At 47.4% G+C, this 144,138-nt stretch overlaps 3 protein-coding genes across 4 annotated transcripts; all 3 read right to left on the reverse strand.

The window, feature by feature from the left end:
• Window positions 1–55,274: 55,274 nt before the first annotated feature.
• LOC119272172 (blue copper protein-like) lies at window positions 55,275–56,228 on the reverse strand. Its single transcript, XM_037553725.1, has 2 exons — window positions 56,032–56,228; window positions 55,275–55,943 (listed from the first exon to the last, which is right to left on the reverse strand). Exons 1-2 carry the CDS (start codon window positions 56,219–56,221, stop codon window positions 55,405–55,407), a joined length of 729 nt encoding a protein of 242 aa, XP_037409622.1. The 5' UTR covers window positions 56,222–56,228; the 3' UTR covers window positions 55,275–55,404.
• A 28,682-nt stretch (window positions 56,229–84,910) lies between these two features.
• Window positions 84,911–90,126, reverse strand: LOC119269241 (sulfite exporter TauE/SafE family protein 5-like). Its single transcript, XM_037551038.1, has 4 exons — window positions 89,269–90,126; window positions 85,781–85,921; window positions 85,513–85,665; window positions 84,911–85,424 (listed from the first exon to the last, which is right to left on the reverse strand). The coding sequence occupies exons 1-4, from the start codon at window positions 90,043–90,045 to the stop codon at window positions 85,116–85,118; spliced, it is 1,380 nt and encodes a 459-aa protein (XP_037406935.1). The 5' UTR covers window positions 90,046–90,126; the 3' UTR covers window positions 84,911–85,115.
• Window positions 90,127–91,349: 1,223 nt separating this feature from the next.
• LOC119269242 (autophagy-related protein 18f-like) lies at window positions 91,350–97,413 on the reverse strand. 2 transcript variants are annotated; one of them, XM_037551040.1, is made up of 8 exons: window positions 96,571–97,413; window positions 95,157–95,618; window positions 94,669–95,085; window positions 93,673–93,909; window positions 92,743–93,570; window positions 92,478–92,644; window positions 91,953–92,291; window positions 91,350–91,672 (listed from the first exon to the last, which is right to left on the reverse strand). In XM_037551040.1, the coding sequence occupies exons 1-7, from the start codon at window positions 96,754–96,756 to the stop codon at window positions 91,964–91,966; spliced, it is 2,625 nt and encodes an 874-aa protein (XP_037406937.1). In that variant the 5' UTR covers window positions 96,757–97,413; the 3' UTR covers window positions 91,350–91,672; window positions 91,953–91,963. The 2 variants fall into 2 exon arrangements, with proteins under 2 accessions (XP_037406937.1, XP_037406936.1); XM_037551039.1 differs by having other exon boundaries at window positions 91,350–91,652; window positions 96,571–97,411.
• Window positions 97,414–144,138: the final 46,725 nt, after the last annotated feature.

Below are 144,138 nucleotides of genomic sequence, written 5' to 3' on the forward strand. Positions count from 1 at the left end.
GTATTATTTCCAATCAACAATATGTCATCCACATATAATATTAGAAATGCTACGGAGCTCCCACTCACTTTATTGTAAATACAGGCTTCTCCAAAAGTCTGTATAAAACCATATGCTTTGATCACTGAGGGAGTCCTGGATTAGGGGGTCTCCGGACAGCCGGACTATATCCTTTGGCTGGACTCTTGGACTATGAAGATACAAGATTGAAGACTTCGTCCCGTGTCCGGATAGGACTCTACTTGGCGTGGAAGGCAAGCTAGGCAGTACGGGTATGTATATCTCCTCCTTTGTGACCGACATTGTGTAACCCTAACCCCCTCTGGTGTCTATATAAACCAGAGGGTTTCAGTCTGTAGGACAACATACAATCATACCATAGGCTAGCTTCTAGGGTTTAGCCTCTCCGATCTCGTGGTAGATCAACTCTTGTAATACTCGTATCATCAAGAATAAATCAAGCATGACATAGGGTTTTACCTCCATCAAGAGGGCCCGAACCTGGGTAAAACATCGTGTCCCCTGCCTCCTGTTACCATCCGCCTTAGACGCACAGTTCGGGACCCCCTACCCGAGATCCGCCGGTTTTGACACCGACATTGGTGCTTTCATTGGGAGTTCCTCTGTGTCGTCGCCGTTAGGCTTGATGGCTCCTAGGATCATCGATAGCGATGCAATCCAGGGTGAGACTTTTCTCCCCGGACAGATCTTTGTGTTCGGCGGCTTCGCACTGCGGGCCAACTCGCTTGGCCATCTGGAGCAGATCGAAAGTTACACCCCTGGCCACCAGGTCAGGTTTGGAAGCTTAAACTACACAGCCGATATCCGCGGAGACTTGATCTTCGACGGATTCGAGCCCCTGCATTGTGCGCCACGCGGTCAGGATGGGTACGATTTAGCTCTACCATCGGACAGTGTTCAAGAAATCGCACCGGCAGCCACTCCGACCCTCAATTCGGAGCCAGTTGCCATCCATGGACGGGTGGATAGACGCCGCCACGGAGGTCGTATCCTCTGCGGCGATCGAGCCAAATATCGACCTTACCCTTCACGAGAGCCGTGTTGCCAAACTGCCGGATCCTTCTCCGGCCACGGATTCCGAACTGCCTGCGCCCGTTCCTGTCGAATTCGATTGGGCGCCGATCATGGAGTTTACCTCCGCGGATATTTTTTAGCACTCGCCCTTTGGCGACATATTGAACTCACTAAGGTCTCTCTCCTTGTTAGGAGGGTCCTGGCCGAACTATGTTCGGCAGGATTGGGATGCGGATGACAAAGAAATTCGCCGCCCACCCACCACCCACTTAGTAGCCACTGTCGATGACTTAACCGACATGCTCGACTTCGACTCCGAAGACATCGACGGTATGGACGATGATGCGGGAGGCGAAGAAGAACCACTGCCCACAGGGCACTGGACAGCCATCTCATCATATGACATATACATGGTGGACACGCCCAAAGAAGGCAATAGTGACGGGACAGCGGAGGATGACCCCTCCAAGAAGCAACCCAAGCGCTGGTGTCAGCGGCGCCGCTCTAAGTCCCGCCAAGTCAAAAGCGGTGATACCGACACCGGAGATAATAGCACCAGAGACAACAACAATCCCCTCCAGCAAGATTTAGAGCAGGAGGATGGAGAAGCCAACCCTCCTAAGAGAGCGGCAGATGGAGAGACGGAGAATGATAATTACATGCCTCCCTCTGAAGACGAGGCAAGCCTCGACGATGAAGAATTCGTTGTGCCAGAGGATCTCGTCGAACAAGAGCGCTTCAAGTGCCGGCTTATAGCCATGACAAATAGCCTTAAGAAAAAGCAGCAGCAGCTTCAAGCTGATCAAGATTTGCTAGCTGACAGATGGACAGAAGTCCTGGCAGCCGAGGAATATAAACTTGAATGCCCCTCCAAGAGTTACCCAAAGTGCAGGTTGCTACCCCGACTGGAGGAGGAAGCACCGAAACCTACATCTCCGGCATATGATGCGGCTGATCAGCCACCTCGTGGCCGCGACAGGGAGGCATTCCAGCCAAAAGCTCAGCCCGCACCCCGACGCCATTCAAATAAAAAGGCATGGGGAAATACGCCAGAACTGCGAGACGTATTGGAGGACAAAGCAAAACACGCAAGATCAATCTACGGATCACGAGGGCGCGCCACTATGCGAGACGATAATCGTCACGCCGGATACAGTAAAAGTAAGTCCGGTCGGGCCGAACACAGCGGGCAAGACTCATTTGAGCTGCTTCGTGATATAGCCCAGTACAAAGGCGCCGCACACCCCTTATGCTTCATAGACAACGTAATGGATCATCAAATCCCAGAGGGTTTCAAACCCGTAAATATAGAATCATACGACGGCACAACAGATTCTGCGGTATGGATCGAGGATTTCCTCCTGCACATCCACATGGCCCGCGGTGATGACCTACACGCCATCAAGTACCTCCCACTCAAACTCAAAGGACCAGCTCGGCATTGGCTCAACAGCTTGCGAGCAGAGTCCATTGGCTGTTGGGAAGATCTAGAAGCCGCATTCCTCGACAACTTTCAGGGCACTTATGTGCGACCACTAGATGCCGATGACTTGAGCCACATAATTCAGCAGCCAGAGGAATCGGCCAGGCAATTCTGGACACAGTTCCTAACAAAGAAAAATCAAATCATCGACTGTCCGAATGCAGAGGCACTAGCAGCTTTCAAGCACAACATCTGCGACGAATGGCTCGCCCGGCACCTTGGCCATGAAAAGCCGAAATCTATGGCAGCCCTCACGACACTCATGACCCGCTTATGTGCGGGAGAGGATAGCTGGTTGGCTCGCAGCAATAACATATCAAAGAACCATGGTACTTCGGATACCAAGGATGGCAACGACAGGTCATGTCGCAACAAACATAAGCGCCGCATTAACAGCGACAATACCAACGATACAACAGTCAATTCCGGATTCAAAGGCTCTAAACCCGGTCAGCGGAAAAAGCCATTCAAAAGAAGCACTCCGGGCCTGTCCAGTTTGGACCGTATACTCGACCGCTCGTACCAAATACACGGCATCCCCGACAAGCCAGCCAACCACACCAACAGGGATTGTTGGGTGTTCAAGCAGGCCGGCAAGTTAAATGCCGAAAACAAAGATAAGGGGTCACATAGCGATGACGAGGAGGAGCCCCGGCAGCCGAACACCGGAGGACAGAAGAGGTTCCCCCCACAAGTGCGGACGGTGAACATGATATACGCAACCCACATCCCCAAGAGGGAGCGGAAGCGTGCGCTCAGGGACATATATGCGTTGGAGCCAGTCGCCCCAAAGTTCAACCCATGGTCCTCCTGTCCGATCACCTTCGACCGCAGGGACCACCCCACTAGTATCTGTCATGGAGGATTCGCTGCACTGGTCCTAGACCCAATCATTGACGGATTTCACCTCACTCGAGTCCTTATGGATGGCGGCAGCAACCTGAACCTGCTTTATCAGGACACAATGCGCAAAATGGGTATAGACCCCTCAAGGATCAAACCCACAAAAACGACCTTTAAAGGCGTCATACCAGGTGTAGAGGCCCATTGCACAGGCTCAGTCACACTGGAAGTGGTCTTCGGATCCCCGGATAACTTCTGAAGCGAAGAATTAATCTTCGACATAGTCCCATTCCGCAGTGGCTACCATGCACTGCTCGGGCGAACCGCATTTGCAAGATTAATGCGGTACCACATTATGCATATCTCAAGCTCAAGATGCCAGGACCTCGGGGGGTCATCACAGTCAATGGAAACACAAAGCGCTCTCTCCTCACGGAGGAGCACACTAGGGCCCTCGCAGCAGAAGCGCAAAGCAGCCTCTTAAGGCGATCCACTAGTTCGGTGATTAAGGACCCGGACACCTTCAAGCGCGCTCGGAGTAATCGGCAACTAGACTACCTGGCACGTTCTGAGCTCGTATAGCAATGCGGCCCCCACCCCGGTCCCAGCCAAGCGGCGAAGTCCGTGCCACGCGTACATAATTACGCATTAAAAATACCATGGGCACATGTGGGAAGGGGGGCACGACTACGGCACGCTCCAAGATGCGGCTTAAACCGCACAAGGGGCTTCCCGCTTTGTTATTTTTCTCTTTCAGGACATTAATCTCTGGAAACCCTGTCCGACAGCATGATTGTCGAACACATGATGCAGCAACCAAGGAGGCAGAAAGCTACGTCACACCACGGAAGTCCCACGTGGATTACGATAACGAGTGAAATACTTGCTTTAATACCATTCCTCAGCTTGCCCTTGGAAGGGACATGTCAAATAGTCCTACTTTTTGCTTATCACACTACTTGCATCATTCTGCTCTAAGCACCTTTTTGAATAAACAATGCATAACATTAAGACTATTATTGCATTCTTCCTTTATATATATATATATGTTCATTCATGACATCTAGCACCTGTACACTCTGGTACGGCCAATACGCTAGGGGCTTAAGTATACCCCATAATACGGCGTGAGAAGTCCGAACACTTTCGATAGTGCGGCACCCCGAAATTATAGCATTATATGCATCAGCTCCGAATCATGTCTTGGGTCAATAGTTGGGTTTGCCCGCCTCCCATGTTTTGGTACCTTATGTTCCGCTATATCAGCTAAGGTAGCACTGGGAGAACTACGGCGATTGTGCCCCGGTTCTGCTGGGCTAAGCACCTCAGTAGAGAAAGCTAAAACTGACTGTCATGATAAGGTGAGAGACTGGTCGCTATTCGAGAGGTCTCAAGTCCCTAAAGACTTATGCCGCTTAGAGCGAGGAGTCGGCCCTGTCCGGCTTAAGGCGTGTATAGCGCCCCGACTTCGGCCTTCCGAATACTAGGGGCTTCGCCAAAATTTAAAATTATAGAATTCTATGGCTAAGTGAGAGTGATAACGCATTATAGTCCGATTGCCTTGTTTGTTGTGCTGAGCACCTCCCTTGAAGGACCCAAAAATGGGAACAAGAGTGCTCAGGTTTCATCCTGAACACCCTAGCACTCGTGGCGTGGGGGCAGAAGCCGATGACTAGCCATCCCTCAGATTTGATAAACAGCCGAACAGAAGGCAATATTTTAAATTCAAACAAGCGTTGCATAGCGCATATAAACAAGTTTTCATAATACAGGATTATACGAGCAAGTTTATTCAAATATTACATCTTTCGCACACTCATCTGCTACAAGACGGGCACCCTTCAGGACACCCTCATAGTACATCTCGGGGTGGCGATACTCCTTGCCCTGCGGCGGCCCGTCCTTCACCAGCTTCACGACATCCATCTTGGCCGATTGCACCTTCGCACGGGCGAAAGCCCGGCGTGCACCTTCGATGCAGACGGACCGCTTAATGACTTCCAGCCGTGGGCAGGCATCCACAAGCCACCTCACCAGGCCGAAGTAGCTGTTGGGAAGGGCGTAGCCAGGCCACATTCGGACTATAAGGCCCTTCATGGCATGTTCGGCTGCCTTGTGCAGCTCAACCAGTTGCTTCAGATGGTTGCTCAGAGGCATCGTATGTTCGGTCCCAGTATGCTGAGACCAAAACAACTTCTCCGTTGAGCTTCCCTCCTCGGCCTGGTAAAACTGTGCGGCATCCGACACGCTGCGGGGCAAATCTGCGAATGCTCCTGGAGAGCTCCGGACTCGGGTAAGTAACAAGTAATTTACTTTCACATGCTTGCTTTGCATACTGAATGCCTTACCCGCCGCTATCTTCTTCATCGCATCAATCTACTGGAGGGCCTTTTGGGCTTCAGCCTTGGCACTCTTTGCACTCTCAAGGGCCGCGGCAAGCTCGGACTCTCGCGTCTTCAAGTCAAGCTCCAACACCTCGTGCTTCGTCACGAGAGCATGGAGCTCTTGCTGCACCTTGCCCACCCGTGCCTCTTGTTTTTCCCGCTCGGTGCGCTCCTGGGACGCTTTGTTTTCGGCCTCGGATAGCGCTTGCTTCAGGGTTGCCACCTCGCTCGTGGCCCGTGGCAAATTAAAGATGATCCTGTCATGTTGCAATCGCATCCTTTTTGTATATATATACACATCTATAGACTAGGTATTACTTACCTTTGTTCTCCTCGAGCTGCCTCTTGGCAAGGCCGAGCTCTTTGTTGGACCCTTCGAGGTCCTGCTTCAGTACGACGACCTCCGCAGTCAGTGCGGCAGAGGTCAGCAGTGAAGCCTGCATACACATATAGACATACTTATATTAGACTCCTGCAGATATTAGTTGATCCTATATTTGGCTTTTTCTTTTTGAACACCAAACAGAGCATCAGGGGCTACTCTCTATGTGGTAATATTTTTCCTATATTTCAAATACTTACTTCAAAGCCTGTTAGAAGGCTGTCACAGGCTTCAGTCAGTCCGCTCTTGGCAGACTGAACCTTCTGGATCACCGCACTCATAACAGTGTGGTGCTCTTCGTCGATGGAAGCGCTGCGAAGCACTCCCAGCAGATTGTCCGGTGCCTCTGGATGGACAGAGGTCACCGGCACAGGCGTCTTGCCCCTTTTGGAAGGAGGCCGCCTACCTGAGTCCAGGACCGCTGGAGGTTCCGGCGCGGTGTTCGGCTGAGGGCGAACTCGGAGCCCTTGGGAGCCTTACTCCCTCTGCTCCCAGAGTCCGGAAGGTCGCCTTGAGGCGCCTCCGGGATTGTCTCCCCTCGACCCGGTGCCTCTTGAGACAGCACCTCGGCATTGTCCGTAGGGCAAGGGGAGGTGGCGATCGGAAGTGGATCGCTATCCATATCCGACGAGTCCAAGGAGCCGCCCGACGAAGATACGTCGATACGGGCTTGGGGCGGTCTGCATAATCATACTCGGCGTTAGGAGAAGCAGTGCGACAAAGGTATGCTATGAGTTACTCTGGTATCCGAATACTTACGACTTCGCTAGGGGCTTGGCCCTGAGGAGCCACTCATCTTCGTCTTCGGCGGCGGCGGTGGAGCAGTCCGGAAGGAGAGTCCTTCCCTTCTTGGACCCTTGGACCCCCCCCCCCCGGTTGGGGCGGCCTTCCTTTTCTTGTCTCCCCGGCTGGAGGGGGAGCATCTTCATATTCCTCCTCGTCTTTGTGGGAGGAGTGCGTCGCAGAGTCATCGGACGATGAGTCCGATATCGCCTGGCGCCAGGAACTCTTTCGGGTTCCCTTGGCCTTCTTCTTGGTCTTCTCCGGCACCTTGTAAGGAGCCGGAGTCAGCATCTCTGTCAGGAGAGCATCCGCGGTGTCTTTGGGCAGAGGGGCCGGACAGTCGATCTTCTCCAATGCCCCCACCCAGTCCTGTCAAAGGCATGTGAGCTCAGACCCCGCGCGTGGTTAAGCTATGGGAAGTAAAAATCCTACCAGATGTACAAAACTTACCGGATTCGCAGGGCGCGTCGCGCTTAGCCCGCGGTCCTCAGTGAGAGAGGGAGGGACCTCGGCACCCTTGAACAACACCCTCCAGACGTCCTTGTGCGTCGTGTCAAAGAGCTCGCTCAGAGTCTGGTGCTGGGCCGGGTAGAACTCCCACAAGTTGAAATCCCGTTGTTGACACGGGAGGATCCGGCGGAAGAGCATGACCTGGACTATGTTAACAAGCTTGAGCTTCTTGCTTGCCATATTCCGGATACATTTCTGGAGTCCGTCCAGCTCCACCGATGAACCCCAGGATAGGCCCTTCTCTTTCTAGGAGGTGAGCCGCGTGGGGATTCCGGATCAAAACTCGGGGCCGCCACCCAGTTGGTCTCGCGCGGCTCGGTGATGTAGAACCACGCCGATTGCCACCCCTTTATGGTCTCCACGAAGGAGCCTTCAAGCCATATAACATTGGGCATCTTGCCCACCATGGCTCCGCCGCATTCTGCTTGTTGGCCTCCCACCACCTTCGGCTTGATATTGAAGGTCTTCAGCCATAGGCCAAAGTGGGGTCGGATGCGGAGGAAAGCCTCACACACGACGATGATCGCCGAAATGTTGAGGATGAAGTTCGAGGCTAGATCATGAAAGTCCAGCCCGTAGTAGAACATAAGACCACGGACAAATGGATGGAGGGGAAACCCCAGTCCGCCGAGGAAGTGGTGGAGGAAGACTACCCTCTCGTGAGGTTCCGGGGTAGGGACGATCTGCCCCGCAGCGGGCAGCCGATGCGCAATATTTGCGCATAAGTATCCGGCTCCGCGCAGCTTTTTGATGTGTCCCTCCGTGACGGAGGAAGCCATCCACTTGCCTCCCGCTCCGGACATGTTTGGAGAAGGTTGAGGAGAAGGATGTGGACTTGGGCGTTCGAGCTCGAGTGCGCGAGAATGGATGAGCAAGGAGGAAGAAGGCGTGCGTAGAAGAAGGATAAACCTTATCCCTTTATAAGGGCGGCCGAAACTATGTGCCCCCACTAGCCTGGTAGAACTCGCTTGTCCCTCAAGCACCGTAATTGATGGCACGGTTGGGTTACCCACGCCCGTATTGATGAGAATCCCGTAATAAGGGGGACACGATCTCTGCTTTGACAAGACCTGTCAAGAAACTGTCTCGTGTTATGTGCGGGGCTAGTTAAAGAAAAATGGTTTGAATAATCACCGAGCCATGGCATGATGTCATGTTGCCAAAACATGTCAGTAGATTAGATTTGTGGAAATATTATTCTCTCTACAGTGGTATATGGAACTTATTTTGCAGGGTCGGACACTATCCTTTTATTCGAACTCTTCTGTGGTGTATCCGGAGGAGGAACCCGCCTTGCAACGCCGAAGACAACACTGCACCGGACTCATCGTCATTGAAGCCTGGTTCAGGGGCTACTGAGGGAGTCCTGGATTAGGGGGTCTCCGAACAGCCGGAGTATATCCTTTGGCCGGACTGTTGGACTATGAAGATACAAGATTGAAGACTTCGTCCCGTGTCCGGATAGGACTCTACTTGGCGTGGAAGGCAAGCTAGCTAGTACGGATATGTATATCTCCTCCTTTGTAACCGACCTTGTGTAACCCTAACCCCCTTCGGTGTCTATATAAACCGGAGGGTTTCAGTCCGTAGGACAACATACAATCATACCATAGGCTAGCTTCTAGGGTTAGGCTCTCCGATCTCATGGTAGATCAAGTCTTGTAATACTCGTATCATCAAGAATAAATCAAGCAGGACGTAGGGTTTTACCTCCATCAAGAGAGCCCGAACCTGGGTAAAACATTGTGTCCCCTGCCTCCTATTACCATCCGCCTTAGACGCACAGTTCGGGACCCCCTACCCGAGATCCGCCGGTTTTGACACCGACAATCACACTATCAAAACGCATATTCCAACTCCGAGAGGCTTGCACCAGTCCATAATGGATCGCTGGAGCTTGCACACTTTGTTAGCACCTTTAGGATCGACAAAACTTTCTGATTGCATCATATACAACTCTTCTTTAAGATATCCATTAAGGAATGCAGTTTTGACATCCATTTGCCAAATTTCATAATCATAAAATGCGGCAATTGCTAACATGATTCGGACAGACTTAAGCATCGCTATGGGTGAGAAGATCTCATCATAGTCAACTCATTGAACTTGTCGAAAACCTTTCGCAACAAGTCGAGCTTTGTAGACAGTAACATTACCGTCAGCGTCAGTCTTCTTCTTAAAAATCCATTTATTCCCTATGGCTTGCGGATCATCGGGCAAGTCAACCAAAGTCCACACTTTGTTCTCATACATGGATCCCATCTCAGATTTCATGGCCTCAAGCCATTTCGCAAAATCTGGGCTCATCATCGCTTCCTCATAGTTCGTAGGTTCGTCATGGTCTAGTAATGTGACCTCCAGAAGAGGATTGCCGTACCACTCTGGTGCGATCATACTCTAGTAGACCTACGAGGTTCGGTAGTAACTTGATCTGAAGTTTCATGATCATCATCATTAGCTTCCTCACTAATTGGTGTAGGGATCACTGGAAATTATTTCTGTGCTGAACTACTTTCCAATTCGGGAGAGGGTACAATTACCTCATCAAGTTCTACTTTCCTCCCACTCATTTCTTTCAAGATCTTAGCAACGAATATCTTGCCTTCGGATCTGTGATAGAAGGTGTACCCAATAGTCTCCTTTGGGTATCTTATGAAGACACATTTCTCCGATTTGGGTTCGAGCTTATCTGGTTGAAGCTTTTTCACATAAGCATCGCAACCCCAAACTTTAAGAAATGACAGCTTAGGTTTCTTGCCAAACCACACTTCATATGGTGTCATCTCAACGGATTTAGATGGTGCCCTATTTAACATGAATGCAACCATCTCTAAAGAATAACCCCAAAACTATAGCGGTAAATCGGTAAGAGACATCATAGATCGCACCATATCTAATAAAGTACGATTACAACGTTCGGACACACCATTACTTTGTAGTGTTCCAGGTGGCGTGAGTTGTGAAACTATTCCACATTGTTTCAAATGAAGACCAAACTCATAACTCAAATATTTACCTCCACGATCAGATCATAGAAACTTTATTTTCTTGTTATGATGATTTTCCATTTCACTTTGAAATTCTTTGAACTTTTCAAATGTATCAGACTTATGTTTCATTAAGTAGATATACCCATACCTGCTCAAATCATCTGTGAAGGTTAGAAAGTAACGATACCCGCCACGAGCCTCAACACTCATCGGACCACATACATCAGTATGTATTATTTCCAACAAGTCAGTTGCTCGATCCATTGTTCCGGAGAATGACGTCTTAGTCATCTTGCCCATGAGGCATGGTTCGCAAGCATCAAGTGATTCATAACCAAGTGATTCCAAAAGCCCATCAACATGGAGTTTCTTCATGCGCTTTACACGAGTATGACCTAAACGGCAGTGCCACAAATAAGTTGCACTATCATTATTAACTTTGCATCTTTTGGCATCAATATTATGAATATGTGTATTACTACAATCGAGATTCAACAAAAATAGACCACTCATCAAGGGTGCATGACCATACTCATATAAATAGAAAAACCATTATTCTCAGATTTAAATGAATAACCGTCTCGCATCAAACAAGATCCAGATATAATGTCCATGCTCAACGCTGGCACCAAATAGCAATTATTTAGGTCTAAAACTAATCCCGACGGTAGATGTAGAGGTAGCGTGCCGACGGCGATCACATCGACTTTGCAACCATTTTGCACGCACATCGTCACCTCGTCCTTAGCCAATCTTCGTTTAATTCGTAGCTCCTGTTTCGAGTTGCAAATATGAGCAACAGAACCAGTATCAAATACCCAGGCGCTACTACGAACATTAGTAAGGTACACATCAATAACATATATATCAAATATACCTTTCGCTTTGCCATCCTTCTTATCCGCCAAATACTTGGGGAAGTTCCGCTTCCACTGACCAGTCCCTTTGCAGTAGAAGCACTCAGTTTCAGGCTTAGGTCCAGACTTGGGCTTCTTCCCTTGAGCAACAACTAGCTTGATGTTCTTCTTGAATTTCCCCTTCTTCCCTTTGCCCTTTTTCTTGAAACTAGTGGTCTTGTTCACCATGAACAATTGATGCTCCTTCTTCATTCCTACCTCCGCAGCCTTTAGCATCGCGAAGAGCTCGGGAATTGTCTTTTACATCCCTTGCATATTATAGTTCATCACGAAGCCTTTATAGCTTGGTGGCAGTGATTGAAGAACACTGTCAATGACACTATCATCAGGAAGATTAACTCCCAGCTGAGTCAAGTGGTTATGGTACCCAGACATTCTGAGTACGTGTTCACTGATAGAACTATTCTCCTGCATTTTGCAGTTGTAGAACTTGTTGGAGACTTCATATCTCTCAACTCGGGCATTTGCTTGAAATATGAACTTCAACTCTTGGAGCATCTCATATGCTCCATGACGTTCAAAACGTCTTTGAAGTCCCGATTCTAAGCCGTAAAGCATGGCACACTAAACTATCGAGTAGTGATGGGGATATTACTATTGGGTGTAAACCGGCCTATCTGGGCCGGGTTAACTTCATCAGTAGTTAATTATGTTAAAGCCCAAGAAGGCAGATGAGAGCTCAAGGCCCATAGTCGGTTCAAGGCCTGTAGCCGTAAACCGGCGTTGGTATTTAATTTGTATTATAAGTTAGGAATAAATAGAGACCAAACCGGACACATCTATGAGCCGGTATTGGGACTCTGTGAACCGACGGGTGTCACCCGTGTATATAAGGGGACGACCCGGCGGCGGTTCAAGGAGGACAGACAACAACTCGAGACTTAGGCGAAGCTTGTTTGCTCCCTGGTCATCGAAACCCCATCAATTCCATCACAACTAGACGTAGGCTTTTACCTTCATCGAAGGGGCCAAACTAGTATAAACTATCTTGCGTCCCTGTGTCTGCTTTAACCCCTTCAAGCTAACCCGTCGCGATGGCTCCACGACTAAGTCCTTTCTCTAGGACATCTGCCGTGACAAAACCACGACAGTTAGCGCCCACCGTGGGGCTATCGCACGATGGTTTCAAGTTCTTGGAGGGCCGCTTTGAAGGACTCAAGGGCTACGCTGTGGGCCGGATGACTAAGAGTCGTCGCGGCAAGCTCTACATCGATGATGCAGGCTGGGGCCCGAGGCCGGCTCAGTTGAGTACGGGTACCGGGTCCCCTTTGGTGTCATACACGTTTTCATCGGCAAGATCGGTGAACCGGGCCCTGAGCTGGACATCTAAACCGACCTCGTCGAAACGGCTCAGCGTGCGCGGTCCGCCCGGGTTAAACCGGTCGTGAAGCGTGCCTTCATGGGAGTCATCCATGGAGGAAGTTACGAGGATGGATCGGAATCTTGCAGCGAGACCGTCGTTTATTTGGGCGACGAGTCATTGATAACCCACAAGTATAGGGGATCGCAACAGTTTTCGAGGGTAGAGTATTCAACCCAAATTTGTTGATTCGACACAAGGGGAGCGAAAGAATATTCTCAAGTATTAGCAGCTGAGTTGTCAATTAAACAACACCTGGAAACTTAGTATCTGCAGCAAAGTGTTTAGTAGCAAAGTAATATGATAGTGGTGATAACGGTAACAAAGTAAAGACAACAAAAGTAATGTTTTTGGTATTTTTGTAGTGATTGTAACAGTAGCAACGGAAAAGTAAATAAGCGTAAACCAGTATATGGAAAACTCGTAGGCACCGGATCAATGATGGATAATTATGCCGGATGTGGTTCATCATGTAACAGTCATAACATAGGGTGACACAGAACTAGCTCTAGTTCATCAATATAATGTAGGCATGTATTCCGTAAATAGTCATACGTGCTTATGGAAAAGAACTTGCATGACATCTTTTGTCCTACCCTCCCGTGGCAACGGGGTCCTATTGGAAACTAAGGGATATTAAGGCCTCCTTTTAATAGAGAACCGGAACAAAGCATTAACACATAGTGAATACATGAACTCCTCAAACTATGGTCATCATCGGGAGTGGTCCGATTATTGTCACTTCGGGGTTGCTGGATCATAACACATAGTAGGTGACTATAGACTTGCAAGATAGGATCTAGAACTCACATATATTCATGAAAACATAATAGGTTCAGATCTGAAATCATGGCACTCGGGCCCTAGTGACAATCATTAAGCATAGCAAAGTCATAGCAACATCAATCTCAGAACATAGTGGATACTAGGGATCAAACCCTAACAAAACTAACTTGATTACATGATAAATCTCATCCAACCCATCACCGTCCAGCAAGCCTACGATGCAATTACTCACTCACGGCAGTGAGCATCATGAAATTGGTGATGGAGGATGGTTGATGATGACGACGGCAACGAATCCCCCTCTTTGGAGCCCCAAACGGACTCCAGATCAGCCCTCCCGAGAGAGATTTGGGCTTGGTGGTGGCTCCGTATCGTAAAACGTGATGAAACTTTCTCTGATTTTTTTCTCCTCGAAAGCCAATATATGGAGTTGGAGTTGGCATCGGAGGGCCACCAGGGGGCCCATGAGGTATGGGGGCGCGCCCAGGGGGGAGGGGCGCGCCCCCCACCCTCGTGAACAGGGTGTGGGCCCCCTGGTCTTCATCTTTGGCGAGGATTTTTTATTATTTATTCTAAGATATTCCGTGGAGTTTCAGGTCATTCCGAGAACTTTTGTTTTCTACACATAAAACAACACCATGGCAATTCTGCTGAAAACAGCGTCAGTCCTGGTTAGTTCCATTCAAATCATACAAGTTAGAGTCCAAAACAAGGGCAAAAGTGTTTGGAAAAGTAGATACGACGGAGACGTATTAACTCCCCCAAGCTTAAACCCTTGCTTGTCCTCAAGCAATTCAGTTGACAAACTGAAAGAGAAAAAGAAAAACTTTTACAAACTCTGTTTGCTCTTGTTGTTGTAAACATGAAAAGCCAGCATTCAAGTTTCAGCAATTATTATGAACTAACCATACTCACAATAACACATAGGTCTCACAATTACTCATATCAATAGCATAATCAGCTAGCGAGCCATAATAATAAAACTCGGATGACAACACTTTCTCAAAATAATCATAACATGATATAACAAAATGGTATCTCGCTAGCCCTTTCTGAGACCGCAAAACATAAATGCAGAGCACCTTTAAAGATCAAGGACTGACTAAACATTGTAATTCATGGTAAAAGAGATCCAGTCAAGTCATACCCAATATAAACCAATCATAATGAATGCAAACGACAGTGTGCTCTCCAGCGGGTGCTTTTTAATAAGAAGGGTGATGACTCAACATAAAAGTAAATAGATAGGCCCTTCGCAGAGGGAAGCAGGGATTTGTAGAGGTGCCAGAGCTCGATTTTTGAAATAGAGATAAATAATATTTTGAGCGGCATACTTTCACTGTCAATGCAACAACTATGAGATGGCTGTATCTTCCATACTACATGCATTATAGGCAGTTCCCAAACAGAATGGTAGAGGTTTATACTCCCCCTCCTCCACAAGCATCAATCCATTGCTTGCTCGAAACAACGAGTGCCTCCAACATTCAACGGGTCCCAGGGGGAGTTTTGTTTAATTATTTTGATTTGCTTTGATCTTTTCGGATCATGGGACTGGGCATCCCGGTTACCGGCCCTTTCTCGTGAATGAGGAGCGGAGCCCACTCCTCTTGAGAATAACCCACCTAGCATGGAAGATATAGGCAGCCATAGTTGCACATGAGCTGCTCGAGCATACAAAACAGAATTTCATTGGAAGGTTTGGAGTTTGGCACATACAAATTTACTTGGAACGGCAGGTAGATACCGTATATAGGAAGGTATAGTGGACTCATATGGAACAACTTTGGGGTTTAAGGAGTTTGGATGCACAAGTAGTATTCCCACTTAGTAGAGGTGAAGGCTAGCAAAAGACTGGGAAGTGACCAACTGAGAGAGCGACAACAGTCGTAAACATGCATTAAAATTAATTCACACCGAATATAAGCATGAGTAGGATATAATCCACCATGAACATAAATATCATGAATGCTATGTTGATTTGATTCAACTACATGCGTGAACATGTGCCAAGTCGAGTCACTCAATTCATTTAAAGGAGGATACCATCCTATCATACCACATCATAATCATCTCAATAGCATGTTGGCATGCAAGGTTAACCATTATAACTCATAGCTAATCAAGCATGGCACAAGCAACTATAATCTCTAAATGTCATTGCTAATATGTTTACTTCATAATAGCTGAATCAGGAACGATGAATCATCATATTTACAAAAACAAGAGAGGTCGAGTTCATACCAGCTTTTCTCATCCCAATGAGTCCTGTCGTGGTTCTAACTCTGACAGTGATGTAGGGGGGTATGTATGGAGAGGCTCGATCTTAGCTATGAAGGAGTTGTAAGCACACGACGATTACGAGTTCAGGCCCTTCTCGGAGGAAGTAACAGCCCTACGTCTCGATGCCCGGAGGCGGTCGACTGAATTATGTGTGTATGAATAACAGGGGTGCGAACCCTTGATACTGAGGAGGGCGGTGGCTTATATAGAGTTCGCCAGGCCCCTCCAGCCCTCAGTAATGCAGGGTTTAAAGTACATTAAGACTAGGGGTTACTGGTAACGCCCCTAATAAAGTGCCATGATGACCATAAAAGCTACTTAATGATCGACCTTTTGCGTGCAGGGTGACTTTAGATCTCCTGGCAGTTGAGTGGTTGGATCTTGGTCGAGTGATTGCTTCGTGGTCGAGTGTCTTGAATCCGTCGAGTGGGATACCTCCAACTCGATTGAAAGGTGACTTCTTCTAGGGATGTCCTTGGGTAGGGTACTTAGGACAGGTCCATGCCCCTACCCTAGGTACATAGCTTCATCATTAGCCCCCGAATGGATCGAGGTTCGAGTGGGGAAGGAGTTGGGGATCTTTCCGACTGGTTCTTCATGTTATATGAACGTCTTGTTTTGGATCAATTGTCACGGATGACGTCGTCAACTTCTTTCAGTCGCCTTGATCCATTCTTGGCCTCTTGTCGAGTGAATTTCTTTACTTGTGAAGTTCCGAGTGACGGTGTGAAAGGGATCTTCTGTTTGACGAGTTGTTCTGCGGCCCGCGGATTTTGTGGGATTTGAATCTCAGGAAGTGCGCGGGACGGGGGCGGCCGCAGTAATCGGATGGGATAGGACGGAAGCTCCTCGATCCCCACGCCACCTTTTTCGCCACGTATCGCGCGTGCCTGTTGCGGGATTTGATGGGATTGCCTGGGCCTACCAGTCAGCCACTCGGAAGCGACCTCTTATAAGCTGCCGGCTCGGGACCCCCGAATAGTGCGCCTTCACTTTTGCCCTCCCTTCACAAGATCCTCCGCCACCTCCGCTCTCACCTTGGTGCCGTAGGTCTGTTCGAGCTTCGCCGGTGAAGATGGTGAAGGAGAAGACGTCGGCTCTGGAGCGCGCGAAGAAGGCGGCGGTTCACGGGAAGGGGAAGAAGTCTGCTCGGGGTGGATCTTCCTCGAGGACTGCTCTGCCCAAGGATTGGATCCAGGGCGACTAGATGCCGTCGGTGATTTGGCAGGATGATCTCAATGATCTGGTCAAGGGGGGATTCATTCCCCACGAATCTGCGCGCCTCCCGGGGAAAGAAGTCGAACCCCAGCCTCTTGATGGTGAGTGCGTCCTCCTCACCACCCATATCGATCGTGGATTCTCTCTGCCTCCTCATCCTTTTTTCCGGAGCTTCTTGATCTTCTTCGGAGCGCAGCTCCATCACTTTACTCCCAATTCTATTGTGTATCTTGCTGCTTTCGTTTCCTTGTGTGAAAACTTCTTGGGTTGCCGCCCCCACTAGGGACTCTTCAAGCACATCTTCACTTGCCGCTCTCAGTTGGTCAAGAAGGCCAAGTCGAGTGACGAACGGACGCAAGTGATTCAGCTGTGCGGGGGCCTGGCGATCCAGATGAGGGGAAAAAGTTCCTTTCCGTCTATCACTTTTCCCGAGTCAGTCCGCGGCTGGCAGTTGACTTGGTTTTACTGTAAAGACCAGGTGACCCCAGGACAGGCGACTGGGCTTCCCCCTTTTTCTCTGAATCGAGCGCAAAAACCTGCCTCTCTGAAAGTGACGCCGGAGGAAAAGGCACAAGTCAAGGTGCTGGTCGGTCGAGTGGTTCAGCTTGTCCGCGAGGGTGTGACTGGCATGGACTTGTCGGAAGTCTTCCTCCGGAGGCGCATCCAACCGCTTCAGGCTCGTGACCACCCGATGTGGCTGTACTCCGGTCTCGAAGACACCACTCGGATTCACCCAGAGGAGGTCACTGACGAGATGTTGGAAGGGTGGCTGTCGAGTATCACAGGGAACAAGGACAACCCCCGAGGAGCCAGGAGGATTCCTCCACTCGACCAAACATACGAAGTGGACAAGGTCTGACCTTGCGTTTCTGATTGTGATCTTGCTTTCTTTATTTGTTCTCTTTGGATTAGTCGATTGACTTTTGTCTTGTTTGTTGCCCTCTAGGCCACTACTGAGATGTACTCGACACCCAATGGAGCACAGGAGCAGGCCGAGGAAGGAGAGGCGAGCGGAGGCGAAAGTGGAGATGAGAGAGAAGAGTGGGAATCTGACGGCAAAGGAGAGGGGGATGACGACGATGACTCCAGTGAAGAGGAGGAGGAAGAAGTCGAACCTCCCTGCTCGGAACGGCGATCCAAGCTTACACACGACCCTGCGCGGGAACGTGGTAAGGCAACTGTCCCTGTTGGGCAGTCGTCGAAGCGCCCTCGGACCTCATCTCCAGCACCGACAGAAAAAGCTCCCAAGCACCCACGCGCGACGCCGTCCAAGCCGCCCAAGGCTCTGCCCAAGATGAAGATGACTGTCCCCACCATTTCTGGGTAATAGTAGAATTTGTTTTCCTTTGTCGAACGTGACGGACTCTTGGTCGACTCATTGAAAGAGCTAACTAACTTTCGAAATTTGCAGTGCTGCCACCTCGGAGATCTCCGCCAAGGACAATGATCAAGAGATGGAAGACGCTGTTACCTCCAACCCCGGTCGATTGGATTTAGTCGACTGATGCTCTGCTTTTAGTCGACCGACAATTTCTTATAATTCCGGTCGATTGGATTTTTCTTGTAGCTCCTCCTCATGTCATTGACCTCCCTGATGATGACGACGAAGTGCCGCTGAGGGCGCGAAGGAAAAGGAGGGCACCGGCTGGCAAGACCCCACAGACTACTCCGACGCCTGAGGCCGCAGTCTGGGAGGGTGGTGATACCACTCGGGCTTCTATGACCTTCGCTGAACCTCTGACGAGTGTCCGGCCTTCGATGTCGACTGCAAATCCGCCTTCGCTTTTTGCCACACACCACATCCCTGAGGACCAAGTGGGTGCCGCTAAAGAGGCTATACACCAGGCGGGGACCATGATGGAGCAAGTGAAGGTGGTTCGGGAAGCCAGCCAAGCAGCTTATGACGCGAGTTCAGCTCTTCAGAGCAACGTCCAGGTCAGTCGATTCACCGCTTGTTCTGTTAGGATATGCTATCTAAAGAATCTCTTTTCCGAAGATCTTTATATCTGTACACCGACTGGGTGTGTCTATTAATCTTTTTGACGAGTGGGGGCACGCTAAGTGCACCCACTGGGTGTAGTCCCCGAGACTACGGTGGACTGCTGGCAGTCGACTGTAGTCTTTATATTGTGTTACTTTAGCTGAACTTCTTCACTCGGTCTGGTCAGGCCATGTCGAATGGAACTATACACGGTCGACTGCGGGCAGTCGATTTCTTTTTGGTCGAACCAGTGGGGGCACGCTGAGTGCACCCACTGGGTGTAGTCCCCGAGACTACTGTCAAATGTTTTTGATTCAGCTGTAGTCTTAGAAATGCCATCATTGTCTCTTGGTTACTCGGAAGCAACTTATCTTGGATGTTTGTTGACTGATTTTTTTTTTGCAGAAATCCTGCGAACTTGTGGCTCACTACACTGAGTTGGAGAACAAACAGATCCAGCTGAACCTTGACTTGAAGCTTGCTCAGGAGAACTTGCAGAAGGCGAGGGACGAAGCAAAAGGTATGGCTGGCAAGCTTTTGTCAACTGTCCTTTCTTTCTGGCCGTCCTCGATGTTGATCTCACTTGCTGTTTCGCAGATAAAATGGAGGAGGCTCTGAAGAAGAAGGATCAAGACCTTGCCGAAGCGTAGAAGGAGGCCCTGAACAAAACGAAGCTTGCTGAAGAAAAACTGGCTTCAGTCGGTACTCTTGAAAAGGAAAACTCCAGGCTGGAAACTGCTCTCGACGCGGCTAATGAGGAGGTCAGCCGTCTGAAGAATGGCAATATAGCTCTGAATGACAAAGCAAGTGAACTGGCGGGGAAGAGGAACGATTTGGAGGCTTATCTCGGTGGACTTGCCAAGAAGCTGTTCGTCATGCTCGAGGGTAATTACTCCGGCCCGACTGACTTGCAGTTACCAAACCTGCGTAGAGCCACTGACTTATCCTTGAATTGTGTTTACAGAATTCTGCCAGAACTTCGAAGAGGAGACCAGTCGAGTGGAGACAGACTTGGACCCCATCAATTCTCCAGTGAAGGACGAGGCTGCTATGAACGTGCTCCGACTGGAATCTCGTGTTGCTGGCGTTGTTGACTATCTTGCTCAGTTGAAGGTTGCGATGTCGCGGATCGACACGTCGCTCTGGCCTAGGACGATTCTTCAGAATGACCTCGAGTCCCTGATGACTCGACTGAATGAAGTCCCAGGTCGAGTGGCAGAATGGAAGAAATCTTCAGCTAGATGTGGCACTGACGTCGCTCTGTCTCTGGTCCGCGTCCACTGCAATGAGGCGCGAGAAGAAAAATTGGCCGCCATCCAAGTTGCCAATACCAGGAAGCACAACTTCAAGACTTCATGGAGACTTTCATTGCTGCTGCCACTCGCATTGCAGACGGGATCGACTTGGACGAGTTCGTCGCCCCTTCCAGTCCTCCGCCCGAGGAATAAAAACTTTTATGTTTCACTTTAAATTTGCCTCTGAATGCCGAGTGGATTTTGTAACCGTTAAACTCTGTCAAGCTGGAGGCTCGAGTACTTTGATCTGCGGTCTAGGACCTTTGGATCTTATCTGAACTTGATTTATCCTTGAATATCTTCATGAATTAACTTTGTATTTGTATTTGTGGTGCAGCTCCGAAGGAGAAGGTAGCAGTCGATTTGCACCTCGTCGTCCTTGCGGATTGGGATGTGTTCCGTACTTAGGCGAGCACTGGGCTGCAGCTAAGCCTCCGAGTGGAAGGTCTGCTCTCCACTCGGTAGGATTTTAAAAACTTAGGCGAGTACTAGACTGCAGCTAAGCCCCCGAGTGGGAGGTCTGCTCTCCACTCGGTAGGATTTTTTCAAACTTAGGCGAGTACTGGACTGCAGCTAAGCCCCCGAGTGGGAGGTCTGCTCTCCACTCGGTAGGATTTTTTTTCAAACTTAGGCGAGTACTGGACTGCAGCTAAGCCCCCGAGTGGGAGGTCTGCTCTCCACTCGGTAGGATTTTTTTGAAACTTAGGCGAGCACTGGGCTGCAGCTAAGCCCCCGAGTGGGAGGTCTGCTCTCCACTCGGTAGGATTTTTTCAAACTTAGGCGAGTACTGGACTATAGCTAAGCCCCCGAGTGGGAGGTCTGCTCTCCACTCGGTAGGATTTTTTCAAACTTAGGCGAGTACTGGACTGCAGCTAAGCCCCCCGAGTGGGAGGTCTGCTCACCACTCAGTAGGATTTTCAAACACTTAGGCGAGCACTGGGCTGCAGCTAAGCCTCCGAGTGGGAGTCTGGCTCACCACTCGGTAGGATTTTTAATCACTTAGGCGAGCACTGGGCTGCAGCTAAGCCTCCGAGTGGGAGTCTGGCTCGCCACTCGGTAGGATTTTTAAACACTTAGGCGAGCACTGGGCTGCAGCTAAGCCTCCGAGTGGGAGTCTAGCTCACCACTCGGTAGGATTTTTAAACACTTAGGCGAGCACTGGGCTGCAGCTAAGCCTCCGAGTGGGAGTCTGGCTCACCACTCGGTAGGATTTTTTTTACAAACTTAGGCGAAACAGATTCGCAGCTAAGCCACCCACTGGGGGATTTCACACGCAAACAAAAGCGACAACAATTATAGGAAAATTTGTAACACTCTTGTCTTTGATAAATAGACTACAGAAGTTTTTCTTATTACATCTCATCCGAGTGAGAATTCAAGTGTAAAAGGGGCAGAGCAGTTCTGCATTCCAAGCTCGTGGCTCATCGATCTGGCGATCGACATTGTAAAGGTGATACGCTCCATTGTGGAGGACTCTGGTGACGATGAAGGGACCTTCCCAAGTAGGAGCGAGCTTGTGTGGTTTCTGTTGATCCACTCGGAGGACTAAATCTCCTTCTTAGAAGGCTCGACTCTTCACATTTCTGGCATGGAATCGACGCAAGTCTTGCTGATAAATGGTCGATCGGATCATAACCATTTCTCTTTCTTCTTCCAGGAGGTCGACTGCGTCTTGCCGGGCTTGTTCTGCTTCATCTTCGGTATAAATCTCGACTCGGGGTGCATTGTGAAGTAGATCACTCGGTAGGACTGCTTCCGCTCCGTAAACCAGAAAGAACGAAGTTCTTCCAGTCGACCGATTCGGGGTGGTCCTCAATCCCCACAGAACTGACGGAAGGTCGTCGACCCAAGCGCCTGCTGCGTGCTTGAGATCACGCATCAGCCGAGGCTTTAGTCCTTTGAGAATCAGACCATTTGCCCTTTCTGCTTGTCCATTCGACTGGGGGTGGGCGACCGATGCGTAGTCGACTCGTGTGCCTTGAGAGGCGCAAAAAGCTTTGAACTTGTCTGAATCAAAGTTTGACCCATTGTCGGTGATGATGCTATGCGGGACTCCATATCTGAATGTTAACTCTCTGACGAAACTAATGGCAGTGCAAGCATCAAGATTCTTGATAGGCTTAGCTTCAATCCATTTGGTAAACTTGTCGACTGCCACAAGCACATGTGTGAAACCGCTCCTTCCTGTTCTCAATGGGCCAACCATGTCCAGTCCCCAAACAGCGAAGGGCCAGACGAGTGGAATGGTCTTCAGGGCTGATGCAGGCTTGTGCGACATGTTGGAGTAGAACTGGCACCCTTCACACTTGTCGACTATCTCTTTTGCCATTTCATTCGCTCTTGGCCAGTAAAATCCCGCTCGGTATGCTTTAGCCACAATGGTCCGAGAGGACGCATGATGACCACAGGTCCCCGAGTGGATACAATCAAGGATTATCTGACCTTCTTCTGGTGTTATACACTTCTGACCGACTCCAGTCGCGCTTTCTCTATACAACTGTCCCTTTATGACTGTAAAGGCCTTGGATCGACGGACGATCTGTCGAGCCTCTTCTTCGTCCTCCGGGAGTTCCTTTCTCAGGATATACGCGATGTACGGTATCGTCCATTCGGGGGTGATTGCCAAAACTTCCATGATTAGGTCGACCACTGCCGGAATTTCAACTTCAGTCGGATCTGTGGCACTCTTTGGCTGCGGGGCTTCATCTGTAAAAGGATCTTCTTGGACTGATGGCGAGTGGATGTGTTACAAAAACACATTGCTGGGGATGGCTTGTCTCTTGGAGCCTATCTTTGCCAAATCATCAGCCGCTTGATTTTTCAGTCGGGGGATGTGATGAAGCTCTAACCCCTCGAATTTCTTCTCTAACTTTCTCACTGCATTGCAATAACCAGTCATAGCTGGACTTCTGACGTCCCACTCCTTCATCACCTGATTAACCACCAAATCTGAGTCGCCATAGACCATGAGGCGACGGACGCCGAGTGAAATGGCCATGCGCAACCCATACAAAAGTGCTTCATATTCTGCTTCGCTATTGGAGGAAGCGAAGTGAATCTGAAGAACATATCTGAGCTTATCTCCTCGGGGGGAAACCAATACTACCCCAGCACTGGAACCATTCAGCATCTTAGATCCATCGAAGAACATGGTCCAGTGCTCCGAGTGAACTTGAGTCGGAAGTTGCTGTTCGATCCACTCGGCGACGAAATCTGCAATTGCTTGGGACTCGATAGCTTTCTTTGCCTCAAACTTGATATCTAGGGGAAGAAGTTCAATCGCCCATTTGGCCACTCGACCAGTTGCATCTCTGTTGTGCAAAATCTCTGATAGTGGAGCGTCGCTGATGACTGTAATGGAATGATCAGAGAAGTAATGTGCAACCTTCTTTGTGGTCATATAAATCCCATATACAAGCTTCTGGTAATGAGGATATCTTTGCTTTGAAGGAGTCAAAACTTCAGAAACATAATATACTGGGCGCTGGACTTTGAAGGCCTTTCCTTCTTCTTCCCGCTCGACCGTAAGTATTGTACTGACAACTTGTCCTGTGGCTGCAATGTAAATTAGCAAAGGCTCCTTGCTGATTGGGGCAGCAAGCATCGGCTGGGTGGAGAGCAGAGCTTTGAGCTCTGTAAACGCTGCATCAGCTTCTGGAGTCCACTCAAACTTGTCGGACTTCTTCATCAGTCGGTAAAGAGGCAATGCCTTTTCACCGAGGCGAGAGATGAATCGACTTAAAGCGGCCAAGCATCCTGTAAGCTTCTGGACGTCATGCACACGCACAGGACGTTTCATTCGGAGTATAGTACCAATTTTTTCAGGATTGGCGTCGATTCCCCGTTCGGAAACGAGAAAACCGAGTAACTTCCCACCTGGAACTCTGAATGTGCACTTTGACGGATTGAGCTTGATATAATACCTCCTGAGGTTGGCAAAGGTTTCAGGAAGGTCAGTCAGCAGGTCGGAACCCTTCCGTGACTTGACCACAATATCATCCATGTATGCCTCCACATTCCGACTGATTTGAGTGAGCAAACACTTCTGAATCATCCTCATGAACGTGGCTCCGGCATTCTTGAGGCCGAATGGCATGGTGACATAACAGAAGCACCCGAATGGAGTGATGAAAGCTGTTTTGATCTCGTTGGGCCCGTACAGACGGATCTGATGGTACCCGGAATAGGCGTCTAGAAAAGACAAACGCTCACATCCCGCAGTCGAGTCGACTATATGGTCGATGCGGGGGAGAGGAAAATGATCTTTCGGGCAGGCCCGATTGATATGCTTGAAATCAATGCACATGCGAAGTGACTTGTCCTTCTTGGGGACCATGACAACATTGGCGAGCCACTCGGAGTGGTAAATTTCTCGGATGAACTCCGCTGCTAAGAGCCGAGCCACCTCCTCGCCAATGGCCTTCCTCTTCTGGACGGCGGACCGTCGAAGGTGTTCTTTCACAGGTTTAAATTTGGGGTCGACTCGTAGACGGTGCTCAGCCAGCCCCCTGGGAACTCCAGGCATGTCAGCAGGCTTCCATGCGAAGATGTCCCAGTTCTCACGGAGGAACTGGATGAGCGCTTCTTCCTATTTGGAGTCGACCGTCGTTGAGATGTGAGTCGGAGCAGCATTTGGATCGGTCGGGTGAATGTGAACTGCCTTCGTTTCACCGGACGACTGAAAATCTGATTCTGAAGCAGGCTTCTTAGCTCGTAGCAACTCACTCGGATCTGCAGTCTTCTGATACTCTTGCAGCTCGACCACTGCCATCTGAGCGTCAGCAATCTTTGAGACTTTCTGAAAACACTCTTCTGCTTTCTTCCGATTGCCTATAACAGTGATCACACCTTTGGGACCAGGCATCTTCAATTTGAGATACACATAACATGGTCGAGCCATGAAGCGTGCATAAGCTGGCCTGCCCAAAATAGCGTGATAAGCACTTTGGAAATCCACAACTTCGAATGTCAACTTTTCCTTGCGGTAATTCTTGGAATCACCGAAAACCACATCAAGAGCAATTTGGCCGAGTGACGCGGCTTTCTTCCCAGGAATGACTCCATGGAAACTCATGTTACTGGTACTGAGCCTGGACATCAGAATGCCCATCCCTTTCAATATTTCTGCATATAGTATGTTCAAACCGCTGCCTCCATCCATCAGGACTTTGGTCAGTCGAGTGCCTTCGACAACTGGGTCGACCACCAGAGCTTGCCTCCCAGGGGTGGCAATGTGTGTAGGGTGATCAGACCGGTCGAATGTGATGGCAGTCTGGGACCACTTCAGATAATTGGGTGTTGCCGGAGCAACCATATTTACCTCACGGTTAATAACCTTCAGTCGACTTTTGCTCTCAACATCAGCAAAAATCATCAGGGTGAAATTGACCTGGGGGTACCCATCATCACTATCTTCCTTGTCCTCAACTTTGTCCGACTCCTTTTCCTTATCTTTGGACTGCTTGCCCTGAAACTGCTGGATCAGAAGCTGACACTGTCGAGTGGTATGCTTTGGGTAAATGAGTTTACCCTCTTCATCTTTCTTGGTGTGGATGTGACACGGTAGATCCAAAACATCATTCCCATCTTGGTCTTTAACTTTCTTGGGGTTCCAAGGTCCTTTGGGTTTTCCCTTAAATTTTCCCTAGGTTACGGCCAGGGCCTCCCCAGGAGCGGCTGGCTCGGCTTTCCGCTTCTGTTTCCGACTGGAATTTCCTCCGGTTTCCTGGGCGACTACTTTATGCTTGCCACTCCGGAGTCGATCCTCATCTTCACCATTAGCGTATTTGGTGGCAATCTCCGTACTTAACGCCTTCTTTAAAGGCACAAACTGCTTGATGATCTGGTACATTTTCAATTGTGTGATGCAATGTGATCCACCTCTGGATGTAATCCCTCAGAGTTTTATTCAGTTTCTGCATGCAAGACCGCAATTTCATAAGGCCTGCAGGTCGCTTGCATGTTCCTTCAAATGTGGTGACAAACACTCGGGAGAGATCCTCCCAAGTGTAAATGCTGCTGGGTGCTAACTGATTCAGCCACGCTCTGGCCGAGCGTTCTAACATGAGAGGCAGGTGCTTCATGGCTACCTCATCATTCCCACCGCCAATCTGGACAGCCACTCGGTAATCTTCGAGCCAAGTATCGGGCTTGGACTCACCGGTGAACTTACTAACTCCAGTCGCCAACCTGAAGTTGGGAGGAATTACAGTGGCTCTGATGGCTCGACTGAAACACTCCGGCCCTGAAACATGTACTCTGCTACTGGTAGTTGCATCTCTGTCGTGGCCTTCTCGGTGAGCTCTATTCCTGTCGACCAAACCTTGAACGAGAATGGATCTCGCATCAAAGCCTGGTTCCCTGGGGTCGACTGGAATTCTCCGCCCAACACTATGAGGGCGTCTGTCAACCTGCTGTCGAGGCACATATGATCCACTCCTCGGGGGAGGGGTTGGCACTCGACGTTGATCATCACGATCGAAGCGGTGATCATACTGCTCATTCCTTCTGTACTGATCACGCCGGTCTCCACGTCCCTCATGCCTCGGAGGTGATCTTGGGCTGTGAGCCGATTGGACTGTATCCGCTGCAACGGATCGACTGTGGGTCCTGTTCCGCGACTAAGAAACAGTGGAATTCTGGTCTCCCGCTGCCCGGAGCAACACTCTGATTTGCAACAAGCCTCTGCCAGCCTCTGACTGGGAGGGCTGAATCGACTCTGCTATACAGGCCGCAGCCGCCAAATTCTGAATCGGAGTACGATATACCTGCGAGGGTGGAAAGAGTTGGCGTCGACTGGATTCTGGAGCCCGTTGACGCGCTCGCTCGTCGAGTATTCGCTGGAGATTCTCCAGTCGAGTGCGCTCGGCCAAGTTAGCCAAGCGCGCATCCTCCAAGGCTCGGGCCTCGGGGGTTTCTCCAACGATAGGAGTGTGGAGTGCATCCATGTTCTGGCGGCGAAGCTCCTCCCGCTGCAACGACGTGAGAGGCTCGGGGAGATACTCCTCGTGAGGACGCGACGGGTCGCCCCCATCCGCGCCTCCGTCAGCGCGGGGGAAACCGAGAGGACTGTGTGGCCCATCGATCACCAGAACCTCTCAGCTGGGTCACTGCTGTCGCATTCGGATGCGGTCTCTGCGGAGCCAGTCGACAGGTCGAACAGGCCATAGAGGGATTCGTCGGGCTCGATTGCCGCGACTTGTGGGGTGGCCGACTGGCGGGCCACTGCATGCCTCACCCACCTCTGAAGCCTCGACCGACCGTAGCGCTTGCGCCGGCGAGAAACAGGGCGGGGAGATGCCACAGGAGCCGACCGATACTGGGTCGACGGCTGCCGCAGGAGGACACCACGGACGTATGCGCGAAAGTGCGTCGCCCCGCGGACGGGGAGCGTGTCGACGTCGAGTGGAGCCTCCTGAAGCCAAGCGGAGTCGTCGGCGATGAACGTGAGCGCGCCGAGACGGATCTCGCGGCCCTTCACCAAAGCTCCGCCCGAAACCATGATCAAAGAGATCGGAAAAAATCGCAACTTCTCAAACTAGGCGCTAAGACTCCAAGCCCCACGGTGGGCGCCAACTGTCGTGGTTCTAACTGTGACAGTGATGTAGGGGGGTATGTATGGAGAGGCTAGATCTTAGCTATGGAGGAGTTGCAAGCACACGAGGATTAAGAGTTCAGGCCCTTCTCGGAGGAAGTAACAGCCCTACGTCTCGGTGCCCGAAGGCGGTCGACTGAATTATGTGTGTATGAATAACAGGGGTGCGAACCCTTGATACTGAGGAGGGGGGTGGCTTATATAGAGTTCGCCAGGCCCCTCCAGCCCTCAGTAATGCAGGGTTTAAAGTACATTAAGACTAGGGGTTACTGGTAACGCCCCTAATAAAGTGCCATGATGACCATAAAAGCTACTTAATGACCGACCGTTTGCATGCAGGGTGACTTTAGATCTCCTGGCAGTCGAGTGGTTGGATCTTGGTCGAGTGATTGCTTCGTGGTCGAGTGTCTTGAATCCGTCGAGTGGGATACCTCCAAGTCGATTGAAAGGTGACTTCTTCTAGGGATGTCCTTGGGTAGGGTACTTAGGACAGGTCCATGCCCCTACCCTAGGTACATAGCTTCATCAAGTCCATCATATATCATCATTATTGCCTTTCACTTGCACGACCGAATGGTGTGTATAATAATAAGAGTGCACGTGCATTGGACTAAGCTGGAATCTGCAAGCATTCAACTCAAGAGAGAAGACAAGTAATATGGGCTCTAAGTTAAATAAACAATCATGCATATAAGAACCACTAAGCATTTTCAATATAGTCTTCTCGACCCCCAAAGAAAGGAAAAGAAAAATAAAAACTATTTACACGGGAAAGCTCCCAACAAGCAAAAGAAGGACGGGAAATATTTTTGGGTTTTCTTTTTAATTCTACTACAAGCATGGAAAGTAGACTAACACTATTTTTTTTCTTAAGGTTTATCAAACACACAAGAAGAAAGCTAGAAAAATAAATTTAAACTAACATGGATATTACAATGAAAGAGTATGAGCACCGACATCTAGCAATGAGTGTGTGTGAACATGAATGTAATGTCGGTGGGAAATACGTACTCCCCCAAGCTTAGGCTTTTGGCCTAAGTTGGTCTATTGCCAGGGATAACCTGGCTGATATCCATAGGTGAAGCTGAGGTCGTACTGCGATGAAGAATAGTTGGGATCATAATGTGATGAAGAGGACTCTGACTGCCACTGGCTGGCAACTGGCTCAGGATCCCAAGAATAAACAGACATTCGTGGAGGCTCCGGTTCCGAGGCTGGTGCAGGATTCCGATAGGCTTGAGCAGCCGCCCACGGAACAATGTAAGTACCTGCAGACAAGTTAAACAAAGAGGGAGCAGGCAAAGTAATAGTCTCAGGGTGATGTTTATCAAAGTACAATTTATATTTAAGCGCCCTTTCGCGATTCTTAACAAGAAAATCATGCGCTACCATACTCTTATAATCTAAATAAGCACGGGGCAGCGCTGTTTCTTCTTTCTCCTCATGCCTAATAGGTATTTCAAAATGTTCAGCTAGGCGTGAAGCATAAATGCCTCCAAAGATGGGGCCCTTAGTACGGTTCATACTCAACCGTCTAGCAACAATTCCACCCATACTAACAGAGTTATTGCGGTATAAACCATGGAGCAAAATAATAATATCAGGAATACTAAGGTTCCCATAGTTCCCGCGACCAATCAAGCAACGACTTGCAAATGAGGCAAAGTAGCGTAAAACAGGGAAATGTATGCTAGTAATTCTTGCATCAGAAACCTTCCTGGTTTCTCCCACAGTGATAGTGTCAATATAAGCTTCCACTTCATTACGGTGTGGTTCATCTGAAGAACCCTCGAAAGGTATTTTGCAAACCTCACAAAATGCAGCTAATGTCATCTCCCTAGCAACATCATATAAATGGAACTCTACTGTTGGAGGTGATTTCTTAGGGAAAAAGTAGAAGTTCTGCACAAAAGTATTTGTAAGTAAGAGACACTGATGACGTTGGTCGCGGAGGAAGTTGGTGAGGCCGGCGTTCTCAATCAATAGATAGAAATCTTCATAAATCCCGGCACTTCTCAAGAAGTCATCAGAAGGCCATTCACACGGCTGGACCTCCGCGATACGAGGCAGATTAAATTTGGGCTTCTGTTCTTCTTCCTTTTGTTTCTCCTTAGAACTTCGGCTCGACGAGCCCCTCAAAAGTCTCTTCATTATTTCTGAAACAATCTAAAATTTTTAGTAACATCAAACAAAGTGAACCAACTTCAATAAGATTGATAGCAACTACTCATACAAGTGCCTAGAGCATATATCAAGCATTAGAACTACTTGGAACCATATATATTTGACATGCAAGCTCAAGAACATGGTCACCTATGCAGCACAAATTTGCAATGAATAAAGCACTAGAACAAAAACTAATTGGACCATTGGAGGAGTCACATACCAAGGAACAATCTCCCCAAGCAGTTTTGCGAGAGGTGCTTTGAGCAAGGAGATCGAAAATCGCAGCAAAAGTTGCTGGAACACGAGCTTGAGTTGGTTTTTCGGGTTTGTGCGAGACAGAGGAAGAAGATGGGTGCAGGAATAAGTGGAGGAGGGCCACCGTGGGCCCACGAGGCAGGGGGGCGCGCCCTCCACCCTCGTGACCAGGTGGCAGCTCCCTCGCGGTAATTTTTGCACTAAAAATCCTTAAATATTCCTGAAAAAGTCATATTAAATTGGCATGGCATTCTGAGGACTTTTATTTTTGGGATATTTTTATATTGCATGGATAAGTCAGGAAACAGACAGAAAAATACTATTTTACTTTATTTCTACTAAAGAACAGAAACTATAAAGAGGGTACAGAAAATTGTGCTTCTAGTTTCATCCATCTCATGCTCATAAAAAAGAATCCACTAATAAGGTTGATCAAGTCTTATTAACAAACTCATTCCGATAATCATGGAACCGGAGAAATTTCGAATAACACTATGTTACCTCAACGGGGATATGGACATCCCCAACAATAAGTATATCATATTTCTTTTTGACAGTAGGAAGAGGAAATTCAAAACCTCCAAATATAATCGATGGAATTTTTCCAATAGAGTTGATACTATAAACTTGAGGTTGTTTCCTCAGAAAGTGCACCATATGCTCATTACCATTAACATGAAAAGTGACATTGCCTTTGTTGCAATCAATAACATCCCCTGCAGTATTAAGGAAAGGTCTTCCAAGAATAATAGACATACTATCATCCTCGGGAATATCAAGAATAACAAAGTCCATTAAAATAGTAACGTTTGCAACCACAACAGGCACATCCTCACAAATACCGACAGGTATAGCAGTTGATTTATCAGCCATTTGCAAAGATAATTTAGTAGGTGTCAACTTATTCAAGTCAAGTCTACGGTATAAAGAGAGAGGCATAACACTAACATCGGCTCCAAGATCACATAAAGCAGTTTTAACATAATTTCTTTTAATGGAGCATGGTATAGTAGGTACTCCTGGATCTCCAAGTTTCTTTGGTATTCCACCCTTAAAAGTGTAATTAGCAAGCATGGTGGAAATTTCAGCCTCCGGTATCTTTCTTTTATTAGTAATGATATCCTTCATATACTTAGCATAAGGATTTGTTTTGAGCACATCAGTCAATCGCATACGCAAAAAGATAGGTCTAATCATTTCAGCAAAGCGCTCAAAATCCTCATCATCCTTTTTCTTGGATGGTTTCGAAGGAAAAGGCATGGGTTTCTGAACCCATGGTTCTCTTTCTTTACCATGTTTTCTAGCAATGAAGTCTCTTTTATCATAACGTTGATTCTTTGATTGTGGGTTATCAAGATCAACAGCAGGTTCAACTTCTACATCATTATCGTTACTAGGTTGAGCATCATCATGAACATCATCATTAACATTTTCACTAGGTTCATGTTCATTACCAGATTGTGTTTCAGCATCAGACATAGAGATACCATTTGGATTATCAGGTGGTTCAGCAATAGGTTCACTAGAAGTTTGCACAGTTCTATCATTTTTCTTTTTCTTCCTTTTAGAAGAACTAGGTGCATCAATATTATTTCTTTGAGAATCTTGCTCGATTCTCTTAGGGTGGCCTTCAGGATACAAAGGTTCCTGAGTCATTCTACCAGTTCTAGTAGCCACTCTAACAGCATAATCATTTTTCTTACTATTCATTTCATCAAGCATTTCTTTCTGAGCTTTAAGTACTTGTTCTACTTGACTGGTAACCATAGAAGCATGTTTGCTAACAAGTTTAAGTTCACCTCTAATATTATCCATATAATCACTCAAGCGTTTAATCATAAAGGTATTCTGCTTTAATTGTCTACCAAAATAAGCATTAAAGTCATCTTGCTTAAACATAAAGTCATCAAACTCATCCAAGCACTGGCTAGCAATTTTAGTAGGAGGGACTTCAACTTTATCATATCTATAGAGAGAATTTACCTTTACTACCTGTGTCGGGATATCGGGAGGTTCTTCAGTAAATAAGTAATTGAGATCATATACTTCTTCAACAGGCGGTAAATTAAGACCATGTATTTCTTCAATAGGAGGTAAATTCTTAACATCTTCAGCTTTAATACCTTTTTCTTTCATAGATTTCTTTGCCTCTTGCATATCTTCGGGACTGAGAAATAGAACACCTCTCTTCTTCGGAGTTGGTTTAGGAATAGGCTCAGTAATTGGCTCAGGAGCTGGCTCAGGAGTTGGCTCGGGAGGTGCCCAATTATTTTCATTTGCCAACATATTATTCAATAAAATTTCAGCGTCATCCGGTGTTCTTTCCCTGAAAAGAGAACCAGCACAACTATCCAGGTAATCTCTGGAAGCATCAGTTAGTCCATTATAAAAGATATCAAATATTTCAGGTTTCTTAAGAGGATGATCAGGCAAATAATTAAGTAACTTGAGAAGCCTCCCCCAAGCTTGTGGGAGACTCTCTTATTCAATTTGCACAAAATTGTATATTTCCCTCAAAGCAGCTTGTTTCTTATGAGCAGGGAAATATTTAGCAGAGAAGTAATAAATCATATCCTGGGGACTTTGCACACGGGCAGGATCAAGAGAATTAAACCATTTCTTAGCATCACCCTTTAATGAGAACGGAAATATTTTGAGTATATAAAAGTGGCGCGATCTCAGATTATTAGTAAACAGGGCAGCTATTTCATCTAACTTACGAAGATGTGCCACAACAGTTTCAGATTCATAGCCATAAAAAGGATCAGATTCAACCAAAGTAATTATATCTGGATCAACAGTAATATCATAATAATCCTAATCAGGAACACAGATAGGTGAAGTAGCAAAAGCTGGGTCGGGTCTCATCCTACCTCTAAAACATTCCTTACTCCACTTAATTAGTAACCTCTTACGTTCAGGTTTATCCGGACAAGCAAGAATAGCTTCATAAGATTCATTATTAAAAAGATAACCCTCAGGAATAACAGGCAAAGGTTCATCATCACTAACATCATCGTGTTCAGGTTCACTAATTTCTCTTTCTCTAGACTTAGAAATTTGCTCATCTAGAAATTCACCAAGTGGCACAGTAGTATCAAGCATAGAAGTAGTTTCATCATAAGTGTCATGCATAGCAGAAGTGGCATCATCAATAACATGCAACATATCAGAATTCATAGCAGTAGTAGGTTTAGGTTAGGTGTCGCTAGCTTCCTCATAACAGAAGGTGAATCAAGTGCAGAGCAAGATGGCAGTTCCTTACCTCCCCTCGTAGTTGAGGGATAAATTTTTGTCTTAGCGTCTTTCAAGTTATTCATAGTGTCCAGCAGATATAAATCCCAAGTGACTCAAAGAATAGAGCTATGCTCCCCGACAACGGCGCCAGAAAAAGGTCTTGATAAGCCACAAGTATAGGGGATCGCAACAGTTTTCGAGGGTAGAGTATTCAACCCAAATTTGCTGATTCGACACAAGGGGAGCCAAAGAATATTCTCAAGTATTAGCAGCTAAGTTGTCAATTCAACCACACCTGGAAACTTAGTATCTGCAGCAAAGTGTTTAGTAGCAAAGTAATATGATAGTGGTGATAACGGTAACAAAGTAAAGACAGCAAAAGTAATGTTTTTGGTATTTTTTTAGTGATTGTAACAGTAGCAACGGAAAAGTAAATAAGCGTAAACCAGTATATGGAAAACTCGTAGGCACCGGATCAATGATGGATAATTATGCCGGATGTGGTTCATCATGTAACAGTCATAACATAGGGTGACACAGAACTAGCTCCTGTTCATCAATATAATGTAGGCATGTATTCCGTAAATAGTCATACGTGCTTATGGAAAAAACTTGCATGACATCTTTTGTCCTACCCTCCCGTGGCAGCGGGGTCCTATTGGAAACTAAGGGATATTAAGGCCTCCTTTTAATAGAGAACCGAAACAAAGCATTAACACATAGTGAATACATGAACTCCTCAAACTATGGTCATCACCGGGAGTGGTCCCGATTATTGTCACTTCGGGGTTGCCGGATCATAACACATAGTAGGTGACTATAGACTTGCAAGATATGATCTAGAACACACATATATTCATGAAAACATAATAGGTTCAGATCTGAAATCATGGCACTCGGGCCCTAGTGACAAGCATTAAGCATAGCAAAGTCATAGCAACATCAATCTCAAAACATAGTGGATACTAGGGAACAAACCCTAACAAAACTAACTCGATTACATGATAAATCTCATCCAACCCATCACCGTCCAGCAAGCCTACGATGCAATTACTCACGCACGGTGGTGAGCATCATGAAATTGGTGATGGAGGATGGTTGATGATGACGACAGCGACGAATCCCCCTCTCCGGAGCCCCGAACGGACTCCAGATCAGCCCTCCCGAGAGAGATTAGGGCTTGGCGGCGGCTCCGTGTCATAAAACGCGATGAAACTTTCTCTCTGATTTTTTTCTCCTCAAAAGCCAATATATGGAGTTGGAGTTGGCGTCGGAGGGCCACCATGGGGCCCACGAGGTAGGGGGGCGCGCCCAGGGGGGAGGGGCGCGCCCCCCACCCTCGTGGACAGGGTGTGGGCCCCCTGGTCTTCATCTTTGGTGAGGATTTTTTATTATTTATTCTAAGATATTCCGTGGAGTTTCAGGTCATTCCGAGAACTTTTGTTTTTTGCACATAAAACAACACCATGGCAATTCTGCTGAAAACAGCGTCAGTCCAGGTTAGTTCCATTCAAATCATACAAGTTAGAGTCCAAAACAAGGGCAAAAGTGTTTGGAAAAGTAGATACGACGGAGACGTATCAGTCATCAACCGGAGAAACCGAATCTCTATATCAGCTACAAATGGCCGGATTGGGGGCTGTTCTGATGGCGACAGTATTCCGGACCCCTCTGATCTACCCAACCGAGTTGGAATATTCATGGCCGGCACACAAGCAGCGCTTCATTCTTCGACCGCTATGCCAATAACCTCTGGTTCAGTAGCGGCGACAGCTGCCCGGGCAGGAAGCTCTGCACGCCCGCCGGCTCAAGTTCTATCAGATCTATTTGATGCATTGGCTGTGCTTATGGCAGAAGCTAATCCGGCGGATCAGGAAGTCCACAACGCGGAGATTGCAAAGGTGAAGGAACAGATCACCCAGGCCAAGGAGGACCTGGCAGCTGAGAGTGCCAGGATGACCATGGAGCGGGCCGCTTTAGACGGATAAGCCTACAGGCTCATGTTGGACCAGAACGCCTCGCATGAAGTCATGAAGAGGAAGTAGCGATCCCGTTTGCCTTCGGCTTTCGAGGCCAGAGACCTTTTCAACACCCCAGGAGCAGGAACCAGCAATCCGCTGGAAGGAAACCAGCCGGAAGCTCCGGGGACCGGTGCGCCGGTTCAGCCCCGTCCGATGAATCCGCCTCGTCAAAACACTGTTATACCTTAGGCTGTTTCAACACCTCCGGGTCACTACTCCAACCCAATGGACAATCTCGTTGCCGCTGCTGCACGGCTGGAGGCCATTCCAATTGAAGGTTACTCGCCGCAGGCGGTAGAGACACGATGGGTCAAGGAGCTTCTTAGGACAACTTTGGTCCAACAGGAAGCGTACTCCTACAGCCGCGACCGGATCCACTCGACCCCTCGTCCAAGCCGGAGCTATAGTAGGCGTATGGATGAACCAGCAGTGTCATGTAATGAACGACATGGAGCACCCCGCGGCAACAACCCGGCGGGTGGTGCTGATAACGCTCAGGAAGTGGTGGACCGGGCCCGAGCGCGCAGGGAGGCCGAGTTAGCCACACAGTATCAGGCTCGGTAGCTTACGCCGGTTCGTCCAACTATTTCGGTCGAACCCAATGTTACTTCTAGCTCTTTGGGGGTTCCTTGCCTTGTCCCCGCTTTACGCAATGTGCGCCTGCCCAAGGATTTCAAAGGCCCGTGCAAGGTACCAAATTACACGGCGGATCAACCCCCAGAGACATGGGTGGAGAGCTATGAGATGGCCATGGAGATGCTTGATGTGGATGATGTGGCATGTGCGAAGTACTTCACCATGATGCTTGAAGGAACGTCCCTCACTTGGTTAAAAAGCTTACCGGCCAATTCTATCAGTTCATGGGCCCAATTACGAGCCCGGTTTATCAATAATTTCAAGGATACATGTAAGCAGCCCATGTCGATAGTAGACTTAGCTGCCTGTGTCCAGGAGGAAGGAGAATCGACGACTCCTTGGGTGCGCCGGGTCTCACAAGTGTTGCATTCATCAGACCGCATCAACGCTGACACCGCAATCTTAACCCTAGAAGGCAACTGCCGGTTTGGGCCCCTAAAGCTGAAGTTGGGACAAATGAAGCGCCATTGCACTGACATGGGGACCCTCATGGCTGCTTTGGTAAAGTATGCTGATTCTGATAGTACCAAGGATCCCGAATCTGATGATGACAAGGCAGGGAAGGGAAAGAGGAACAGCAACTCCAAAGGTCAGCAGCATCACTTGGCAGGCAATGGTGGTGGAGGCAAGCGTAAAGCGGATGGTAACATGGACTTTGTGGCTAATACCAACACGCAGGACAAGGGCCAGCGACGCAGGGGTAAACCGCCAAATCGCAGTGGGGCACCCAACCCTAACCCGGACCACCTAAATTATCTACTGAGCCAGCCCTGTCCAAGACATGGGACGAAGGAGGTGCCAGCAAACCACCTTTGGAAGGATTACTTCATTATGCAGGAGTTGAAGAATTCTAATGCTTTCCGGTATGATCACGGCTCCGGCGGTGGCTCAGGATCTGGGCCGGGTTACGGTGGAGGAAATTCCGGTTCAGGATTTAATGGTAATCCGGGTGGGCATACTAATCAAAATAATCAGAACAACCAGGGTGGTTACAACCAACAGCAGCAACAGTCAGGTTACCAGAGCAACCCAAAGCAGTTGAATAGTGGGCAGTACCATGTCTTCACCACTAGCTTGGACAAGCGAGACCGGAAGGTTCAGAGGCGGGCAGTCAACTCTGTTGAACCGGCCGTGCCCCGTTATCTACGCTGGTCTGAACAGCCAATCATATGGAGCAGAGAGGAACACCCTCCCCAGGTTGATAATCCGGGCCAGTTGGCTCTGGTGGTGGCGCCTCAGGTGGGAGGTTGCAAGTTCACCAAAGTGCTCATGGATGGAGGGAGCAGCATTAATATCTTGTACTATGAGACCTTCCGTCGTATGGGACTAACAGATAAAAATCTCAAACCGTCTAATACGGTGTTCCACGGTGTGGTACCTGGCAAGTCAGCATATCCTGTTGGTAAGATAGCTCTGGAAGTGGCCTTTGGAGATGATCATGATTCCAGGTCGGAGACATTGACGTTTGAAGTGGTGAAAATCCAAAGTCCATATCACGCCCTGTTTGGGCGACCGGCCTACGCCAAGTTTATGGCACGGCCCTGTTATGTGTATTTGCAGCTCAAGATGCCGGGTCACAAGGGGACAATAACGGTTCACGGAAGCCGTAAAATCACTTTGGAGTGCGAGGAAGGAGATGCGGCCTACGCAGAGTCGGTTTGTGCCACCGAGGAGCTGAAGTATTATAAGGACAATGTTGATCCGGCGGACATGACTCCATTAAAGAAGCCAACTACGGAGCATGATCCGGCCCTGAAGTTCAAATTGGCAGCAGAAACTAATCTTGTTGACTTCGTACCTGGCGATTCATCCAAGCAGTTCAGCATCAGTGCCAACTTGGATCCGAAATAGGAAAGCGCGCTCATCGAGTTCATCCGTGAGAATCGGGACATTTTTGCATGGAAGCCCTCTGACATGCCAGGTGTACCGAGGCAACTCGCTGAGCACACCCTTAATGTGGATCCTAAATACAAACTGGTGAAACAGTTCCTCCGCTGGTTTAACGAAGAAAGAAGCAAGGTGATTGGAGAAGAGGTAGCCAGGCTCTTAGTGGCTGGCTTTATTGTTGAAGTTTTTCACCCTGAGTGGCTTGCCAATCCGGTGCTGGTCCTTAAGAAAAACGACACCTGGCGCATGTGTGTGGATTATACAGATCTTAATAAGGCTTGTCCAGCAGATCCTTTTACCCTCCCCCGTATTGATCAAATTATTGATGCTACGGCGGGTTGTGAGCGTTTAAGTTTTTTGGATGTATATTCTGGCTATCATCAGATCAAAATGGCAGTTAAGGACCACGAGAAGACGACATTCATAACTCCCTTTGGAGCCTTCTGCTATGTGTCTATGCCCTTTGGGCTCAAGAGTGCCCATGCAACTTATCAACGGTGTGTACAAAATTGTCTTCACAAGCAAATTGGCCATAATGTACACGCTTACGTGGATGATATCGTGGTTAAGTCTAGGGAGAAGGAGACTTTGGTTTATGACTTGAAGGAAACCTTTGATAACCCGAGGACGTACAAGATGATGCTTAATCTGGCCAAGTGTGTCTTTGGTGTACCGGCAGGCAAGTTATTGGGTTTTCTGGTGTCCAACAGGGGAATTGAGGCTAATCCGGAGAAGATCACAGCCATCACCTCCCTGGCTAAACCAAAGTGTATAATGATGTTCAACGCCTGGCAGGCCGGATTGCCGCGTTAAGCCGGTTTATCAGCCACCTTGGTGAGAAGGCAATCCCTTTGTATCAGATGTTGAAGAAGACGGATCAATTCGTCTGGAATTCCGCTACTGATGAAGCATTTGAGGACTTAAAGAGGCAATTGATCAATCCGCCTGTGCTCGCCACTCCCATTGACAAGGAGCCATTACTGCTATATGTTGCTGCTAATGCTCGTGCAGTCTATTATATCAGCGAGGTACTCATTGAGTCCAAGCAAAGGTATCCGCATTGGCAGAAGCTGGTGTACGGAGTTTTTATGGCAAGCCGGAAGCTTAAGCAATACTTCCAAGGGCACCCAATTACGATGGTCAGTTCTGCTCCTCTGAGGGATATCATCCAGAACCGGGAAGTGACTGGCCGGATTGCCAAGTGGGCTATAGAGCTTGGGCCGCACGGATTGAAGTATGTGCCTCGGACGGCGGTTAAGTCTCAAGCACTTGTTGATTTCATCAATGATTGGACGGAACTGCAAGCACTTGAAGAAAAGCCGAATCACACATATTGGACCATCCATTTTGACGGATCCAGGCAATTGGAAGGCTCGGGGGCTAGAGTCATATTAACTTCCCCGCGAGGTGATAAGTTTTGTTACATTCTCCGCTTAATGTTCCCTTGTACTAACAATGCAGTTGAGTATGAAGCCTTGCTCCATGGTTTCCGGATGGCTAAGGAGATGAATCTAAGTCGAGTTAAGTGCTTCGGTGACTTGGACCTCGTGGCTCAACAAGTATCTGGCACTTGGGATTCCAAGGACCAACTCATGGCGGCGATCTCAATTACTTAAAGTCCCGGTTTAACTGCACTAAGTTGAACCGGCCCTTGGGGGCTACATCAGCGAGTTCCGAAGCATTGGGATTTATATTAGCAAGTCCCGGTTTAGATGCAGATTCTAAACTGGCCCTTGGGGGCTAGGAGAGTTAACAAGATTGAAATATCCAAACAGGAAAAAGTACATGGAAGTTACCTCAAATTTCTCTTTCATCATATTAACCAGACCAGCTTCATAGTCACGGCTGGTGTATAGCCGGTTCAGATAGCCGGAATGGAGATCTTGGGCGTTCAAAGCGGCATAAGTTGTCAGATCGGCATTCCATTTTCCCTTGCCAATGGCAGCAAATTCTTCCTTGGTAGTGTGTCTGGATAAAGCAACGGGATTGCCTGGCTCTGTGCGACCAATGCCAGTAATGACAACCTCATCATCCTTGGCATCGCCGGTTTGCAATGGGGCCGTTGGCTTATCGGTAGGCTTTGTTTGACCGGTGGATTTCTCAATCCGGATGGGGCTTGTGGGCTAGTTGACAGGACTTGAGGTATCAATAGGCCTCTCTTCAGCAATAAGATCGTCATCTCGCTGCGGTGGATCATTGGGTATATCTTCAGGAATAGCCGCTTCAAGATCTGGGGTTTTGCCCGGTTCAGGGACGGCATCCTCCTCAGCCGCTTTATCCAGGCGAGCCTTCTTGCTCGGCCTAGGCTTGGCCCTGAAAGGAATAACAAAGTCAAATACAGCATATGTTCCAAGGTGATGTACCAGAAATATTATGATAAGTATAGCTTACCCAAGCACCGTTTTGAGCAGTGGCAGCTGAGTAGCCGATGACTCGCCAGAGGATGAGTGGGAAGTAACCTGATAATTGGAGTCAGATGTATTAAGAGGTTGACGAAAACAGCCCGCTTTAGGACAAGCACTGACAAGCAAATTAGAGACCTCTGAACGGCATTTCCGAATCGGACTATTCGGTAAACCGGCGGAGGTAACTACCTGGCCACTGTGCCGGGTTGTGCGGCGAGCTTCGTGCTGTTGGGTCTTCATAAGAATTTGGGATCCAAGTAAGCAAGAGGATGAGAAAATTTAACTTTACGGTTTGCCTGACGGATTTTTAGTGAAGGCAAAGGTTCTGAATCGGAAGAGAGAATAATTACCTCTGCAGCATCAGCATGGCTGGCTTCGGCATCATCCTGACAAATATCATCATCAATAAGACGCATGAAAAATAAGCCAAGTGAGTCAAGCTCTACCTCAAGGTCCGGATTTTCCACATCATCATCAGAGGCCGGATCAGAAGATGCAGTGGTTTTCTTCTTGTGAGCAGGCCGTTTCACGACATTAGTCTTTGGCCAGGTTGGTCGCTCCGGTTTGTCTGGTTTTTCTGGCTTCTCCTGGGGAAGTTTCTTGCTCCAAAACGGATCATTACCCTGTTTAAACAGACATTCATATTAAAATGACCAGATATATCAATAACAGGTTCAGTAAAAAGGAAAAAATCAAATTCTTACAGCTGGCAGTTTGTTGGTGGCACAGAAGGGAAGCAGGCCGGTTTGAGCACAGACGTGTTCCGGTTCATTCAGCATTTTATTCACAGCCTCTGTGATTTCTTCGTCGGTAAGCTGGATGTTAGCATGTCGCAGTGGGTCATCAACACTGCCAGTATACTCGCACATCAAACCGGAGCGCTGACTAAGGGGCAGTATGCTCCATAATATCCAACAGCGAGCGAGATCAACTCCTGTTAAACCATTGACCATGAAGGCTCTGAGCTTGGATAGTTGAGGAGCGTATTTGCTTCTCTCCTTAGCAGTCAACCTTTGCGGAAAGGGGTGTGTATTGCTAAGCCGCTCCGGACGAAAGCCAGGCAAAGGATTTTCACCAGCAGGGGAGGTGTCTTTGCAATAGAACCATGTTTGATTCCACTCTTTGGGGTGGTTGTGCAGCTTGGCGTGAGGGTATGTGACCTCTTTCCTTTTCTGAATCGCCACACCGCCCAATTCCGTATTGGAACCGTCAGAAAACTCAGTACGGCGGTTTAGATGGAAACAGTCTCTGAACAACTCTACTGTGGGCTCCTCTTGAAAGAACACCTCACAGAGCACTTGGAAGTGACACATGTTTGTAACAGAGTTGGGACCAGTGTCTTGTGGGTGGAGTTGAAAATCGGCTAAAACATCCCGGTAAAATTTAGAACCGGGCGGCTTAACGCCCCGGGCTAAGTGATCTACGAAAACGACGACCTCTCCTTCTTGAGGTGTGGGAGGGCATTATGTGCCAGGGGCTCTCCAATGGATGGTGTTTTTGCTGCCTAAAGCGCCGATCAGGACTAAATTGTTGAGTTGAGTCTCTATGACGCGAGAAGGAACCCAGTTTCACTCATATACTTGCTTGGCCATGATGAAATCTACAAGATAGGTAATTCCGGTTCAAGAATGCATTGATTAAAGTGCACTGGTATGTACAATGTTAAACCGGAGACAGCTCTATCTAAACCGGAGTTTTATGAACCAACAGCATCAGGCGGTTCAACAAGGGGACTAATGGTATATACCGGTTTGGCAATTTTTCTATAAAGTTAAACCGCCGGATCTAAGCATTGAAACAGTTGAGATTGCAGATAGATAAGTGTACAGACACAGATTTCACAAGATCTCTCTACAGCGACGGATCTGAAGCAAGTTCAGAAAAGAAGCAAAATATTCAAGGTTCAAAAAAGAACAGTACCGAATCGATGGGCAGAGATACAGGTAGATCTATGGTCTTGAGGCATATAAGTAAAGGCGGATGCTAAGAACTACCGCTACACAGAGCAAAGGTTCACAGGTTCATCTAGGATCTATCATATGAGTACGAAGCAGATGATGAACTCTGAAGAACTTGGAAACCCTAGAACGGATCTACGGAGGAAAAGGTGAAGAACTCACCGGAGCCGAGGAAGAAACAGAAGGTCGCCGCGATGCTCTGGTACAGTCAGGGTGATGCAGCGGCCAAGGTTGGAGCAGAGGTCGTCGACGGCGGCGGATTTCCGAAGCTGGACGACGCAAGGAAGACGAAGCAGAAGGGCACGAAGGGGAAAAAGAAATGACCCTTCGGTCCTATTTACAAGGCAAGACAGGAGTCAGGCGCGAAAATCAAGGGACCGTGGGTTTGGAAATAAAATTGTCGCCTTAATTATCGGAGACCTATCAAACAAAAAACAAAAAGGGGGTATCATGGATAAGGTTCTTTATAACAGGTGACGTCACGCCGGTTTACAATGACCAGAGAAGATGACATCACGGCGGTTCAACAAACTACAAGACGATGTTGAAGGTGAAGATTTTTGCTAAGGATTGACATGAACCTGTTCAAATCAATCTGGGGCCTAATGTTGAGGATATTACTACTGGGCGTAAACCGGCCTATCTGGGATGGGTTAACTTCATCAGTAGTTAATTATGTTAAAGCTCAAGAAGGCAGATGAGAGCTCAAGGCCCATAGTCGGTTCAAGGCCTGTAGCCGTAAACCAGTGTTGGTATTTAACTTGTATTATACGTTAGGAATAAATAGAGACCAAACCGGACACATCTATGAGCCGGTATTGGGACTCTGTGAACCGACGGGCGTCACCAGTGTATATAAGGGGACGACCCGGCGGCGGTTCAAGGAGGACAGACAACAACTCGAGACTTAGGCGAATCTTGTTTGCTCCCTAGTCATCGAAACCCCATCAATTCCATCACAACTAGACGTAGGCTTTTACCTTCATCGAAGGGGCCGAACTAGTATAAACTATCTTGCGTCCCTGTGTCCGCTTTAACCTCTTCAAACTAACCTATCGCGATGGCTCCACGACTAAGTCCTTTCTCTAGGACATCTGCCGTGACAAAACCACGACAAGTAGTCATCAACTTTGCTCTGCCAGACGTTCAGAACATGTGGGTTTGCTCCTGCAGCGGGGTCTTGCATCTAGCGGTGCTTCCTGGACGTAATTCTTCTATACATCAATGAGGATAATACTCAAGTTACGGACCTAGTCCGTGTAGTTGCTACCATCATCTTTCAACTTAGCTTTCTCTAGAACGCATTAAAATTCAAGGGAGCGGTAGCACGGGCCATTGATCTACAAAAACATAGATATGCAAAAGCTATCAGAGGTACTAAGTTCATGATAAACTAAAGTTCAATTAATCATATTACTTAAGAACTCCCACTTAGATAGACATCCCTCTAGTCATCTAAATGATCACGTGATCCATATCAACTAAACCATGTCCGATCATCACGTGAGACGGAGTAGTTTTCAATGGTGAACATCACTATGTTGATCATATCTACTATATGATTCATGTTCGACCTTTCGGTCTCAGTATTCTGATGCCATATTTGCATATGCTAGGCTCGTCAAGTTTAACCCGAGTATTCTGCACGTGCAAAACTGGCTTGCACCCGTTGTATGTGAACATAGAGCCTATCACACCCGATCATCACGTGGTGTCTCGGCACGACGAACTATAGCAATGGTGCATACTCAGGGAGAACACTTATACCTTGAAATTTAGTGAGGGATCATCTTATAATGCTACCGCCATACTAAGCAAAATAAGATGCATAAAAGATAAACATCACATGCAATCAAAATATGTGACATGATATGGCCATCATCATCTTGTGCCATTGATCTCCATCTCCAAAGCACCGTCATGATCTCCATCATCACCGGCTTGACACCTTGATATCCATCGTAGCATCATTGTTGTCTCGCCAACTATTGCTTCTACGACTATCGCTACCGCTTAGTGATAAAGTAAAGCAATTACATGGCGATTGCATTTCATACAATAAAGCGATAACCATGAGGCTCCTGCCAGTTGCCGATAACTTTTACAAAACATGACCATCTCATACAACAATTTATATCTCATCACGTCTTGACCATATCACATCACAACATGCCATGCAAAAACAAGTTAGACGTCCTCTACTTTGTTGTTGCAAGTTTTACGTGGCTGCTATGGGCTTTTAGCAAGAACCGTTCTTACCTACACATCAAAACCACAACGATGTTTCGTCAAGTGTGCTGTTTTAACCTTCAACAAGGACCGGTCGTAGTCAAACTCGATTCAACTAAAGTTGGAGAAACAGACACCCGCCAGCCACTTGTGTGCGAAGAACGTCGGTAGAACCAGTCTCATGAACATAGTCATGTAATGTCGGTTCGGGCCGCTTCATCCAACAATACCGCCGAATCATAGTAAGACGTTGGTGGTAAGCACTATGACTATTATCGCCCACAACTCCTTGTGTTCTACTCGTGCATATCATCTACGAATAGACCTGGCTTGAGTGCCACTTTTAGGGAACGCGGCATGCAATTTTAAAAAAAATCATACGATCATGTAAGATCTATCTAGGAGATGCATAGCAACGAGAAGGGAGAGTGTGTCCATGTACCCTCGTAGACCGAAAGCGGAAGCATTAGGTTAACGCGATTAATGTAGTCGAACGTCTTCATGATCCAACCGATCCAAGTACCGAACGTACGGTACCTCCGTGTTTAGCACACGTTCATCTCAATGACGTCCCTCGAGCTCTTGATCTAGTAGAGGGTCGAGGGAGAGTTCCGACAGCACGACGGTGTGGTGACGGTGATGGTGATGTGATCCGCGCAGGGCTTCGCCTAAGCACTACAACAATATGACCGGAGGAGTAAACTATGGAGGGGGCACCACACACAGCTAAGAGATTTCTTGGTGTGCCTTTGGGTTGCCCCCCGCCCCCGTATATAAAGGGGCAGAGGAGCAGGCTGTCGGCCAGGAGGGGCACGCCATGGGGGGAGTGCTACTTCGACTCCTAGTCCAAGTAGGATTTGCCCCCCCCCCTTTTCCTTTCTCCACCGGAGGGAATAGGAAGGAGAGGGAAAGGAAAGGAAAGGGGGCGCCGCCCCCTTCTCATTGTCCTATTCGGACTCCCTAGGAGGGGGGGCGTGCGGCCATCCCCCGTGGGCTTCCCTCTCTCTCCCTTTAGGCCCATGATGGCCCAACACTTCCCCGGGGGGGGGGGTCCGGTAACCCCTCGGTACTCCGGAAAAATACCCGAATCACTCGGAACCATTCCGATGTCCGAATATAACCTTCCAATATATGGATCTTTACCTCTCAGCCATTTCAAGCCTCCTCATCATGTACGTGATCTCATCCGGGACTCTGAACAAACTTCGGTGACCAAAAACATATAACTCATAATACAAGTCGTCATCAAACGTTAAGCGTGCGGACCCTACGGGTTCGAGAACTATGTAGTCATGACCGAGACACATCTCCGGTCAATAACCAATAGCGGAACCTGGATGCTCATATTGGTTCCTACATATTCTACGAAGATCTTTATCGGTCAAACCGCATAACAACATACGTCATTCCCTTTCTCATCAGTATGTTACTTGCTCGAGATTCGATCATCGGTATCCTCATACCTAGTTCAATCTCGTTACCGGCAAGTCCCTTTACTCGTTGTGTAATGCATCATCCCGCAAATAACTCATTAGTCACATGGCTTGCGTGGCTTACAGTGATGTGCATTACCGAGAGGGCCCAGAGATACCTCTCTAATACACGGAGTGACAAATCATAATGTTGATCTATGTCAACTCAATAAACACCTTCGGAAACACATGTAGAGCATCTTTATAATCACCCAGTTATGGTGTGACGTTTGATAGCACACAAGGTGTTCCTCCGGTATTCGGGAGTTACATAATCTCATAGTCAGAGGAATATGTATAAGACATGAAGAAAGCAATAGAAATAAAACTAAACGATCAGTATGCTAAGCTAATGAATGGGTCTTCTCCATCACATCATTCTCTAATGATGTGATCTCGTTCACGAAATGACAACACATGTCTATGGTCAGGAAACTTAACCATCTTTGATTAACGAGCTAGTCAAGTAGAGGCATACTAGGGACACTCTGTTTGTCTATGTATTCACACATGTACTAAGTTTCTGGTTAATACAATTCTAGGATGAATAATAAACATTTATCATGATATAAGGAAATATAAATAACAACTTTATTGTTGCCTCTAGGGCACATTTCCTTCAGGAGATACCTGTAGAGCATCTTTATAGTCACCCAATTACGTTGTGACGTTTGATAGACACAAGGTACTCCTCCGGTGTCAGTGAGTTGCATGAGCTCAGGGTCATAGGAACAGATACTTGACATGCAGAAAATGATAGCAATAAACTTGATACGATCATATGCTATGCTTATAGTTTGGGTCTTGTCCATCACATCATTCTCCTAATAAAGTGATCCCGTTATCAAATGACAACTCATGTCTATGACTAGGAAACCGTAGCCACCTTTGGTCAACGAGCTAGCCCGGTAGAGGCTCACTAGGGACATGTTGTTGTCTATGCATCCACACATGTATTTGAGTTTCCAATCAATACAATTATAGCATGGATAATAAACGATTATCATGAATAAGGAAATATAATAATAACCACTTTATTATTGCCTCTAGGGCATATTTCCAACAATAAGAACAATGATATGTAATCAAAACTATGAAACAACTAAAAGAGTTCTCACGAACCAACCTTGATCTCTGATACCAGGTGATAGCTTACGGGTGTCCCAATATTTCGTTAAGATCACATGTTTGATATTTGGTCGAAACGACTTGAATGATTCGATCAGAGTGTGCAATGATGTTCCGTCTTAACAAACAGTAAATTAACTCTGAGATGTCACGGGTCACGCATGCACAATAAACCTGGCGATGAAGGTGCATTCCCTCGATGTAGTAAAAAAACAAGCCAAAAACCATGGTATGCAATCTGGATATATCAAGCATAGATGAATTATTGATAAAAAGTTGAGGTTTCCTAAGATGTCTAGGGCTAGTCGTTGGATACAAATGAAGTACTCCCTCCGTCCATTTTTATAAGATGTTTCAGATAGCAGACATTGAATTGTTTTGACTGTTGTCTGAAATGGCTATAACGTCTTATAAAAGTGAACAGAGGAGTACATGAGTTGCAATTATGGTGAACTTTAACAAAATTAATCAGTGTATTTTAGGATAAAAAGATAGGTGAGGGAAGCGGGGACATGATCCAATCCTAGATCGGTTTTCTCCCATATTACATACTCTAGAAACTGCCTAAAGTGATTCAGTCCGGAAATGCATGGGCATGACCCAATAATAAGATGGTACCACACCATATATCAACATGGATGAATTTATGAAGTGCAATTTTATATATTTCTATCAAGTCTTAATGGTGGCTTTATTTTCTAGTAGAAGCCAACAAGGTCTTGATCATCTTCATGGATTGACATCCAACATTGATTATGGTCGCTGATCTTGATCACCGTGATGCTTGTAACATAACATTTTTTTGAATTTTGGAGCGTGAAATAAAATAATTCTATAAATAGACATTATCTATTCCCCCGTTTGTGGTAGGATTATTAAAAGAAACTAGAACTTTCTAATGACTCGTTTAAAAAGTTCCTAATGTCTAAAGTATTCTTCTAGAATGGATTGCTATTAATATAAACATGTTTAAATCCTGGTTTATGAAAGTTCATACAAACCCAAATTATATTGCTTGGACTCATTTCTATTTTGTGGGCCCATGTAAAATTTCCAACACATTGTTTCGGTTTTCAAACAAATAAAGAAAATTACTTTCTCAAGTATGAGTAACATGGATGGAAATTGTTTATTTCGACTCATTTGCGTCTTAAAGTTTTTTTAATAAATTAATAAACCCTAAAAACACTTTATGGATTTAGTAAAGCCTCCTTTAAATTATTTTTAAAATAAAGTAAAATTTGAAATATATTTAATTGTGCTAGTCCTTTTTAATAAGTGCATTTACTAGAATTTTATGAGTATCATTTATATTTACCATAATCTATTTCATGTGATTTTATGATTAAATAGAATAAAATCCAAAAATTGTAGTGGGTGAGAATTCTCCAGCCCGAAACTCCCCCTTCTCTCCTGCTGGGCCGCGGAACATCTCCTCTAGGCCTATGTGTCGCCCCTACTGAGAAATACTCAAGCTATGTTGCGGATGGGCCGGCCCAGCAATATTGCGAATGGGCCGGCCCAGTAATCTGTTTCTAGTCAGCGCGTTTGATATCTACTCTTTTTATATACTTTGTACAGTTTTTGTTTACATAAGTACCATTTTTCTACACATTTAATATTTTTTTCAAATGCAATGAGTAACATTTTTCTCAATTACAGGTTTTCATGTCTACTTCTTTTCATAGACATTATAAAATTTTCGTATACATCTGAAACATTTATTTTTTTATCCGTGTAACATTTTTCAGTTATATGTATATTTACAAACAATTTTTTGAACTATTTTGAATACAGGCCAAACATTATTTGAATACGTGGTGAAACAATTTTTCAAATGGTATCAACATTATTTTTAAAAGTTGAGCAATCATTGTACATTTTCTGTATATATATGAAAAATTTATGGTTTATTCGTTTAATTTTAAAAAAAATATGTTTAATATATATTTTCAAGCACTTTTTTGAACTATTTTTTAATACAGGTTAAACTTTTTCCGAACGTGCGGTAATTTTTTTTCAAATGGTATCAATATTTTTTTAGAGGTGAGCAACATTTTTTAACACTGCACAAACACTCTTGTTAAACAAGTAAACAACACGATTGACGGTGTCCTGTACTAGGGGGTTCTCACCACGTCGTCTCCAGATCTGTTAGATTGGGCCGAGGACCCCCATGACCGTATACTCATGGGTCAGTTTGGACAGCTGCCGCATACAAGGAAGATTCTACAAGACTTGACGATCAAGACAAGGACTCCTCCCCACCGGCGTATTCGGCTAGGACTCTTGTTATCCTAGGCCTCTGGTGCATTATATAAACCGAGGCCAGGCTAGTCGATAGAATATATACATACAATCATACCATATGCTAGGTTTTAGGGTTTAGCCTCTCTGATCTCGTGGTAGATCTACTCTTGTATTACCCATATCATCAATATTAATCAAGCAGGACGTAGGGTTTTACCTCCATCAAGAGGGCCCGAACCTAAGTAAAACATCGTGTTCCCTGCCTCCTGTTACCATCCGGTCTAGACGCACAGTCCGGGACCCCTACCCGAGATCCGCCGGTTTTTACACCGACATTGGTGCTTTCATTGAGAGTTCCGCTGTGTGATCGACAAAAGGATCGATGGCTCGTCTGCAGGTCAACTGCGATGCCGGCATCTTCGTCGCCGGCTCGACTGGTCACCTTGGCTCGACCGAGGACCATGCTCCATCTCCGATCGTCATGTTCGGATGAGGGCCTTCATCAACATCAACTCCGATCTCTATCAAGATCATGGAGGAATCATCCATGGAGCTCAGGGGCTCAACGTCAACATTGCCCTCGGGCGACCGTGCTGTTTTTCCGAACAGCAAACTTGTATCCGCTGCCACCACCTCTTGGAGCATCGCTTTGACGATCCCTTTGGTGGAATTGTGTGGAATTGAGTCTACAACAACCCTGGGAAATTTCGTTGAGTTCCGATGGAGGAATCTCCGACAATCTACGATATGCCGGAGCCTTGTCAAATCTGGACGGGAATCTGGACGAGTTTAGGGCGTGGTCTCCAGAGCCCAGATCGGAGGTCCTTTGGAGGACCCAACCGTTCATCTACTGTGGAATTCCCATATCTACCACCCCTCCAAATTTCAGCTCGATCCGACGGTTCAAACTCCGAGAACCTTCCGATGAGTGGATCAATTTTCGGATCTATTTTCTGCGCGAATACGGATCCGACCCGAATTCATGTTTCTTTATGAACGTGATATTGGACAACCTTTTTAGAGGAATTCTCTTCTAGGGTATTGTGCGTCGTTTTTAAACACGTGCCCGTAAAATTTTAAGCCTCCCATGAGGTCATCTTCATCATCATGCTGGTGTCAAACCAGTCCGGCAATATTGCTCCAAGGCTGCCGACCTACGCTAGACACGTCGTCACTTTGTTGAGCCGAGCTCAACTTCTTCGGATCATCATCTCGGCAAGCCGAACAAGAGTCCGGCATCACGAAGGATAAATCATCACCAACATCACCGCCCCACGGATTACACGAAGCAGGCATACCGGCATCGCCGCACGATCACTTCATCAAGCCAGCATCGACCACGTCACAACCTGCATCGGCAGGGCCACACTATTGCTTCTTCAAGCTGGTGTCCATCACGCCGACCTACTTCGACTCATCGGCTGACATCGAGGCTTCGACATCTCGGCTGGACCGGGGGCTTCGCCATCTCTTCATCAACCTACTCCAGAGACTTCGGCGTCACTAGCCGACCAGCTCCATCACGTTAGCTGGACCGAGGGCTTTACCTCGGCGAGCAAACCTTTGCAAGCATTGCCATGCTGTCGCTTTATCGCCCATCAGGCAATGGGTGTGCGGATCGAGTCCCAATTTTGGGAATCACCTTTCTTCGGATTGCTACAACAAATAAACCAGGTGCTATCAATCCTAGTATTTTTTGCTTGCTTAGGTTCATTTTTCCCAAGGAATTATTACTCTGGTTTGTCCATCATACGTACACAGGTCTATCAAATGATGGCCGCTTTAACGGCGGTCGCATGGTGGTTCGGTCAGTTTCCGTACATGGTCCGGCGAACGCCGCATCCAGAACTCGGACCGACCTGTGAATTTAGGCTTTGCCACGCCTTTACCGCATCATGCCGACGCCTTGCATCTACATTGACTTCGGCGCCAGGCCATATTTCTTTTATTACTCACTTTGCATAAATTATTTATTATGCAACATTTTTTTAATTATCATTATTACTATTATCTCCGGTTTGCACTATTTTTTGTGCACAGGAAAATGATCCGGGGACTTCGGCGTCACTCTGCCGGTCTGCATTGACCGTGCTATGTCACCACTTCGGCGTGTCGAGCTCTCCGCTCCGCCACCTCGGGACCGGCTTGGGGGATGGAACCTTGTCCCGCATCAAGCTCGGACCGTGTCATCAATACCGAACACATTAACCAGCTAAGTCGCTTTCATGCTCAAAGTTTTAATTTCTAACTTGTGTTCGGTTCGACCAAGCATTATACTTTTTTGGAAAAAAGTTGCTTGTAAAAAATTTCCTTATCCAAACTTTATTTATGAGCATAAATTCAAATACCCAATTCATTTGGGGGCTTCCTTCATGAAGCTTTTCCTCTTGCATATGATTATATTTATACGGCTTCGTTCCTTGTTCGTGTATTATGCCACAATATGCACCATATTGACTTAAGCGATTTGCAAGCTAGGTTGCCTCGCTCCTGTGTTTACCCCTACGTTCCCGGTTGTTCGGCTAGGGAGTAAAGGGAGCACCTCTGCGATTGTCACGACCGAGTCCTCCGAGCTCTGACCTCAGACTGGGTGAAGCCGAAAGCTAGCGTTCTTATTGTTTTTAATCATGGTCGGCACACAACGGAACTCATGAGTATAAAAAATCTATTGCACAAGTCTCATAGTAATAATGAGCACCGAAGAAAGGTATCGGTGGGGGTACTATTTTCTTCGAAGATACTTCTTACACTTCGTCTGTAATATAGCATAAGTTCCCTGAGCGCGCTTTGTCTGTTACAGCCTTATGGCCCGGTTGCCTGATTATCGGAAACACTGTTGATATTCTCGACAGGTGGAGTACATAACACTTTTTGGTCCTTGACCGAAGAGGGAGAAGTCGACGGTCGGTTAAGACGCGTTTAAAGTTCGGTTGGACAAAGATATGATATAAGTACTTCGGTACATACAATCATTATACATAAAATCTTTTACCCAAGTCACTTGGGGGCTCTTAAAATTTATATGAGCTATTTTATAGTAAATGTGTTTTCTTCTTGGTCGTTGCAAAGTCTTTTTCTATCGCTCCTTTTTCGACGTGGGTGTGTGGTCAATAGCCAGATAACCCATTTTCTCTCTAGTGACCGCTCGAGTTTAGTTCGCTAAACTGGTCTAACGAGAAGCACTCCGCCTTCAGGATAGGAGGCTGCAGCTGTAGGCTGACCCGCTTGAAGTCTTGAGATCGGATGTGTAATATTAATGCACGACAGAAGCACGATTTTTTCCCCAATTTTCGGATTGGCACCGAACACTTGATCTTGTTCGGACGTCAAGTTTTTACTGACGTTTTTTTTTGGTTTTCCAAGTTTATGGCACTTTAAAACTATTTGTGTGTTTTCAGCACAAGTCTCGCAGTTCAATACCGGACACCTTTATAGATTCGGCAAAAACATTCTCGGATCTCACTATATATGCATTGGTTTCAAATTGTGTCTTCGGTCAATAGTTGGGTTGCCCCGGCTCCTGCGCTTGCCTCCTACGTTCCCTTTTGTTCGGCTAGGTGTGCAAAGGGAGAACCACTGTGATTGTGCTTCCAGCTCACATGGTTAAGCATCTCAATGGAGAAAGCCGAAAACTTACTGTCACAATAAGCGTAAAGTGGTCAGCAATCCGATGACAGTGTTAAATGACGGGCCATTCATAACAATGGCCGAAGTGTTTACGGCTTGACCTCGACTGTCGCCGAACACTACCGGGGGCTATTAACTGGCCTCCCAAACTAAATCCTCGATATTTTGCTCTTACATTAGAGCTGAGGCTGCATGATCATGCTTAGCATGATAACCCAAAGAAAGGAACCGATAACGGGACTATTTTCTTTGGAAGACATTTCTTATGTTGAACAGTAATATAACATATCTCTCTGCGTACCTTTGTTTATAAAACCGTATGGCCAGATTGCCTTGTTTGTCTTGCCCTCATAAAGGCTTTATAAAGTAGGACAAACACTCCTCGGCTACTGGCCGAGGAGGCGGAAGCCGATGGTCGGTCAACAAAATTTTGTACAATGCGGGTCCGAGCATTAATGACGTAAAGTACTTGGATACATAGAGTCATTACACATAATTTATGATTTTACTATGGATATCGATCCTTAATTCGGCCACCCGTGCCCGCATTAAGGCTCGGGCGCTACTGGGCTTCGGGCTTATTATTTACAAATATTAAAGGGGCACATCGATCCCCTGATCTGGTGTTGCCACTCGACCAGTGTCTCGGGGACTACTGCATTGCCTGTCCAATGCAAAAAAAATTAAGTGTAATACAGTTTCCGAGGAGATTTTGATCCTCGGGTTGGTCGGCCGCACCCAACCTGAGTCTCGAGGACTGAGCATGCCGCTTTTTGTGTCCCGAAGTATTCTGCCGAGGTAGGACTTGATCCTCAGACCGATTTTGCAAATCAACCTGAGTCTCAGCGGCTACTGGGATCAGCGGTCTTATGTCATCCTTCATGTGCATCTCGGGTTTTAGACCGATACCCACCTTGAGGGCTACTGGCTATATATATCTCGGCAGAGAATAAATTGCACCAATCAAAAATATTGGCAAAAATCGGCCCACATTCGGGGTGGTGTACCACCTCGGAAGCAGTCCGGCATAAAGCTCGGGTGCTAGTGGCTGGCTCCATAGAGGGCATTTCTGGCATTAAACTCGACTAAACTCCTTCAAACTTCTTTGAACCAAGGTGATTTACGACACCTCGGATACAGTCCGGCGTTGGAGCTCGGATACAGTCCGGCGTTGGAGCTCGGATACATAGTCCGGCGTTGGGGCTCAGATACAGTCCGGCGTTGGAGCTCGGATACATAGTCCGGCGTTGGAGCTCGAATACATTCCGACGTTAGAGCTGGGAAGCGGTCCGGCGTTGGTGCTCGGCTGCAAAAGATACCTCGAATGCAGTCCAGCGTTGGAGCTCGGACGCAAGAGGACACTGCCTTCCGGGAACAACTTCAAACCCGAGGTGTGTCATAAAAATAATAAGACATTGATAAAGGCCGAAAACTTAAAGCGGCTCCTCGGATACCCGACGTGTAAACCTGTCGAATGCATTTTGGCGATCCTCAAGATCGAAGATGAGAAGATTTGTTGAACCAGTTTTCAAGACCGACGACCGAAGATGAAGAACGGTTCGGAAGAATCGAGGAGCGTCCCTAACTTGAAGACCGGTTCATGGGGCTACTGACGGTGTCCTGAACTAGGGGGTACTCACCACGTCGTCTCCCGATCTATTAGATTGGGCCGAGGACCCCATGGCCGTATACTCATGGGCCAGTTTGGACAGCTGCCGCATAAAAGGAAGATTCCACAAGACTTGGCGATCAAGACAAGGACTCCTCCCCACCAGCGTATTCGGCTAGGACTCTTGTTATCCTAGGCCTCTGGTGCATTATATAAACCGAGGTCAGGCTAGTCGATAGAATATATACATACAATCATACCATATGCTAGCTTCTAGGGTTTAGCCTCTCTGATCTCGTGGTAGATCTAATCTTGTACTACCCATATCATTAAAATTAATCAAGCAGGACGTAGGGTTTAACTTTATCAAGAGGGCCCGAACCTGGGTAAAACATCGTGTCCCCTGCCTCCTATTACCATTCGGTGTAGACGCACAGTTCGAAACCCCCTACCCGAGATCCGCCGGTTTTGACACCGACAACAATGAATGTTTTAGGACAGAGGACTAGCTGACGGATGGTGCGAGTAATCTCGACCCAAAGACTGCATATAGCTCACCATAACAAGCAATTATTATCAGTCCTCTCAACAAATCTCACCTCACAATCTGAACACACAATACAAATGGACGAGAACAGGGATGTAACACGTCTGATGGTATAATCTACAACCTCGCAAACTCAAAGAGCCAGAACGGCGAACCAGAGAGCTACGAGCCCCAGTGCGGCATAGCCCCACTGTGCATGCAACGCGGCAGCAGAGTCCGACGACATCGGCAGAGAGGCAGCTGGCGAGGACATCGGCGCCACCGTCGCGAGCGGGAAGTACGCTTCCGCAGGGTCCACCGTGGGCGCAGCTGGAGGCGGGGAGTGCCTCTTCTTGTGCCTCTTGTGCCCTGCATGCCTCGGCGGCTCAGCCGCGGGTGCCGGAGCCGGTGACCCTGTCCTCGGAACCGGTGACGGCGGCGTAGGTGCCGGTGGCAGCTGGGGCGGCGAGCTGGGTGCCGTGGGCGCAGGGCGGTCGGCGACCTCCACCTCCAGCTTCATTCCGTTCTGGCAGTGGCCCGGCCCGCCGCAGATGAAGTAGCGCTTCCCCGGCGCCGTGAGCGTGATGGTGGTGGTGCCGCTGTTGTCGATGATGACGGGGTTGGCCGTCGAGCAGGCTTCGTAGTCGCCGGCGGTCACTTCAAGGACGTTGTGGTTCGTGTTGTACTTGAATGCTGCACAGTTTTGTCGCAGAAGAACGTTAGCAGGAACTGCAATGCAGAATCACAACCAGTTTACGTCGTGCGTGTTGATGATACTCACTCAGGGTGTCTCCGGGAAGAAAGGTTTTGGCCGAAGCCCAGGACTTGTAGTCCGTCTTTCCCTGCCAGCCGCCGGTTGGGCTGCCGACGATGTAATCGGTGGCGGCCACAACGTGGACCAGTGAAACCACCGTCACCGCGGCGATGCAAACCGCCGCCTTCACCGCCGCCATCTTCATAGCAGAAGGCATGCTCTGGTGTCTGAGGTAGGTAGCCGTAGAGGTGCACCCCGAGCCCTATATATAGGGCAACCGCAACCAGCGTGCAAGAGACAGCTAGAGCTTCGTGTGTCGGCAGACCAGAAGAGGCAAGGGAAGGAGTTGGTACGCGTCACAGAAGAGAACAACCAGTAGAACAGATCCACGTTTTGGAGCATGCGCCATCACCCTGTGCATACGTCCGTTTCCTGCGTGCAGCCGATCATGCATCTCTCGGGCGCGTAGAGGCTGCCGCAACGCGCCCGGGCGCTGGCTGACAAGCGATTCCGGCCGCAGTGGCCTGCCCACTGGCACCGGCGCACGGCAGCGGCATGTTCCGGGCGGTGTAAAGTAACAGGAAAGAATGTTCATACGAGCCGCGGGTGGCGCGTGCGCCGGCCGCACGGCGCCTTTTCACCGCTGCGTGTATGGTGGTCACGCGGGACATTCCCCTCGTGAACGGGCAACGCTACAGTTCGCGCTGGAATCTACGCTGGCGCATGATCCGGCCAAGAGCGTGGCGAGTGGACGGTATGGAACACTCGAGAGCACGGCGCGGTCCTCCAGAGCATGTGCGATCGGGCCGCAGCGGCTGCCGGTGGAGCGAGGACGACGGAGATGGCGCCAACCGATACATCCCAGAGCGTGCGCCCAAGGCGGAGGACGGGTGCGGTGGATGCGCGGCGCGCGCGTCCAAGTGTTCGACACGCCCAAGTGGCAACCACCGCCAGGTCATGTCAGAGTTTCTTCAGGCTTATTACTATTTTCAGATTTTCTTTTTCATATTTTACAACGTAGCGAACTCAGCAGTCTGAGGATTTCTTCTTCTTCCTTTGGCAGGGGAGCTTTAAGCCCATGTTACTGCCCGTTCGTGTCGTGCGCCCATACACGATCTAACTGCGCCGGAGCAAACAAGCATGATGGAGCTGATCGCCAAGATGCTAAGAGCATCTCCAGCCGCGCCCCCAATAGGTCTCGCCAGGCCATTTTTTCGGCGTCGGCGCCGAAAAAATGGCCCAGTCGCGTCTCCAGGATGCCGAAAATCATCCGTTCGGCCCTTTTTTCCGCCCGGCGGTGACAGGCCGAACCCGGCGCACTGGGGAGCAGTTGGGGGCTCCGGCGCAAGGGAAAAACATGGCTGGCCCACACCGTCAGGGGAAAAGTCAAGGTTTTCTTCCCCGACTCGCCTCCCACCCCCCGCGCCCTCGGCCACCAGTAGCTATATCCCGGCACCGCCCGCCGCCCTACACCGCTAGATAGCCATTCTCCGCCGAAAAAATAGCAGCGCTTCGCCGCGGCAGCCCCTCCAACAGCAGCTGGGCGTTTCCGGCCGCGGAGGCGCGGTTTAGCGGCGAATACACGCCCACCGAGCGCAAGGTGTTCGGCGATTTGCCTGCCTCGGCGATGGACTCGAATGACGAGGAAGCGCTCGCCGCGCTGCTGGAGGAGGAAGCCGAGGCCGACGTCCAGGAAGAAGAGCATCTCATGGTGCTCGCCGCCCTCGCTCAGCTGCTGGTGAGCAATGAAAAGCCGCGGCGAGGTGGCTCGGCGCCTGGGCGAGTGAAAGCAAAGAACCGGCATCGTCTCGAAGGCTACTGCATGCTCTGCTCCGACTACTTCGCCGATGCTCCACTTCACGGCGAGAAAACATTTCGGCGCCGTTATCGGATGAGCCGAAAGCTCTTCCTCAGGATTGTAAATTCCATCCGGGAGTTCGACAACTACTTCAAGTGCAAGATGGATTGCACCGGTGCTCTTGGATTCACCTCCATCCAGAAGTGCACGACAGCGATGAGGATGCTTGCATATGGAGCTCCCGGTGATTCACTCGTCGACTATGAGCGCATGACCGAGTCCACCAACATAGAGTGTTTCTACAAGTTCTATCGGGCAGTGGTGGCAGTGTTTAGACCACAATACTTGAGAACACCCAATGCGGAAGACACTGCTCGGATCCTAGCACAGAATGCAGCAAGAGGATTTCCTGGGATGCTTGGAAGCATCGACTGCATGCATTGGAAATGGAAGAATTGCCCATTTGCTTGGCAGGGGATGTACAAAGGCGCCAAAGGCGGTTGCAGTGTGGTGCTTGAGGCGGTGGCCACACAGGACCTCTGGATTTGGCACTCCTTTGGTATGCCAGGAACTCACAATGACATCAACGTGCTGCAGTGCTCTCCTTTCTTTGCCAAGCTTGTTGAAGGTCATTCTCCTTCGGTGAACTTCGAGATCAATGGGCGGCACTACAACAAGGGGTACTATCTAGCTGATGGCATCTATCCGAGATGGTCGACATTTGTGAAGACGATCTCAAACCCTGTGCCAGGAGGCAAGAACGCCTGATTTGCGAAGGTTCAGGAGGCTTGCAGGAAGGATGTCGAGCGGGCATTTGGTGTGCTCCAATCTCGATTTGCTGTTGTTCGGTACCCCGCTCAGGCCTGGTCGAAAGATCAAATGTGGGAGATTATGACTTGCTGTGTCATCTTGCACAACATGATCATCGAGAGCGAGCAAGAAGACTCAGTGTTTGACACTGAACAATACTACAGGCAGGGTCCTCTAACCGAAGTTGATCACCAGCTACCGGCAACCCCGACTGCCTATCTCTGTATGCGTCAGGAGATCCGAGACCCACAGGTGCATCATCAACTTCAGCAAGATCTGATAGAGCATCTATGGAGGCTGAAGGGCGACGCCGGGCGCGAAGTGTGATGAAATATGAGTTTTTATTTGTTGAACTATATAATTTGTATTGAACTATTTGTTGTAGTACTATTTGGTTGAAGTATTTGATATTTTTGTGATGAAATATGTGATAAAAAATTTATGTGCATAATTGAACGCCGAACAACGGCGAACCACGCCGAATATAGGCCTATTGTCGCCCATATGGGCCCTTTATTCACCGAAATGGGGCTGAAAAGTGGGCTAATTTCGGCGCCTGGGGGCGACGACTGGGCGCGAAATTGCCCCCAGCGCCGATTGCATCGCCGGCTCGCCCCCAGGGGCGCTTTTTATGCGTCTTGGGGGGCCAAACGGCTGGAGATGCTCTAAGGACTAGTATGAGTGAAACCCTGCCCGACTTTCTGATAGCACCCCCGATCAAGAGTTCAAGACTGCTGAAAAAGAATAACACAATATAGCGTGTGAGTAATGTCTCCTTAAATAAATAAATGTATAATGCTTTACTTGTTGGGGAACGTAGCAAAAATTCAAAATTTTCTACGCATCACCAAGATCAATCTATGGAGTAATCTAGCAACGAGGGGAAGGAGAGTGCATCTACATACCCTTGTAGATCGCTAAGCGGAAGCGTTCAAGTGAACGGGGTTGATGGAGTCGTACTCGTCGTGATCCAAATCACCGATGATCCTAGTGCCGAACGGACGGCACCTTCGCGTTCAACACACGTACAGCCCGGTGACGTCTCCTACGCCTTGATCCAGCAAGGGGAGAAGGAGAGGTTGGGGAAGACTCCATCCAGCAGCAACACGACGGCGTGGTGGTGGTGGAGGAGCGCGGGACTCCAGCAGGGCTTCGCCAAGCACTACGAGAGACGAGGAGGAAGAGGGGTAGGGCTGCGCCAACAGGGAGATTGAATCGTGTGTTGGGCTGCCCCTTTGCTCAAGTATATATAGGGGGAGGGGAGGGGCTGCGCCCTCACCTAGGGTTCCCTCCCTAGGGCTGGCGGCAGCCCCCAGATCCCATCTGGGAGGCGGCCAAGGGGGAGAGAGAGGGGGGCGCACCTAGGGTGGGCCTTAGGGCCCATCTGCGCCTAGGGTTTGCCCCCTCTCCTCTTGAGGACGCCTTGGGCCTTGGTGGGAGGCGCCCCAGCCCACATAGGGGCTGGTCCCTTCCCACTATTGGCCCATGTAGGCCTCCGGGGCTGGTGGCCCCTCCCGGTGGACCCCCGGACCCCTCCGGTGGTCCCGGTACACTATCGGTGATGCCCGGAACACTTCCGGTGGCCAAAATCATACTTCCTATATATCAATCTATACCTCCGGACCATTCCGGAACTCCTCGTGACGTCCGGGATCTCATCCGGGACTCCGAACAACATTCAGTAACCGCATACATACTTACCCTAGCGTCATCGAACCTTAAGTGTGTAGACCCTACGGGTTCGGGAGTCATGCAGACATGGCCGAGACAACTCTCTGGTCAGTAACCAACAGCGGGATCTGGATACCCATGTTGGCTCCCACATGTTCCACGATGATCTCATCGGATGAACCACGATGTCAAGGACTTAATCAATCCCGTATTCAATTCCCTTTGTCCAGCGGTATTGTACTTGCCCGACATTCGATCATTGGTATCCGATACATTGTTCAATCTCGTTATTGGCAAGTCTCTTTACTCGTTCCGTAGCACATCATCCCGTGATCAACTCCTTGGTCACATTGTGCACATTATGATGATGTCCTACCGAGTGGGCCCAGAGATACCTCTTCGTTACACGGAGTGACAAATCCCAGTCTCGATTCGTGCCAACCCAACAGACACTTTCGAAGATACCTGTAGTGAACCTTTATAGCCACCCAGTTATGTTGTGATGTTTGGCACACCCAAAGCACTCCTACGGTATCCGGGAGTTGCACAATCTCATGGTCTAAGGAAATGATACTTGACATTAGAAAAGCTTTAGCATACGAACTACACGATCTTTGTGCTAGGCTTAGGATTGGGTCTTGTCCATCACATCATTCTCCTAATGATGTGATCCCGTTATCAACGACATCCAATGTCCATGGTCAGGAAACCGTAACCATCTATTGATCAACGAGCTAGTCAACTAGAGGCTTACTAGGGACATGGTGTTGTCTATGTATCCACACATGTATCTGAGTTTCCTATCAATACAATTCTAGCATGGATAATAAACGATTATCATGAACAAGGAAATATAATAATAACCAATTTATTATTGCCTCTAGGGCATATTTCCAACAGTCTCCCACTTGCACTAGAATCAATAATCTAGTTCACATCGCCATGTGATTAACACTCACAGGTCACATCGCCATGTGACCAACATCCAAGAGTCTACTAGACTCAATGATCTAGTTCACGTCACTATGTGATAAACACTCAAAGAGTTTTGGGTTTGATCATGTTATGCTTGTGAGAGAGGTTGTAGTCAACGGTTCTTGCCATATTCAGATCCCTATGTATTTCGCAAAACTTTATATCGTAGATGCTGCTACCATGTTCCACTTGGAGCTATTCCAAATTGTTGCTCCATTATACGTATCTGGTATATCTACTCAGAGCTATCCGGATAGGTGTTAAGCTTGCATCGACGTAACTCTTTACGTCGAACTCTTTATCACCTCCATAACCGAGAAACATTTCCTTATTCCTCTAAGGAAAATTTTGACAGTTATCTGGTGATCCAGTCCTAGATCACCTTTGTACCCTCTTGCCAGACATGTGGCAAGGCACACATCTGGTGCGGTACTTTAGCATGGCATACCATATAGAGCCTATGACAAAAGCATAGGGGACGACCTTCGTCCTTCCTCTTTCTTCTGCCGTGGTCAATCTTTGAGTCTTACTCAACTTGATACCTTACAACTCAGGTAAGAACCCCTTCTTTGACTGATCTATTTTGAACTCCTTCAAAAACATGTCAAGGTGTGTGTTCTTTGAAAGTATCATCAGGCATTTTGATCTATCTCTATAGATCTTGTAAGCAGCTTTATTCAGGTCTTCCTTTGAAAATCACTCTTCAAACAACCGTTTTTGCTTTCCAGAAATTCTACATTATTTCAGATCAACAATATGTCATCCACATATACTTATCAGAAATGTTATAGTGCTCCCACTCACTTTCTTGTAAATACAAGTTTCTAGCAAACATTGTATAAACCTAAAAGCTTTGATCACTCCATCAAAACATATATTCCGATTCCGAGATGCTTGCTCTAGTCCATAGAAGGATTGCTGGAGCCAGCATACCTTTTAGCATCCTTAGGATCGACAAAACCTTTTATTGTATCACATACAACTTTTCTTACGAAAAGTGGTAAGAAAACTTGTTCTGACATCCATCTGTAAGATTTCATAATCGAAAAAATACAGCTAATGCTATCATGATTCCGACAGACTTAAGCATCGCTACGGGTGAGAAATTCTCATCGTAGTCAACTCCTTGAAGTTGTGAAAAGACTCTTTCCCACAAGTCGAGCTTCATAGACGGTAATAATACCGCCCACGTCTGTCTTCTTCTCAAAGATCCATTTATCTTGATGGCTTGCCGATCAACGGGCAAGTCCACCAAAGTCCATACATGGATCCTATCTCAGATTTCATGGTTTCTAACCATTTGTCGGAATACGGGCCCACCATCGCTTCTCCATAGCTCGTAGGTTCATTGTTGTCTAACAACATGATATCTAAGACAGGATTACCATACCACTTAGGAGTAGTACATATCCTTGTCGACCTACGAGGTTCGATAGCAACTTGATCCGAAGCTTCATGATCACTATCATTAACTTCCTATTCAACAGACGTAGGTGCCACAGAAAACATCTTTCTGTGTTGCATCACTCTTTGGTTGAAGTAAAGGTTCAACAACCTCATCAAGTTCTATCTTCCTCCCACTCAATTCTTTCGAGAGAAACTCCTTCTCGAGAAAGGACCCGTTCTTAGCGACAAACAATTTGCCCTCGGATCTGAGATAGAAGGTATACCCAACTGTCACCTTTGGGTATCCTATGAAGATGTGTTTGTCCGCTTTGGGTTCGAGCTTCTCCGGCTGCAGCCTTAAGCATCGCAGCCCCAAACATTAAGAAACGACAACTTTAGTTTCTTGCCAAACCAATGTTCATACGACGTCGTCTCAACGGACTTAGATGGTGTCCTATCTAAAGTGAATGCAGCTGTCTCTAACGCATAACCTCAAAATGAAAACGGTAGATCGGTAAGAGACATCATAGATCGCACCATATCTCATAAGGTTCGATTACAACGTCCGGATACACCATTACCTTGTGGTGTTCCAGGTGGCTTCAACTGTGAAACAATTCCACAATGTCTTAAGTGATTGCCAAACTCATAACTCAGAAAATCCCCTTTTGATCAGATCGTAGGAACATGATCTTATTGTTATGATGATTCTTAACTTCACTCTGAAATCGCTTGAACTTTTCAAACATTTCAGACTTGTGCTTCATTAAGTAGATATACCTATATCTACCCAAATCGTCAGTGAATATGAGAAAATAGTGATATCCACCGCACGCTTCAATTCTCATTGGATCACACGCATCAGCATGCATGATTTCCAACAAGTCACTTGCCCGTTTCATTGTACCTGAAAACGGGGTCTTAGTCATCCTGCCCATGAGGCATGGCTCGCATGTGTCAAGCGATTCAAAAACAAGTGACTCCAAACATCCATAGACATGGAGTTTCTTCATGCATCTTACGCCAATATGACCTAAGCGGCAGTGCCACAAGAAAGTGGTACTATCATTATTAACTCTACATCCTTTGGCGTGAACATGTGTGTTACCACGACCGAGATTCAATGAACCATTCACATAGGGTGCATGACCATGAAAGGTATTATTCATGTAAACAGAATAACCATTATTCTCTAATTTAAATGAATAACCGTATTGCAATGAACATGATCTAATCATATTCATGCTCAACGTAGACACCTGATAACATTTATCTAGGTTCAATACTAATCCCGAAGGCAGATGGAGCGTGTGATGGTGATCTCATCAACTTTGGAAACGCTTCCAACACACATCGTCACCTCGCCCTTAGCTAGTCTCCGTTTAGTCCGTAGCTTTTGCTTCAAGTCACCAATAATAGCAACTAAACCGGTATCCAATACCCAGGTGCTACCAGGAGTACTAGTGAGGTACACATTAATAACACGTATATACTTTGAAGTTGCCAGCCTTCTTATCTACCATGCATTTGGGGTAATTCCGCTACCAGTGACCGTTCCCCTTACAATAGAAGCACTTAGTCTCGGGTTTGGGTTCAACCATGGGTTCCTTCACTGGAGCGGCAACTGGTTTTCCATCCATGAAGTTTCCCTTCTAGCCCTTGCCCTTCTTGAAACCAGTGGTCTTGTTAAACCATCAACACTTGATGCTCCTTCTTGATTTCTACCTTTTGCGGTCTTAAGCACCGCGAACAGCTCCGGGATCAACTCCATCCCTTGCATGTCATAGTTCATCACGAAGATCTAGTAGCTTAGTGATAGTGGCTAGAGAACTCTATCAATCACTATCTTATCTGGAAGTTTAACTCCCACTTGATTTAAGTGATTGTAGCACCCAGACATTCTGAGCACATGCTCACTAGCTGAGCTATTCTCCTCCATCTTGTTGGCAAAAGAACTTGTTAGAGGTCTCACACCTCTCAACACGGGCATGAGACTAAAATCCCAATTTCGGCTCTTGGAACATCTCATATGTTCTATGGCGTTCAAAACGTCATTGGAATCCCGATTCTAAGCCGTAAAGTATGGTGCACTAAACTATCAAGTAGTCATCAGGATGTGTCTGTCAGGTGTTCACAACATCCACAGACGACGTTGTAGGGGTTTGCACATCGAGCAGTGCATCAAAGACGGCAGCCTTCTGTGTAGCATTGTGGACACTCCTCGGACTACGGACCCAGTCCGCATCATTGCCTACAATATCTTTCAACTTAATCTTTCTCTAGGAATGTATTGAAACAGGGAGCTACAACGTGAGCTATTTATCTACAACATATTTGCAAAGACAATTTAGACTATGTTCATGATAATTGAGTTCATCTAATGAACTCCCACTCAGACAGACATCCCTCTAGTCATCTAAGTGAAACATGATCCGAGTCAACTAGGCCGTGTCCGATCATCACGTGAGACGGACTAGTCAACATCGGTGAACATCTTCATGTTGATCGTATCTCCTATACGACTCATGCTCGACCTTTCGGTCTTCTATGTTCCGAGGCCATGTTTGTACATGCTAGGCTCGTCAAGTCAACCTAAGTGTTTCTGCTGTGTAAATCTGGCTTACACCCGTTGTATTCGAACGTTAGAATCTATCACACCTGATCATCATGTGGTGCTTCGAAACAATGAACCTTCGCAACGGTGCACAGTTAGGGGGAACACATTTCTTGAAATTTTAGTGAGGGATCATCTCATTTAAGCTACCGTCGTTCTAAGCAAATAAGATGTAAAACATGATAAACATCACATGCAATCAAATAGTGACATGATATGGACAATATCATTTTGCTCCTTTTGATCTCCATCTTCGGGGCTCCATGATCATCGTTGTCACCGGCATGACACCATGATCTCCCTCATCATGATCTCCATCATCGTGTCTTCTTGAAGTTGTCTTGTCATCTATTACTTATACTACTATGGCTAACGCTTTAGCAATAAACTAAAGTAATTACATGACATTTAAGTTGACACGCGGGTCATAAATAAATTAAGACAACTCCTATGGCTCCTGCCGGTTGTCATACTCATCGACATGCAAGTCGTGATTCCTATTACAAGAACATGATCAATCTCATACATCACATATATCATTCATCACATCATTTTGGCCATATCACATCACAAGGCATATGCTGAAGGAAATATGCCCTAGAGGCAATAATAAAGTTATTATTTATTTCCTTATATCATGATAAATGTTTATTATTCATAATAGAATTGTATTAACCGGAAACATAATACATGTGTGAATACATAGACAAACTTAGTGTCACTAGTATGCCTCTACTTGACTAGCTCGTTAATCAAAGATGGTTATGTTTCCTGACCATGAACAAAGTGTTGTTATTTGATTAACGAGGTCACATCATTAGTTGAATGATCTGATTGACATGACCCATTCCATTAGCTTAGCACCCGATCGTTTAGTATGTTGTTATTGCTTTCTTCATGACTTATACATGTTCCTATAACTATGAGATTATGCAACTCCCGTTTACCGGAGGAACACTTTGGGTACTACCAAACGTCACAACGTAACTGGGTGATTTTAAAGGAGTACTACAGGTGTCTCCAAAGGTACATGTTGGGTTGGCGTATTTCGAGATTAGGATTTGTCACTCCGATTGTCGGAGAGGTATCTCTGGGCCCTCTCGGTAATGCACATCACATAAGCCTTGCAAGCATTACAACTAATATGTTAGTTGTGAGATGATGTATTACGGAACGAGTAAAGAGACTTGCCGGTAACGAGATTGAACTAGGTATTGGATACCGACGATCGAATCTCGGGCAAGTAACATACCGATGACAAAGGGAACAACGTATGTTGTTATGCGGTCTGACCGATAAAGATCTTCGTAGAATATGTAGGAGCCAATATGGGCATCCAGGTCCCACTATTGGTTATTGACCGGAGACGTGTCTCGGTCATGTCTACATTGTTCTCGAACTCGTAGGGTCCGCACGCTTAAGGTTACGATGACAATTATATTATGAGTTTATGCATTTTGATGTACCGAAGGTTGTTCGGAGTCCCGGATGTGACCACGGACATGACGAGGAGTCTCGACATGGTCGAGACGTAAAGATTGATATATTGGAAGCCTATGTTTGGATATCGGAAGTGTTCCGGGTGAAATCGGGATTTTACCGAAGTACCGGGAGGTTACCGGAACCCCCTGGGAGCCATATGGGCCTTAATGGGCTTTAGTGGAAAGGAGAAAGGGGCAGCCCAAGGTGGCTGCGCACCTCCCCCCTCCCCTAGTCCTATTAGGACTAGGAGAGGTGGCCGGCCCCCCTCTCTCTCTTTCCCCCTCGGGGAATCCTAGTCCAACTAGGATTGGGGGGGGGGAGTCCTACTCCCGGAAGGAGTAGGACTCCTCCTGCGCCCTCCTCCTGGCCGGCGCCCCCCTCCCCCTTGGCTCCTTTATATACTGAGGTAGAGGCACCCCAGAAACACACAAGTTGATCCACGTGATCTATTCCTTAGCCGTGTGCGGCGCCCCCAGCCACCATAGTCCTCGATAATACTGTAGCGGAGTTTAGGCGAAGCCCTGCTGCTGTAGTACATCAAGATCGTCACCACGCCGTCGTGCTGACGGAACTCTTCCCCGACACTTTGCTGGATCGGAGTCCGGGGATCGTCATCGAGCTGAACGTGTGCTCGAACTTGGAGGTGCCGTAGTTTCGGTGCTTGATCGGTTGGATCGTGAAGATGTACGACTACTTCCTCTACGTTGTCTCAACGCTTCCGCAGTCGGTCTGCGTGGGTACGTAGACAACACTCTCCCCTCTCGTTGCTATGCATCACCATGATCTTGCGTGTGCGTAGGAATTTTTTTGAAATTACTACGAAACCCAACAGTGGCATCCGAGCCTAGGTTATTTGTGTTGATGTTATATGCACGAGTAGAACACAAGTGAGTTGTGGGCAATATAAGTCATACTGCCTACCAGCATGTCATACTTTGGTTCGGCGGCATTGTTGGACGAGACGACCCGGACCAACATTACGCGTACGCTTACGCGAGACCGGTTCCCCCGACGTGCTTTGCACATAGGTGGCTTGCGGGCGACTGTATCTCCAACTTTAGTTGAACCAAGTGTGGCTACGCCCGGTCCGTGCGAAGGTTAAAACGGAGTCTATTTGACAAACTATCGTTGTGGTTTTGATGCATAGGTGAGATTGGTTCTTGCTTAAGCCCGTAGCAGCCACGTAAAACTTGCAACAACAAAGTAGAGGACGTCTAACTTGTTTTTGCGGGGCATGTTGTGATGTGATATGGTCAAGGCATGATGCTGAATTTTATTGTATGAGATGATCATGTTTTGTAACCGAGTTATCGGCAACTGGCAGGAGCCATATGGTTGTCGCTTTATTGTATGCAATGAAATCGTGATGTAATGCTTTACTTTATTACTAAACGGTAGTGATAGTCGTGGAAGCATAAGATTGACGAGACGACAACAATGCTACGATGGAGATCAAGGTGTCGCGCCGGTGACGATGGTGATCATGACGGTGCTTCGGAGATGGAGATCACAAGCACAAGATGATGATGGCCATATCATATCACTTATATTGATTGCATGTGATGTTTATCCTTTTATGCATCTTATCTTGCTTTGATTGACGGTAGCATTATAAGATGATCTCTCACTAAATTATCAAGAAGTGTTCTCCCTGAGTATGCACCGTTGCCAAAGTTCATCGTGCCCAGACACCACGTGATGATCGGGTGTGATAAGCTCTACGTCCATCTACAACGGGTGCAAGCCAGTTTTGCACACGCAGGATACTCAGGTTAAACTTGACGAGCCTAGCATATGCAGATATGGCCTCGAAACACGGAGACCGAAAGGTCGAGCGTGAATCATATAGTAGATATGATCAACATAACGATGTTCACCATTGAAAACTACTCCATCTCACGTGATGATCGGTTATGGTTTAGTTGATTTGGATCACGTGATCACTTAGAGGATTAGAGGGATGTCTATGTAAGTGGGAGTTCTCAAGTAATTTGATTAATTGAACTTAAACTTATCATGAACATAGTACCTGATAGTATCTTGCTTGTTTATGTTGATTGTAGATAGATGGCTCGTGTTGTTGTTCCGTTGAATTTTAATGCGTTCCTTGAGAAAGCAAAGTTGAAAGATGATGGTAGCAATTATACGGACTGGGTCCGTAACTTGAGGATTATCCTCATTGCTGCACAGAAGAATTACGTCCTGGAAGCACCGCTGGGTGCCAGGCCTGCTGCAGGAGCAACGCCGGATGTTATGAACTTCTGGCAGAGCAAAGCTGATGACTACTCGATAGTTCAGTGTGCCATGCTTTACGGCTTAGAATCGGGACTTCAACGACGTTTTGAACGTCATGGAGCATATGAGATGTTCCAGGAGTTGAAGTTAATATTTCAAGCAAATGCCCGGATTGAGAGATATGAAGTCTCCAATAAGTTCTATAGCTGCAAGATGGAGGAGAACAGTTCTGTCAGTGAGCATATACTCAAAATGTCTGGATATAATAATCACTTGATTCAATTGGGAGTTAATCTTCCGGATGATTGCATCATTGACAGAATTCTCCAATCACTGCCACCAAGCTACAAGAGCATCGTGATGAACTATAATATGCAAGGGATTAACAAGACTATTCCCGAGCTCTTCGCGATGCTGAAAGCTGCGGAGGTAGAAATCAAGAAGGAGCATCAAGTGTTGATGGTCAACAAGACCACTAGTTTCAAGAAAAAGGGCAAAGGGAAGAAGAAGGGGAACTTCAAAAAGAACGGCAGGCAAGTTGCTACTCAAGAGAAGAAACCCAAGTCTGGACCTAAGCCTGAAACTGAGTGCTTCTACTGCAAGCAGACTGGTCACTGGAAGCGGAACTGCCCCAAGTATTTGGCGGATAAGAAGGATGGCAAGGTGAACAAAGGTATATGTGATATACATGTTATTGATGTGTACCTTACTAGAGCTCGCAGTAGCACCTGGGTATTTGATACTGGTTTTGTTGCTAATATTTGCAACTCGAAACAGGGACTACGGAATAAGCGGGCACTGGCAAAGGACGAGGTGACGATGCGCGTGGGAAACGGTTCCAAAGTCGATGTGATCGCGGTCGGCACGCTACCTCTACATCTACCTTCGAGATTAGTATTAGACCTAAATAATTGTTATTTGGTGCCAGCGTTGAGCATGAACATTATATCTGGATCTTGTTTAATGCGAGACGGTTATTCATTTAAATCAGAGAATAATGGTTGTTCTATTTATATGAGTAATATCTTTTATGGTCATGCACCCTTGAAGAGTGATCTATTCTTATTTAATCTCGATAGTAGTAATACACATATTCATAATGTTGAAGCCAAAAGATGCAGAGTTGATAATGAAAGTGCAACTTATTTGTGGCACTGTCGTTTAGGTCATATCGGTGTAAAGCGCATGAAGAAACTCCATACTGATGGAATTTTGGAACCACTTGATTATGAATCACTTGGTACTTGCGAACCGTGCCTCATGGGCAAGATGACTAAAACACCGTTCTCCGGTACTATGGAGAGAGCAACAGATTTGTTGGAAATCATACATACCGATGTATGTGGTCCGATGAATATTGAGGCTCGTGGCGGATATCGTTATTTTCTCACCTTCATAGATGATTTAAGTAGATATGGGTATATCTACTTAATGAAACATAAGTCTGAAACATTTGAAAAGTTCAAAGAATTTCAGAGTGAAGTTGAAAATCATCGTAACAAGAAAATAAAGTTTCTACGATCTGATCGTGGAGGAGAATATTTGAGTTACGAGTTTGGTGTACATTTGAAAAACTGTGGAATAGTTTCGCAACTCACGCCACCCGGAACACCACAGCGTAATGGTGTGTCCGAACGTCGTAATCGTACTTTACTAGATATGGTGCGATCTATGATGTCTCTTACAGATTTACCGCTATCATTTTGGGGTTATGCTTTAGAGACGGCCGCATTCACGTTAAATAGGGCACCATCAAAATCCGTTGAGATGACACCTTATGAACTATGGTTTGGCAAGAAACCAAAGTTGTCGTTTCTTAAAGTTTGGGGCTGCGATGCTTATGTGAAAAAGCTTCAACCTGATAAGCTCGAACCCCAATCGGAGAAATGTGTCTTCATAGGATACCCAAAGGAGACTGTTGGGTACACCTTCTATCACAGATCCGAAGGCAAGACATTCGTTGCTAAGAATGGATCCTTTCTAGAGAAGGAGTTTCTCTCGAAAGAAGTGAGTGGGAGGAAAGTAGAACTTGACGAGGTAACTGTACCTGCTCCCTTACTGGAAAGTAGTACATCACAGAAAACTATTTCAGTGACACCTACACCAGTTAGTGAGGAAGCTAATGATAATGATCATGAAACTTCAGATCAAGATACTACTGAACCTCGTAGATCAACCAGAGTAAGATCCGCACCAGAGTGGTACGGTAATCCTGTTCTGGAAGTCATGCTACTAGATCATGATGAACCTACGAACTATGAAGAAGCGATGGTGAGCCCAGATTCCGCAAAGTGGCTTGAAGCCATGAAATCTGAGATGGGATCCATGTATGAGAACAAAGTATGAACTTTGGTTGACTTGCCCGATGATCGGCAAGCAATTGAGAATAAATGGATCTTCAAGAAGAAGACTGACGCTGATGGTAATGTTACTGTCTACAAAGCTCGACTTGTTGCGAAAGGTTTTCAACAAGTTCAAGGGGTTAACTACGATGAGACTTTCTCACCTGTAGCGATGCTTAAGTCTGTCCGAATCATGTTAGCGATTGCCGCATTTTATGATTATGAAATTTGGCAGATGGATGTCAAAATTGCATTCCTGAATGGATTCCTGGAAGAAGAGTTGTATATGATGCAACCGGAAGGTTTTGTCGATCCAAAGGTAGCTAACAAAGTGTGCAAGCTCCAGCGATCCATTTATGTTGGTGCAAGCCTCTCGGAGTTGGAATAAACGCTTTGATAGTGTGATCAAAGCATTTGGTTTTATACAGACTTTCGGAGAAGCCTGTATTTACAAGAAAGTGAGTGGGAGCTCTGTAGCATTTCTGATATTATATGTGGATGACATATTACTAATTGGAAATGATATAGAATTTCTGGATAGCATAAAGGGATACTTGAATAAGAGTTTTTCAATGAAAGACCTCGGAGAAGCTGCTTACATATTAGGCATTAAGATCTATAGAGATAGATCAAGACGCTTAATTGGACTTTCACAAAGCACATACCTTGACAAAGTTTTGAAGAAGTTCAAAATGGATCAAGCAAAGAAAGGGTTCTTGCCTGTATTACAAGGTGTGAAGTTGAGTAAGACTCAATGCCCGACCACTGCAGAAGATAGAGAGAAAATGAAAGATGTTCCCTATGCTTCAGCCATAGGCTCTATCATGTATGCAATGCTGTGTACCAGACCTGATGTGTGCCTTGCTATAAGTTTAGCAGGGAGGTACCAAAGTAATCCAGGAGTGGATCACTGGACAGCGGTCAAGAACATCCTGAAATACCTGAAAAGGACTAAGGATATGTTTCTCGTATATGGAGGTGACAAAGAGCTCACCGTAAAAGGTTAGGTTGATGCAAGCTTTAACACTGATCCGGACGATTCTAAATCGCAAACCGGATACGTGTTTACATTAAACGGTGGAGCTGTCAGTTGGTGTAGTTCTAAACAAAGCGTCGTAGCAGGATCTACATGTGAAGCGGAGTACATAGCTGCTTCGGAAGCAGCGAACGAAGGAGTCTGGATGAAGGAGTTCATATCCGATCTAGGTCTCATACCTAGTGCATCGGGTCCAATGAAAATCTTTTGTGACAACACTGGTGCAATTGCCTTGGCAAAGGAATCCAGATTTCACAAAAGGACCAAGCACATCAAGAGACGCTTCAACTCCATCCGAGATCTAGTCCAGGTGGGAGACATAGAGATTTGCAAGATACATACGGATCTGAATGTTGCAGACCCTTGACTAAGCCTCTTCCACGAGCAAAACATGATCAGCACCAAGGCTCCATGGGTGTTAGAATCATTACATTGTAATCTAGATTATTGACTCTAGTGCAAGTGGGACACTGAAGGAAATATGCCCTAGAGGCAATAATAAAGTTATTATTTATTTCCTTATATCATGATAAATGTTTATTATTCATGCTAGAATTGTATTAACCGGAAACATAATACATGTGTGAATACATAGACAAACTTAGTGTCACTAGTATGCCTCTACTTGACTAGCTCGTTAATCAAAGATGGTTATGTTTCCTGACCATGAACAAAGTGTTGTTATTTGATTAACGAGGTCACATCATTAGTTGAATGATCTGATTAACATGACCCATTCCATTAGCTTAGCACCTGATTGTTTAGTATGTTGCTATTGCTTTCTTCATGACTTATACATGTTCCTATAACTATGAGATTATGCAACTCCCGTTTACCGGAGGAACACTTTGGGTACTACCAAACGTCACAACGTAACTGGGTGATTATAAAGGAGTACTACAGGTGTCTCCAAAGGTACATGTTGGGTTGGCGTATTTCGAGATTAGGATTTGTCACTCCGATTGTCGGAGAGGTATCTCTGGGCCCTCTCGGTAATGCACATCACATAAGCCTTGCAAGCATTACAACTAATATGTTAGTTGTGAGATGATGTATTACGGAACGAGTAAAGAGACTTGCCGGTAACGAGATTGAACTAGGTATTGGATACCGACGATCGAATCTCGGGCAAGTAACATACCGATGACAAAGGGAACAACGTATGTTGTTATGCTGTCTGACCGATAAAGATCTTCGTAGAATATGTAGGAGCCAATATGGGCATCCAGGTCCCGCTATTGGTTATTGACCGGAGACGTGTCTCGGTCATGTCTACATTGTTCTCGAACCCGTAGGGTCCGCACGCTTAAGGTTATGATGACAGTTATATTATGAGTTTATGCATTTTGATGTACCGAAGGTTGTTCGGAGTCCCGGATGTGATCATGGACATGACGAGGAGTCTCGAAATGGTCGAGACGTAAAGATTGATATATTGGAAGCGTATGTTTGGATATCGAAAGTGTTCCGGGTGAAATCGGGATTTTACCAGAGTACCGGGAGGTTACCGGAACCCCCCGGGAGCCATATGGGCCTTAATGGGCTTTAGTGGAAAGGAGAAAGGGGCAGCCCAAGGTGGCTGCGCACCTCCCCCCTCCCCTAGTCCTATTAGGACTAGGAGAGGTGGCCGGCCCCCCTCTCTCTCTTTCCCCCTCGGGGAATCCTAGTCCAACTAGGATTGGGGGGGGAGTCCTACTCCCGGAAGGAGTAGGACTCCTCTTGCGCCCTCCTCCTGGCCGGCGCCCCCTCCCCCTTGGCTCCTTTATATACTGAGGCAGAGGCACCCCAGAAACACACAAGTTGATCCACGTGATCTATTCCTTAGCCGTGTGCGGCGCCCCCAGCCACCATAGTCCTCGATAATACTGTAGCGGAGTTTAGGCGAAGCCCTGCTGCTGTAGTACATCAAGATCGTCACCATGCCGTCGTGCTGACGGAACTCTTCCCCGACACTTTGCTGGATCGGAGTCCAGGGATCGTCATCGAGCTGAACGTGTGCTCGAACTCGGAGATGCCGTAGTTTCGGTGCTTGATCAGTTGGATCGTGAAGACGTACGACTACTTCCTCTACGTTGTGTCAACGCTTCCGCAGTCAGTCTGCGTGGGTACGTAGACAACACTCTCCCCTCTCGTTGCTATGCATCACCATGATCTTGCGTGTGCGTAGGAAATTTTTTGAAATTACTACGAAACCCAACATATGCTGCAAAAACAAGTTTGACGTCCTCTAATTGTTGTTGCAAGTTTTTATGTGGCTGCTATAGGTTTCTAGCAAGAACGTTTCTTACCTACGCCAAAACCACAACGTGATATGCCAATTTCTATTTACCCTTCATAAGGACCCTTTTCATCGAATCCGATCCGACTAAAGTGGGAGAGACAGACACCCGCTAGCCACCTTATGCAACTAGTGCATGTCAGTCGGTGGAACCAGTCTCACGTAAGAGTACATGTAAGGTCGGTCCGGGCCGCTTCATCCCACGATGCCGCCGAATCAAGATAAGAGTAGTAACGGCAAGCAAATTGACAAAATCGACGCCCACAACAACTTGCGTTCTACTCGTGCATAGAAACTACGCATAGACCTAGCTCATGATGCCACTGTTGGGGAACGTAGCAGAAATTCAAAATTTTCTACGCATCACCAAGATCAATATATGGAGTATTCTAGCAACGAGGGGAAGGAGAGTGCATCTACATACCCTTGTAGATCGCTAAGCGGAAGCGTTCAAGTGAACGGGGTTGATGGAGTCGTACTCGTCGTGATCCAAATCACCGATGATCCTAGTGCCGAATGGACGGCACCTCCGCGTTCAACACACATACAGCCCGGTGACGTCTCCTACGCCTTGATCCAGCAAGGGGAGAAGGAGAGGTTGGGGAAGACTCTATCCAGCAGCAGCACGACGGCGTGGTGGTGGTGGAGGAGCGCGGGACTCCAGCAGGGCTTCGCCAAGCACTACGAGAGACGAGGAGGAAGAGGGGTAGGGCTGCGCCAACAGGGAGATTGAATCATGTGTTGGGCTGCCCCTTTGCTCAAGTATATATAGGGGGAGGGGAGGGGCTGCGCCCTCATCTAGGGTTCCCTCCCTAGGGGTGGCGGCAGCCCCCAGATCCCATCTGGGAGGCGGCCAAGGGGGAGAGAGAGGGGGGCGCACCTAGGGTGGGCCTTAGGGCCCATCTGCGCCTAGGGTTTGCCCCCTCTCCTCTTGAGGACGCCTTGGGCCTTGGTGGGAGGCGCCCCAGCCCACATAGGGGCTGGTCCCTTCCCACTATTGGCCCATGTAGGCCTCCGGGGCTGGTGGCCCCTCCCGGTGGACCCCCGGACCCCTCTGGTGGTCCCGGTACACTATCGATGATGCCCAGAACACTTCCGGTGACCAAAATCATACTTCCTATATATCAATCTTTACCTCCGGACCATTTCGGAACTCCTCGTGACGTCCGAGATCTCATCCGGGACTCCGAACAACATTCGGTAACCGCATACATACTTTCCCTATAACCCTAGCGTCATCGAACCTTAAGTGTGTAGACCCTACGGGTTCGGGAGTCATGCAGACATGGTCGAGACAACTCTCCAGTCAATAACCAACAGCGGGATCTGGATACCCATGTTGGCTCCCACATGTTCCATGATGATCTCATCGGATGAACCACGATGTCAAGGACTTAATCAATCCCGTATTCAATTCCCTTTGTCCAGCGGTATTGTACTTGCCCGAGATTCGATCGTCGGTATCTGATACCTTGTTCAATCTCGTTACCGGCAAGTCTCTTTACTCGTTCCGTAGCACATCATCCCGTGATCAACTCCTTGGTCACATTGTGCATACCTCTCCGTTACACGGAGTGACAAATCCCAGTCTCGATTCGTGCCAACCCAACAGACATTTTCGGAGATACCTGTAGTGAACCTTTATAGCCACCCAGTTACGTTGTGACGTTTGGCACACCCAAAGCACTCCTACGGTATCCGGGAGTTGCACAATCTCATGGTCTAAGGAAATGATACTTGGCATTAGAAAAGCATTAGCATACGAACTACACGATCTTTGTGCTAGGCTTAGGATTGGGTCTTGTCCATCACATCATTCTCCTAAAGATGTGATCCCGTTATCAACGAAATCCAATTTCCATGGTCAGGAAACAGTAACCATCTATTGATCAACAAGCTAGTCAACTAGAGGTTTACTAGGGACATGGTGTTGTCTATGTATCCACACATGTATCTGAGTTTCCTATCAATACAATTCTAGCATGGATAATAAACGATTATCATGAACAAGGAAATATAATAATAACTAATTTATTATTACCTCTAGGGCATATTTCCAACAATCTCCCACTTGCACTAGAGTCAATAATCTAGTTCACATCGCCGGTGGGCGCCCTCGCCGGCCATCCGCGCTTGCCCGAGATCCGCGCTCGCCATGGATGCAGCTCCGCCGCCCGCGCTCGTCAGAGATCTGCGCTCACCATGGATGCAGCTCCGCCACCCGCGCTTGCCATGGATGCAACTTCGCCACCCACGCTCGCCATGGATGGATCCCGCACCTCGCCGCCCGCGCACGCCATGGATGCAGCTCCGCCTTGCTGGTGATTGACTGGTTCCAGCAAATAGAATTGCCCGTTGTAGCATTTTTCGTTGTTTGTTGTAGCAAAATGGAGACACGGTTGCAGCAAAAAAAAGCGTCGCTGTTTTCGCTGGTTGTAGCTGGCCGTTGCAGGTAGCAACATTTGCATAATGGACGGATGTAACAAAACCCGTTGCCGGACGTAGCAAAAGCCTACGACGGTTGCAGCAAAAATGTCGTCGTCGCTGTCGAGCCTCGCAGCTCAGCCATGATGGATGTCGCAAAATGTTATGCCGGTTGCAGCAAAAAGTGATGCTAGTTGTAGCAAAACGCAACGCCGGCTATGTGTTGTAGCAAAATGTGATGCCGGTCGTAGAAAAATGTTATGCCGATTGTAGCAAAATCTATGCTGGTTGAAGCATGTAGCAAAACTGCAGCGTTTTATCATCTTCTTCCATCTTCAGCCGTCGCTGGTTGAAGCTTTCTTATTTTCGTAGTGTCTAGTTGTAGTTTTCTCTCTCAATACTTGGAGCTTTTTCCAACAACAGTTGAAGCTTTTCTACCAAAAGTTGTAGCTATTTTCTTTTTAGCAGCGCTTGGTCAAGGCTTTTTGTGTCATTCTGGTTGAAGCTTTTTTCATCGAAGGTTGTAGCATTTCGTGTCAACGGTTGTAACTTTTTGGCGATGGCGCTGACCGCTTGTAGCTTTCTCTACATCCGGTTGAAGCTTTTCATCTAGGGGGATGAAGCTTTTTTTAAACGGTTGCAACATGAGGGGGTGCGGTGGTTCTGCAGAAGCCTCCGGTGTTGTCCATCGCCGCCCGGCTCGTCGTCGGCGAGCAGAAGCACGAGGCGTGTGGGAGTTGCAATCGACGAGAATGGGATTGGTCACCAGCCTTGCTGCATCCAATGGCGAGCGGGGTTGCAAGCGTGGCGGGATGAGATCTGCATCCATGGCGGGCGGGGATTCGATCTTCCATGGCCGACGGCGACCTATTCACGCGCTGCAGTGATGGAGGCAGGAGATGCGGGCATCAGCGCTGCGTGCAGCAACGATGGAGGCAGGAGACAAGGATGGGGCGAGATCCGCGGAGCTGGGGGGCGGATGGGGCGGGATCCGCGGGAGGTTGAAGAAAAGCAACGATTTGGATGGCATACATCCTACTTGTCGCTTTGTGGATGGCTGGGGCAGAACGCGCGTGGACGCGACCGGCGCAAAGTTCGGCCGGCGTGCCGTTGTCAAACATTTACCATTACACTATCATACAAAGATAACAAAATCTTACCTCCAGTTAAGTCGCAATGATCTGTCTGCAGGTTTTTCTCGCATGTTACTTTGGTTTTGTTTGTAATGTACCAGCCGCAATGTCCCATTTTTTTCAAAAAGAAATGTAGAATTTTTTCTCGGGCATTGTACTATCATACAAAATAACAAAATCTTACCTTTAGTAAAGCCGCAATGATCTGTTTGCAAGGTTATTTTCGGATGTTACTTTTGTTTGTTTGTAGTCTATACCAGTTGTAATATTATTTTTTAATGTTAATAAAATAAAAGTAAGTAAATATTTTAGATTAATTTATTGGTTTTATCTAATATTTGAAAACTTTTGGAATATGTAAACATTTTTTGAGAAGGAGTAAAAGTACTTTCCCTGAAATATTCATTTTGGATTTTCTCTGATTCTTCAGAATGTTCAAACACAATCTCAATTCATTTAATAATTGGAAGGTTTGAGTATTTATTTGATGCTTTTAAATATATGAACATTCCAATTCAAAATGAAATCAAAGAGCTGGTTTATGCAATATTAAAGAATTGGAAATGATTTAAATATTATATTGATTATTTTATTGATTTTAAAATTATATATGTATACCTCGAACTATTTTACAAAATTATTAAAATGACTGATATAGCCTTTATTTTGGAAAAAAAGTTATTTTTGTAATGTATTTGGCCAGGACGTATTTTTCCTAAACTCTAAATATTGTGTGTTATTTGGAAGTTTTTGCGTATTTTTAGGATTTGAAATGGTGTTATTTAGTGGTCATATTCAAATTATTTTAGAATTAGAAAATACCTTTGAACTTTTTGGGACAACCATTACTGTACACATGCGGCCTGTCAAACGTCGCCCACGCTACATATCACAGTGCCGGCCCAGCCCTACTGATGTGACGGCCCTACTCTCTCTCTCTCTTTATATGAGAGCAACTAGTTAACGAGCGCTCCTTCGGGAGCCTCGCAACGATCAGTGCCACTTGGCGCGTTCTCAGTCATTCATCACGTGTCGTGTTCTGAACGTTCCCTTCGAATTTTTTTCTGCACACGTTTTTGGCTTTTAAACATTTTTTTGTTTTTTTCGACGTTTTGGTTTTCCCCCGGTCTTCCATAGCTTTTCGATCAAAACAAATTACGCGAAAAAACATGTTTTCTTTTTATTTTATTTTTCGCGAGAGTTACGGTTCTTCTTCCATGAGAGGTACGGTTGTGCTTTAGCGAGAGTCAAGGCCGTGCCTTTCGAAAATGAAAAAAACGCGTTTTTATTATTTTTCTTTCACGAGAGTCACGACCGTGCCTCTCAGAAAGAGAAAAACAAAACGCGTTTTTCTGTTCTTTTTTCTTTCGCGAGAGTCAGGGTTTTGCTTCCGCGAGAGGCACGGTTGTGCTTTCACGAGAGTGACGACCGTACCTCTCGGAAAGGGAAAAAATACGCGTTTTCTGTTTTTTTTTGCGATAGTTACGGTTTTGCTTCCGCGAGAGGCACGGTTGTGCTTTCGCGAGAGTCACGGTCGTGCGTCTCGGAAACGAAAAAAACGTGTTTTCTGTTTTTTTTTTCCTTCCACAAGAGTTACGGTTTTGTTTCCATGAGAGAAACGATTGTATTTTCGCTAGAGGCACAGGCATGCCTCTTTCGAAAAGGGAAAAAATCCGTGCTCCCGGTTCTGTTTTTTCGTCCGGTTTTTTTCGTGAAAAAAAAAGTTTGTCAAAACCTATCAAATGAGATCTAGTTTTGAAGATCTGGACGCGAAGAATCTAACGGTGAAAACGGTTCGAGATTTGAACGCACGGTTTAAGAGATAAAACATTTTGAATATACGGATCTACGAAAAAAAACTCTCAGGTTGTGACAAGTGGCACGCTGCGTGTGCACCACTTGTCACGACCTGGGAAGGTGAAGTGTTATTTGCAATGAGTACTCTTTAATTAGTGATTTCCTGCTTCTATTTTCTTATTTCTTTATATACTTCATTTCAACTTTTGGGCTGAACCCACTATTACATGTTTAGATCTTTTTTTTTCTTTCCGAGGTGGCCTCTACCAAAGGCCCCATATTCGCAACGCAAGCCTAGGAGGAGCACGACGACGCGTCCGGGTGCTCTCCATTCCTTCTCCTCAAAATAAAAAAAAGGTGCTCTTCATTCCTCTGTGTCTTCTATGTGTCTCAGTATTCTAAACCTAGATCCAAACCTGTATCTCTCTGCTCTCAATACTATTAACTGCTGCTGCTGCCTATCCTCAGTTCTCTGCTTCTACTACTTGTTCTTGTTGCTTTATCCACTCTATTTCGTTGCTGCTCTATCCAGGTCTTTAACAGCTGAGACCTTCCGGAACTTAGAATATGCGAATATGCTGCTAATTAATACAGTAGTATTTCCTCCGTCTCATAATATAAAATCGTTTTGTAAACTAGAGAGCGACAATTTAGTTTTGTCAACTACTGTACGTATGTATTTAGACGCTTTGTAGGGGTGTGATGTATCACAAACTGAAACGAGATACTCCGTATGAGAAGCATTGATCAGTTGGTGCATATAATTCGTACACTTTTTAGTAGAAAGGGTTTCCCCTGATTTCCATAAAAGAAGCAATCATAGTTCTTACAAGCACCAAAAGAAACCTAACAAAAGTAAACCTGAAGTGGAAGACCAAATATTACAGCAGCCAAATGGTTAGGAGATCCAGAACTATGATGGCTAGTACTACTAGTATAATTCTTATACTGCCTATGTACTCCTTCAGTTTCTTTTTACTCCGCATATAAGATTTGGTCAAAGTCAAAATACACAAAGTTTGATCAAATTTATATAAAAAATATGAACATCTACAATACTAAAACTATATAGTATGAAAATACTTTTCATGATGCATCTGATAATATTGATTCCATATTATGAATGTTTATATTTTTTAATATAAAATTCGTCAAACTTTATAAAACTTGATTTTGACCAAACTTTATATGTGAACTAAAAAACGAAGAAAGTACAATTATGATGGAGCGTCTATTAATTAGCATCGCTAGTCGTGACCTCTCTAAGCTTTGGAAACTCAAAATGGAAAGCAAAATCAAAATTCATGTGGCTAGTCGTGACCTCTCGTAATAAGGCCACAGGACTTTGTGCTTTTCATGTTGCTATTTTGGCTTTTGGCTTTCTCTTTTCCTGACATACAGCTTGTACTCCCTCCTTTCCAGTTTATAAGGCTTATCTTAAAATTTTAGTTTTTCCATTTTATGAGGCTCAGTTTGGTTGTTCCTCATCACATGTTCAGACTTCAAGGTGCATTAAATCATTGCATGCAAGTATTAAGAGAAAACTGACCAATGCATGCACTTTATGCATGGATGCATTGCAATTAATGCATTTGTAAACATAATTTTTTGAGAAAAACAAGAGCATTAATTGGGTGCTTTTGCAAACTACAAAAAATATTCTACCACTCATCATCTACCTTGGTTGGTGAGATTTTTGAATTGAGTCTTATAAACCGGAAAGGAGGGAGTATGTTTCTATCCCTGGTCTTTAATGAAAGGGCGTGGCTATAAGTAAGTCGATTGATTTTGAATTGGGGTCAGTTGATTAGTTTAACACATCGGATGCAGATCCAACGGCGTGCAATCCTTCCTCTTCCTCCAGCTCGTCTCCTTTCCCATACCGCCGCACGGCCGGCCGGCCGAACCGCTTGCCACCACCACCCGCGGCCGGAGCCTTCTTCGGAACCTCCTCCCACCGCCATCCTGCCACCAGCCCTGGCCATCACTCCAGACTCGGCGATGACCGATTTTTTTCCGGCGAACTTGCACCACTGTCGTGCTGCCCCCCCTAACCCCCCTCCCTCCCCCCCCCCCACACACACACACCCTAAGATAGATGATGGGGTAACCTGCTGGCGAGCTTCTTCCTGCCCGCTATTTCTCCATTCAATTCAAAATCGATTGACCCAAATTCAAAAGTCAGGCGACTGACATGTAACTATTGTGTTAATGAAAAGGCATAGCGGCAGTAACGAATAACACGTGGTGCATACAATTCGTAGCACTTATCAACTATACGCTAGATCACGCAGGCCTAACTAGCTAGTTCCACCACTGTTGGCCTGTTCATGATCGCAGATTCACTGTCTCATGTAAGCTTCTTGTTAGAGTTGTCTCGAATATAGTGTACAAGGTAGGTTATAATTGAACTAGGAGTTGTATTGTGTTTACATAGGATGTGGAGTTGTGTCCTAATAGGACACTTGTATCCTAAGCCTTTCATATATAGCGGAGGTAGACACACGATATAACCTATGCCAACATAATAGCACAGGCGCGCAAGGGGGAGCCGGCGGTGTGTGCCGGCGCCCGGGTGGCCGGTGCGCGGTATTGTGACGGCGTCATGGGAAGGAGCGCCCATAGTCAAGCCCCGGGGATATAGCCATATCGATGAACCTCGTTAACAAATCTCGGTGTCGTGCTCGTGTGATTGCTTGATTCTCGGATGATCGACGGCAATGCCTCGGACTTATTCTAACAAGTGGTATCATAAGCTAGGTTATTTAAAGATTGATCTAAAGGAAGGAAGAAAGCGTCGACGGAAGTCTGCAGGAAGCAATCGTAATACGGGATAAGTCATCGGCGAGTTACTATGCAAAGCAGATGTATTAGTCGAGTCGTAATCTTCATGGAAGCAATCGGAAGCGGTCTCGGCGTGATAACGTGCAGCAGGCTGGCGGCGCTTGGCACGCGGGTACACAGCAAATCGATTCGATGCGGGCTCCTGTGGCCTTCGGATCGAGGCCGACCGGGCGGCTGTCGCGTGCAGGTGGCAGTCAGCAGATCAGATCGAATCTGACCGGAAGCGACCCGGCGGTAGCTGGCATACCCCGCGTTTGGAGGCCCCAGCGAGGAGCTGGCGTCGTGCGGAGCAACACCGGGCCGGCGGCCCATTGCAGGTGCAGCGGTTGACCAGGGCGTGGCTGACCAGCTCGGGCAGGAGGCCCAGTTGACAGTAGACCGGTGCGGGCTGGCTAGGCAATGGCCGGCTGCTGGTGGGTGTGCTCCATGAGCCACGCGCGTGAGAGCTAGAGGAGTCACGTACAGGGATTTGTTTTGAGACAAAAAAGGAACCGGCCAGGGTCACGAGTGTGTACAAGGTGCACGGAGAAGCTAAAAAACAAATAGAGAAAAGGAAAATTGTGCAGTTGCATGGAATTTTTTTTTGAGTCGATTTGTTGTGAAGGCTTGGAACACGTGGACAGGTTATGGAGGCGTGCGGACAAGCACGTCATGAGGATCACGCAAACACAGGGCGTCAATCAATGCACGGAGATGTGCAGGTGGTCATGATGCAAGGTGGAGCATGATTGCAGTCGGTTAATTTCGGCTGGGTTGGACTGGACTGTCTGACGGATCGACTGGGATGTCGGTTGGTACAGAAGACGGTGGTGGGATCGGCGACGACGACATATGAGCGTGGTGCTGATGGTGACCGTTTTCTTGGCGTGGAAACACGCGGCACGGGCCTGAGTGCTTGTGTGATTTCGACAAGACTATGACGCGGGGTTGATTCAAGACGGTGCACACGGAGCTTGAAGTTGACGGGGCGCGAGGGTGGGCTGATCATCTACCATGGAGTCATGTTGAAGGTGGAGCTGGATTGAGGGGCTACGGTGCAAGGATCCAGGGAATCGAAACCTATTCAGCAAGGAGGAAAAACGAGTGACATGCAATTTGGACTGGAGCCCAGTGGTCTGATGGAAGCGTGAAACTCGTCATCGGTCGATGATGATCGGCGGTACTCTGCAGTAGGGGTTGAATGGTGTGGGTTCGCGACCCTTGAGACTCGACCAGGACAGCGGAGGCTCGACGCGGTAATAGCGGCGAGGCGTGCGGTATGCACCGGTCATGGAGACGGGCCAGGGCTCTGGTGGTCATACATGTGGTGAGACAATTGCGAATTTGACTCGGGATGACTACAAGCAACGGTAAAATTCCTTCAAGTTTCAGACAGGCGGTCAAGAAAGGAGCGGTGATGTTGAGATCAGGTAACTCTTATGTGTGACACCCAATATGTGAGTTGTTCACTTTCACGCATGTTAGTGATCAGTGTGTGATGACGTTGGACTGATACTCTGGAAGTTGGGAGCGCAAACTAGAGTAATGTGGAACTTAATTTCGCTCGAGTGTTGACTGTGGTCATGAAAAGAAGGGACTACAAGTTGCAGGTGGAGTCATATGGAGTCTTTGGAGTAGCAGTGGTACTCACAAGATAAGCTCAAGTTTACTGTACATGGAAGTTTGACGCATTGACGAATTCAAGGTGGTGGAGAATATTCGCCAAGGTAGAGTTTGTTAAAATTGTGTCGAATATAGTGTATAAGGTAGGTTACAATTGAACTAGGAGTTGTATTGTGTTTACATAGGATGTGGAGTTGTGTCCTAATAGGACACTTGTATCCTAGGCCTCTCATATATAGCGGAGGTAGACACACGATGTAACCTATGCCAACATAATAGCACAGACGCGCAAGGGGGGGCCGGCGGTGTGTGTCGGCGCCCGAGTGGCCAGTGCGCGGTATTGTGACGGCGTCATGAGGAGGAGCGCCCATAGTCAAGCCCCGGGGATGTAGCCATATCGGTGAACCTCGTTAACAAATCTCGGTGTCGTGTTTGTGTGATTGCTTGGTTTTCGGATGATCGACGGCAATGCCTCGGACTTATTCTAACACTTCTTCCAGAAGCACATATTTATTCACACGGGACTACGCATAGCCCATAAAAAGCCATAGCAACACCAAGAACAAAACCTTTCTTCAGAGAAGACATAAACGCCAAGCCAGAAGAAGCAAGTAGTAACTAAGCACGTCTCACCCATGCTCTCATATATGCATGTAGTAGAAACTACGTGCTGACGAATGCCAGTCAGCAAGGCAGCTTGAACCCCATGTACGCTCCGCCGGTGTACTGCGTCCAGACATCTAGGGCTCCGAAGCAGGTGACGATGACGGTGCTGAGCGCCATGATGGCGGTGACCAGGAACACGATCATCGACACCCGCCCGGACTTCCTGACGACCCGCTCGATCAGGACCACCCCGGCGATCGAGGCGACGAAGCATATCCCCGCGTAGACCGAGGCCTCCCCGATCCCGTCCATGCCCAGCAGGATGAACTGGGCCATCGACATGGACGCGCAGAACAGCACCATGAACGAAGACGTCGCCGCCGCCGTCTACAGATGAAAAGTAGGCACGTCGAACGTGTGATCATCTAATAGCTTACAAATTACACATGCATGCACTGTCGTAGTCTCTGTATACCTGCGGGGGTATCCCAATCTGAAGGAGTACGGGGTTGAGAAGCAGCCCTCCGCCGATGCCGAAGAGGCCGCTCAGAGATCCGGTCACGAAAGCGGCCAGCGGGAGCGCGAGCGCGGGCAAAGTCTCCGTCTTAGTGTGCACAGAAGAATTTGCCTGCATGAGTACATGAATGTCCAGGGCAAGATTCATTCAGTCTCATTTGTATTACCATTCAATTTCTACCAATCAGAAGTTGAGAACACGACGAATTAATTGGTCTACGTACTACCTTGCCATCTTCGTGGTGATGTGGAGCCTGCTTCTTCCTCTTTGCGTATATGATATAGGCTGTGAAAGCCACGGCGAAGGGCACCTGGGACACGGTGGCGAGCCAGTATGCTACCCCGCAGGGCTTTATGCTGATCACTCCCTGCACAGACAGCATTACATTGATGAAGTCATCGTCTATGCGTTTCATATTATCGATTGGATCATTGGACGCAAACGTCTACCGTCAGAGGTGCGAGCCTCCAGTGACTCTTTCGATCCTGTGCACAATGAATGTGGACAGGCGCAAAGACCCGATTCCAAGCACAGAAAACAGCTTCCCACCCATGGACGTGACCTTTTAACTACTCGTAGTAGTACCCCCTCCGTCCGAAAATACTTGTCATTAAAATGGACAAAAAAGATGTATCTAGAATTAAAATACATCTAGGTACATTTTTTTTTATTCATTTTGATGACAAGTATTTCCAGGCGGAGGGAGTAATAGAGTAGGTTATCTGCCTTAAACTAATGCTTTGTGCTGTCCATTCGCTGGATAACTTAAGTTTAACAGGCGATCCCTGCCTTGGACAAAGTTTGACAGGTATATCCATGCTAGCTTTATTTTGATGCCATGGCTAGGTAGCTAGTTGACTTTAAAAAATACTGTGGGAGACAAATGGCTAGTTGAAGCGTAGAATGAACCTAGACGCTGGCTAGACTCTTGATCATTTCCCATTACCGGCCGATCTATGTGAAGTGCGATGTCTATATAAGTAGTACTCATTCCGTCTCAAAATAAATGTCTCAACTTTATATTAATTTAATACAAAATTGTATTAAATTTTAAGACATTTATTTTGAGACGAAGGGAGTATATAACACATGATTCTGAACCGGTGTCAAGCAGATAGAAAAGAAAATGACTGAGATGGATGCTGACAATTTTGCTACAAAGCAAGAAAAATAAATGTTAGTACTCTTAATTTAGAACGTTGGTTCTAGTGTTGCCTCGCTGGTGGACAACCTGGTGCTAGCGCCTGCCGACATGGCCGTGTTGGACGAAGGAGAAGCAGGCTGTGTGTGGCGAGTCGTTTTGCCGAAGGCAACCACAATATTTACTTCATCCGTCTCAAAATTCTTATCTTAGATTTGTTTAAATATGGATGTATCAAGTCACTTTTTAGTATTAGATACATCCATATCAAGACAAATCTAAGACAAGAATTTTGGAACGGAGGAAATACAATTTGTTTTTTACCGGCTGTCAGGGCCTTCCAGCAGTTTTCAGGTTTTTTTTTGTTGACCAGCAGTTTTCAGTTAAAATGATAAAGTATCAACAATACTTTTTTTCTCCCTTTCTAAACATACCACTCCCCCCCCCCCTCCGGAATTACTTGTCAGAGAAATGTATTGGAACCCGAGCTTGAGTAAACCCTTTAAAAAAATCATATAATATGTCAAAGCCTTATAAGTTCATTGGGAAATGTTTTACTAGGTTAAGCTAAAAAATACAAATTCTTGACATTCATTTTTTACAATCCTCATATTTGTTTTTTTCCGCAAGCATCATAGAAACACATATTATGTGTAAATTTATAGATACATAGATCACTTATATAGGTACGATTTATCAATTTGTTTCAGTATTTACCATTCAAAAGCAGGCTGTGTGTGGCGAGTCGCTTTGCCACAACATTTGCAATTTGTTTGTTACCGGCTGTCAGGGCCTTCCAGCAGTTTTCAGTTTTTCCTTTTTGAGATGACCAGCAATTTTTCAGTTAAAATGATAAAGTGATAAACAATAAAAAAAATTCTCCCTTTTTAAAACGTACCCCCTCGGTCCATTTCTCTGACAAGTAATTTCGGACGGAGAGAGTATTCATCTGAGTGGGCTGTTTTGGAACCCGGGCTCGAGTAAACCCCTTAAAAAAATCAAAATTCATATTTAAATATGTCAAAGCCTTCTGGGAAAAAAGACATATATGTATAGATGTATTCTACGTGTGAGTATAAGTTCATCGGGAAATGTTTTACCAGGTTTAGCTAAAAAAAATATAAATTATTGACATTCATTTTTTAAAATCATTGTATTTGTCTTTTTTGCAAGCATTACAGAAACACATATTACGTGTAAATTTATAGATACATAGATCACTTATATAGGTACATGTCAATTTGTTTCAGTATTTTTTGACATTTCAAACCTTTTTTTTTAATTTTTTGATAAATGGGCTCGCTGGAGCCTGGGATTCAAAATCATTTTCCTTATTTTATTCAGACTATTGTATTTGGTACCGTTTGTCAAAACTGGTTTTTGTGTGCATCATATGATGCAAAGAGCTACTGGGAAGGGATAGATAGGGCTAGTGGAAGGGAAACAACACTACCCCATCTTTCCTAAAACATAAGCCCCTCGCAATTGAGTCTAGCTTTGATCGTGAAGTTATTAACTAAGGTTCGTCTGTAAACAAATGTAAGACGTTTTAAACCTAAAACATCTTACATTTGTTTACAGAGGGAGTAAACTTTAAGTTATATATGTCACAAAAAGTACAGTGTTGGATTTGAATTCGAAAGAAGTTCCACGTGACATAAGTTTTGTGACACTTTGTTAGTCAAATTAGTGGCCAGAGTTAGGTTTAACTTTGAGGGCCTTACATTTTAGGATGAGTATATTTCTAAAAAAGAATATATATACCGCCCGATGGTCGCAAGGGTGGTTCGTGCTCCCTACCTCTCAACGGCCATATAAAGAAATGCGGCTTTGCTATTTCTCAGTCAATTGACAAATAATTAATTATTTATATGTCACCTTGTGAATCTTATGATCCGGTTTCGGGATTATTGCAAGTGCAAAAGGATGGGAATTTTGATCCAACAACTATCAAAACAACTGTTTATAAGTCAACTTGAGTCATAGTCACCACATGAGAAATACTAGAACATTTTCATTCAAAATTGCCCCGGTGAGTGAGCGACAAGCTTTTTGGGACGGAGAGAGAGAGTATATTCACGGAAGTAGCCATATTTTGCTCAGCTGCTGCATGTTTTAGAGAGGACGGACGTGCTAGTGCTACAAAGGCCGGGAAAGCACAGAAAACGAACCTAACCCTCCAAGCGACATGGCAGTGACATTTCGCCAAAGCAGAAAAGGAGAAGAAGGGGCTAGCCACTCCTTTCCGGTGCATCAAAAAAAGAGGAGCATAGTGCCAAGCAAAGAATGACAGGCGATCCCCTATCCCCTAGACGTGATTACGAACGCGCACTGCCGTTGCCGTTGCTTTTGGCTTGGCTTCTCGTCTACGTACTGCCGTTGCCGACCTGGCCTATCGACCTATCCGTTTCCCTTCTCGTGCTTGCACTGTGCCTGTGCGCCCCTATCCTATATGCGCACTGGCGCGGACGCCTTCCTATGGTCTATGGAGCGGGTCCATGGCCTGCACTGCTGCAACGGCAGCTCCAACGGCCTACACGAGGGAAGCGGAGGAGAGAGCACGCAGGCCATACCTTCCCGTGCTTATCTCCGATGAAGACGTGGAGCAGGAAGAAGCACAGCCACACCACCAGGAGCACCGCCACGTCCTTCCACGGGAACCCGGAGCCGCCATTGCGAGCTGCCTGGCCTCCGTCGTCCTGGACGGGCTGCGGGAGGCCGCCGAGCAGCAGGGGCTCCTTGTGGTCGTGACGCGCGGCGGCGGGGGCGCCGGCGCTCTCGGACCGCCAGATCTTGGCCCCGGCGCGGCACGTCTTGGCGGTGCAGAAGGCGAGGAAGAGCGAGAAGAGCGCGGTGATGAGCCACTCCGGGAACATGACGTTGCACACCACCCCGATGCTGACGCCCAGGAGCAGGCACGGCTGGAACAGCAGCGCGATGTCGTAGTCGATCAGCGCCGGCCGCCCCCGCGCGCGCCAGAGGTTGTAGAGCACGTTCGACGCGGCGCCGCCGGTGACCATAAAGGAGGAGTAGGTGGTGGCGCGCTTCAGGGTCAGCCCCGCCACCAGGTTCAGGACGGGCAGGAACAGCGACCCGCCGCCGACGCCGCCGGCGCTCGACACGGACGCGGCCAGGAACGCCAGGACCCACGCCAGGACGGTGTGCCGGCGCACGCCGCCGGCGTGGTGCGAGGACGGGTCGGACAGGTAGTGCTCCCGCCATTGCGAGAGCCGGGCCAGGAGGTGGTGGCCGGGGCGTGACGAGGTGGAATTGGACGCCGCGGCGGCGGAGAGGAAGCAGACGGAGGTGGCGGCGACGAGGAGAGGGATGACTCGAGTAGTCCACGACATGTTTTGTCTCGCTCGCTCTGCTTGTTGCAGGATGTTTTTGGCGGCTCTGTGTGGGAGGTGGGAGGTGAGAGGCGAGATGCTCGTGCCTTGCGGCTGCAGGTTTTATATGCGGGTCGTCTGGGTGTGCGTGACACGAAAAGACTGGGTTATGAAAAGGATTTGAATCGTTACAAATGCAGAAAATTAGCTTCAGATCTAAAGAAAAAGAAGAAGATGGTATGCCACTTCAAAACGTCCCCTTTTTTTCGAATGTCAAAACGTCCCAATTGCAAATGTCCACTCAGTTACATGGAAGTGCATATAACACTAATATGTTCCTGCAAATAAAAATAGTGTATAACAATGGTAGCACTGCAATGTTCCCCGCAAAATTTTAAAAAATAATGACACTTCAATGTGATATAGTACTAGTATTATCTTACCTGGCCCAATTCTAAAGTTCTTTCTTTGTCCGGACTCTGTGAAGATACCAAAACGCTCGTTCTCTTCCTCGTTTTATAGGTTTCTTTGAGACCAGAAGACCATATCCGTACAACTAGATGGCTTGGAGTTGTAAATAACACTGAATAATTGTTTCTCAGTACAACCTTCATCGACCAAGGTTGTCAACGCTTGAAATCCTTTTTTTTCGCTTTGTGGATGAGAACAACTACTACGCAAGTGCGTGTGCAGAATCTGAAAGGGAATGTATACCCAGCGAGCAGAAAAAAGCTAATGGAGAAAAGGAGATAATATGATCTGATCAAAAGGTTCCAAGAAACCAGAAATTGCTAATGGAGGTCAGATTCTGTGGAGCCCGAAATAAATCAAGAATCAACTTTTCAAGTTTCAAAAATTCTGATTTTTTATACATCTACACAGAATCTTTTGAAACTTACAAGGTTAACCTTCAATTTTTGCAAAAATTAAGGTTCCATTGAGCCAAAAATCCTCACTCCCAAGAATGAACTCTTTCGGCCTAGAAAAGGCAATATTTCCTTATCTATCTTGTGAATATTTTCTGAAACCAATATTATGCAAAATAATACTCCCTCCGTTCGGAATTATTTGTCCTGAAATGGATGTATCTAAATGTATTTTAGTTCTAGATACATTCATTTCCGAGACAAGTAATTCGGAACGGAGGGAGTAATTTACTAGCAACTTAGACTCCGTCAGGAAATAATCGTTCCTTGTTTGACTTGGCGAGTATCGACAGCACAACATAATTAAGCGGTGGTATTGGTCCAGTTGCAACACAGTTTACCAGAACTGACAGGAAATCTCTAGCAGCTGCCACCAGTATGGACACATATGCACATAAATATTCACAAATTAAGGGCTATTATTGAAAATGGAATGAACAATCTCGTTATGTACAAGTTCTTGTAAGATAGAAACCCCAACTTCACATCACTAGGGCTCCCATACACGCAGGGCCATAATTCGACCTCCCTTTCATCCTTTCCTTGGTAAACTTATCATGAATGCTTATAAATAGTGGAGTACTACAGAAGAGAGGCCAAGAACTCCAGATGGAGAAATGAAAGAATTAACAGTTACACACACACGGGAAAGACTTCAGCGATTCAAGGAGCTCCTCCTCCAGGACCATCACCAGTGATCATCTGCAAGGCATGCCAACAACCTATGACCATTACTTCCAAACGAAATGGTTCAAGCAATTTTAGCACCGTAAACACCAGCAACATACAATATATGTTGAGCACCCCTTTTTATTATTGGAGATGGAGCACCACATATTATTAGTAGTGCAGAAGAAACGCCATGGAATATGTGCTAAGAATTGAGAAGATCCAAAACATCATCCAAGCTCAATTCTTCAGATGCAATGCAACAGACTACCTCAGAAGTTCAAACAACTTAATATGTATGCCTGTGCTTAGAAAAAGTGTTGTGGTGCTTACCTTAGATATCATCACTGACATAAGTCCGGGAGTAGCTCGCTATCTTCACAATCGTCTTTGCTATTTACAACTCCGAGCTGGGCCTCCCTGTTCAGGCTCTCAGTGTTATTTACAAGCTCGGCTTGGTGGTTAACGTTCAAGTTCTTATTTACAGCAGCAGCAGCAGCACTATCTTCTACTAAATATTGGCCAACAGTGTTATCATCAGAACTATTTGGGACTTCAGACATGCAATCCAAAGAACTGCAACTGCTTCTGGAAGAGAGTCTACCATCTGCTGAAAATCCAGACTTATGTCGCTGCAGCAACCCACTTCTGTTACTATCAGGTGTGTTCACCCTAAAGGGAAAAAAGAAGGGAATTAGAAATTAGCACAATGATCAAAATAGAATAACATCAACACACCATCATCATTATACAAGGAAGATTTATCAGACTTTATCAACCTGATGGATGTACTACATGACTAACTTAACACAATCACTAACATAAGGCACCAAGCACAAATGCAAGCTTAGAGCAAACCTTGTCTGTTGAAACCTAGATGTGTGAAGTGAGTCAAAGACCGGTATGAGATTCTTTGACCTTGATTCCACATTATAAGTCTGGACTTTTTCAATTTCGATTTCCCCTGAAATGTTATCAGTGGCGTATGCATCTAAGGTGTCGCTCCCTATTACTTGAAAGTGCACCTGGGCCACCAGTTAACACACAGGTGTTATGAATGCAGAAACATAGAAAACAGAAGAGACAAATGTGGCATTGAACGAAAACAGGTAAAAAGAAGTACCCCGGATCTTGACCAGACTGGAATTTGCACAACATGTGTCTGCAGTTCACTCTCAGAAATATAATAATTATGATTTTCATCAGCGCTAAGCTTCAGCCTTTCAGTAGCAGCACCATTGGACGGATAGATACTAGTTCCTTTCCTGACAACTTTCTGGAAAATTTTATTATTTTCACCACTGTCAAAATCATTATATAAATTACTCTCAGCAGTATCTCTTCTATTTCTCTTTTGACAAACATCCCACTTCTGAAGAGGTTCAATAACAAATCTTGTGTCAGTTTCTCTTTGAGATCCATAAGAAGTGGCATCTGAAGGATAATCAATTCCAGAATCTGGTTCAGCTGAGTGATGGAGAACATACTGTATGATACTCCCAGACGGAGAAAAAACTAGTAAATAATACTTCATACAAAGCAAACTGTCATCTGAATTAACACCACCCTTGCAGTTGTGAAATGTTGAAGCGATAGCACCAGAAATTGGACTGGAAACACCTGTTGCAAATGCTGCAGCACCATGGACAGCACCCTTCAACAAGTTACTCCCATTTCTTATTCTACTAACAACAGATAATGCGACAGGGGGGCCAGATAGAGAAAGCATCTTCTGACTAAGGCTCATAGAGGGGCTTGCGTTCTGAGACCAATGAGTGGCATGCTTAACTGATGAATCCACAACATAATTATTTTCTGCAAGGTTGTTATCACTATAGCGAAAGCTTGTGGATCCACTATATGGAGATATTGCAAAGAAATGACTTGTTCCCCTCGACGAGCTAATCAGTATCCATTCACTGTCGTCGCTAAAGCTGATATCTTTTATGACCTATCATAAAGGTCATATTGTTATAAGTCATCAAATATAAAGGAAATGATTAAGTAATACGAATGCATTTAGCCAGAAAATGAAATATGAATGCCAGCTTACCGCATTGGTGATGCCTCTTTGCAATTTAAACAAATGAACATAGGTACCATTTGGACCATCTTCTGATGCACTCCCATCCACAGAAGGCATAATGCGAAAAACATTGATGTTTCGGCCATGAATAGAAGCTGTCACCAGCAAAGTTCCACTGGGATCAAAACAGAGTGCTGAAATGGGACTTGTATGTGCCCTGAACTGAACTATCATTGCTTTAGATACAATATCTCGAACAATGACCTGCCATTGAAAGGGAACAGCATCTATGTCACATTTCATGAAGTACATAAGACAAACATAGCTGATAGCACATATAATTGTAGAAAGACACATGTTTGAAGATAATCACAATTTAGTAATTCAACTTAATCGAAGAGGGCAAAGTTTTGTCATCCAACGCCCATCCATCTACTCCCTCCGTTACGAATTACTTGTCTTAGATTTGTCTAGATACGGAGGTATCTAGCACTAAAATGAGTCTAGATACATCCGTATCTAGACAAATCCAAGACAAGTAATTCGGAACGGAGGGAGTACTATCTTTGATTCCCATGCCGACCAAAGGAAGGAGGGATTTACTTCCCACCCGTCCTACTAAACTTACTTTATTTAGGTTATAGTTCGAGAAAAAACGACACATCGCTACAAGGAAACAGAACTTTTCATTATCTTCTGAACAAAGCAAACTAACAAAATCTTTTCGGGGGGTTAGAATGGAGACAGCCATTCTATTATGTTGTCTCTATAGTTTTGCACGGCATCTACACAGGGTTGAATGGAGCAGACGATACTCGTGAAATTACCAACCACATTGTCAGGTTGTTACCCACAGTCACATCGGTTATTAGGTCCCTAACGGTCTTAAAATTCGTCGTTTTATGTATGATTCGCATGTGGAGACAACATAATAGAGTATCCCATATGCCATAACCAATTGGTTTACCACCTTTGGGATAAGAGAGTCCATGAAGAACATATGCGGTGTGATAAATAACGTACCGTTCCAGCATATTCACTGTCAATAGTATGCCCATTTGTTACTCCATTTGCTTTGAAGCCAGCATTCCCTTGCTTTATATTACCATTACCATTTGGAATCATGTCTGAATAATACCTGGACAGCTTCTTATAGCCAACATCACCAAGCGTCACAATGCCAGCAGCCAATTGCTTGCTTGATTCTTTTGCATAGTATGCAACCACACTGCCATTTGAACCAGGAGGCGGAACTATGGGAGACAGGCTAAGAAGCTGAGGGCTAACACGGCCTGTATTTGGAACTGGAACTGGACTCCCAGAATACGCAATCCATCTTGGACCTAACCCAAGTGGGCCATAACCAGAAATCGGTGAAACTATAGGGCTGGTAAGAAGTGTATAGTCCAGCTCCAATGTCGCAGCATCAAAACAATGGATCTGCAAAAGGTTTGTTCCATTAAGATCATCCATGATCCAAATACCGATTTAGAACCAGGAAGTATGCATACCTGAGTAGCCTGAGAAACAGCTACAACTCTAGGACTGCACCTTATGGAATAAACAGCTGATCTGAACTTCATTGAATGAACATAACCATGGTCCTTCAGCGAATAAAAGCGAACGATGGTAGGCAGTTTTTCACTGCCACTATTATGGTAAGTGCCATTAGTTCCATTGAAGCCAGGGCCATTGGCATCATGGCCGTTTGCACTTCCTGTGCTAGTTCCACCACCAGCAAGAGCCAGCAATGGCCGTGCATCTACAAATCTGTCTTCACCTCTCTTAGAGGCAATTGGTTTCTTCAGCAGTTGTATGAAAGAAACAGCACCATCATGTCTTGATTCTATCTGTCTTACATCATCAGCTTGTTCAACATCCCACACTTGGAAGCCAGATCTGTATGCTAGCAGCAAAACCTGTCGCAGCACGTCACCCCCACATTCAAGTTTATCAAACCCAGCCCATTGTACCTGTAAATCACATGAGAGGACATGTATTAGCACATTTTCACAGTGAGATATTATTACTTATGAGGATTATAAGAATCAAATCATATATTCAAGAAGATTACAAGCCTATACACTTTGCATGGAAATGCTAATCGTCTAAGATACTGACTATAACACAATGATACTTGTCAGTATGAACCACTAATCATCAGTTTCAAGATCAGGAACAACTTTTTTCTTGACATAAAGTATATTTTAATACATAGTACGGTGATATTCAAGGTTAATGACACAGCAAAATTTCCGATTTAGCCCTTTTTACAAGAAAAAATGTCGTGTTACAATGTCAAAAGGTTAAGAAATAAGAATACAACTCACACTCCCATATCCGTTAGTAGATTCAGTGTGCATAATGAATGTATCACTACAACTTTACACGGACAAGGAATGATGTAGAATATGCATTGTCATAGTGTCCTGACCTGGCCCAACAGGAACATTTCGGATCCAGATAATTGCAACCAGAACTCAAAGCTAGCTTGTATATTCATGAATCATGATAACTCTTACGATTCCACATCTGCGGCTTGTCTACTCATCAGACACTTTGCATTTCTGCTAGATATTAGCTACTACAATAACATGCCAAAAGAGCAGTACACGATGCAAACATCAGCAGTTGGGTATATGGTGTTCAGCATAAATGCGTCGACACTAACAATAAATAGCAAAATTGCCACATACGGTTGTGCAGCTCTGGTGGAGGAACAAAATTGGCAGTTCCTTCCGGCCACAATTATTTTTTTGCTGGGTTTGCATCGGTTACCCTTATTAATGCACACGTGGGACAACTAAAATCGTGCATACTAGTGTCCAATTATTAGCAATCTAACCAACACTTGCTATGCTTGAGGAGCGACCAGCGGAAAATTTCGAAAGGAAAAAGAGGATCGAAAGAGGGAGGGGGCGGAACCTGGTCGCGGCCCGCATCGTCGTCGTGGCTGGCGATCGAGTTGACCAGCGAGGCGCCGGCGGAGCGCAGCGTGGAGGCGGCCGTGGAGGCCCCCGAGGAGACGATGCGCATGTAGCTGGAGAGCGAGCGCGCAGAGAAGAGCCCCCCGCCGCCGGTGCCGCGAGGAGCCTGCGCGCCGTTCCGCATCAAGCCAAGCCTAGCCCAGCCAGGGACCCGTGCACGCTACCGCCACCGGGCACCGCCGCTCCTCCTCCTCCTCAGATGCGAAACGGAGCCTTGGCCCGCAAGCTAAACCAAACCTAGACGGAACGCGCTTGCTTGGCTTGACCTGGGCGGCGGTGCTGCGGCGATCGAATCGGCGGCTGAGGTCCCCCCGGGCTGTTTCTCTTGTGGCTCGGAGGAGGCTCTTGCAAGAAACAGCCCACCAACCGTATCCTTAGGTGAGCGACATGGCCGCGCGCGGGCGAGCTCGGAGGTGGGGGGAATCAGCACGGGCGGGAGGGGCGAGAGCCTGGATGGGGCGGCGAGGACTGGTGGTGGGGAGGCCGGCGAACTGGTGGTGGTCGGGCGAGCAATTCGATCGGAGAAAGCGAGGGTTTGCGGGTTTGAGCCCTGTTCTTTCTTTTTTCCTTTGGCCGTGTGGGAACGGGGAGGGGAAGGGGACGGAGACGGACGGGGCCCCGGAGATGGGATCGATTAGGTGAAAAAATATAGAACTGGATTGGAGGAGTATTGAAAAATCAAATCGGTTGCTGCCTTGCTTCCGCTGAGTTTTCGAATCGGATCGGAAAATAATAATGATGCGAAGCCAAGCCGGTTGGCGTTCCCTAGTTTTGCTTGGCTTCGTGTGGAGTTTTGATGCGGCAAGAAAGCGGAAGACGAGGCGGCCAAGGGAGGGAGCCGAGGTTAAGGAGTAGTAACGGGGATCGGTTATCTCGCCTACCCGACTACGTTCGCGTCGTTGCCTCGCCGGCTACGTTTCCCTGCTCTCTCTCTCGTGTCGTGTGGTCCTCTCCTTCGCGTCCGACGGATCTGCCTGGCACGGTCGGGTTCGGTGAGTCGATTCACCGTGCTAGGTGGGCTCATTGGCCCGGTCTGTCATGAGTATGCATCTTTTTAATAGTTTGATTGAATTGCTTACTACGTGTGTCATGTGGTGGGGGGAGTATGCATCTGGATCGTTGATGCCATGCGTTTGCCGCCCGATTTATTTGACAATAGAATGATACTAAAACGTTCTGTAAATACTTGATGACTAAAAGAAGTATGAAGATAGTGTTATTATTATCGGTGCCACAATTTGTCATCGCATCCGCTTATTATTTAGACGTGGCCAGGCGTCAGGCAAAAAACATACCACACCTTCTCTCTACATCTCCTCATGCACTTCACCCACCATGGCATCCGGCTCCAAGGCCTTGTGGGACAGCCTCTCCAACGAGCAGACGGAGCTCTCCGTCATTGCAGCCGGTTGGGTCGCCCGACGAGCCAGCCTGATACAGGCTGGCTTGTCGGCAGGCTCTCCGGAGCTAGCGCCACTGCCACCGCCACCGTCACCACCATCGCCACGATGTCCTCGCCAATCCAGGTTGGCAACGCCATCTCCCGATAGATCCTCTGCGAGCGATGGAGGCAACGCGTCCGGCAGGCGGAGAAAGAAGCCATGCTCATGGAGATTGACGCGGTGGAGGAGGAACTTGACTCGGGCACGGATGAAGACGTCGCCAACTTCGTTGTCGCCGCCGATAGCGAGGAATGGTAGACCATGGGAGGCCGCCGCCGCTTTGATCCCATGAAGGCCACTGCCACCGTCTTGCCGGCCTAAAGCCGGTGAGTTGCGTGCTTCGTGGGGGCGTAGGTCACGATCGTCTTTCCCCACCCCAAAAAACCAACCTTGGTACGTGCTTCACGAAAGCGGAGGTTATTGTCAGTGTCAAAACCGGCTGATCTCGGGTAGGGGGTCCCAAACTGTGCGTCTGAGGATTGAAGGTAATAGGAGGCAGGGGACACGATGTTTACCCAGGTTTGGGCCCTCTTAATGGAGGTAATACCCTACTCCCTGCTTGATTGACTTTGATGAGTATAGGGGTTACAAGAGTTGATCTGCCTCGAGATCGTAATGGCTAAACCCTAGATGTCTAGCCTGTATGATTGTGATCGCCTCTACGGACTAACCCCTCCCATTTATATAGACACCGGAGGAACCTAGGGTTATACAGAGTCGGTTTACAGAGAAAGGAATCTTCATATCCGAATGCCAAGCTTGTCATCCACGCAAAGGAGAGTCCCATGGCGGACACGGGGGGAAGCCTTCTATCTTGTATATTCACAACCCGCCAGTCTGGCCCACGTCACATAGCCCGGACGTCCAGGGACCCCTAATCCAGGACTCCCTCAGTTACTCTTCCCGTTCCATTGAAGCATATTCCTTCGGGGCTCACGGCGGTCCTATGAGCTTGTTGTCGGGCATGGGGAAAATAAGTCATGGGAATGAGGTTCCTCGGCGGCCGGCGATAGACTAGGTTAGAATAGCCTAGCATTGCCTGCTACAGTTTAGTTGAAATATGACAAAATATAAATGTTTTCGTCTGTTTTAGATGAAAATCATCCGGTTTGTATGTAATTTGTTCAGTTTGTTGAAATCCGGTTTGAAATATATGCTACTACGATTGGATGGTTGGCTTCTTCATCAATGTCTATGGACTGGTCCCCCGGTTCGTGGACAAATGCGATGTCCTTTGAAAGTCAGCATGGAGATGCCCCAATAACGCAGAGACACAAAAAGAGGCATCTTGTGTCACATAGCACATGTCAACATGAACACGATTAAGAAAAGATATGTTCACATATGTGCCCATAGTATAAAGCCATGAACAAAGAAAGAAAGTAGAGTTATGTGAAAGAGATGATTACCCCAAGCTTGTGCAATAAAAAAGAAAGCAGCATTTTATTTGGATTTTTTGACATTCAACGATAACAAAACACAAGGAAATGATAATGTAGCGGCAACATTCACCGGTTTGCCAGCATCAGATTTAAGAGCATATACAGTTGGTTTTGGAAAATCCGCCTTGTTCGAGGAGGACACGTGGCGAGGCAACAGGCGCGGTACGATCGATGCAATGCTGCTCGCTGCTCCACGTTCGCCAAGTCCGACGGGGCATCGGAATGGGTCTGCAATGAACCTAGCCGCCACGTGGGCCCTCAACCGCCCCGTCACCACCGCGAAGACGTCCGCTCAACACCGATGCCGCCTTGATGGCAAGGAGTGGTCGCTTAGATGCGAAGAGTGACTATATAGGGCGACTGATTCTGTGCGAGGTGACCCCAATACCTCATGCCGCTTTTACGGGGACGCGCGTGTGTTGGGGAACGCGGTATTTCAAAAATTTCACCTACGAGCACGCAAGATCTATCTAGGAGATGCATAGCAACGAGCGAGGAGAGTGTGTCCACGTACCCTCGTAGACCGAAAGTGGAAGCGTTTAGTAACGCGGTTGATATAGTCGAACATCTTCGTGATCCAACCGATCCTAGCACCGAACGTACGGCACCTCCGTGTTCAGCACACGTTCAGCACGATGACGTCCCTCAAGCTCTTGAGCCAGTTGAGGATGAAGGAGAGTTCCGTCAGCACGACGACGTGACGACGGTGATGATGAAGTTACCGGCGCAGGGCTTCGCCTAAGCACTACGACGATATGACCGAGGTGGTAAACTATGGAGGGGGGCACCGCACACGGCTAAGACAATTGATCTTGTGTGTTCTAGGGTGCCCCTTGGCTACGTATATAGAGGAGACGGGGAGGCCGGCTGGCCCCTGTAGGGCGTGCCAGAGAGAGGAGTCCTACTAGGACTCCAAGTCCTAGTAGGATTCCACTTGGTGGAAGGGGGAAGAAGGAAGGGAGAGGGAGAGGGGAAGGAAAGGGGGGCACCGCCCCCTTTCCCTAGTCCAATTCAGACTGCCAAGGGGGGCGGCCAGCCCTTTGCGACCCTTCACTCTCTCCACTAAGGCCCATGAAGGTCGATACGTCTCCGTCGTATCTACTTTTCCAAACACTTTTGCCCTTGTTTTGGACTCTAACTGTATGATTTGAATGGAACTAACCCAGACCGCCGCTGTTTTCAGCAGAATTGCCATGATGTTGTTTTATGTGCAGAAAACAAAAGTTCTCAAAATGACCTAAAACTTCATGGAATATCTTACAATAAATAATAAAAAATCCTCACCAAAGATGAAGACCAAGGGGGCCACACCCTTTCCATGAGGGTGGGGGCGCGCCCCCCTACCTCGTGGGCCCCCTGGAGACCTCCCGACTCTAACTCCAACTCTATATATCTGCTTTCGGGGAGAAAAAAATAAGAGAGAAGATTTCATCGCGTTTTACGATATGGAGCCGCCGCCAAGCCCTAAAACCTCTCGGGAGGGCTGATCTGGAGTCCGTTCGGGGCTCCGGAGAGGGGAATCTGTCGCCATCGTCATCATCAACCATCCTCCATCACCAATTTCATGATGCTCACTGTCGGTGTCAAAACCGGCAGACCTCGGGTAGGGGGTCCCGAACTGTGCGTCTAGGCCGGATGGTAACAGGAGGTAGGGAACATGATGTTTTACCCAGGTTCGGGCCCTCTTGATGGAGGTAAAACCCTACGTCCTGCTTGATTGATATTGATAATATGGGTAGTACAAGAGTAGATCTACCACGGGATCAGAGAGGCTAAACCCTAGAAGCTAGCCTATGGTATGATTGTATTTTGTGGTTGTTGTGCTACGGACTAAAACCCTTCGGTTTATATAGACACCGGAGAGGGTTAGGGTTACACAAGGTTGGTTACAAAGGAGGAGATATCCATATCCGTATTGCCTAGCTTGCCTTCCACGCCAAGTAGAGTCCCATCCGGACATGAGACGAAGTCTTCAATCTTGTATCTTCATAGTCTAACAGTCCGGCCAATGGAGATAGTCCTGCTGTCCGGAGACCCCCTAATCCAGGACTCCCTCAGTAGCCCCTGAACCAGGCTTCAATGAGGATGAGTCCGGCGCCACAGTATTGTCTTCGGCATTACAAGGCGGGTTCCTTCTCCGAATACATCACAGAAGAATTTGAATATGAGGATAGTGTCCGACCCTGCAAAATAAGTTCCACATTCCACCGTAGAGAGAATAATATTTTCGAAGATCTAATTTGCTGGCTTGTTTTGGCAGCATGACGCTACGTCATGGCCCGGTGATTATTCGTACCGTTTCTTTTAACTAGCCCCGCACATAACGCGAGGCAGTTTTTCGACAAGTCTTGTCAAAGCAGAGATCGTGTCCCCTTATTACGGGATTCTCATCAATACGGGCGTGGGTAACCCAACCGCGCCATCAATTGCGGCGCTTGGGGGATAAGCGAGTTTTACCAGGCAAGTGGGGACACTTAGTTTCGTCCGCCCATATAAAAGGATAAGGATTCACCTTTCTATCCACGCCTTCTTCCTCCCTTACCCGTCCGTTTTCGCACACTCGAGCTCTAGCGCCCAAGTCCGCACTTCCCACCTCGGCCTTCTCCAATCATGTCCGGAGCGGGAGGCAGGTGGATGGTCTCCTCCGTCACGGAAGGAGACATCAAGAAACTGAGGAGAGCCGAATACCTGCCCGACGACATCGCGCGCCGGCTCCCAGATGAGGGGTAGCTCATCCCCACCCCCAGGCCCCATGAGAGAGTAGTATTCCTCACCCATTTCCTCCGCGGACTGGGATTCCCTCTCCACCCCTTCGTCCGGGGGCTCATGTTTTATTACGGCCTGGATTTCCACGATCTGGCCCCGAACTTCATCCTCAACATCTCGGCATTTATCGTCGTGTGCGAGGCCTTCCTCCGCATCAAGCCCCACTTAGGCTTATGGCTGAAGACCTTCAATGTCAAGCTGAAGGTGGTGGGCGGCCTCCAGGCGGAGTGCGAAGGCGCCATGGTGGGCAAGATGCCCAACGTAACATGGCTCGAGGGCTCCTTTGTGGAAACCATAAAGGGGCGGCAATCAGGGTGGTTCTATATCACCAAGCCACGCGACCCTGCATGGGCAGCGGCCCCCGAGTTCCGATCTGGCATCCCCACGTGGCTCACCTCCTGGAAAGAGAAGAGCCTGTCCTGGGGTAATTCGAAAGAGCTAACCGGACTCCAAACATGTATTCAAAACATGGTGAACAAGAAGCTCAAGCTTGTCAAAATAGTCCAAGTTATGCTCATCCGCCAGATACTCCCGTGCCAACAACGGGAGTTCAACTTGTGGGAGTTCAATCTGGCGCAGCACCGAACTCTGAACAAGCTCTTCGACACGACTCATGAAGACGCCTGGAGGGTGTTGTTCAAAAGTGCCGAGGTCCCCCCCTATTACTGAGGATCGCGGATTCAGCGCGAAGCGCCAAGCTAGTGCGATAAGCTGCTTTACCTTTCACAGGATACTTATTTTTTTATATAGATTGACTCTATGCGGGATCTAAACTCTCGTACCTTTGACAGGACTGGTAGAAGATGGCCGGATAGATCGACTGTCCGGCTCCTTTGCCCGAAGGCCCCGCAGACGCTCTTCTGGCGAAGATGTTGACTCCGGCCCCTTATACGGTGCCGGAGAAGACCAAGAAGGCCAAGGGAACCTGAAAGAGTTCCCGACGCCAGGCGTCGTCGGACTCACCGTCCGATGACTCTGCGGCGCACTCTTCCCCCGAAGACAAGGAAGAAGAAGAAGAAGATGCTCCCCCACCAACTGGGGGAGACAATAAAAGGAAGGCCGCCCCAACTGGGGAGGCCGGAGGGTCCAAGAAGGGAAGGACTCTCCTTCCGGACGGTTCCATCGCCGCCGACGAAGGCGAAGACGAGTGGTTGCCTAGGGTCAAGCCCCAGGGGAGATCGTAAGTATTCGGATACCAGAGTAACTCATAGGATTCCTTTGTCGCACTGCTTTCCCTAACGCCGAATGCAATTATGCAGGCCGCCATGAGCCAGTATCGATGTATCATCGGACGGCTCCTTGGGCTTGTCGGACATGGATAGCGATCCAGTCCCGACCGCCACCTCCCCTCATCCTGCCGACGACGCCGAGGTGTTGTCTCAAGAGGCACCGGATCGAGGGGAGACAGTCCCGGAGGCGCCTCAAGGCGACCTTCCGGACTCTGGGAGCCGAGGGGACGGGGCCCCTGAGAGCTCCGAGTTCGGACCTCAGCCGAACACCGCGCCGGAACCTCCAGCGGTTCCAGGCTCGTGCAGGCGGCCTCCTTCTAAGAGGGCAAGACGCCTGTGCCGGTGACCTCTGTCCATCCAGAGGCACCGGACAATCTGCTGGAAGCGCTTCGCAGTGCTTCCATCGACAAGGAGCACCGCACTATCATGAGTGCGGTGATCCAGAAGGTTCGGTCCGCCAAGAGCGAATTGTCTGAAGCCTGTGCCAGCCTTCTAACAGGCTTCGAGGTAAGTGTTTTAAAATGTAGTAGAAATATTACCGCATAGACAGTAGCCCCTGATGCTTTGTTCGGTGTTCACAAAGAAAAGCCGAATAGAGGATCAAATAATATCGCAAGACTCTAATATAAGTGTGTCAATATGCATATGTAGGCTTCGCTGCTGGCGTCCGCCGCACTAACTGCGGAGGTCGCCGTACTGAAGCAGGACCTCGAGGGGTCCAGGAAAGAGCTCGGCCTTGCCAAGAGGCAGCTCGAGGAGAACAAGGGTAAGTAGTACCCTGTCTTATGTATATATATATATAAAAGAGGACGCGATTGCAAAATGACAGGATCATCGTATGTTTGCCAGGGGCCACGACCGAGGTGGCGGCCCTGAAGCAAGCGCTAACCAAGGCCGAAGATAAAGCGGCCAAGGAGCGCACCGAGCGAGAGAAGCACGAGGCTCGGGTGGGCGAGGTGCAGCAAGAGCTCCAGGCTCTTATGGTGAAGCACGAGGCGTTGGAGCTTGACTCCAAGACGCGGGAGTCTGAGCTTGCCGCGGCCCTCGAGAGTGTAAAAAGTGCCAAGGCCGAAGCCCAAAAGGCCTTCCAAGAGATCGACGCGATGAAGAAGATAGCGGCGGGTAAGGCTTTCTATATGCAAAGCAAGCATGTAAAAGTAAATTACCGACTACTTACCCGGATCCGGAGCTCTTCAGGAGCATTCGCAGATTTGCCCCGCAGTGTGTCCGATGTCGCACAATTTTTTACTAGGCCGAGGACGGAAGCTCGATGGAGAAGCTGTTCTGGTCTCAGTATGCTGAGGCCGAACATCCGGTGCCAATGAGCGACCAGCTGAAGCAGATGGTCGAGCTACATAAGGCGGCCGATCAGGCCATGAAGATCTTTATAGTCCGGCTGTGGCCTGGCGACGCCCTTCCGAACAGCTTCTTCGGCCTGGTGAGGCGGCTTGTGGATGCCTGCCCGTGGCTGGAGGTCGTCAAGCGATCTGTCTGCATTGAAGGTGCACGCCGGGCTTTCGCCCGTGTGAAATTGCAGTGGGTCAAGCTAGACGCCGTGAAGTTGATCAAGGAGGGGCCGCCAGAGGGCAAGGAGCACCGCCACCCCAAGATGTACTATGAGGGTGTTCTGCCGGGTGTCCGTCTCATCGCGGACAAGTGTTCAAAAGATGTAATATTTGAATGAGACTTGCTCGTTTTATCCTGTATGTATGAAAACTTGTTTCATATGCGCTGTGCAACGCTTGTTGGAATTTAAAATATTACCTTCTGTTTGGCTGTTAATCCAATCTGAGAGATGGCTAGTCCTCGGCTTCTGCCCCCATGCCACGAGTGCTGGGGTGTTTGGGATAAACCTGAGCACTCTTGTTCCCATGTTTGGATCCTTCGAGGGAGGTGCTCAACACAGCGAACAAGGCAACTGAACTAATGATGCTTTATCACTCTCACTTTGTCATAGAATTCTATAATTTTAAATTTCGGCGAAGCCCCTGGTATTCGGAAGGCCGAATTCGGGGCACGATACACGCCTTTAAGCCGGACAGGGCCGGCCCCTCGCTCTAAGCGGCATAAGTCTTTAGGGACTTGAAAACCTCGCCGAACAGCGACCAGTCTCTCGCCTTATCATGACAGTCAGTTTTAGCTTTCTCTATTGAGGTGCTGAACCCACCAGAACCGGGGCACAATCGCAGTAGTTCTCCTAGCGCTACCTTAGACGATAGAGCGGAACGTAAGGTACCAAAACATAGGATCCGGGCAAACCCAACATTTGACCAAAGACATGATTCGGAGCTGATGCATATAATGCTATAAGTTTGGGGTGCCTGTCAAGACCCCGATTCCAAGTCACATCGATCTAGCCGGTAACACCTCATATCACTTTGCGGCCTCACGCACGGTATTTCCACGGTTGTCGCCTTACCATGGCCGGGACCGTTTGCGCCTTTTGGCTCACGTATATGATAGTGTCGCTAGCATCCATATGACAGAGAACCCGGGCCGACATGACTAGTCATGAACCCAAAGTGGCACTAACTTACAGGAACAGGCATACATGAATCAACATCGAGCATGTCGGTCAGCAGCGTGTGAATCTGGGCTGTAGCACTAGGCTAACAGGACTCCGGATGTCACTGCGTGACATTTCCCTGAAGGGACAGACACAGGAACGAAGTGAAACACATGCCGGCCAGTCAAGTGTCCTGAGCAGTAGTGCTGGGCTAGCAGGACTCCGGTGAACCAGGCTGTAGCGGACTACTATGGCTTATGGAAGCACAAGACTACATTTCCCCATAAGAGAGGCTACCAAGGATAAACAACTAGGTTGTCGGATCCCACACATACCAAGCATTTCAATCATACACACAATATGCTCAATATGTGCAGTACAACATGGCATCACAACAAGACTCTATGACTCAGAGTATTTATTCATTAGGCTCCGAGGAGCGAGATATTACAAACATGGGTCTCATGACCCAACAATCATAGCATACAATCAGAGCACATGCGGAAGCTTAACATGTCTTAGTACAGACATCTATAATTGGAAAAGGCAGACAAGCCTGACTATCTACCAGATCCTGCCGAGGGCACAAGATCATAGCTGAGGTATCGAGCTAAACGTTGAAGTCCACACGGAACTACTAGCGAGACTGAAATCTCTCTGCAAAACATAAATTAAGCAAACATGAGTACAAAGGTACTCAGCAAGACTTACATCAGAACTAGCTACATATGCATCGGTATCAACAAGGGGGGGTGGAGTTTAACTGCAGCAAGCCAGCTTTTACTCAGTGGCTAACCTGAACTACGACTACAAGAAACTCTTTTGAGGTGGCGCACACGAGTCCACATATTCACCATTCAATACACCACTATGGATCCGCTCCCGTCTCCCTACGAGAAGGCCATCCATAGCGCTCACACTTATCTTGCGAGTTTTAAAGTATCCACTTTCACTTGTCTATGAACTGTTATAGGCAACCCAGAAGTCCTTTACCGCGGACACGTCTATTCGAATAGATGATGTTGACCCTGCAGGGGTGTACTTCTTCACACACGCTCTCACCACTTACCGCTGTTTACATGACATGTACTCGGTAACCTTCAAGCAGAAACCCAACGAGGGTGTCGGCCACGGCCTACCTAAATACTCAAGTCTCTAGTCCAGGTTTATCACCTATCCAGGTTCCATCCGCAGGGAGTCCGGCCGAGGTTTCCACATACGGCCCCGAACGATGTGAACAGGGTTCCCGAGACACCAAATGGGCGCCCGATACACCGTGCCACGGTGTATCTACCGCATCATAGCCCACCCCTAGGGTCAGCGCTATGCACGGCCGCCAACACATATCCTATAAACACCAGAAACTAGTTGCAACTCCTGGACAAAGGACAAGGGTGATCAAGAAGCCGAGAGGGTCCATTGGTTTCGGGCCCAATGCGTGGTAGTAACTGTTTCATGGATCACAAACACAGAACTCGGTTCCTAAGGACGGCTTCAATGAGACAACCCACCATGTACTCCTACATGGCCTCTCACCGCTACCTTTACCAAATCGTGTTCACACACTTAGCTCTCAACAGTAGGACATGTTACACACCTCCGATTCATCCCCGATGAATCAGACCTGACTCAACTCTAAGCAGTAGCAGGCATGACAAACAAGCATGAATGAGTAGGCACATCAGGGCTCAAACAACTCCTACTCATGCTAGTGGGTTTCATCTATTTACTGTGGCAATGACATGTCATGCAGAGGATAAGGGGTTCAACTACCGCAGCAAGTAACAGAGGAATCGTGTTGTCCTAATGCAGTAAAAGAGAGCAGGAGTGGGAGAGTGGGATTGTATCGAAATGAACAAGGGGGTTTTGCTTGCCTGGCACTTCTAAAGATATTATAGCTCTTCATCGGTGTCATCGATCACATCGTCGGAATGTCGTCTACTGAAGGGGAACAAACACCGGCAAAAGAGAAGAACACAATCAATGCATATGCGACAATATGATGCATGATCATGACATGGCAATATGCTGTGATTTGAGCTAATGCATCTAGTTATGATTTAAATGAAGTTGGTTTGAATACAAGATTCAAATTCCAACTCCATATATGATTATTTAAATGTCCTTTATTTGTTTTGTCCAAAACAGAGGACAAAAATTGTTCAAACATGCATGAAAATGGTACAAATGGATTCCTTGAATTTTTCTAATAATTTTTCATATATAATTTATTTCATTTGGAGTTACGGTTGAATTTCTATGATTTTTAGAAGTTTAGGCAATTTTCTGGAATTTTCTGAATTATTTTTAATCTAGAAATGACTTATTGCGTCAGCACTACGTCATGCCTGCGTCAACAAGTTAACAGCAGCGGTCTAGATCAAACCTGACCAGTGGGGTCCACTGGTTAGTGACACAATGCTGGCATGAGTCACTGACGTGTGGGGTCGGTCAATGTTGACTTGACCAAAGTCAAAGCTAACACGTGGGGTCCGCAAGATTAACACTAATCTAAACAGAAATTAAAGTAATTAATTTTGGCGTCGGGGCCCACACGGCAGTGGCACTAGGGTGTTAGTTAAGGCTTCATTAGAGCCTAATGACATCGCCATGTCGGCTTCACCGGAGTTAGGCCGCCGGCGATGGCCAGGCGCGGCGGAGGTGCTCGGAGTCGAGCTGTGGTGCTTCATTCGAAGCTTGGCTGGGCTCTCCGGAAAGCTGGCCCGGTGGTGCATCGAGTGGTGGTGGTTGTCGGGCCTGGGACAGCCGGAATCGACGCCGGCGACGAGCCTTGCGGCTGCCGGAGTTCAGGCGAGGCCGAACTCGTCGTTGCGGTGGCTCTGGAAGAACGGGGCTAGCTCCTACGTGATCTACACGATGCGGTGAGTGGGTTGGACGCGTCGGGCGGACCATTTGGTCGCCGGAGTCGCGTCGGTGGCGAGCACAGGCGGTGGCGGGTTTGGGCATAGGCGGTCCGGTGGCTACGGAGGCCTACGGGGAAGAAGAGAGGGATGGGTAGGGTCGGAGGCTCACGATGAGTCGGACGGGGAGGTCAGCGAGCTCGGAGACGGTCCGGAGCAGTCGGGGCGGCAAGGAGGATCACCGGCGACCGGCGAGGAAGAAGATGATGTTGGCGGCATCACAGGGCTTCCGGCGCCCTCCGCCTTGGTGAGGAGGAAGAGGGGAACAAGGCGGGGCTTCTTGGCGCGTCGGCGAGGCGTGGGGTGGCCGGTGGCCGTGGTAGAGCACGGAGGCGCCCTCTGGTGCGCTCGGAAGAGAGGGAGAGGGAGCCAGAGGAGGGGAAAGAGGTCCAGGGAGAGAGGGGAGAGGACGAGGGGGTCGGGGGTGTGCGTGGCGGCGACTAGGCAGTCGAGGGGGGGCACGCAGGCAGGGAGGAGCCAGCGCGGCTCGCCTGCGCATCGGGCACGCAGCTGCTTCTCCTCCTGGCAGGAGGAAGAAGACAGCGCTGCCCCTGGTGGGCCGGGCTGGCTTTGGCCAGTAGGCCACTACAGTGGTGGGCTGCACGGTAAGGTTCCTCTCTTTTATTTCTGTTACCTTTTCTAATTTTATCTCTGTTTTGTTTTGTTTTTATTAATACATTTTGCCATTGATTCAAAATGAATTCAAAACAGTGCCAAAACACTCTAAGATATTTTATGTTACCTCTCTGGACTATTCCAAAAGTACAAAAAACATTTCAAAGCATTTGAAAATATATTCATTATATATTATGAATATATCCCCAAATTCAAATAGATTATTGATTTAAATTCAGAGACCAAATAATTCCTTAAAAATGTTCCAGAATTTTGGTTTGATATATAACTCTTGCCAAAATTCACAAAACTATTTTTAGGGCATTTTGGATTCACATAATGCTATTTAAAGGGTGCTTGCCCTTCTTTTAATCAGATTTCTGAGGTTTCAACAATCCTGAATTCAAGTTTTAGAAATTTAAATATGATGCAAGCAAGATGCGACACTAGGCAACACCAGAAGCTAGGGATGTGACAGCTCACCCCTACTAAACAAGAATCTCGTCCCGAGATTCAAGTCGTGAGGTAAGAAGGAAGGGGGGTCACAAAACTATCGCAGTCTTCTCGATCCAACTCCCCTTCCCGAAGATGTTGATTCATTGTGTCATCTTGATCTTGACGTCTTTGCTTTCGGGATCTTCATCCAGCATGATGACGGCAGAAAGAAATTCTACAGGAATCGATCTCCTCGGAGATCGAGCACTCAAGATCAACTCATGGAGTGAGATATAAAACATCTCTTGAGCTGAGGCACGAAACACTCATCAGGGGTGATGGAAAGAAGCGGATGATAAAGGTTCAAATTTGGTAGGCAACAATTCCACGCTTAAGTAGGATGGTGCATGGTTTCAAAGTAGCGAGGAGATAATTGCCATGATACCATAACAAGACATCTTAAGGAAGGTGACTCGCAGAAATATTCCCTTAAGTGGCAAAAAGAATTACTTTTGATTCAGAGATCATTGAAATTCTTCATACCAGCTTAAGGCAATTTACAATTGATCGTTTGAGATAGCTCGAAGGGATGGCATACTCGGACTAGGATGGATGATGTGGACTACCTTGTTGAAGACAACGCAAGGGATGATTTTGCTCACACGTGCTCTCAAGAACTTGAGCATTTCCATATTCATCAAGGTTCTACCAACATCCGTGGCAAGGATCCTGGCAACACGACATACTACCATGATGACTAGTGATGGATGATGCGGATACAAAGTAAGATAACACCTTCTCAGATCTTCCCTTAGCGAGGCTAAGGGAACAGAATCTGGACGATCGACCGAGAGACATTTAGCAGTCCGCCTCTAATGTTCTCCTTGATGTGCTAGAGTAATCCATTCATAGATTTGGTTTGATATCTAGAACATCAAGTAAAAGGTCGGACTTCGGGAGCACAAGAATCCGTAAGGATTAACTACGGAGGTAAATCCTACGAAATCCTCATGGGGAGGTGGCCAACTTCTTCAACCAAGATATTACAATAATAGACCTTCCGGCTAGGTGGGTTGGCCATGACATCCATGATACCGGGTTACCGAGAGACCAATATTATAATTCTTGGGACACGTTCCAACCATCATATCTGCCTGAGATTCAGATCTGGTTGGTGTCAGGATATTCCAGACTCCTCGAATCTAGAAAGAAAAGTGAAAGTTTGCAACACAAATTGACGAGATGACGTTGCGAGATTCTCGGGAAATGAGCTACAATAGAAAGCTCCAGAACATGAGCTGGTCCTGCTAACATATGTGAACATGCTGTCCTAGACAAGCATGACCACATAGTAGTCTTATAGTAAAACACTATCGAGTTCAGATTGGGAACCATCATCGAGGATAACGAAGTCCTAACATAAGTCATGACTAGCTCTTATGAAGGAACTCCTTCTTCTTGAACAAATCAATCAGTGGCTTGGTGTGCTAGGGATACGTATGGAATGAAGATGATCAGTCTATCAGACCATAGAATACTTCGCACGTGCATGACTGACTTGGGATGATTCCAGAGGAGGTAAAACAAGCCTTCTCAAATTCATGGCGGCAACTTGCATCAAGTGCACATGAATTAGAGGGACTCACTTCTTTCGTCCAAACATATGCTTCACGAATGGGTCATGAAGAAAATGCTTACACAAGTTTCCAACACTGGTGTAATGTTCAACCAAATCATGGAGGAGACCAAGATGTTGTCGATGGGCTCAGCAACAATTCATCCAGGTTTCCGTGTAAATGGAACTCCACAATCATGTGAACAAGGTGTTAGCATTAGTCAAACCCAAAAGATATAATGGTGTATGCTCGAGGAACAACCACGAGTAAGACAACATTACAAATATCGTTGGTTCTGATTTGATTTGACGCTAGCCCATACTCAAATCAAGGATTGGTTAAGACAATAGCACCGACAGTTGATCACGAGGATCAATCGATGAAGATGTCATCTTTCTTCAACACACACACATAAAAGATATCCCTTAACATGATCTAAGTCAGACAACCTTTTATCTTCCAACTCTCCAAGCTATTGTTTAGCTTAACCAACTAGCTCAGGGGTATCCAACACAGATTCTTAGAGAATGGGTGGTTTGGAGGAAAAACCAGCATGATCACGAACTCAACATAGCGGTCAGGTGACAACCCGGTAATACTTCCGAGAAGATATTCGGAACATCACAAACCACCGATATGTTACTAAGCTCGAGAACAATCTTGCTTTTCAGAGCAAGACGATATGAATAATAAGCAAGGGAACTCATTGATCGAAGAGTGCACCGGAAATAAGGACAAGGTAGCACGATCAAGCCTAGAATAGTGTTTCAATAACCAACACGCTAAGAATGATATTAGTGTCCATTAACTACCGAGCAACACAGTTGCTAGGAGTATTGATTTCACACATCATGGTTCACTTGCCGACATTCCGGTTGCGACAACACGGGACCGAGGAATGAAAAATGATGGCAAGAAGTATCACTGCGTCAAGAATTCATGAGAGATGGTGCAATTCTCATGACGATCCTGACATAAAAGGGGTAATACTCCAGGGTAGAACAGAGCAAAAGCTGGATGGGCATTTGATCTGCAGAACACAACTACTTTGACCCAATCCTGGATATGGATGAGATACTGGAGTTTGTTTCTCCTAGTAATTCTAAAATAGAATGGCTTGACGGACCACAAGAATAACAGGCATCGATGAACACGAATGCACAACTATTCCTGATTATCAATTTATAGATGATGGTCGGAATACAACTGAGAATGGACAACTCAAGGAGCATATAACATTTTGAGTTGTGGATTCATGGGTTAGTATGTCGAACGAGTTCAACATTTTTCTTCCGGATAACCCATGCAGAAAGGTAGAACTGGCAGAATCACAATTATGGATGGAGAACTCCTCAGGAGTACTCTAATAGTGATCTTTTGGTTCAAAGAACTTCTGTCTTAATGGTTCATGGTATCTGGAAGAAGGAAATACCACGGACCTCGAGGACTATCGCAAAGGTTACTAATATCTTAAGGGAACTAGCAAATACTAACAACATGAAGTAGGGTGAATCTCGGGTTCAAAAACCCAGGAATAGAATATCTACTACTAAATGGCATCACGGGATGCTTTCAAGAATGATGGCCAGAATCATCACACCGGAACACAAAATATGGCTAGATTACTAGGTGACTCCCTAAAACACCTTGGGTCATGATAATAGATCCAACATATATGTCGAGGCAACAGACTACCTCAACTCACCGATCAGTGTGATTAATCCGGCCCAAATGGACATCAGGAACAAGAGGAAGGGTTTGCAAATGCATCAGACTACTTAGAAACCTGGGATGACTCGGACAGCATAACGGCTGTAAATGCTCAAGAAGATTTGAGACATCCTGCAAAATGGTGGCATAACCACTCAACATCACAATATCATGATTCTGAGATCAACTGTCATCACACGGAGGTAGTAGAAACTGGACTAAGGCTTAAATCCAACAATCCTAGGCAACTACGGTTTAGTAACACGTCATCCTGAGTGATAAAAGAGAAGCCTAGTTCTTAACCCTGTAGAAAGATAAGATGACTCAGATCAGAAGGTCATGAGGTAAAGGAGTAAAAGATCCTTACGTTCCCTCCCACAATCAATTCCCCTACATATAACTAAAGCATTTCTAGACTCGACATCGACCAGTTTGGCTCAACGAACCTACAGGCAGTTCGGCTCTGATACCAACGCTGTCAGGACCCCGATTCCAAGTCACATCGATCAAGCCGGTAACACCTCATATCACTTTGCGGCCTCACGCACGGTATTTCCACGGTTGTTGCCTTACCATGGCCGGGACCGTTTGCGCCTTTTGGCTCACGTATATGATAGTGTCGCTAGCATCCATATGACAGAGAACCCGGGCCGACATGACTAGTCGTGAACCCAAAGTGGCACTAACTTACGGGAACAGGCATACATGAATCAACATCGAGCATGTCGATCAGCCGCGTGTGAATCCGGGCTGTAGCACTGGGCTAACAGGACTCTGGATGTCACTGCGTGACATTTCCCCGAAGGGACAGACATAGGAACGAAGTGAAACACATGCAGGCCAGTCAAGTGTCCTGAGCAGTAGTGCTGGGCTAGCAGGACTCCGGTGAACCGGGCTGTAGCGGACTACTATGGCTCATGGAAGCACAAGACTACATTTCCCCATAAGAGAGGCTACTAAGGATAAACAACTAGGTTGTTGGATCCCACACATACCAAGCATTTCAATCATACACACAATATGCTCAATATGTGCAGTACAACATGGCATCACAACAAGACTCTACGACTCAGAGTATTTATTCATTAGGCTCCGAGGAGCGAGATATTACAAACATGGGTCTCATGACCCAACAATCATAGCATACAATCAGAGCACATGTGGAAGCTTAACATGTCTGAGTACAGACATCTATAAATGGAAAAGGCAGACAAGCCTGACTATCTACCAGATCTTGCCGAGGGCACAAGATCATAGTTGAGGTATCAGGCTAAACGTCGAAGTCCACGCGTAACTACTAGCGAGACTGAAATCTCTCTGAAAAACATAAATTACGCAAACATGAGTACAAAGGTACTCAGCAAGACTTACATCAGAACTAGCTACATATGCATCAGTATCAACAAGGGGGGTGGAGTTTAACTGCAGCAAGCCAGCTTTGACTCAGTGGCTAACCTGAACTACGACTGCAAGCAACTCTTTTGAGGTGGCGCACACGAGTCCACATATTCACCATTCAATACACCACTATGGATCCGCTCCCGTCTCCCTACGAGAAGGCCATCCATAGCACTCACACTTATCTTGCGAGTTTTAAAGTATCCACTTTCACTTGTCTATGAACTATTATAGGCAACCCAGAAGTCCTTTACCGCGGACACGGCTATTCGAATAGATGATGTTAACCCTGCAGGGGTGTACTTCTTCACACACGCTCTCACCACTTACCGCCGTTTACACGACATGTACTCGGCAACCTTCAAGCGGAAACCCAACGAGGGTGTCAGCCACGGCCTACCTAAACACTCAAGTCTCTAGTCCAGGTTTATCGCCTATCCAGGTTCCATCCGCAGGGAGTCCGGCCGAGGTTTCCGCATACGGCCCCGAACGATGTGAACAGGGTTCCCGAGACACCAAACGGGCGCCCGGTACACCGTGCCATGGTGTATCTACCGCATCATAGCCCACCCCTAGGGCCAGTGCTATGCACGGCCGCCAACACATATCCTATAAACACCAGAAAGTAGTTGCAACTCCTGGACAGAGGACAGGGTGATCAAGAAGCCGAGAGGGTCCATTGGTTTCGGGCCCAGTGCATGGTAGTAACTGTTTCATGGATCACAAACACAGAACTCAGTTCCTAAGGACGGCTTCAATGAGACAACCCACCATGTACTCCTACATGGCCTCTCACCGCTACCTTTACCAAATCGTGTTCACACACTTAGCTCTCAACAGTAGGACATGTTACACACCTCCGATTCATCCCCGATGAATCAGACCTGACTCAACTCTAAGCAGTAGCAGGCATGACAAACAAGCATGAATGAGTAGGCACATCAGGGCTCAAACAACTCCTACTCATGCTAGTGGGTTTCATCTATTTACTGTGGCAATGACATGTCATGCAGAGGATAAGGGGTTCAACTACCGCAGCAAGTAACAGAGGAATCGTGTTGTCCTAATGCAGTAAAAGAGAGAAGGAGCGGGAGAGTGGGATTGTATCGGAATGAACAAGGGGTTTTTGCTTGCCTGGCACTTCTGAAGATATTATAGCTCTTCATCGGTGTCATCGATCACATCATCGGAACGTCGTCTACTGAAGGGGGACAAACACCAGCAAAAGAGAAGAACACAATCAATGAATATGCGACAATATGATGCATGATCATGACATGGCAATATGCTGTGATTTGAGCTAATGCATCTAGTTATGATTTAAATGAAGTTGGTTTGAATACAAGATTCAAATTCCAACTCCATATATGATTATTTAAATGTCCTTTATTTGTTTTGTCCAAAACAGAGGACAAAAATTGTTCAAACATGCATGAGAATGGTACAGATGGATTCCTTGAATTTTTCTGATAATTTTTCATATATAATTTATTTCATTTGGAGTTATGATTGAATTTCTATGATTTTTAGAAGTTTCGGCAATTTTCTGGAATTTTCTGAATTATTTTTAATCTAGAAATGACTTATTGTGTCAGCACTGCGTCATGCCTGCATCAGCAAGTCAACAACAGCGGTCTAGGTCAAACCTGACCAGTGGGGTCCACTGGTCAGTGACACAATGCTGGCATGAGTCACTGACGTGTGGGGTCGGTCAATGTTGACTTGACCAAAGTCAAAGCTGACATGTGGGGTCCGCAAGATTAGCACTAATCTAAACAGAAATTAAACTAATTAATTTTGGCACTGGGGCCCACACGGCAGTGGCACTAGGGTGTTAGTTAAGGCGTCATTAGAGGCTAATGACATCGCCACGCCGGCTTCGCTGGAGTTAGGCCGCCGGCGATGGCCAAGCGCGGCGGAGGTGCTCGGAGTCGAGCTGTGGTGCCTCGTTCGAAGCTTGGCTGGGCTCTCTGGAAAGCTGGCGCGACGGTGCGTCGAGTGGTGGTGGTTGTCGGGCCCGGGACAGCCGGAATCGACGCCGGCGACGAGCCTTGCGGCTGCCGGAGTTTGGGCGAGGCCAAACTCGTCGTTGCGGTGGCTCTAGAAGAACGGGGCCAGCTCCTACGTGGTCTACACGATGCGGTGAGTGGGTTGGACGCGTTGGATGGACCATTTGGTCGCCGGAGTCGCGCCGGCGGCGAGCGCAGGTGGCGGCGGGTTCGGGCGTAGGCGGTCCGGTGGCTACGGAGGCCTACGGGGAAGAAGAGAGGGATGGGAAGGGTCGGAGGCTCACGGCGAGTCGGACGGGGAGGTCAGCGAGCTCGGAGACGGTCCGGAGCAGTCGGGGCAGCAAGGAGGATCTCCGGCGACCGGCGAGGAAGAAGATGACGTTGGCGGCATCACAGGGCTTCCGGCGCCCTCCGCCTTGGTGAGGAGGAAGAGGAGAATGAGGCGGGGCTTCTTGGCGCGTCGGCGAGGCGTGGGGTGGCCGGTGGCCGTGGTAGAGCACGGCGGCGCCCTCTGGTGCGCTCGAGAAGAGAGGGAGAGGGAGCCAGAGGAGGGGAAAGAGGTCCAGGAAGAGAGGGGAGAGGACGAGGGGGTCAGGGGGTGTGCGTGGCAGTGACCAGGCAGTCGAGGGGGGCACGCAGGCAGGGAGGAGCCAGCGCGGCTCGCGTGCGCATCGGGCACGCAACTGCTTCTCCTCCTGGCAGGAGGAAGAAGACAGCGCTGCCCCTGGTGGGCCAGGCTGGCTTTGGCCAGTAGGCCACTACAGTGGTGGGCTGCACGGTAAGGTTCCTCTCTTTTATTTCTGTTACCTTTTCTAATTTTATCTCTGTTTTCTTTTGTTTTTATTAATACATTTTGCCACTGATTCAAAATTCAAAATGAATTCAAAACAGTGCCAAAACACTCTGAGATATTTTATGTTATCTCTCTGGACTATTCCAAAAGTAAATAAAACATTTCAAAGATTTGAAAATATATTCATTATATATTATGAATATATCCCCAAATTCAAATAGATTATTGATTTAAATTCAGAGACCGAATAATTCCTTAAAAATGTTCCAGAATTTTGGTTTGATATATAACTCTTGCCAAAATTCACAAAACTATTTTTAGGGCATTTTGGATTCACAAAATGTTATTTAAAGGGTGCTTGCCCTTCTTTTAATCAGATTTCTGAGGTTTCAACAATCCTCAATTCAAATTTCAGAAATTTAAACATGATGCAAGCAAGATGCAACACTAGGCAACACCAGAAGCTAGGGATGTGACAGTGCCGCACTTGTGAAAGTGTTCAGACTTTTCACACCGCATTGTGGGGTACGTAAGCCCCTGGTGTATTAGCTGTACCATAGTGTATGGTTGCAAGGCGTCATTAATGAACACACACGCACACACACACACACATATATATATATATAACAAGAATGCGATAATAGTCGTAATGTCATGCATTGTTTATTAAAAAATTGCGTTAAAGTAGAGTGATACAGATAGTGCGATAAGCAAAGAGTAGGACTATGTCCCTTCCAAGGGCAAGCTGAGGAATGATATTAAATTGAATATTTCACTCGTTATTGTAATCAACCTGGGAATTCCGTGGTATAACGTAGCTGTCTGCCTCCTTGGTTGCTGCATCATGTGTTCGACAATAGTGCTGCCGGACAGTGTTTCCAGAGATTAAGGTCGTGAAAGAAAAAGAAAAATAACCGAACAGGAAGCCCCTAGTGCGGTTTAGGCTGCGTCTTGGGGCGTGCTGCAGTTGTGCCCCTCTCCCCACCTGTGCCCATGGTATTTTTAATGCGTAATTATGTACGCGTGGCACGAGTTTCGCCGCTGGGCTGGGATTGGGGTGGCCGCCGTATTGCTACGCGAGCTCAGATCGCGCCAGGCGGTCTATTTGCCGATTGCCCCGAGCGCGCTTGAAGGTGTCCGGGCTGTGAAGCGCTGAACTGGTTGATTGCCTTGAGAGGCTGCTTTGCGTTTCTGGTGCGAGGGCTGCGGTGTGCTCCTCTGTTCGGAGAGAGCGCTCTGTGTTTCCATTGACTGTAATAACTCCGCAAGGTCCTGGCATCTTGAGCTTGAGGTATGCATAATGCGGTACCACATTGAATCTAGCAAATGCGGTTCGCCCGAGCAGCGCGTGATAACCACTGCGGAACGGGACTATATCGAAGATTAACTCTTCGCTTCGGAAGTTATCCGGGGATCCGAAGACCACTTCCAGTGTAATTGAGCCTGTGCAATGGGCCTCTACACCTAGAATGATGCCCTTAAAGGTCGTTTTTGTGGGTTTGATCCTTGAGGGGTCTATACCCATTTTGCGCACTGTGTCCTGATAAAGCAGGTTCAGGCTGCTGCCGCCGTCCATAAGGACTCGAGTGAGGTAAAATCCGTCGATGATTGGGTCTAGGACCAGTGCGGCGAATCCGCCATGACAGATACTAGTGGGGTGGTCCCTGCGATCGAAGGTGATCGGACATGAGGACCAAGGGTTGAACTTTGGGGCGACTGACTCCAACGCATATACGACCCTGAGCACACGCTTCCGCTCCCTCTTGGGGATATGGGTTGCGTATATCATGTTCACCGTCCGCACTTGCGAGGGAAACCTCTTCTGTCCTCCAGTGTGCGGCCGCCGGGGCTCCTCCTCGTCATCGCTATGCGGCCCCTTGTGCTTGTTTTCGGCAATTAACTTGCCGGCCTGCTTGAACACCCAACAATCCCTGTTGGTGTGATTGGCTGGCTTGTCTGGGGTGCCGATTATTTGACACGAGCGATCTAGTATACGGTCCAAGCTGGACGGACCCGGCGTACTTTGTTTGAATGTTTTTTTCCGCTGACCGGGTTTAGAGCCTTTGAATCCAGCCTTGACTGCCGTATCCTCGGTATTTTCGCTGTTAATGCAGCGCTTATGTTTGTTGCAACGTGACCTGCTATTGCCGTCCTTGGTATCTGAGGTACCATGGTTCTTTGATATGTTATTACTGCAAGCTAGCCAGCTGTCTTCTCCCGCACAAAAGCGGGTCATGAGCGTCGTGAGGGCTGCCATAGATTTTTGCTTTTCCTGACCAAGGTGTCGGGCTAGCCATTCATCTCGGATGTTGTGTTTGAAAGCCGCTAAGGCCTCTGCATCCGGACAGTCAACGATCTGATTTTTCTTTGTAAGGAATCGAGTCCAGAATTGCCTGGCCGACTCTTCTGGCTGCTGAATTATGTGGCTCAAGTCATCGGCGTCTGGTGGTCGCACATAAGTGCCCTGAAAGTTGTCGAGGAATGCGGCTTCCAGATCTTCCCAACAGCTAATGGAGTCCGTTGGCAAGCTGTTAAGCCAATGCCGCACTGGTCCTTTGAGCTTTAGTGGGAGGTATTTGATGGCGTGTAAGTCATCACCGCGGGCCATGTGGATGTGGAGGAGGAAATCATCAATCCATCCTGCGGGATCTGTTGTGCCGTCATACGATTCAATATTCACAGGTTTGAAACCTTCTGGGAATTGATGTTCCATTACTTCATCTGTGAAGCATAAGGGGTGTGCGGCGCCTTTGTATTGGGCTATGTCGCGACGCAGCTCGAATGGGTCTTGCCCGCTGTGTTCGGCCCGGCCGGATTTGCTTTTACTGTATCCGGCGTGACGTTTATCATCTCGCAGAGTAGTGTGTCCTCGTGATCCGTAGATCGATCTTGCATGCTTTGCTTTATCCTCCAATATGTCTCGCAGGTCTGGCGTATCTCCCCATGCCTTTTTATTTGAATGACGTCGGGGCAGAGGCTGAGCTTTTGGCTGGAATGCCTCTCTATCGCGGCCACGAGGTGGCCGATCAGACGTAGCATACGCTTCTTCCTCCAGTCGGGGTAGTAACATGCACTTTGGGTAACTCTTGGAGGGGCGCTCGAGTTTATATTCCTCGGCCGCGAGGACTTCAGTCCATCTGTCAGCTAGCAGATCTTGATCAACTTGAAGCTGTTGCTGCTTTTTCTTCAGGCTATTTGCTGTGGCCATAAGCCGGCGCTTGAAGCGCTCTTGTTCGACGGGATCCTCTGGTACGGCGAATTCATCGTCGTCGAGGCTTGCCTCGTCTTCGGAGGGGGGTATGTGATTGTCATCCTCCTCCTCTCCGTCTGCCGCTCTCTCAGGAGAGCTGGTTCCTCCATCCTCCTGCTCTAAATCTTGCTGGAGGGGTTTGTTGTTGTCTTCGGCACTATCCGGGGTGTTATTATCTCCTGTGCCGGTATCACCACTTTTGCTTTGGCGGGACTTAGAGCGGCGCCGCTGACGTTTGTGTTTGGGTTGCTTCTTGGAGGGGTCATCCTCCGCTATCCCGTCGCCATTGCCTTCTTTGGGTGTATCCACCATGTATATGTCATATGATGAGGTGGCTTTCCAGTGCCCTATAGGTGATGGTTCATGTTCGTCTCCTACATCGTCGTCCATACCGTCGATGTCTTCGGAGTCAAAGTCGAGCATGTCGGTTAAATCATTGACAGTGGCTACGAAGTGGGTGGTGGGTGGGTGTCGAATTTCTTCATTGTCCGCATCCCAATCCTGTTGGCCATAATCCGGCCAGGGCTCTCCTGACAAAGAGAGAGACCTTAGTGAATTCAGAATGTCGCCGAAGGGCGAGTGCTGAAAGATATCCGCGGCGGTGAATTCCATGATCGTCGCCCAATCGGATTCGATTGGCAGGGGCGCGGATGGTTCGGAGTCCGAAAAAGAGTCCGGCACCTTGGAGTCACGGGTTGCGCAGAGGGTTAGGCTGGTGTTCGTCTCGATCGCTGTTGAGACTGCAGCCCCTGAGGCGGTGTCTAACCACCCGTCCTCGACTAGCGCAGTTGGCTCCGAGCTAAGGGTCGGAGCTGATGCGGGTGCGGCCTCTGGGGTACTGTTCGGCGGCAGAGCTAGGTCATACCCATCATGACAGTGTAGCGCGCCCGGCTGTGGCTCGAATCCGTCGAAGATCAAGTCTCCGCGGATGTCGGCCGTGTAGTTCAAACTTCCAAATCTGACCTAATGGCCAGGGGCGTAGCTTTCAATCTGCTCCAGATGGCCAAGCGAATTAGCCCGCAGTGCAAAGACGCCGAATACGAAGATCTGTCCGGGGAGAAAAGTCTCACCCTGGACCGCATCCCTATCGATGATAGTAGGAGCCATCAAGCCTAATGGCGACGACACAGAGGAACTCTCAATGAAAGCACCAATGTCGGTGTCAAAACTGGCGGATCTCGGGTAGGGGGTCCCGAACTGTGCGTCTAGGCCGGATGGTAACAGGAGGCAGGGGACACGATGTTTTACCCAGGTTCGGGCCCTCTTGATGGAGGTAAAACCCTACGTCCTGCGTGATTGATATTGATAATATGGGTAGTACAAGAGTAGATCTACCACGAGATCAGAGAGGCTAAACCCTAGAAGCTAGCCTATGGTATGATTGTATTTTGTGGTTGTTGTGCTACGGACTAAAACCCTTCGGTTTATATAGACACCGGAGAGGGTTAGGGTTACACAAGGTCGGTTACAAAGGAGGATATATCCATATCCGTATTGCCTAGCTTGCCTTCCACGCCAAGTAGAGTCCCATCCGGACACGAGATGAAGTCTTCAATCTTGTATCTTCATAGTCTAACAATCCGGCCAATGGAGAAAGTCCGGCTGTCCGGAGACCCCCTAATCCAGGACTCCCTCACTCACCGCCGTGCGTGAGTAATTCCATCGTAGGCTTGCTGGGCGGTGATGGGTTGGATGAGATTTATCATGTAATCGAGTTAGTTTTGTTAGGGTTTGATCCCTAGTATCCACTATGTTCTGAGATTGATGTTGCTATGACTTTGCTATGCTTAATGCTTGTCACTAGGGCCCGAGTGCCATGATTTCAGATCTGAACCTATTATGTTTTCATCAATATATGAGAGTTCTTGATCCTATCTTGCAATCCTATGGTCACCTATTATGTGTTATGATCCGTTGACCCCGAAGTGACAATAATCAGGATACTCACCGGTGATGACCGTAGTTTGAGGAGTTCATGTATTCACTATGTGCTAATGCTTTGTTCCGGTTCTCTATTAAAAGGAGGACTTAATATCCCTTAGTTTCCATTAGGACCCCGCTGCCACGGGAGGGTAGGACAAAAGATGTCATGCAAGTTCTTTTCCATAAGCACGTATGACTATATTCGGAATACATGCCTACATTACATTGACGAATTGGAGTTAGTTCTGTGTCACCCTATGTTATGACTGTTACATGATGAACCACATCCGGCATAATTATCCATCATTGATCCGATGCCTACGAGCTTTCCATATACTGGTTTACGCTTATTTACTTTCCCGTTGCTATTGTTACAATCACTACAAAATACCAAAAACATTACTTTGCTTTCCTTACTCTTTTGTTATCGTTACCATCACTATCATATTACTTTGCTACTAAAAACTTGAGCTCAAGGTGCAGTTTCACCAGAAACGCCAGGAAGCAAAAGGTTCAAGAGAGAAAATGAAGTACTTTGCGGAGAAAAGTGTTCAAGCTCACAATGAAGCAGAAAAGCGCAAGGCTCTAGGGCGCCCTGGTATCGACCCCAGAATAGCTGCCAAGAAGAAGAAGAAGCATGTTGTGGCCCAAGCTGAAGCATCAAGGCAGGAAACTCCAAGCATTGTCTTCCCTACCAGTATGACAGGCATGAAGCCTAAGGTCCCCACAGCTGCTTCAAAACTAAAGAAAACAAGGGCAGCTGAAGCCGAAGCCCGAAAGCGCAAGAGCAAGAACACCACTGACGATGCTCCACCGACCAAGAAGAGAAAGACAAAGAAGAAAGATCAGGCTGCTCGCACAGAGCCCCTTGTCGTTGAGCCAATCCCATTTGCTCGTCCTGCGTCCTAACACCGAGAGCGTCACTTAATAGTTCATGATCCTGCTTCCACAGAGGCTCCTGAAGCTGAAGACGTTCCAACTCCTGAAGCTGAAGACATTGGTCATCATGACAATGTAGAAGATGATGAAGTCCTTCCTCAGATTGAGCACCAAATGGTATCATCGCCTGTTCTGACGAACAACGAACTCATCAGCATTGGTCGTCCTCTGATGCCAATTGATCAGGATGAGTCTTGGGTTGATCGCCCTCAAGACTCCCCCCCGTCAAGAATCACCAAGTACTCCCCCGCCTCAAGCCACCACTCCGGTGCCTCAAGATGATGACTTTGTGGTCCAGCCGACTCCCTCTCCAAAGGCGCCGCCCGCACTCCGCAGGCTTCACAAAGGACCAAGGCCACAAGTCACTCTATCGAGCGTTCCAGAAGGAGAAGAGCAACACAACTCAGTGGCACGACAAGTGTTCCTTGACACCACTCCAACTGTGAATATCTCTGAGTCTAAAGCAAAAGCTGTTGAAGACATTCCGACTGCATCAGCCGATGATCAACAAGAACCACCAGAATCCCGTCAAGAAGAAGAGCGAGTTGCAACACCCCCTACCAAGCAAGAAACTCTTCTCGAGGAGAACGAGTCTGTGCCTGACCCTCCAGCTACTCAAGTGGAGGCTGAAAACACTAAGGCGGCCACCCACAACACTACTGAAGCCAATGACATTGTCATGGCTGAAGCTAATGTGGCACCTAAAGCGAATACGGTGCCTGAAGCCAATGTTGCACCTGAAGAAAATCTGCAGCTCGAAGACAATGCCTCTGCTCCTGTACCACCTCCAAGACCTCACACCATTGAGCAAGCATACGATCGTGGTCAGCTTGTTACCGTCCGCTGGCCCATTCTGGTTCCTCCGCCTGCTGCTGGTCCGCAATTTGACTATCATGTAGAGCACAGGCCTCAGGTCAGAAGCCGAAGCCAAGGCTGCCAAGGATTCCAGGTACTGCAACTTCACCAGGATCTTTCAATGCAAATGGCTTCATTGCACACAACACTTTCTTTGATAGTGACAAGAACCCCTACTCCAAGCCAATAATTTCATCTGACCGGTTCTGGAGCTATCAACAGCGCAATTACTATTATTGTGTTCTCTATGATCAAGGGCGCGTCTTTCCCCATATGCGTCTAGACAATGAAGCTATTGCTGGACTGCCCTGCTTAGAAGAAGCTGAAAGTGCTAATGGCACTTATGCTATGTTTTGGTGTGATGACAATGTGGTTAGTTGAACTAATATCGGTTGCTAAAGTTTATCTCAGGTTATCGGTTCTAAGTGCCCGCGATGGAGATGTGCGACCCCCCCCCCTTCAAAAAGGACAAAGGCGTGGTTTTTCGACGCTTCGAAGGTTTAGTTTTGGTTTGCTTCGAGTCGTAGGAAAGACCGCACTATTAAGAGGGGTTTGTGTGGATAAATGTCATGTGGGAATGCCTTTGCCGAGCCTTACTCTCTTACCCTTCGCACTCCGACCACCTAAAAAGAACCTAGTGTGTGTGCTGTGGTACTCAGAAAGTTGCAATAGAAAGTTACTGGGTAACCCGTGCGCACGGGGTCTTTTGACCCCCGTGCGCACGGGGTACCGCGTAACTCTCTGGGTACCCCTTGCGCACGGGATCTTTTGACCCCCGTGCGCATGGGGTCCTATGTAAACTCTCTGAGTACCCCGTGCGCACGGGGTCTTTTGACCCCTGTGCGCACGGGGTGGTGTGTTTGTCTCTGAGTACCCCGTGTGCACGGGGCTGACTTAGCCCGTGCACACGGGGTCCAACGGGCAGAAATCCCCACCAACCCATGAACACTATTTAAGGCCCTTCTTCCACCTCCAACCTCTAACCCTAATGTCTTGTTGAGCTCCACCATTGCTACACCCCATTTTGCTCAATACTCTCAATCCCTCCACCCAAACTTGTTGAAACTTTGGGGATTGGGAGAGCAAGACCCGATCTACAACTTGACCAAACCAAATCGCGTTCCTCGCAACATTTCTTCCCCATTGACTTGTTACTCTTGGAGCTTGGGCTCCTAGGCGGTTAGAGGTTCCTCCGGAAGCTTCCTTGCTTGTGGTGTGCTCCGGAGAAGTTTGTAAAGGTGTGGTGGTCGCCATCAAGACCAACCCCGAGTGTTTCGAGGCTCATCCGTTGGGGGTGACTCGAAGGAGAATACGGTGAGCCTTTGGTGGCGTTCCGCAAGCTTTGGCTCCGGCACCGCTCCAAACGGAGATTAGCTCTTCCCCAAGGAAGAGTGAACTTCGGTTTAAAATCCGCGTCCACGTCTCACTTGTGGTTAATCCTTTCCCGCACCTTTCTTTGTTGTTGTATGCTTGTTGGCTTGCTAAGTAGTTTGTTGCCTAGCATATCTATTGTGACGCCCCGAGGCCGATGTGCCAGGTGTCTTCCAGTTATTCACCATTGTTGCCATGTCATTTGTTTGTGTGTTGCATTCTTGTCATGTCATCATGTGCATTGCATCATCATGTTTTCAAAACTCGCATCCGTCCGGGCTCCCCCAGTTCCGTCCGTTGTCCGTTCTGAGTCCAGACACACTCGCACGCGCCCGCGGCATGTCCGTAATTTTATTTTATAAGTGGCCGGAAAATGTTCTCGGTTTGGGTTGAAAGTTGGTGTGTGGTCTTATTATAGTGTAGATAGACCGCCTGCCAAGTTTCATCGCATTCGGAGTCCGTTTGCTGCCCCAACGGATAACTATAGCGACAATATAGTCGGTCAAACGTCGGACGTTTTTGGTCTCAGTCGCCCGGCCTCCCTCTCTTCTCTTCTCTCAGCTCGAGACCGTCTACACATCCTACTACCTACCTCCAGGTCCAACCTAACCTCTCTTGTCAGGCCGCGACCCTCCTCTCGCGCGCGTCCGGAAGTTGTCCCGAACACGACCCGGGGAGTCGTCGCCGTTGGGTCCAGATCATCCCCAAACATCTACAAAACATCACCGTTTTCTTATTTGGCCTCCCTAGCCTATTTTTCCTGACCATCCGATTTTGATCGGAGGGACGAGTTAGCCCCTAACTTAAACTCTTTTGATATAAATATCAGACCAAACCCTAGTCCTAGCCTGTCCCATCCTTCCTTCCCTCGCGCCGCCGCCACTTTGTTTTCCTCGGGATCCCTCCCGATCCAGCCAAGTCGACCATCTCCCTCGTTTTCAGCAAGGGCCAACCATCTCCTCCCCTCGATCCACTCGATCCAGCCACTCCTCTCCATCCACCACCCGCAGCGCATGCAACCTCCTCCCCGCCTTCGACGCCGGAGCTCCCGCCAGTCATCCCCGATGCCGGTTCTTATCCGCAACACCTCGACCTCGTGTGCCTCCCCGCGCTCCATTCCCGCCGTTCCTGGCTTTCCCCGCGACCTCCTCGCCTCGCCAAGTCCCTGCCCACCCATTCTAGGGCCAGGCACAGGAGAAGGGGCGTCTCCCCGTGCGTGGCGTCACCGGAAACTACCCCTACCAGGCCCCTGCCTCTCCTCTTTCCTTCCGTGCGCGACTCCCTCTCCCTCACCCTCTCTCTCTCCCGTAGGTACCCAACCTCCGCCATGGCGCTGTCCCGTCCACCTCCTGACGTCGGCCATGTGAGGCCCAGCACCTCGCCCGTCGCCGGATCCGGGGACCCCGCGCCCGGATCCCTCCATCCCCGGCGAGCTCCGCCTTCCTCCATCGCCGGAGCTCCGCCGGATGCCTCGCCATTGACCCTGCACTCTGCTTCGATCGCCTGGGCCAGTGCCCAGTCTCTGCTTCACCCCGCCATGCCCCTGTCGCTCGCGTTGAGCGAGCCACTTCAGCACCAGGTCGCAACCGCCGCATGCATCAGGCCCAGAGGCCTCCCCTCCAACTCATGGGCAAAGCCCATGGTGAGGCCACCCTGAGCCCCTTTTTTCCATTGTTGGGCCAGCAAGATTCGGCCCAACGCATGTTTTTTTCCTGAACATTTTTCCTTTTTTTTTCCAGAGAACGCTGTTTTGCAGATAGGTCCCTAAACTTCATGCATATAATAACTTAATAACCGTGCATCAGATTGAAACAATATATATATATATATATATATATATATATATATATATGAAACTTGCTTAGAATTTTGTCTAGTTTTATAATATGTCATTTTCATCCATGTTTAAAATGTTTAAAATGCTGTTTGTTTAAATTTGCTCCTATGCCATGTTAAAATGCTTTAATTCATAACTAAATAACCGTAGCTCCAAACCTAACAAACTTTATATGTAAATGGGGTAGAATTTTGCCTAGTTTAACATGGTGGCTTTACTTTGAATGTTTAACAACTCTAAAATTGTGTTTAGGGCAGAACAGTACCATAACCAAAATATGCACATGAGGATTTTTCCGGACTTGTTGCTTGTTGTTCCGGCCTCATTTAAACTTGCCTAGATAGGTAGTTTTCATTTGCTTCACCCTCTTGCCATGTTTAACAACATTTAATATTGTTGGGTACATAAACAAGATCGAACTAAATAAGTCACGTGGTGTTTCGTCAAATGCAACGGAGTTGCATATTGAGCTCCACTTAATTTGTAGGGTTGTTTCGCCATGCCATGCTACATTAAACCGGACATGCATCATACTTGATTGTGGATCATGCCATGATTATGTGATGGTTGATTACCATGATTGTTTGCTTCTTTCCGGTGTTGCTTCTTCGGGTTGGTTCCGATAACGTCGCGTTTGTGAGGATCCGTTCGACTTCGCCCGTGTGTCTTCTTCATGGACTCGTTCTTCTTCCTTGCGGGATCTCAGGCAAGATGACCATACCCTCGAAATCACTTCTATCTTTGCTTGCTAGATGCTCGCTCTTTTGCTATGCCTATGCTACGATACCTACCACTTGCTTATCATGCCTCCCAAATTGCCATGTCAAGCCTCTAACCCACCTTGTCCTAGCAAACCGTTGTTTGGCTATGTTACCGCTTTGCTCAGCCCCTCTTATAGCTTTGTTAGTTGCAGGTGAAGATTGGAGTTTGTTCCATGTTGGAACATGGATATTTTGTTGGGATATCACAATATATCTTATTTATATTAATGCATCTATATACTTGGTAAAGGGTGGAAGGCTCGGCCTTATGCCTGGTGTTTTGTTCCACTCTTGCCGCCCTAGTTTTCGTCATATCAGTGTTATGTTCCCGGATTTTGCGTTCCTTACACGGCTGGGTTATAATGGGAACCCCTTGACAGTTCTCCTTGAATAAAACTCCTCCAGCAAGGCCCAACATTGGTTTTACCATTTGCCACCTAGCCTTTTCTTTCCCTTGGGTAGGCCTGCCCAAGGGTCATCTTTATTTAAACCCCCCCGGGGCCAGTGCTCCTCTAAGTGTTGGTCCGAACTGAGTAGACTGCGGGGCCACCTCGGGGCAACTTGAGGGTTGGTTTTACTCGTAGGATGTCTCATCTAAGTGTGCCCTGAGAATGAGATATGTGCAGCTCCATCGGGATTTGTCAGCACATTCGGGCGGCTTTGCTAGTCTTGTTTTACCATTGTCGAAATGTCTTGTAACCGGGATGCCGAGTCTGATCGGATTGTCTTGGGAGAAGGAATATCCTTCGTTGACCGTGAGAGCTTGTGATGGGCTAAGTTGGGACACCCCTGCAGGGATTTGAACTTTCAAAAGCCGTGCCCACGGTTATGGGCAGATGGGAATTTGTTAATGTCCGGTTGTAGAAAACCTGGAACTTAACTTAATTAAAATGCATCAACCGCGTGTGTAACCGTGATGGTCTCTTCTCGGCGGAGTCCGGGAAGTGAACACGGTGTTGGAGTTATGCTTGATGTAGGTTGTTCTAGGATCACTTCTTGATCATAGTTTCTTGACCGTGCTTTTGCCTTCTCTTCTCGCTCTCATTTGCATATATTAGCCACCAAATATGCTAGTCGCTTGCTGCAGCTCCACCTCATACCTTGTACCCTTCCTATAAGCTTAAATAGTCTTGATCGTGAGGGTGTGAGATTGCTGAGTCCCCGTGACTCACAGATACTTCCAAAACCAGTTTGCAGGTGCCGATGTTACCAAGCAGGTGACGCAACCAAGCTCAAGGAGGAGCTCGATGAAGATCTTGTCCTTTGTGTTGTTTTGTTCTAGTTGATTAGTAGTGGAGCCCAGTTGGGGTCGATCGGGGTTCTGTGTAGCATTTGGGGTAGTCTTCTTTTATTTTGGGTTCCGTAGTCGGACCTTGTGTGTATCTGGTTGATGTAATGCTTTATTCATGTAATTGTGTGAAGTGGCGATTGTAAGCCAACTATGTATCTCTTTCCCTTATGTATTACATGGATTGTGTGAAGATTACCTCACTTGCGACATTGCTTTCAATGCGGTTATGCCTCTAAGTCATGCTTCGACACGTGGGAGATATAGCCGCATCGAGGGCGTTACATCTATCTTGGAGCTTGCTTGTCATATAGGTTGCATTCACCTAGTTGCATATCTAGTGAACTCTTTTATCCACTAAACCTTAAAATCTACAAGAAAGATTAAAATTTGTAGTCTCCTATTCACCCCCCCTCTAGTCGACTGTATCGATCCTTTCAATTGGTATCAGAGCCTCGTGCTCTAATATAAGGTTTTACAACCTTAGAGGATATGGTCGATCTAGGGAATGAGGGAGGTGGCCTACCCGTTGTGGTGGATGGTCAAAACCAACCCCTCGCCGCGACCGAGACACTTGGTGCTCCTGTCGTTGCTCCCGCCGCTCCTACTAACCCGAATGTCCCCTTGACCGCGGCCGATCTTCTTTCAATGTTTGCGGACCTCAAAGTCTCTATGTTGAAAGAGGTTCGGGCCTTAGTCAAGGAGGAAATTGATGCTCGCTTAAAGCCATCAACGTCCGCATCAAACTCGTTTAATCCAAATGAGGTTCATGATGCGGATGACTCGAGGGAACCTCTTGCTTCTCTGGCTCGTACTCAAGTTCCCCAGTACAATGCTGTGGAACCCTTTTACTCTCCTCAACCCTTGCAACATCCCCGCATTAATCCTGTTGGGCCTCCGCCCCCTTTGAAAGCTAATGCATTTGCTAAGTGGAAGCTAGATACGGAGTCTCACATGCACAGTGCTTCAACCCAATTGTGGTGGATTGTGGTCAATGGATTCAACCCCAAGGACCCAATGAATCTCACTCCAAGGGAAGCAGTTGACGATCAACTCAATGCTATCGCGCACAACATGCTTCGCAACGCTGTGACTGAAGACTATAGTGATTCCATTGCTCTTCACAAAACCGCAAAGGAAATTTGGGATTGCCTTGAGGAGGCTCTTGAAGGAGATGAAGCAATTCGAAGATCTCGGTTGGCCTTGCTCAAACAAGAAGTCAATCTCTTTGTGAGGAATGAGGGTGAGTCCATAGAAGAGGTTTACCAAAGGTTGAAGTCCCTTGTGCTCAACTTGAGAACCTTTGGGTGCACTTGGGCAAATGATGATTTCACCAAGGACAAGTTCATAGATGCTATGGTTCTCACGGAACATACCATGGTCATGATGGTTCATCAACGTCCGGACTATCACAAGTTGACTTCGGCTCAAGTTGTTTCCACCTTCTCTATCCATGTTCTTTTGGAAACCAAGTCCAAGAAAACATTTCCAATAGCTCAAGCAACCAAGAACTCCAATCTTGCCTTGAAGGCCAAGAAAGTGATGAGCCAATCCTCAAGGGAGGAAGAAGTGAGTGAAGAGATATGTGAGGAGGATAATGATACCTCGTGCCCAGCAAATGATTTTGCAGAAGACTTGGCTCTCTTAGTCAAGAAGTACTCCGGGACCATGGCAAACAAAGGAAGAAATCTTCAAGGAAGATCGTTTGGACGAAGGAAATGCTACAATTGTGATAGCCCAAGACACTTTGTTCATGATTGTCCATACGAGAGATGTGAAGACAAGTCCGAGAAGCTTGTGCTTAAGAATAAGAAGTTCACCAAGTTTGCAAAGAGGAAGGATGACAAGGCTCTTGTTCATGAAGAATACATGTCTGGAGATGAAGACGACGGTGATGATGATCAAGTGGGCACGGCCGCCTTTGCCATGCATGCCACTACCTCCTCCTCCACCACCGGCCTCTTCGACTCTCCAAACGAGGACAAGCCATTCACTCATCGGTGCCTCATGGCCAAAGAGATAAAACAAAGTCCAAACCCAAGAAACCCGACGCCTACACTCCCAATGTCTCATGTGAGATAGTGGAGGATGAGTGTGAGGAGGGTGTGGATAATGATGAGGAATCCTTAATGGCTTTCATGAAAACTCTTCATGGTGAAGCTCGTGCTTGTTTTGGCGATCTCCTTAAGTCACTTGCCGAACGCGATGACTTTATTGAGAACGTTGAGAACCTCCTGATAGAGGAAAAAGAGAGAGTCGATCTCATCGAGCATGAACTTAATGAAGAGAGTGCCATGAGAGCATCACTTGAGGAAGCCTTATCTGCTCATCAAATTGACTTTGTTAAAACCAATGATGCTTTGCAACTTGCTCTTAAGAATAAAGATGCTCTTAAAGTTAGAGTTGAAAAGCTTCTAGTTGACCATACAAGACTTGTTGAGGAGCATGAGTTCCTTGTGATTAGTTCCAAGGTTGTCAAAGGTGACCTCATTGCCCTCACCAAGTCTTATGCTCAACTAAAAGCTACAACCATTAAGGATCTCACTTCCGTACCTCATATAGATTTAAATGATGATGCTTGTACAGCTAACTTTGCTCATGATTGCACCTCCCTTCAAGAGGAAACTAAGAAGTTGAAAGCTCAAATTGAGAAAGGGCTTGTATCATGCATCCAAGGGGAGAAAAACCTAAATGATCTCTTGAGCAACCAAAAGGAGTGTGTTGCCAAGGAGGGAGTTGGGTTTAATCCCGCATCTAAGAGTGGTAAGAAAAAGAAGAAGAAGAAGAACAAGAAGATCGGTCCGACTCCTTCCCCTCCCCAAAAGGTAGTGTTTGTGCAAGAAGGGCACAAGGAGAAGGAAATGAAGGATGTTGGGAATGGAAAGGTCATTAGGGACAAGGCCATTCCCAAGAATTTTGCCGGCAAGAACAATCCATCATATGTTCTCATTAGAGGAGATGATGGCTATACCTTTGCAAAATTTGTTGGAACTAACTATGATGATTATGCTTGGACTATTTGGGTTCCCAAGACCCTCGTTGCTAACTCACCAGGACCCATGGCAAAATGGGTACCTATAACCAAAGCTTGATTATTGTAGGACTATGTCTCCGGTGGAACTCAATGGGTGATCGACAGTGGATGCACCAATCATATGACCGGAGAAAGGGAGATGCTTGTGGAGTTTGTTGATTCACTCAAGGCCTCTTCGAACATCTCCTTCGGTGACAATAGCAAGGGCAAGGTATTGGGTTTGGGCAAGGTGGTAATCTCTAATGATTCATCTCTTTCAAATGCCATGCTTGTCCAACCCCTTCACTACAACTTACTTTCTACTATTCAATTGGCTCGTGCCGGTTATGATTCACATTTTGGTGAATTCCATGTGACCGTCTTTAAGAGAAGCAATCTCAAAGTGGTCTTCGTTGGGCATGTTGAAGACAACCTTTCTGTGGTTGATTTCTCAAAAGAGAAAACTCATCTTGCAACATGCCTAATGGCCAAGGCCGACGTGGGGTGGCTATGGCACCGTAGGCTAGCCCACGTGGGCATGAGAAGTTTACAAGCTCTCTTAAAGGGGGAGCACATTCTTGGACTAACCAATGTGTCTTTTGCCAAAGACCGTCCTTGTAGTGCTTGCATTGCCGGAAAGCTTCATGAAAAAGCTCATAAAGTAAAGACTATCATCACCACCTTGAGGCCCCTCAAGCTCATCCATTTGGATCTATTTGGGCCTCCAACATATGATAGTTTGGGAGGAAGGAGATATTGCCTTGTCATTGTTGATGACTTCACAAGATATTATTGGGTGTTCTTTCTCAAGACTAAAGATGAAACTCAAGAAACCTTCATCAACTTTGCCAAAGAAGCTCAACATCAACATAACAATGAGATCAAGGCAATCCGAAGTGACAATGGCACCAAGTTCAAAAACTATACAATGGATGCATTCTTGAGTGAAGAGGGGATAAAGCACCAATATGCCGCACCATATACTCCCCAACAAAATGGTGTTGCGGAGAGGAAGAATCGGACTCTTATTGAGATGGCGAGGACCATGCTTGATGAGTACAAATCACCATACAAGCTTTGGGCAGAAGCCATCAACACCGCGTGCCATGCTTCAAACCGCCTTTATCTTCACAAGCTCAAGAACAAGACCCCTTATGAGCTCCTAATCGGGAGAAAGCCCAACATCAAATACTTTCGGGTATTCAGTTGTAAGTGTTTCATTTTAAACAAAAAATCCCGGTTAGCTAAATTTGAGTCTAGAACTTATGAGGGCATATTTGTTGGATATGCATCAGACTCTCATGCTTACCGAGTTCTCAATAAATCCACCGAATGCATTGAGGAAACGGTAAATGTGGAGTTTGATGAAGATAACGGCTCCCGTATGGAGCAAATCGTTCCTAGTGTTGTAGGCGATGATGCTCCTTCACAAGCTATAAGGACAATGGGGATAGGCCACATTCTTCCAAAAGAAACACCCCATGTCCAAGTAGAAGAAGAAGGAGTAAGAGCCCCTCTTGAGGATTTTCCACAAGGGAAGTCATCACCGACACCACTTGTACAAGATGCTTTGGGAAATAATGAACCTATCCAAGAACAAGATCAAGACCCTCATATTCCCGAGCAAGATCAAGAGCAAACTCTTCCGTATAATGAATATTCAATCGCTGAGGCTCAAGATCAAGCTCAAAGTCATGATCAAGATCAAGATCAACCCCAACCACAAGTGTCTTCATCGTCATCACTTCCTACTGAGCAAGAACCTATGGTTGCAAAGAGAAGAGTGTCTCCAAGGCTAAAGCAATCTCAAGGGCAAGCTTCTTCATCAAGTCCAAAACCCAGTGAAGAAGAGCTTGACCACAAAGAGCAAAAAGTGTCCACCAAGCTGAAACATCTTAAACACCTCACCGAGAACATCTATGGAAGCATAAAAAATGGGGTAACTACTCGTAGATGTTTGGCAAACTTTTGTGAACATCACTCGTTTGTCTCTTGTGTTGAACCCCTTAAGGTGGAAGATGCACTTGACGATCCAGATTGGATAGATGCCATGCATGAAGAACTCAACAACTTCACACGCAACAAAGTGTGGACCCTTGTAGAAAGACCCAAGGAATTTCATAATGTCATTGGAACAAAGTGGATTTTCAAGAACAAACAAGATGAATATGGACAAGTAATAAGGAACAAGGCAAGGTTAGTGGCACAAGGTTTCACCCAAGTTTAAGGTTTGGACTTTGGTGAAACTTTTGCCCCCGTTGCCCGTCTCGAATCCATTAGCATCTTGCTTGCTTATGCCTCTCATCATGATTTCAAATTATATCAAATGGATGTTAAGAGCACATTTCTTAATGGTCCTCTTAAGGAGTTGGTGTATGTCAAGCAACCTCCTGGTTTTGAAGACCCCGATCATCCCTCTCACGTTTATGAACTCCATTAGGCACTCTATGGACTCTAACAAGCACCTCGTGCTTGGTACGATCACCTTACGGCATTCCTAAGTGAGAAGGGGTTCCAGATTGGGGTAATAGATTCCACTCTCTTTACGAAGAGGGTAAAAGGAGAGTTGTTTGTCTGCCAAAATATGTTGATGATATTATCTTTGGGTCAACTAACCATGCTATTAACATTGAGTTTGAGAATCTTATGACTAAGGAATTTGCGATGAGCGTGATGGGAGAGTTGAAGTTCTTTCTCGATTTTCAAGTGAAGCAATTGAGAGGCGGAACCTTCATCAATCAATCTCGTTATATCCAAGACATGCTCAAGAGATTCAAAATGCAAGATGTCAAGCCAATGAAGACACCCATGGCCACAAATGGTCAACTTCATCTTGATCCAAATGGTAAAGAAGTGGATCAAAAGGTATATCGCTCTATGATCGGTTCCTTGCTTTACCTTTGTGCATCTAGGCCAGATATTATGTTGAGTGTGTGTATGTGTGCAAGATTTCAATCTGCTCCTAAGGAGAGCCACTATTCGGCAATGAAAAGGATCCTTCGATATTTGGTTCATACCCCAAACTTGGGCCTTTGGTATCCCAAGGGATCATCATTTGAGTTAATGGGTCACTCGGATTCGGATTGGGCCGGAGACAAGGTTGATCGCAAGTCCACATACGGTTCATGTCAATTCCTAGGGAGATCGTTGGTAAGTTGGACTTCAAAGAAGCAAAATTGTATATCTCTCTCCACAGCCGAAGTCGAGTATATTGCTTCCGGAATTTGTTGTGCCCAATTGTTATGGATGAGGCAAACTTTGATGGATTACGGTGTCAAATGTGACAAAGTGCCTCTTTCGTGTGACAATGAAAGTTCCATCAAGATCGCCGAGAATCCGATTCAACATAGCAAGACCAAGCATATTGAGATTCGTCATCATTTCATTAGAGATCATGTGGCCAAGGGAAACATTGAGTTACTCCATGTCAACACTAAGAATCAACTAGCAGACATCTTCACCAAGCCCCTTGACGAAGCAAGATTCCGCGAGTTAAGGCATGAGCTAAATATCATGGATATTAGTAACTTCGGATGAAACTCTTGCTCACACACACACATACTCATGCACTATCTTGCTTAGATGTAGGCACATGTCTAGGGGGAGCTAGCTCAACTCATGAGCTATCTTGTCCTAGAAGTGCATAAAACAAACACAATCTTTCACATAAGCCACTTTAGGTGGTACTTGTGCTTCAAAGATGAGTATTGGTCTTGGGCCCAAGGTTCATATCTTCGCGGTGCCATACCAAGTAAACTCAAACATGGTGGCCCCGTCCACCGCCCTCGCTTGAGGGTTGTGTCCGTGTTTGTTTCGCTTGTGTGGTGTGTTGTTTCTTTTCTTTTTTTTGGTTGGTTCTCCTCGCTTCTCTTTTGGTACAAGTGCTCCACATATACCCTTTCCATAGTGATAGGACTTTCCTCGCGGCGTATCCAGAAATATAGACTGAGTGCTTTGTGAAGTAGGGGTAAGAGTATTCACTCAGCCCTGTATTTAAAAATCCACTCATGTCAAAGTTCCTGAATACCCCGTGCGCATGGGCCTGTACCGTGCACACGGGGCCCCCGTGCCCACGGGCTCTGTACCGTGCGCACGGGACCCCCGTGCGCACGGGGCTCACTTAGCCCAGCGCACGGGGTCTATGGTTTCTGGCCCTAAGGAGGTGGGGCGTGGGGGGGGGGGGGGCTCGGGTTCTTTTCCACCCATTCGCCCCCTCCACTCCCCAGGAAGCCTCCAGCGCCGCCGCCGTCGCCTCCACTTGCCGGAGCTCCTCCGGGCTTCGTCGGGGTTCCTCCTCCGTGGATCTGCATCCAGATGGGGTCCTCCTTCGGTTGGTCTTGTCCCCTTGATCTATCTCCTTGAGTTCCTATCTATTGTTCTAGCTTTAGGGTTTCTTTGCTCCCTAGATTCGTTTGGCCTCAACTAGCTTGTAGATAAAAGTCTAGTGCTTAGATCCTTTGGTCCCTCTGCTACACCCACTCCCGGAGTTCATTCTGGTAGTGGCTGTCGCTGGGAGACCCCCATGTCCACGGGGTGTTTGACCCCCATGCGCACGGGGCCTCGTGCCCACGGTCCTGTACCGTGCACACGGACCCCCGTGCCCACGGGGTCTAAACCCCCGTGCACACGGACTATCCAGGAACTTTTGCCTAGATTTTTGTCTATCTCCTTGCCATTCATCTTGCACTTGTACTCATTTGTGTCTCGTGCTTTGTGTTGTTGGGTGTTTGTGTGTGTTTCAGACTCTGCTGACAAGAGGTCTGAGCTTCGTCGCAAGCATGCAAAAGGAGGATCAAAGGACTTCACCATCGCTCGTCGTTAGCCGTATGAAGGCATGGGTCAGGGGTCTGGGTCAGGTCAGGGCCGGGCTCGCCGTGCAGCCTCAAAGCGGCCTGTTGTTGAGGCTTCCGATGATTCTGAGGAAGAATATGACTCACAAGATGATGAGATAGAAGAAGAAGACGATCATGGTGAGGAAGATGAAGAAGAGGAAGAGGAGTCTAGTCCGGAGCAAGCCATTCCGGGCAGGCATGACCTCCGGAATATGCCTCTTGTCAAGTGGACCAAGCCAGAGATCTGGGCTGAGAGACAGAGCCATCCGTATGTTAAGGCCACGAGTATGGGAGTGGATCCCTGTTTCAAGAATGGGTTTCAGCAAAGGATCTATCATGAGATTCTTATGACCAAGTCAAAGAAGTTTGCTCCTCACAAGCAAGTCAACACTGAGAGTTTGCGCGACAATGATCATCTATATCCAGGTGTGTTCTTCGCTCTTGGACGACTGGGTCTGATTCCATTTGTCACCTTCAACCACCCCTACAATGAAGATCTAGTGATGCAGTTCTTTGCCACTTTGTACTTCTGCAATGATTCTGCTCGCACCCTCACATGGATGTCTGGAACGCATCAGTACTCAGCTCCTATGGCAAAGTTCTCCGAGATCATTCCCTACCCGTTCATGGATGAAGAGACTGTTTCTGATGAGTTTGGCATTGTTCGGGAAAGTGGGCAGCGCTCTAAGGATGAGATTGCCTTTGCTTACAAACAAGAGAAGTCGTTTGTCACTGGGTCAATCAAAGACCTCTTGCCCCTCTATGACACCATGCGCCATATCCTGTGGTATACCCTCACTCCAAAGGTCGGGGATTCCCATAACATTCGGAGCTCCATGCTTGATGTCTTTGTGTATCTTCATCAGAAGAAGAAAGTGGATGTTCTGGATTTCATGTACTACGAGCTGCGTTAGTGTGTACAAGAGAACAAGTCTTTGATCTATGCTCCATTCATACAGGCGTTGATTGAGACCGCCTGTCCAGCAAAGTACATTGCCAGCTTCAAGACTACCATTGCCAGCTTCAAGACTACTGTTCCCAAGCGCAACTTCAACTGGACCCCAGCTGCTCCTGCTCCCTATGTGCCCATCAAGAAGGGGCGCAACCCTAGGCCTGAGGATCGTGCTACTTACACTCCAGACATGTCCTCTACTACACGGATCCCTCGTGGTAAGGCCAAGTCTGTTGGCTCTGAGGCCATCTTTGTCAAGGGAGAGAAGAAGTCGCTGTTCAAGACCTTGAGAAACATGTTCAAGATGTGTCAGTCGATTCAGTGTCGTCAGATCAAGGAAATCAACAAGGAGAAGCTTGTTCAGCGTGAGCAGAACGCAGCAAGGGCTGCTGCTGGTGAGGAGGTCGGTCCAGGTTCAGAGGACGTCGACAGTGAGGCCACTGCTCGATCTTTCCCAATGGTCGGGTGGCGTTTTGATGATGATGATGATGCCTCGAGTGCTCCTCCTCTTGTCTAGTGGGTCTCGTGTTGCCATTTGTCTCCTTTTTGTTGTATTGATGACAAAGGGGGAGAAGTGGTGTGTGTGTTCGTGGGTGTGTGGTGCGTTCGTGGGTGTGTTGAGATCTCAAGCCTCGTGTTTCTCGCTGTTGGTTGGTTTTAGTTGGCTTGAGATACTCTTATTTACCTTCCGTCTGTGTGGTTGTGTGTCTCTAGCTTTATTAGTGAACCTTGCCATTATCCTCTTATGCTTATTGGGTCTCACATTATTTGCTCACCACTGTGTCATGAGATCTAGGCACCGTTATAGGTTTATTTTGATGAATCTCATGACTTAACAATAATGATCTTGGTCGAACCTCCTATGGGTGTACTAGATGCATTCTGGTTTTCGGGCACACATATAGGGGGAGCTATCATGATCATTATTTGTTCCATGGCTTTCTATCTGTTTATCCTCTTTGCCATGATCTAACCATGTTGTCATCAATGCACCAAAAAGGGGGAGATTGAAAGTGCTAATGGCACTTATGCTATGTTTTGGTGTGATGACAATGTGGTTAGTTGAACTAATATCGGTTGCTAAAGTTTACCTCAGGTTATTGGTTCTAAGTGCCCGCGATGGAGATGTGCGCCCCCCCATTTCAAAAAGGACAAAGGCGTGGTCTTTCGATGCTTCGAAGGTTTAGTTTTGGTTTGCTTCGAGTCATAGGAAAGAGCGCACTATTAAGAGGGGTTTGTGTGGATAAATGTCGTGTGGGAATGCCTTTGCCGAGCCTTACTCTCTTACCCTTCCCACTCCGACCACCTAAAAAGAACCTAGTGTGTGTTCTGTGGTACTCAGAAAGTTGCAATAGAAAGTTACTGTGTACCCCGTGCGCACGGGGTCTTTTGACCCCCCGTGCGCACGGGGTACTGCATAACTCTCTGGGTACCCTGTGCGCACGGGGTCTTTTGACCCCCGTGCACACGGGGTCCTATGTGAACTCTCTGAGTACCCCGTGCGCACGGGGTCTTTTGACCCCCGTGCGCACGGGGTGGTGTGTTTGTCTCTGAGTACCCCATGCGCACGAGGCTGACTTAGCCCGTGCGCATGGGGTCCAACGGGCAGAAATCACCACCAGCCCATGAACACTATTTAAAGGCCCTTCTTCCACCTCCAACCTCTAACCCTAATGTCTTGTTGAGCTCCACCATTGCTACACCCCATTTTTCTCAATACTCTCAATCCCTCCACCCAAACTTGTTGAAACTTTGGGGATTGGGAGAGCAAGACCTGATCTACAACTTGACCAAACCAAATTGCGTTCCCCGCAACATTTCTTCCCCATCGACTTGTTACTCTTGGATCTTGGGCTCCTAGGCGGTTAGAGGTTCCTCCGGAAGCTTCCTTGCTTGCGGTGTGCTCCGGAGAAGTTTGTAAAGGTGTGGTGGTCGCCTTTAAGACCAACCCCGAGTGTTTCGAGGCTCATTCGTTGGGGGTGACTCGAAGGATAATACGGCGAGCCTTTGGTGGCGTTCCGCAAGGTTTGGCTCCGGCACCACTCTAAACGGAGATTAGCTCTTCCCCAAGGAAGAGTGAACTTCGGGTTAAAATCCGTGTCCTCGTCTCACTTGTGGTTAATCCTTTCCTGCACCTTTCTTTGTTGTTGTATGCTTGTTGGCTTGCTAAGTAGTTTGTTGCCTAGCATATCTATCTTGGAGCTTGCTTGTCATATAGGTTGCATTCACCTAGTTTCATATCTAGTGAACTCTTTTATCCGCTAAACCTTAAAATCTACAAGAAAGATTAAAATTTGTAGTCTCCTATTCCCCCCCTCTAGTCGACCATATCGATCCTTTCAGAAGCTCTTGACTACTTCAGAGATGCCGGCCTTCTATAGTTTGTGACCGATAAAGAGCATTGGAATGAAGAGCTTCTGCTGCAATTCTATGCAACTCTCCACATTCGCGGCTACTACAGGGATCCGAAGACTTGGGTCCTTGAGTGGATGACATGCGATGTACACCATGAAGCCAAAGCCCGAGATATAATTGAGCTTACTGCCCTGCCCACTCCAGGTGAACACTATGAACCAGGTTGTCAGCTGCACCATAATGCTTTGGAGAGCATCTTCCAGAAGCTTGAGCCCAACATGAGCCAAATGTTGGGCATGATGAAGCCACTGCCCCAAGACGTTGAATATCCAAAGGAGTTCTTTGTTGAAGACCTAGAGTATCTGCCCCACACTATTTATCATATCATCAGGTGAACTCTATGGCATGTCAAAGGACATTCTCCTGCAGCCAAGCTAGAAGGCGCAATGAAGACATTGGTTTTCTATATCTTCAATGGCATCAGCTTCAATGCTCAGGACTTCTTCATCAGGAAATTGGTTGCATCTGGCTCCGATATATTTGGTCTGAAGTTCTATGATCCATGGGTAATGCGCCTCATCAAGCTTCACTCTGCTATCAGCTATCAGCCTTCTGCGCGGAATCATATCATATTCTTGCCAGAGGTTGATCTGTCTATCGAAGCCATATACCAAGAGCCTGCCAAGGAGCCAATTTATCTTCACAGTGCTGATCACCAGAGCTTCACCCAGCCCAGTGAAGGAGTTTAGACCATCACTCGTGTTTATCCTTTGGCTGGCAATACACGTGCACCTCACCGTGCCCATACTGAAGCCACTGAAAGCACTATTGCTCAAAGGCCTCGGAAGCGATCTCGTGTTCTCAATGACCGAGAGCTTCTCGTCGCCTTGCATCAACAACAGGATAAGCATCACGACTGGATCAAGATTCAAATGCAAAGCCTCTTGGTGGATGTCAATCGCATTCGCAACCTTGCCACCAAGAATGCCTTTGTCACTCATGAAACTTGTCGGAGGTCGTGGAATAGCTTGACATTGCTCACTGCTGAAGCTGATCTTCAAGACGATGGCTTCACCGAAAGATTCAAGTTTGACTCAACTCCTCCAAGGAATGTTGTCTTGCGTCGGACTCCCTCACTTGAAGACTCTGACTATTCCTCCTCAGCTGCAACTGTTAATGCCAGAGTCATTGATGACCAAGATGATGCTACTTCACCACCTCCAACTTCGGCACGTATCGACACTGCACCAAGTTCATCTGCACCACCAAACCTCAACGACGACCCTGCTACTTCACCACCTACTCCTCATGGGAACGACTAGAAGCTCTATGTCTTCAAACCTTTTTGGTCCTTACTAACAAAGGGGGAGAAGCATATGAGTTGATAGTCTTCAAGCGGGTCCCTATGGGTGGTTGCTATACTTTTTTCTAAGTGTTTACAACTCTCGCTTTTGATACATTTGGGTTCTTTGAGTTGTAACACTTAAACTTGATGGTCGTCTGCTACTTTTTCTGTCATCTATGTGATGTGACGATAAATTCCGCATGTGCGACGATAAATCCCGCACGAAGTCATTTTGCAGACGTCCATTTAACATTATGCATGTCATTATCTTCGTTATATCTTTTCATGCATGATGAATTGTCTTCATAAGTTGAAGAGGATCTCCACAAGTACAACCTGCCATGTGCATTTGCATTCGAAAGCAAAATACTTATATGCACATCTTCAGGGGGAGCCTTTTGCTACTTATGAAGACAATACCTCAATCCTTTACAATTTCACATACTTTTATCCCCGTTGAAAACTTCAACCAGTTTGTCATCAATCACCAAAAAGGGGGAGATTGTAAGTGCATCTAGTGCCACCCCTAGTTGGTTTTGGAGTATTGACGACAATCCTGGTTGAGGGACTAATGTGTTTGTGAGAATTACAGGACAACACAAGTAGTAGTCCCTCATTGATTCGGTTTATCTACCGGAGATGACCCCTAAAAATGTGTGAAGACATTGAAGATAATGGTGGTATGTGAAGATATTCACATTGAAGACTATGACATGAGAAGACATCGCATGAAGTCTTTGGAGCACGAAGACATAGTTGTTTCGTAGTTTCATTTTCTTCTTTGTTGAGTCATAGGAACCACCGTACTGTTAAGTGGGGTCCAAGTGAACAAAGTCAGAGTGACTAAAGTGATGCTCAACCAAATCCTATGTCTTCAAGCGAAGACAATGAGAGCAAATCTTATCCAGAGCTGGATGAGTCAGCTTTACTTGTAGCCCAAGTCAAGTTGCCGCGTGTGTTTGAAATCTGACCGTTGGAACATGTGTCAGTTCCTTAGTGACCCAGGGTCATTTCGGACAAATCAGGTCGGGTTGCCTAGTGGCTATAAATAGCCCACCCCCTACACCATAAATTGGTGGTTGCTCAGAGTTAGTGCACGACTTTTGTCGTTTGAGAGCAACCCACCTCCAAAGCATTTGAGAGAGAGATCCTTGCGAGGACAAATCCCAAAACACCCAGAGCCCAAAGAGTGTTTGGCATCACTGAAGTCTTTCTGTCCGTGTGATCTGAAGACTTGTTACACTTGAGGACTGTGAATCCTCTAGCCAGTTAGGCGTCACGTTTTCAGCATCCAAGAGTCATTGTGGATCGCCGGTGAACGAAGTCTGTGAAGGTTTGGAAGTCTACCTTGAAGACTTACCTGAGTGATTGGGCGAGGACCACTGCAAAAAAAAGACACATCCGTGACATTTTGGGCCGAACGAATTTTTTTTCCTGTCATACATATGACACTTCTATGACGATAACTGTGACAAAACCCGGTATCATCATAGATGTGGTGGGCTCCTACTTCTATGACAAAAAATCATGACAGAAAATGGGCTTTTCGTCCTGGGAGGGCCGGAGACGCAGCTGCATGACATTCTTTGGGCCGTCCATGACGGAAAAAACCATGGTAGAAGCGAGGGCGAGGAAAATTTCGGGGAGTTCCCAGTTACGGTGGGAGGTCGGGGGCCGAGCGATGCGCGTTTCTCTCGTACACGTACGCGCATGTGTGCGAGGTATTGGCTCTAACTGAACCCGAGCGAGGCGTTGGGCTCTAATTGAACCCGAGCGATTGCACTGTAGGCTACGCGTTACTGAACCCGAGCAATCGATCGATGGCTGTTAACTGAACCCGATCAAGCGATTCCTTCGCTACTACTGCTAACTAAAGCCGATCGATGCTGCCTCTGGATGAACA

Source organism: Triticum dicoccoides, chromosome 3A, assembly GCF_002162155.2.
Source record: "Triticum dicoccoides isolate Atlit2015 ecotype Zavitan chromosome 3A, WEW_v2.0, whole genome shotgun sequence".
NCBI lineage: Eukaryota > Viridiplantae > Streptophyta > Magnoliopsida > Poales > Poaceae > Triticum > Triticum dicoccoides.

Excerpts from the sequence above, each read along its gene's own strand:
- LOC119272172 (XM_037553725.1), bottom strand. The coding sequence starts at position 56,221 with ATGCCTTCTGCTATGAAGATGGCGGCGGTGAAGGCGGCGGTTTGCATC. Across the intron at positions 55,944-56,031 it reads TCTTCCCGGAGACACCCTGA|CATTCAAGTACAACACGAAC; the intron begins GTGAGTATCATC and ends AAAACTGTGCAG.
- LOC119269241 (XM_037551038.1), bottom strand. The coding sequence starts at position 90,045 with ATGTCGTGGACTACTCGAGTCATCCCTCTCCTCGTCGCCGCCACCTCC. Across the intron at positions 85,922-89,268 it reads TCGGAGATAAGCACGGGAAG|GGAGTGATCAGCATAAAGCC; the intron begins GTATGGCCTGCG and ends CTGTCTGTGCAG. Across the intron at positions 85,425-85,512 it reads AGATTGGGATACCCCCGCAG|ACGGCGGCGGCGACGTCTTC; the intron begins GTATACAGAGAC and ends TTTCATCTGTAG.
- LOC119269242 (XM_037551040.1), bottom strand. The coding sequence starts at position 96,756 with ATGCGGAACGGCGCGCAGGCTCCTCGCGGCACCGGCGGCGGGGGGCTC. Across the intron at positions 95,086-95,156 it reads CTGTTTCTCAGGCTACTCAG|ATCCATTGTTTTGATGCTGC; the intron begins GTATGCATACTT and ends AACCTTTTGCAG. Across the intron at positions 92,292-92,477 it reads TCTAGGTTTCAACAGACAAG|GGTGAACACACCTGATAGTA; the intron begins GTTTGCTCTAAG and ends TTTTCCCTTTAG.